The sequence below is a fragment of the Oncorhynchus masou genome, chromosome 3 (assembly GCF_036934945.1).
Source record: "Oncorhynchus masou masou isolate Uvic2021 chromosome 3, UVic_Omas_1.1, whole genome shotgun sequence".
Classification (NCBI taxonomy): Eukaryota; Metazoa; Chordata; class Actinopteri; order Salmoniformes; family Salmonidae; genus Oncorhynchus; species Oncorhynchus masou.
The window spans coordinates 36727152-36841661 of record NC_088214.1 but is presented as its reverse complement, the minus strand read 5'-3'; the positions used below and the strand labels follow the sequence as shown (position 1 = coordinate 36841661).

The window sequence follows — 114510 nt, the reverse complement described above, 5'->3', positions numbered from 1 at the left end:
CCAATGTGAGCACGTCAGCATGGAACAGTGTTCAGCGATAACTAATGCCATGGTGGCCTCAGTCTTTTTTGCAGAGTCAATATTTTTTAACCATAAATGGCAGCTTGTTTTGGGTGGAACTGTTATAAGGCTTTGCCTTTTGAGTATGTTTTAGAGTTGTCATGTGTTTTTACATCACTAAATTTGTGTAGAAATCAACCTTACAATACAGGCAGTATGCCTGTATATCATCTACAATAAACAGCTGCAACCAGCCTTTGAATTCAGGGTTTGATTCCCACTCCCTTCTGTTTTTTTGAGTGTACAGTTTAGACTGAGACATGATCAGCTAGCCAGCTAGATGTTTAGCTTATGTCACAGAGAGGCACACACACAGTGGACAAGGTGAGTCAAAGGCAATGATGAGGCTGTGTGAGTCAAAGGCAATGATTTATTTTAGACAAAGAACATTTTACATTTACATCCCGCCATGAATGTATGCCAGGGCAGGATCAACCAGCGGTGGCTTCCCGCATGCGTGATTCATTTGCAGTCTGGACACGGAGGGGTGAACATCTCCTGCTCTGACTGCAGCTTGGAGGGACTGCTGTGTGAGGACTGGGCCGTCTGTGAGTGCTTTGGGATGTGGTGGGGCTCATGGCAGCACCCACTGCTCGTTGAGAAGAGTAATAATGATACGTGCTTTCACGTCAGTCTCCAAAAGTCTTCAATAACACCAGAAAAAGTCGCTAGATTTGTTGCTAGTCAATTTAAAAAAAATGTTTCGCTAGAAGGGATCTGAATACTCTCTAAATATAGCGACAAAGTTGCTAAGTTGGCAACACTGTACCTCTTCGTTATCGTTCAGGGGACGCGCTGCTGTAACTAGTAAATTGGTTTGTTTCTTATTTCTTTAGTCGGGTGCTGCGCTGCATTCTGTTGTTATGTAAATGATTGGCTGAGCCTTGGATACAGCCAGTAGTGATTCAACTCTCCCACAAACTTTTCTCATCGGATCTACACAAATCACATAGGTCACCTATTTTTGATTCAAAACGCCGAATTTCGCCGAAAGGTGACTAGTTTGCATCCCTGATACTGGCAATACGTGCAGGGGCGGGGCCTTCGCCAGGGTTGCAATCTGAGCCCTGCACTCTTCAACGTTTACATCTATGAATTGGCCACTATTCTAGAAAAATCCTCAGCCCCTGGTGTTAGTCTCCACAATTCAGAGGTTAAATGCCTACTCTTTGCAGATGACCTATGCCTGCTGTAACCCACAGCACATGGCCTACAGCAGAGCCTGGACCTGATAGAGCAGTACTGCCAGCCCTCGGCCCTGGCAGTAAAAAATACAAAAATAATGATTTTCCAGAGAAGTTGCAGATCTCAGGGAATTAGACCAAAGTTCTCAAATGGTACAAAATATATAGAGTACTACACACACTACAATTACTTTGGTTTAAAAATAAGCTCAACTGGACACCTTAATGATGCAGTGAATGAATGAATTGAGAGAGAAAGCACGCAGGGCATTCTACGCCATTATAAAACAAATTCAAATTGAAATATCTATTCAAATTTGGCTAAAACTAATTGAATGTGTCATTGAACCAATTCAACTTTATGCCAGCGAGGTGTGGGGTCCACTTGCAAAACAAGATTTCACCAAATGGGACAAACATCCCATTGAAACCCTGCATGCAGAGTTCTGTAAGACTCTCCTACGTGTCCAGAGGAAAACTACAAACAATGCATGCAGGGCAGAATTAGGGCAATATCCACTAATAATAATTAAAAAAAGAGCAATTAATATACAGTGATCCCCTCTCATATCATTACCAAGCTGTGCAATGCCAAGAGCTGGGCAAAGAAAAGAGTCCCTTCATCCAGCTGGTCCTGGGGCTGAGTTCACAAACCTGTTCTAGTACACACTGAAGCCTCAGAACCAGAACATCCAATCAATCAGAATAAAACAAATTACAACACAGTCAAAACAAAACTACATTGCTTATTGGGAAACAAGCACAAGCAGAATGCAAAATGCAGTGCTATATGGCCCTAAATAGTCAGTACACCGTGGCTAACCATTTGACCATGGTTACTGATCAAAATCTGAGAAAAACCTTGACAAAGTGCAGGCTCAGTGAGCACAGCCTTGCCATTGAGAAGGGTAGACACAGGAAAACATGGCTCCCTGTAGAGGAAAGGCTGTGCAACCACTGCACCACAGCAGAACCTGAGATGTAGCTGCATTTCCTGATAAACTGTCAAAAATATAACATGTACATTTTGCCAATAAAGCAAATTGAATTGAATTGACAGAGAGAGAGAGAGAGAGAGAGAGAGAGAGAGAGAGAGAGAGAGAGAGAGAGAGAAAGAAAGCGAAAGACAGAGGCAGAAAGAGAGAGAGGGAGACAGAGAGAGAGGGAGGCAGATAGAGAGAGAGGGAGGCAGATAGAGAGAGAGGGAGACAGAGAGAGATAGAAAAAGAGAGAGAGAGAAAGAGAGAGACAGAGCTTTGCTTACAGAGTTGCCTGTGCTGGCCTCCATGTAAGCTTCAGTCTTGGGTTCGATGGCCAACTCCGCGTCCAATATCTTCTCGACCGGCATGTCCACGTTGAAACTACTGGTTGACTCCACCTCGTTATCACTCTTGTCCCGGCCCCGCTGACGCTCCTCCTGCACAGCTGCACAGAGAAACACATACACACACAGGGGGGGTCACACACACTTACATACACTAACACAGTACACACACACCTGCCTGCATAGAGAAACAAACACACACATACGCACAGGGGAGACAAACACGCGCACCTTCTCTCTTCATGCCCATGGCCAGACACTTCTGGTAGCGACAGTATTGGCAGCGGTTGCGTTGGCGCTTATCGATCAGGCACTCCTTGCTGTCTCGACACGTGTAAGTGAGGTCCTTCCTGATGGTTCTTTTGAAGAAGCCTTTACAGCCTTCACAGCTGTATACGGCATAGTGTTTCCCTGGAAGAACGGAACAGGAAATAAAATTATTATCTTGATCAGATCAGCTCCTACTGTACATGAGCTGCTGTTGGGTGATTCAGTGTTGGTGTGGATGGTATGCTTAGTTGAGGAGCTTTATAAACGGCCTGAATGCTGAATCGCTAAAAGCTGTGGAATATCAGACCGTATATGACAAAACATTTATTTTTACTGCTCTACTAACGTTGGTAACCAGTTTATAAGAGCAGTAAGGCACCTCTAGGGTTTTGTGGTATATTGCCAATATACCACAGCAAAAGGCTTTGCGTCGTGCTTAAGAACAGCCCTTAGCCATGGTATATTGGCCAAATACCACACCCCCTTGTGTCTTATTGCTTAAATATACTATCTGTCGTTAGTGAGTGGAAATAATCTATTGTAGCATTTCTCGTGGAAATGTTCATTTGGCTTAGTTATCCTGTAGATACAGTATGCTGATGAAGGGGGTATGGTATACTAGTAGTAGGGACAGAGTTTTTTTCCCTACCATCCAACCTGTCAAGGGAAAAACTCTGGTACCCAGCTCGTCGAGAGCTTGGGACTATAAGGCTCTATCTGCATTTTTGTCAAAATGAAATTATTAACACAGCCTTGTTCTGTTCAATGTTCTCTTCCAACATAGTACTCTAAATATCCCAATTTATCTTAGTAAATTGAAAAGAATAAAATATAAAAATTGCTGACATTCAAACCAATGAGCGGTTTGCAACTTTAAACCCAATTATCTTCGAATTCTCTTTTACAGATGGAACCTTCTAGTCCCAAGCTCTCGTGGTATTGTCTAGTCTTGGGCCTTATTCTTGGGCCTTAGTCTTGGGCCTTAGTCTTGGGCCCTTAGGCCTTAGTCTTGGGCCTTAGTCTTGGGCCTTAGTCTTGGGCCTTAGTCTTGGGCCTAGCTATAATATAGTCTGCTGTTTTACCTGAGGATCGGTCCCCACAGATGGCACAGATGTGCTTGGACATGGACCCTGGGCTCATGCAGCTGTAGCTGTTCATGTGACCCAGTCCAGCCAGGCCTGGAGGAGGCTTGATGTCCTCACTGCTGCTCACACTGTTCAGAGAGTTTACCTACAGAGAGCAGGGGACAGAGAGGGGGTTAATGGTGTGTATGTGTGTGTGTGTATGGGGGGGGGGTGTACATCTCACATACACACAGACGCACACACACACTGGCTCACTTTCGCCAACTGCCCACGGTGTCACAAAGGTCAAAAGTCACCGACTTCCATTTTAGTTGAAGACAGAACCAAGCACCTCGAGTGGTCTTTTGTATACTGCATGCATTAGCTATACAGTATACAGTCAGCGCCTTCCTCAGTGTGTGTGTGTGTGTGTGTGTGTGTGTGTGTGTGTGCTTGTGTTCATTTCTCTGTCTATGTGCATACCTCCCTATCTGAACGCTTCCTACCTCCCTAACAACCTTATCTGAAGTGTTTTCCTTTGTCATGTCATGTGACCTGTTTTTTTTTATCCAGGTATGGAAGTAGCTGTTAATTTGGATGATTTACTCTCTCTACACAGTCCTTAATATAATATCGTGCCAATAACAAACATTTACAGAAGGCCCTCAAGGAAGGGCACAAAATGGTAACTGTAAGGCTGATATAATTCATACCAAATAGAATTCTAACGATGCTGAATACACATTCAATTGAACGATGGTACATGCAGTTCCACAGGAGAGCAGTAGAGGGAGGTAGTTGGTCATTAAGAAAACCGTATAAGCTATTCCGGGCCAATGGAAAGCATCATTACCAGACCTGGGTTCATAAAGTATTGTGTTTGATTGAGCCTGTCAAGAGTGCCAGAGGGGTGGGTTTTAAACTAAGGACTATTGCATTGGTTCCATTGTGCCAGGTAAGCTCAATCAAGCACATCTAAAGTATAATAAATGGAACAAATACTATTTGAACCCAGGTCTGATCATTATTATTATTATTATTTTTTTCCACCTTTATTCAACCAGGTAGGCAAGTTGAGAACAAGTTCTCATTTACAATTGCGACCTGGCCAAGATAAAGCAAAGCAGTTCGACACATACAACAACACAGAGTTACACATGGAGTAAAACAAACATACAGTCAATAATACAGTAGAAAAATAAGTCTATATACGATGTGAGCAAATGAGGTGAGATAAGGGAGGTAAAGGCAAAAATAAAAAGGCCATGGTGGCAAAGTAAATACAATATAGCAAGTAAAATACTGGAATGGTAGATTTGCAGTGGAAGAATGTGCAAAGTAGAAATAAATATAATGGGGTGCAAAGGAGCAAAATAAATCAATACAGTAGGGGAAGAGGTAGTTGTTTGGGCTAAATTATAAATGGGCTATGTACAGGTGCAGTAATCTGTGAGCTGCTCTGAAAGCTGGTGCTTAAAGCTAGTGAGGGAGATAAGTGTTTCCAGTTTCAGAGATTTTTGTAAAATGAACCACAGCGGATTAAAAAGATACGAGGACATCCTCCTAATAATGCATTGTCCTGCTAGTGAGGGTAAGTCATGTATATAGTAAGTATGTGCTGTAATATATAGGCATCTTGTGTACACAAACAGGTTGAGGGACTATTGCCCTTGGAGTGAGACCAGCCTGGATAGCGATGCGGACTCCCTACCACTGAGTACTGTACTGTAGACTAGAAAGGACTGGGCCGGGTCAACACACACACACACACACACACACAGATGTGCAAGGACGCACAAACACATGCACATACGTGCAAGGACGCACAAACACACGCACATACACACACAGATGACCTACATTGTTAGTCTACACACCACGTCCCATGCCTCTCAGCCCACACATACCAGCCATGCATTACGTATATGAGGCCCTTGCTGAATACTTCATATGGCCTATACATTATTCATTCACTGTGCCCAAATGAAGACATTTGGATAGCTTATTCAAAAGTGAGAAATGTACTTGGTAAAACATGAATAATGGGTTGTATATACACTGAGTGCACAAAATATTAGTCACACCGTCCAAATATTGAGTTGCACCCCCTTTTGCCGTCGGAACAGCCTCAATTTGTCGGAGCATGGACTACAAGCATAGCCGCGGGAAGATATTTGGCTGTGGGGGTTTATGACTTTAGTGAGAAGGAGAAGAAAAAAAAAATTTTTTTTTTTTTTAAAGAGACAAGTTTCAGCAGGGATGGTTTTCCTAACTGGAAGAATATAGGGACCAATTTGAAAGCACATGAGCATTGTACTGAGCATGTAGAAAACATAGAGATTTGGCGCCACATTGCGGAAAGATTGAAAACAATCACAACCATTGATGCAATCAACCAGACTGAAGGCAAGGTGGATCGCATCCTGACAAAGCCCCTGGGAAGAAGTGCATATCATATATTTCATATATTATCTTTTGGAACATATTTGTCAAATGATGCTACACTATGACTTTGATATTTAGTATTTTATGCATCTCCTTATGTAACACATTAATTAGTGTGTGTGAATACATTCACTCTTACCTGTGGGCTGGAGAGCGTGCTGAAGCCTATGGTGGGCGTGTGGGGCATGGAGACACCTGGCGAGCCCAGAGAGGACGACGTGATGACGGAGTACGGCGAGCCGCCCAGCCCATTGTATGGCGAGCCCAGGGTGCTTATGGGGGATGGGTGGGGCCGCCCGGGGTTGACGGTGGTGCTGATGACGGAGGGGTGGTGATGGTGATGGGGGTGGTGGTGGTGAGGGTGAGGGGGGCCCACCATGATGCTAAGGGGCTGTGAGGGGGTGGAGCTCAGGTGGGAGACCTGAACAGAAGAATCTATAATCAGAGCAGAAAAAAGTAAATCAGAGAGGAGAAGGGAGTTAGGGGACACGCCAACCAATAAGGATAGGATACTTGTTTTCAGCCCACTTGACATTCTACTGTACATAGGTGTAGAATCAATAGGGTTTAGGATTTTGCAGCTAGAAATGTACATTGTAGAATAGACACTACAATAATTTCCACATGACAAGAAATTGTTCATGACTGTTCTATAAATCATACTTCTATAACCTCCTGGTTCAGAGACAGTGGAATGGGCAATCAGACCAGAACACGATGAATTAGGACATATGCATAACAACTAACTAGACCCACATCATCAACTGAGATTCCTGAGTGGTTGAGTGACAGCCAGGGGTCCAAAATGTGAATCTCTCCATTTAACCTTATCACTAATTCAGCTGTTAATGCACTGTGATGTAACCTGATGTAACCTGAAGTAGCTGGGTGCCTGGGGGTCAGTGCACGGTGAAAGCCTGCGTAAGGGACTTCCATACAGCCCCAGAACAGCCTTAAGAAGGTCAGTGCAGAGACAGGCTACACTGATCTGATCATTCAAAAATGATTTCTAAGGTCATAAGGCCCCTGCATGTTCCCATTATGCATCAACATGAGAAAATGTTAGGGGGATGTTACAGGGACCCTAGAGGGAAGTTAGGGCTGTGGCGGTCATGAAACTTTGTCAGCCGGTGATTGTCAAGCAAATAACAGCTGGTCTCATGGTAATTGACCGTTAACTTCTTGAGTGTAGGGGGCAGGATTTTCATTTTTGGTGAAAAAACGTACCCATTTGAAACTGCCTATTTCTCAGGCCCAGAAACTAGAATATGCAAGAAAGCCAGATTAGGATAGAAAACACTCTAAAGTTTCCAAAACGGTCAAAATATTGTCTGTGAGTATAACAGAACTGATATTGCTGGCGAAAACCTGAGGAAAATCAAACCAGGAAGTGCTGTTTTTCCTGAAAGCTCTCTGTTCTATTGGATATCTTGCCTCCATTTAAAGGGATATCAACCAGATTCATTTTCCTATGGCTTCCTCAAGGTGTCAACAGTCTTTAGACATAGTTTCAGGCTTTTATTTTGAAAAATGAGAGAGAAAGATAACATCGTGTCAGTGGATAGCTGGGTGTTCGCAGAGTTTTGCTTGCGCAACAGAGTGGGGCAGCCATTGTCTCTCCCTCTCCTATTAAAAAAGCGACAGTCTCGGTTGATATATTATCAATTATATATTTTAAAAACAACCTGAGGATTGATTATAAAAAAGGTTTGACATGTTTCTGTGGACATTCCGTCTGCGATGTTGTGACCGCTCGAGCCTGTGGATTTCTGAACATAACGCGCCAAACAAATGGAGGTATTTTGGATATAAAAATAATCTTTATGGAACAAAAGGAACATTTAGTGTGTAACTAGGAGTCTCGTGAGTGCAAACATCCGAAGAATATCAAAGGTAGCCAATTTAATCTATTGCTTTTCTGACTTTCGTGACCAATCTATTTGGCTGCTAGTGTTTGTAATATATATTTTTTTCTACTGAGAGAGATGTTCTTACATAAACGCTTGTTATGCTTTCGCCGAAAAGCTGTATTGAAATATGACACGCCAGGTGGATTAAAAACAAGCTAAGCTGTGTTTTGCTATATTGCATGTATTAAATATTTGTAGTAATTTAATTTGAATTTGGCGCGCTACAATTCAGCGGATGTTGATGAAAATGATCCCGCTAAAGGGATGGGTGCGTCAAGAAGTTAAAGAACATGAACACATTTAGCATCACTCGTCTTCCACGCATAGCCTACAAGCCACTGATGCAGACATTGGGAACGTCTACATTTTTTCAAAGTCTACACCATCACAATAAATCCATTATTTATTTTAGACAGTTCTAAAGCAACATGATATGAAGAAAATGTAGTCTATTTCAGAAGAACAGAATAACATACTCTGCATCGTCCTTATGTTAGGCCTTGATCTGGCTATACAGTACCATATTGCTGTGGGCTACACTAGTTCATTAAGCAGACAAGATTTGCTTAGAATTCCATAGCATTATTTTAGATTATTTTATAGTGTGAAGAATGCAATTGAACAAAGCTGAATAAAATAGAAAGGATATTTTCTCCAAACAATTTGAAGGAGTGCGCTATTCTGTGTTGAGAGGTTAACAAAGAAACAGGTACTCATATATGCTTAATTTAGAGTTATTTAAGTAACTTTAGTTGTGATACAAATGTTGGGCTATATGTTTAGATGTTTTATACATTCTAAGGCTGCATGATGAGACTTGAAAAAAGGTTTGAAAAAAGACGCATGAAAGGCATGAGCTCTGCTTTGTTTTTTGTGCAGGCTGTACACACTTCATCAGTCTCTCATTCACAATTTGAAAAGCACTTGATAATGCCTCAAATTTCCCGGCTGCATCCCCTTTGTGTGACCGTAATGCCCCCTAAAAACATCCATGCCTTTTGCAGCCGGTGGCCATTGTACCCTTGAGCTGAATATAATAATTAAAATTCCCTTCCCCCAGCTGCGTGCCGAAGCACCTCTCACTCACATGGCTCTTCGTCACATGATCAGGTCTTTCTCACAGGCTACAAGTGAAGACACACACATCGAGGATGCAACTGAGCGAGTCCTTATCCAATTCCGAGGTGCATATTGAAGATATTGGAAGAACTGACCACATTCACTTTTCGTCAGCCAACAAGATGAGTAGGCCTAACGAACAGCAACTAGCCTATGTCAATCTACTATCCCCATAGTACAAAAGTTGACCTGTTCTATTCTGTGAGAGAAATAAATATTCCAAACATAGTCCGGGACAGTTGTGAGATGAGATAGATCCCAAATTAATACAACCACTAGCATCAAAAAAATGGTTTTAAGCAATGAGCTTAAATGCAATGTTGATAAACTATTAGGCTATTTCTTCACATTAGAAGCGCAGCAATGCGCACACGGCAGTAGGCTATAAGCGCGACGGTTCCATTGGCAGGAATTGACCATTGTCACGCCCTGGTCGTAGTATATTGTGTTTGTCTTTATTTATTTGGTCAGGCCGGGGTGTGACATGGGTTTATTGTGGTGTGTTTTGTCTTGGGGTGTTGTTAGGTATTGGGTATGTGGCTTAGTGGGGGTATCTAGCATAGTCTATGGCTGTCTGGAGTAGTTCTCAATCAGAGGCAGGTGTTTATCGTTGTCTCTGATTGGGAACCATATTTAGGCAGCCATATTCTTTGAGTATTTCGTGGGTGATTGTTCCTGTCTCTGTGTTTGTTGTCACCAGATAGGCTGTATAGGTTTACACGTTCCGTTTGTTGTTTTTGTATTGTTCGTTTTCATCGTCATTAAACATGTCTCAAAAATACCACGCTGCATTTTGGTCCGACTCTCTTCCACCAGACGAAAGCCGTTACAACCATTCTCAAATGTGTCCACAAATGCAATTATGCATGTAATGTTTTTATTATAAAGGTGCATTTTTATGGTGAAAATGATCTTCCCCCAAACTTGAAACTCACGTGCTACGTATGTATGCCAGGCTCTACACCCACTGTATCAACAACACCAAGCCAACAGCAACATGATCCAAGAAAGAGGGCTCTATCAACTATCAAATCTATGTACATATGTTATACCAACAAGAATCTATCAAATCTATGTACATATGTTATAGCAACAAGAATCTATCAATTCTATGTACATGTTATAAGAACAAAAATCGATCAAATCTATTTGCATATGGTATAGCAACAAGAATCTATCAAATCTATTTGCATATGTTATAGCAACAAGAATCTATCAAATCTATTTGCATGCGTGTACGTTTTAGTGCAGCCATGGTCTTCTTTCTGTCTCTCCTCGTCTGGGAATATAGAATGACAGGTTGACATTTCAGGCCCCAACACTTCAAGGTTGGGCTGTTGGGCAGAGCTTTACGTCACAGGGCTAACAGGAGCTGGCATTTGCATGGGGCATGGTTGCAGGGTCACTGTAGTCAGTCCTGGGTAGAGCGACCTCTCTCGTGTTACACAGGACAGAGTCGGATAGGTCAGCTGGACCAGCAGGGCTAGTGGAAGCGCACGGACGCCAGCCTACAGTGGGGACTGATACTAGCATGTATTAGTGGGGATTGGACATTTTGTGTGGATTTTTTTATGCAGACAAATACTCTCTCTCTCCCTCTCACATACATACATATACACTGGGGTCTGAAATTATTGACACCCTTGGTAAAGACGAGCAATAATGACTGTACAAAAGAAATCATTCAAATACTGAATTATATTGCATATGCTCAAAAAATTGGGAAATATCTTTATACTCATACAATTGCTCATTGATAGATATTTTATTTAACAAGTAATACTTTTTTTCTCAAAAAGGTAGGGGTCAAAATTATTCACAACCCTAAAGATTCTTAGAAATAAAGTCACCAAAAGTTTAGCATTTGGTCCCATGTTCCTAGAACACAATCACTTTATCAAGTTTGTGACTCTACAAAGTAAATAATGTATTGTGTCGTTTTGAAGTCACTTGTATTGTCAATAAGAATATAATATGTTTCTAAATGCTTCTACATTAATGTGGATGCTACCATAATTATGGATAGTCCTGAATGAGTTGTTAATAATGATGAGTGAGAAAGTTATAGAGGGTCAAAGATCATACCCCCAAGACATGCTAACCTCTCCTGTTATTGGTAATGGAGCGAGGTTAGCATATTTTGGGGGTATGATCTTTGACAAGATAAAGGAGGAAAAAGGCACTTCCTCATATTGTGTAGAAACAGTTTTAGGTACAGCAGTTTCTCTGCCAAAGCAGATGCAGGAAACCACAATGTATATTTAGACAGAACCAAGAAAATAACTGTGTGACTGTGACTATGTGTATTTATGCATATATGTACTTCTGGTCTCTTTCTCTCTCGTAAACAAACACAAACACACGCACATGCACACACACAGTCTCACTTTCACCAACTGCCTACTGTGTCACAAAGGTCAAAAGTCACTAACTCACAGCTTTCCATTTTGTTGAAGACAGAACCCAGCACCTCGGGTTCAGCAAAGATCACAGTGTGATCTTGTCAGGCAGCCTTTCTACAGTGCGACAACAAACACATTCCCACATACTTACAGTGCCTAGATAAAGTCTACACACCTCTTGCACAGTCTTCATATTTTGCTGCCTTTAAAATAAATACAAAAATTGATAAAGTAATGGAAAAATAACCAATTTATGCCCCTTTTTAGATTATGAAGACTGTGCAAGGTGGGTGTAGACGTTCACTAGTGACTGTACATTTACCCATGCATTAGCTACTATCAGTGCTAAGTCAAAGTACACGAACCTGTACTTCATCGAGCGTACAAAACATTAGAAACACCTGCTCTTTCCATGACATAGACTGACCAGGTGTATCCAGGTGAAAGCTATGGTCCCTTATTGATGTCACTTGTTAAATCCACTTCAAATCAGTGTAGATGAAGGGGAGGAGACAGGTTAAAGAAGGATTTTGAAGCCTTGAGACAATTGAAACACGGATTGTGTATGTGTGCCATTCAGAGAATGAATGGGCAAGACAAAAGATTGAAGTGCCTTTGAACAGGGCATGGTAGTAGGTGCCAGTCGCACCGGTTTGAGTGTGTCAAAAACTGCAATGCTGCTGGGTTTTTCACACTCAATTGTTTTCCGTGTGTATCAAGAGTGGTCCACCACCCAAAGGACATCAAGGTGTAGGGATGCACGATATATCGGTGAACATATCAGAATCGGTAAAAAAAGTAGAAATGCCAACATCGGTATCGGCCCGATGTCTAGTTTAACACCAATGTTAAAAACCGATGTCAAAGCTGACGTGCATACATACCTATATAACGTAGGTACATGACGTAATGACACCCCGTAAAATGTTGCGCTACATGTGCAACACAGCATTCCTAACCTAGCCCACAATGTCTGCTGTGTGGATCGAGCAGTCAACAAGTCGAGCAGTCATTTGAAAGAGTAAGAACATTTAAGCGAGACAACTCAAAGGCGAAATCCATTAAAGCCAAGATAATGGAATTCATTGCCCTTGACAATCAACCGTTCTCTGTCGTGGCTCGGTCGAGCACACACATCCAACTGGGCTATTTTTCAGATGTTGCCCTACCAGAGTTACACAGTAATAGGGTGATTCTGCAACAACGGGCACTTCTATGACCTCGGGTCAATTTTGGGGATTTTATCAAAAATAAATAAATATTTGTATGTTAAGTTCACACTGGAATCACCCCAGACCTTTTTAAACACCTCTCTATCAAGTATTTTAGTTACTTTTCAGATGCATTTTATACCTCAATTTCACCATTTTGCCCTTGTCCCTGACCCAGACTTTTAAGCTTCTATGTTTTTCGATGAGAAAACATTAATAATTACACATTAAATTATGTTATCTACTACAGAAAGGGTCAATTAAATAAAATCTATATCAATATTTATTGTGAGTATGTCCTTTATATTGTTTTTTTAAACAAAATATACCTGTAATTTGGTTGTTGTGTAATTTCTACCACTGAGGACAAATTCCTCATTAATAAATTTTTTTCAAGAGAATGTTAATTTAGTTACCATGGAAACATATTGTGACACAGAAGCACATGACTGCAGTGGACGGTTGTTCCAGAAGTTGAAGAAAAATGAAAAGGTAAATATTGCTTGTGTAGAGAATATTTTAAGTGTCAGTCATTTCCAAACAGGCTATAATTTCTTCAATTTGTGGGAGAAATGTGATATTTTATGTATTTAGTGTAAACTATATGCTAGCTGTAATACTATTCAAAACATGCTAATAAGCAGGCTGTATATTTTCTCCAGAAACTGTAGAAGTGTAATTTCCATCACAATCATTTCCATCACAAACTTAAGTGTGGTGGAAATGACAAAGTGGTGGAAATGACAACAAGCCATTATCTTATTTTTTTTTTAAACTTTAGGCTTATTTTATCATGTTTAAAATTCCTTTAATCTAGAAATTGCTCCAAGGTGTGCACACGTTGAAAACTAACTAGTAGATGCCACATAAAACAGCACAGAGGTCACAGACATATAGAAAAAAAGAAAAGAAAAAAAAAACCTTGAAAGAGGTCGCTCAAAAGCATACCGAGATCTAGGTATTAAGTAAAGCTGAGAAATACAAAAAAAGGTATGATCGACTGATGGACAAAATGGAGAGACAAGATTCCCCAAAGACAAAACAGCAAATGAAGGGAACTCTGAAGAAAAATTCGAAGGATTTTATTGTTTCAAAATGCCATCATTGCAGAGTTAAAACAAAAGTATAAAAAGGGGCTTAAAAAATGCTCAGAGGCAACATCCTGAGAAAGTATGGCCTGGTCAAAGCCGCAAACAGAGAATTTGGATTTTCAGCAAAACAAATGAGGGTAAATGAAAACAGGCCCTCAAGTCTTCAATACTCCAGCCAGCAGTCCAAGATAGGGACACATGCCTCTGCAAAACCCACGCCAACCTCCAGTTCATGGTGGACAAACTACAGTATCACAAAGTGATCAGCTGCAGCAACATTGGGAAACTTATTGAGTCTTTGTGATGTGGGAACCTGAAGACAGAGTGAAGGTATATAGAGTGCTCCCTTTGCCAAGCCAAAGAGCTTAAAACATCTGACTTTGATGCTGGTGAGCAGACATGGTGGTTTGAGTGGAAAAACAAAGGCTGAAGAGAGAGAGAGAAAAAAAACAAAGAAGGAAACATGGAGAAGTTCACTGACCATTTAACAATAAAAGAAAAGGTATGTGGAACACTGCAGATTCTACTGGAAGACTTCTCCAAAGGATTGAAAGAGAAGTTGGGGAAACACGTGTACAATATTTGACACCAATACTCCAAACTGAGAGAATTAAAAGACACTCTGGGGGAAGAGGAGGTCATTGTTCACATTGCCTTTGCTGTTATGAACTTGAGTGAAGACCCAAACGCGGTTTTAACAGAAAACAGAGTTCTTTAATAAAAACAGGAATGGCATAAATCCTCTTCCAACGTAGTTAATGGAACAAAAGAACGTAGTATAATGCAGGTTGCACCTGCCATGCAGACACCGACAGGACAGGACAAGGTTGAAGCAAACGAGACGACAGCTTGCTTCTGGCATCAAAAAACACAAACAAGAATCAGACACTGAAAGTAGCAGGAACAGAGAAAGAAATAGAGACCTAATCAGAGGGGAAGAGAGAACAGGTGGGGAAAGAGAGAATGAGCTAGTTAGGAGAAATGTAGAACAGCTGAGGGATGAGAGACAGAGAAGGTAACCTAAAAAGACCAGCAGAGAGAGAGAATGAAGAGAAAGGACAGGAACAGACATAACAAGACATGACAGTACCCCCCACTCACCGAGCGCCTCCTGGCGCACTCGAGGAGGAAACCTGGCGGCAACGGAGGAAATCATCGATCAGCGAACGGTCCAGCACGTCCCGAGAGGGAACCCAACTCCTCTCCTCAGGACCGTACCCCTCCCAATCCACTAGGTACTGATGACCACGGCCCCGAGGGCGCATGTCCAAAATCTTACGAACCCTGTAGATGGGTGCGCCCTCGACAAGGATGGGGGGAGGGACGAGCGGGGGCGCGAAGAACGGGCTTAACACAGGAGACATGGAAGACCGGGTGAACGCGACGAAGATAGCGCGGGAGAAGAAGTCGCACTGCGACAGGATTAATGACCTGGGAAATACGGAACGGACCAATGAACCGCGGGGCCAACTTGCGAGAAGCTGTCTTAAGGGGAAGGTTCTGAGTGGAGAGCCATACTCTCTGACCGCAACAATATCTAGGACTCTTGGTCCTACGCTTATTAGCGGCCCTCACAGTCTGCGCCCTATTACGGCAAAGTGCCGACCTGACCCCCTTCCAGGTGCGCTCGCAACGCTGGACAAAAGCCTGAGCGGAGGGGACGCAGGACTCGGCGAGCTGAGATGAGAACAGCGGAGGCTGGTACCCGAGGCTACACTGAAAAGGGGATAGACCGGTAGCAGACGAGGGAAGCGAGTTGTGGGCGTACTCTGCCCAGGGGAGCTGTTCTGACCAAGACGCAGGGTTACGAAAAGAAAGACTGCGTAAAATGCGACCAACAGTCTGATTGGCCCGTTCGGCTTGACCGTTAGACTGGGGATGAAAGCCGGACGAGAGACTGACGGAAGCCCCAATCAAACGGCAAAACTCCCTCCAAAATTGAGACGTGAACTGCGGGCCTCTGTCGGAAACGACGTCAGACGGAAGGCCATGAATTCGGAAAACATTCTCGATAATGATCTGAGCCGTCTCCTTAGCAGAAGGGAGCTTATCGAGAGGAATGAAATGAGCCGCCTTAGAGAATCTATCGACAACCGTAAGAATAACTGTCTTCCCCGCTGATGAAGGCAGTCCGGTGATAAAATCTAAAGCGATGTGAGACCACGGTCGAGAGGGAATGGGAAGCGGTCTGAGACGGCCGGCAGGAGGAGAGTTCCCAGATTTAGTCTGCGCGCAGACCGAACAAGCGGCGACAAATCGACGCGCGTCACGTTCCCGAGTGGGCCACCAGAAACGCTGGCGAATGGAAGCGAGCGTACCCCGAACGCCGGGGTGGCCGGCTAACTTGGCAGAGTGGGCCCACTGAAGAACGGCCGGACGAGTAGGAACGGGAACGAACAGAAGGTTCCTAGGACAAGCTCGCGGCGACGGAGTGTGAGCGAGTGCTTGCTTTACCTGCCTCTCAATTCCCCAGACAGTCAACCCGACAACACGCCCCTCAGGGAGAATCCCATCGGGGTCGGTGGAGACCTCAGAAGAACTGAAGAGACGAGATAAAGCATCAGGTTTGGTGTTTTTGAGCCCGGACGATAAGAAATAACAAACTCGAAACGAGCGAAAAACAGAGCCCAACGAGCCTGACGCGCATTAAGTCGTTTGGCTGAACGGATGTACTCAAGGTTCCTATGGTCAGTCCAAACGACAAAAGGAACGGTCGCCCCTCCAACCACTGTCGCCATTCGCCTAGGGCTAAGCGGATGGCGAGCAGTTCGCGATTACCAACATCATAGTTACGTTCTGACGGCGATAAGCGATGAGAGAAAAACGCGCAAGGATGGACCTTGCCGTCAGAGAGAGAGCGCTGAGAAAGAATGGCTCCCACGCCCACCTCTGACGCGTCAACCTCAACAACAAACTGTCTAGAGATGTCAGGTGTAACAAGAATAGGTGCGGATGTAAAACGATTCTTAAGAAGATCAAAAGCTCCCTGGGCGGAAACGGACCACTTAAAGCACGTCTTAACAGAAGTAAGGGCTGTGAGAGGAGCTGCCACCTGACCGAAATTACGGATGAAACGACGGTAGAAATTAGCGAAGCCCAGAAAGCGCTGCAGCTCGACGCGTGACTTAGGAACGGGCCAATCAATGACAGCCTGGACCTTAGCGGGATCCATCTTAATGCCCTCAGCGGAAATAACGGAACCGAGAAAAGGGACAGAGGCGGCATGAAAAGTGCACTTCTCAGCCTTCACATAAAGACAGTTCTCCAAAAGGCGCTGGAGGACGCGTCGCACGTGCTGAACATGAATCGAGAGAGACGGTGAAAAAATCAGGATATCATCCATGTAAACGAAAACAAAAATGTTCAGCATGTCTCTCAGGACGTCGTTAACTAGTGCCTGAAAGACAGCTGGAGCGTTAACGAGGCCGAAAGGAAGAACCCGGTATTCAAAGTGCCCTAACGGAGTGTTAAACGCCGTCTTCCACTCGTCCCCCTCCCTGATGCGCACGAGATGGTAGGCGTTACGAAGGTCCAATTTGGTGAAAAACCTGGCTCCCTGCAGGATCTCGAAGGCTGAAGACATAAGAGGAAGCGGATAACGATTCTTAACTGTTATGTCATTCAGCCCTCGATAATCCACGCATGGGCGCAGGGACCCGTCCTTCTTCTGAACAAAAAAGAACCCCGCGCCGGCGGGGGAGGAGGAGGAGACTATGGTACCGGCGTCGAGCGAAACCGACAAATAATCCTCGAGAGCCTTACGTTCGGGAGCCGACAGAGAGTATAATCTACCCCGGGGGGAGTAGTTCCCGGAAGGAGATCAATACTACAGTCATACGACCGGTGTGGAGGGAGAGAAGTGGCCTTGGAACGACTGAACACCGTGCGCAGATCGTGATACTCCTCCGGCACCCCTGTCAAATCGCCAGGCTCCTCCTGTGAAGAAGAGACAGAGGAAACAGGAGGGATAGCAGACATTAAACAGGTTACATGACAAGAAACATTCCAGGATAGGATAGTATTACTAGACCAATTAATAGAAGGGTTATGGCGCACTAGCCAGGGATGACCCAAAACAACAGGTGTAAAAGGTGAACGAAAAATTAAAAAAGAAATGGTTTCGCTATGATTACCAGAGACAGTGAGGGTTAAAGGCAGCGTCTCACGCTGAATCTTGGGGAGAGAACTACCATCTAAAGCGAACAAGGCCCTGGGCTCCCCTAACTGTCTGAGAGGAATGTCATGTTCCCGAGCCCAGGTCTCGTCCATAAAACAGCCCTCCGCCCCAGAGTCTATCAAGGCACTGCAGGAAGCAGATGAACCGGGCCAGCGGAGATGGACCGGAAAGGTAGTGCGTGATCCAGAAGGAGAGGCCTGAGTAGTTGCGCTCACCAGTAGCCCTCCTCTTACTGATGAGCTCTGGCCTTTTACTGGACATGAGGTGACAAAATGACCAGCGGAGCCGCAGTAGAGACAGAGGCGATTGGTGATTCTCCGTTCCCTCTCCTTGGCCGAGATGCGAATACCCCCCAGCTGCATAGGCTCAGCATCCGAGCCGGCGGGGGAGGGTGGCAGTGATGCGGCAGGTGGCAGTGATGTGGAGAGGGGAGCAACGGAGAACGTGAGCTCCTTTCCACGAGCTCGGCGACGAAGATCAAACCGTCGCTCTATGCGAATAGCGAGAGCTATTAAGGAGTCCAGACTGGAAGGAACCTCCCGGGAGAGGATCTCATCCTTAACCTCGACGTGGAGACCCTCCAGAAAACGAGCGAGCAAAGCCGGCTCGTTCCAGTCACTAGAGGCAGCGAGAGTGCGAAACTCAATAGAATAATCCGTTATGGATCTATTCCCCTGACATAGGGAAGACAGGGCCCTGGAAGCCTCCTCGCCAAAAACAGAACGGTCAAAAACCCGTATCATCTCCTCCTTAAAGTCCTGATACTGGTTAATACACTCAGCCCTCGCCTCCCAGACTGCCGTGCCCCACTCACGCGCCCGTCCGGCAAGGAGAGAAATGACGTAGGCGATGCGGGCTGCGCTCCTGGAGTAAGTGTTGGGCTGGAGAGAGAACACCACATCACACTGAGTGAGGAATGAGCGGCACTCAGTGGGCTCCCCAGAGTAACACGGCGGGTTGTTGATCCTGGGCTCCGGAGACTCGGAAACCCTGGAAGTGGGCGGTGGATCGAGGTGGAGTTGGTGAACCCGTCTTGTGAGGTCGGAGACTTGGACGGCCAGGGTCTCAACGGCATGTTGAGCAGCAGACAATTCCTCCTCGTGTCTGCCTAGCATCGCTCCCTGGATCTTGACGGCGGAGTGAAAAGGGTCCGGAGCCGCTGGGTCCATTCTTGGTCTGATTCTTCTGTTATGAACTTGAGTGAAGACCCAAACGCGGTTTTAACAGAAAACAGAGTTCTTTAATAAAAACAGGAATGGCATAAATCCTCTTCCAACGTAGTTAATGGAACAAAAGAACGTAGTATAATGCAGGTTGCACCTGCCATGCAGACACCGACAGGACAGGACAAGGTTGAAGCAAACGAGACGACAGCTTGCTTCTGGCATCAAAAAACACAAACAAGAATCAGACACTGAAAGTAGCAGGAACAGAGAAAGAAATAGAGACCTAATCAGAGGGGGAAGAGAGAACAGGTGGGGAAAGAGAGAATGAGCTAGTTAGGAGAAATGTAGAACAGCTGAGGGATGAGAGACAGAGAAGGTAACCTAAAAAGACCAGCAGAGAGAGAGAATGAAGAGAAAGGACAGGAACAGACATAACAAGACATGACATTTGCAGAGAACTCCCTGTGTAAATACACCAGTGAAATCCAGGCAGTTCACTTTGGTGATTCTCACAAGCAGGTGACCCTCCACACCTGTGTTGGATATATCACAAATGATACAGTTTCACTTTGCTCACTGGGCTCTTTTTATGCGGCATGACCCCTCTGCTATCTGGGCCCATCTCTCAAAAACACTGGCACTAATTTATAAGACAGTTCTTATTTCAGTTCTTATTTGATGGTGGTCGGACCCATCTATGTGAAGCTAGCCACAATAAGGATTAGCCACAATAGTGGACTTTACGCTTAGCCTTCAAAATAAGAAATGGCATAATTCTACTATTTGTATTCTGTTGCATCACTGTCAATGACATACTTTTATTTGGATGGCAAACCGCAAATTCCACTATTGTGCCCGTGCCTAATCCTTATTGTGGCTAGCTTCACATAGATGGGTCCAAACACCATTAATCAAATAAGAACTGTCTTATAAATTAGGTTTATTTTAGATGATGACACCTAGTTTTATAGTTAGCTAGCAAACTATAGCTACTGAAACAGATTTACTGATAATGAGGACATATGTAAATGCCAACAAAATAAACTTCTTGGTCAGTGTGGTGTGTGTGTGTATTTAACTAGGCAAGTCAGTTAAGAACAATTTCTTATTTACAATGACGGCCTACCCCGACCAAACCCAGACGGCTCTGGGCCAATTGTGCGCCGCCCTATGGGACTCCCAATCACTGCCGGATTTGATACAGCCTGGATTCGAACCAGGGACTGTAGTGACTCCTCTTGTACAGATGCAGTGCCTTATAGACGTCCATGTGTGTGTGTTAACTATTTAACTGTACTAGAATGCTTAGAAGGCCGCTAAATGTTTCATATCAGTAGCGTTTTCTGGGGCAAGAAAAACATTGGATATCGGTATCGGTATATAAATGTGCTTAAAGGGTCACATAATAAGTTGCATGAACTCACTCTGTGTGCAATAATAGTGTTTATCATTATTTTTGAATGACTACCTCATCTCTGTACCCCACAAATATAATTATCTGTAACATCCCTCAGTCAAGCAGTGAATGTCAAACACAGACTCAACCACAAAGAACAGACAGATTTTCCAATGCCTCGCAAAGAAAGGCACCTATTGGTAGATAGGTAAATATTTAAAAAAGCAGACACTGAATATCCCTTTGAGCATGGTGAAGTTATTAATTACACTTTGGATGGTGTATCAATACACCCAGTCACTACAAAGATACATGCGTCCTTCCTAACGCAGTTGCCGGAGAGGAAGGAAACCGCTCAGGGATTTCACCATGAGGTCAAAGGTAACTTTAAAACAGTTACAGTGTTGAATGGCTGTGATAAAAGAAAACTGAGGATGGATCAACAACATTGTAATTACTTCAAAATACTAACCTGAATGACATAGTGAAAGGAAGGAAAACTGTACATAATAAAACATATTCCAAAACCTGCATCATGTTATGGGTATGCTTTTCATTGGCAAAAACTATGGATTATTTTGGGTTAAAAATAAACTGAATAGAGCTAAGCACAAGCAAAATCCTAGAGGAAAACATGATTCAGTCTGCTTTCCAACAGACACTGGGAGACAAATTCACTTTTCAGCAGGAAAACCTCAAATGCAAGGTCAAATATACACTGGAGTTGCTTACCAAGGCGACATTGAATGTTCCTGAGTAGACTGAGTGCCCAGAAACACAGCTGTAATCACTGCCAAAGGTGATTCTAACATGTATTGACTCAGGGGTGTGAACACTTTGATAACATTTCTAAAAAAAAAAATTAACTTTGTCATTATGGAGTATTGTGTGTAGATGGGTGAGAGAGAAAACATATATTCAGGCTGTAACACAACAAAATGTGGAATAAGTCAATGGGTATGAATGAGTATGAATACTTTCTGAATGCAGGAATCCAGGAATGAGCATCAGGGACTGGTAGTTTCCATACATTTCCAACTCTGATTGGCTAACGTCTATTAAGTCGCTTTCCATTTTCCCTCTGGAATCTTCAACACCTGTTATGATTCTCATGTCTGCAGCCGATCACCTCTGAATTCTGAAGGGGGATTTGACCCTTCCAATGCAGACAACGAGCTGGCAGCACATGATCATGTGTGTGTTACAAGCAGTTGTAGTGGTACACACACACACACACACAAATACACACTCACGCTCTCTCTTTACACATCCCCCCCCTGTGATATTAATGCTTGCTCAATGTCACATTCCAACAGGAAAGAGGCCCCTCACTCTCACACATAAGTACACACACATTTGTTTTACTATCCTTGTTGGGACCGAACAGTTGATTCCCATTCAAAATCCTATTTTCCCTAACCCTGAATCTAAACCTTAACCCCTAACCCGATGTTACGTTTGTCGTTGGAAGGAGTAGACCAAGGTGCAGCGTGGTAGGTGTACATCTTTCTTTTATTGATGACACCGAGAAAAACAAAAGAAGAAAAAAAACGAAATGCACATTTCTGTAGGGCTGGAAAGCAACAGTACAAAAACAAGATCCCACAAACTAAGGTGGAAAAAAGGCTGCCTAAGTTTGATCCCCAATCAGAGACAACGATAGACAGCTGCCTCTGATTGGAAACCATACCCGGCCAACAAAGAAATAGAAAACATAGATTGCCACCTTAGTCACACCCTGACCTAACCAAATAGAGAATTAAAAGGATATCTACGGTCAGGGTGTGACACCCTAATTTAACCCTAACATAACCCCTAAGCCTAAAATAGCCTTTTTCCTTGTGGGGACCGGCAAATTGTCCGAATTTTCTTTGTTTTACTATCCTTGTAAGGACTTCTGGTCCTCACAAGGATAGTAAAACCAAAAACACGCACACACATGAATGTACTTGAGTATGCCACCATACAAACATCATCTGGCTTAAGGTGTTTTTATTTATTTATTTATTAAGAGATACAGAACGTATCACTATAATAATTTATATTGGTGAGCTCTTCAAGTAAATCATATAAACAGTGTTTAAGCCTGTAGCCTCCAGGCCTGAGGGGTATCCTACGAAGCAAGCTAGATCTACTCATGGTTTTCTAAAGCTAACCAGCTTCCGTTACCTTCCCATTCCAGCTCAGGATTCATCCGTACTATGACAGTGGATATTGCTCGTCCGCCTGCCGCTAATTTTTTATTTAACCTTTATTTAACTAGGCAAGTCAGTTAACTCTAGTGACTCCCCATCCCGGGTCCGGGAGCATAATCATCGACTGACTCTAATTAGCATAACTCAACGGACTTAAATATTACTAGAATATATTCCTATCCATGAAAATCAAAAGTGAAATATACTGAGAAACAGCTTAACCTTTTGTTAATTGCCCTGTCATCTCAGATTTTCAAAATATGCTTTATAGCCAAAGCTAGACAAGCATTTGTGTAAGTTTATCGATAGCCTAGCATAGCATTTTGTCCAGCTAGCAGCAGGTAACTTGGTCACGGAAATCAGAAAAGCAATCAAATTAAATCATTTACCTTTGATGAGCTTCGGATGTTTTCACTCACGAGACTCCCAGTTTGATAGCCAATGTTAATTTTTTCCAAAAATATTATTTTTGCAGGCGAAATAGCTCCGTTTGTTCTTCACGTTTGGCTGAGAAATCGGCCGGATATTACAGTCACGAAAACGCTGAAAAATATTCCAAATTAGCTCAATAATATCAACAGAAACATGGCAAACATTGTTTATAATCAATCTTCAAGGTGTTTTTCAAATATCTATTCGATAATATATCCACCGGGACAATTGGTTTTTCAGTAGAACCGATTGGAGAAATGGCTACCTCTGTATTTTACGCGAGAATCACTCTGAAAGCCATCAGGTGACCACTTACACAATGTAGCCGCTTACGGGTATTCTTCAACAGAAATGCGTAAAACTACGTCACAATGCTGTAGACACCTTGGGGAATACGTAGAAAAAGTAATCTGGTTGATAGCCAATTCACTTCTCAATAGGGACGCATTGGAACGCAGTGCTTTCAAAACATGAGGCACTTCCGGATTGGAATTTTCTCAGGCTTTCGCCTGCAATATCAGTTCTGTTATACTCAGAGACAATATTTTTACAGTTTTGGAAACTTTAGAGTGTTGCTGTCAATTATATGCATATTCTAGCATCTTGTCCTGACAAAATATCCCGTTTACTATGGGAACGTTATTTTTCCAAAAATGAAAATACTAGCCCCTAGTCACAAAAGGTTATTAAGAACAAATTCTTATTCTACAATGACGGCCTTCCCCTGCCATACCTGGACGAGGCTGGGCCAAATGTGCACCACCCGATGGGACTCCCAATCAGGGCCAGATGTGATACCACCTGGATTCAAACCAGGGACTGTAGTGACATCTCTTGCACTGAGATGCAGTGCCTTAGACCGCTGTGTCACTAGCAGGCTAACTGCGCGTGCATGTCACAGGTGGCTCGTCGATCACCGAACTCTTCATTGAGACAATGCTTATACATCAATGCATTAGCAAATCATTTTCATTTGTGCCGAAATCTAAATTGAATTCAAGTTAACTTGCAAATTCAGCAGGTTACGGTGTGAAATAGACTTTTAGAAATGCAATCTTTATTTTATTACATTGGTTATCAATGCACAAGCACCTTTTTTCCCCACTCCTATCGATAAAATATTTGCATTGAATCATACAAATTAATAAAATATTGTCTTCCTCAAATGAAGTGGATGATGATGATGCAATCTTTGCGGGATGGACGGAATCTGATTGAAGTGGTCCTCAACTCGTGGCTCAGACACTTCAATCAGGATAAATGTAGTTAGCCCTGAGTTAGCCTGCTCCGGAGCAGGTTAGTTCTGAAAGACTCGTTGCCTGACTAAAAGTACCTGACTAAAAGGTGAGCCACTTTCATTGGTACCAATCATCCCAAGTTGAACTCAGAGTTGACCAACGTTACCTCGCTAACTCCTCAAACATTTGTAGTATAGGGCTCTGACAAACAAAATGGGTCCACAAACTGGCTCCACACTCAAAGAGATGACACATAAAGCTTACTTCCGTAAGGCTCTGGTCTGGCCTGAGGATATTCACAAAGCCTCTCAGTAGAAGTTAATTATTATCTGAGAGGCAAAACTGATCATAGACCAGCCCTGGTATTGTGTGTGGAGACAGAGCCCACTCATTCCTGTCAAAATGAAGATAATGTCGGATCAATCAGGGACCGTATAATCCTCTTACCCCCTGTAAGCATCTCCAACCTGGTTATTTACAGCACGCCCAGCTGTCAATGTGTGTGTAGGGAATGAATAGTTGATGATGTCTGTTAGGCCCCAGCTTCTATCAGAGGCAACATCGCATCTCTCTCAGAGTGGCTGGGCCATTATGTTACAGATGAGGCTTTATACACAGCGAAACAAACAGAGCAATTACAAGTCGACTGAAAAACACAGCTGGTAGGAGAGCAGCACTAATGACATTTCACTAAGTTGGTGTGTATTCAAACATCAAATAATTACAGAGCATACTGTGCAAGACATATGCCTTGGTAGGCATATCAAATACACTGTTTCAAATAATATAGGCTACCCCAAAATCAAATGTAGAATATAATGTAGAAGCAGAAATATGGTTATATTATTACATATAATGTGTATGAAAGACAGGAGAGGATTTTCAATGTCATGTTAAAATGATGTCAGTCCCAAGAGAGTGTGCAGCTTCCTGAAACACTGTAGAGACCTTCACGGGTCCTGTTCCAAAACGGGAATATCCCACTGGGGCGGCAGGTAGCAGCCCCCAATGGGTTAGAGCGTTGGGCCAGTAACAGAAAGGTTGCTGGATTGAATCCCCAAGCTGACAAGGTAGTTAACCCCCTGCTTCCCGGTAGGCCGTCATTGTGAATTAAGAATTTGTTCTTAACTGACATGCCTAGTTAAATAATGGTGAAATAAAAAAAATCCAGACCCAATATGCATCAATTATTTTTTACAATATAGAGACCCGTTCTGAACGCACATATGATAACTAGACCCGTTCCGTATACACCTAGTCAGATCCTTACCCAGTCCGATCCGAGTGAGGGAAGCAGGAGAAAAATACACGTAAACTACTTTATTAACCGGAGCTGGTAAAGCGTGAGGAGAGGAGGTAGAGGTGATGCTCTAGCAGGGGCCATACTGTGTGCGTCAGCTACTGTGAGTGAGTGACATGGGGAACGTGGAGGAGGGATAGAGAGAAACGAGAGACCGCAACTAACCAAGCCGACTCGCGTTATAGTAGACTAATAACTGCCGTAGCTAGGTTATTTATCATCCAATATGATGACGTAGTACCTGTATTGACTGCATCAAACCGGGAGAAGCTAGTTAAGCTAGCTAACTTTAGCTAACTAGGCTAACTGAGGCTGCGGTGCGTGCACGTTCTCATAGTTACAAATAACTCCATTCGGAATATAACGTAGCAGCCTACATGTTGGCTCTTGGTAGGTATAGCCTATCCTTCTCCTTTAACTTTGAATTCTATTGATTAAATACTGTAACGTTCTCGCCTAACTTTTTCCACACAGGGTTGGCTCTGACTGTAGCTTAGTGCCGCTTTGATGACTTATGATTGGACAACAACAACAACAACAAGCTACACACTCGTGAAAAGCAAAGAACAGCAGCATAAATTATACACACTTTCTCTCTCTACAGCAGTCGTTTTTTGTTGTTGTTTTTTTACACATAACGAGACCCGTGACAATCATATCAGATCCGACAAAGACCCGTGACATTATTTACAATTCTGGATCCGGACCTGCTCGGACATGCTGTGTACACACTCAGTATCTGTCCCTGTTATGTGCGTCTTAAGGGATTTAGCCTAGAAAAGGAGGGAATTCTATCCTGTCGGGTGGGCTCTCAAACACCCAGTGGGGCCTTGGATTGCAGCCAAGCAGACATCATTAACTTGTATGGTCAGAGTATGTGAGGAGACAGAAAGGACGTAGCGAGTCCTTTCAGTCCAAGTCAAAGCATCACATTCATTGGTAAAACACCTCACTATTACACGGGAAGACACAGTAACGTTGCTAATGGTTACTAATGGGAATATAGAGTCAACTACTGATATACTGTGGATATAGTGGCCCGAGACTACTTGAACTCTATGCGGAGTTGGCACTTTGTCAGCACTCCATTTTCTATCTCATATAATGTCGTATCTCGTAGAATATGGCATAATGTACTGTAACCAAGGCAGAGTACCTCTCTAGTATCATACTAAACTGCACCATTTGACTGTTATCATATTACCTACACTTCATTGCAGTTTGACTCTTTAATTGTTCAATTATCACGTGAGAAATGTCAACTCCCTTACATTTAGACATGTCAACTCCGTTACATCTGTAATCATACCAATCTAAATGTGTGTTTTTTTTATAACTATTTTGACTATTCAGCAGCACCGTCATTATAACAGGCATGACACATGTAACTTACAGCTGTTTATGTATTTACATAAACAGCCTTGGACATGTGACAGTGACATAAGGCGATTACAAATGCATGTGGTAATAGGCGTTCGAATCACCATTTCATACATGTTCACCGTCATTCCATGGATCTTTATTGAGTCTGTTTTCTAAGTATGGTGTAACATCAGTCGCAATGCATAAAGTCATTAGCTACATTTCGAATGGGCTCCTGCTGTACAGAAACCCTGGTCTGCTGAGCTCTCCCTCTCTCTCTCTGCATAGGAGGCTTACATTTCCATCCTGGTGTCTATTTCATGTACTGATTAACAGAGGGGTGGGGGATGATGGGGAGTAGTGGTGGGGAGGGGGGGGGGGGCTGTCATATGCCATGTGGCCAGGGGGTAGCAGAGGACGGGCCCGCCGTCTGTGGATTTCGGAGAGGGAGTGTGTACGTGTGTGTGTTATTATGTACCTGTGTGTGTGTGTGCTTGCGTAAGTGTGTGTGAGTGTGCGTTATGTAGATGCCTTTGTGTGTTGCGTAGAGGGGGCGGGGGGGTCTGATGGTGGACTGTGCCAGTTGTTGCAGGATTAAAGAGGATTATCTTGGGATGGGTCCTGGAGGACACAGTGTATTGATGCTGATCTATAGAGCTACTGAACAGAACTGTATGTGTCTCCAAGGCTTCACGCGTCTGTTGGGGCTACTGTGCCGTCAATGATATTTTTCTCTAAGAAACTGTCTGCTAAGTCTGACCCCAATTGAACTCGCACAACAAAAACAATCTGATAAACATCTCTACATTGAGACGTTATGTTGTAATACAAGAAGTTACTGTATGACATAGTAATATAGTGACTATCTACATCTATATGATATACTGGCTAGTCTATTGAATTCCCCAATCATCCTACAAGAGGCTACAACATTATGAAGTTTACATAAAGAGTGAAGCCAACCTCGAGCCCCTCTCGATCTGTGGAGCTGCACTATACTGAAGCACTAGGATTGGCCCAGACTGGGGCAGAAAAAAATGACAATTAGATAAGGGAACTGATTCAGAATCACAAGCCTGCCAGTGTATAGAACAGTCGCCACAGAGCATAGTGCCTGGCCCTGACTCTATTTCTGTCCAGACTATTTCTGAGTTCCCCATTCAGAAAGAAAGAAAGAAAGAAAGAAAGGAAGGAAGAAAAAGAGAGAGAGCAAAGGAGAGAGAGGGGCAACAAATGACAATAACATGAAAAAATGAAGAACAGAATGGTGTATGTAGGATTGAGGCGGATGGTTATAGCATCCAAACACAATGAGTCAGGTGGAGGAGTGTAGCCCACAGCAGCAAGCGCATTGGAAACCACAGAGCATGGTAGGAACCAGGTAATGATGACAAGACAGACAGAGACCTGAGGCTGTTCCTATAGGATGGATTTGGGTCAGACAGAAAGCAGAGGGTCCTGGGTAATTAAACTAGATACTAACACACATAAGACATAGTTGGGCGGACAGAGGGAATGAAACACAGACACACACAACTACAGCGTTCTCACACGCACACGCACTAACATGCACAAACACACACAGATTCGACAAGTACCAAGCTACATACTGATAGCTGATAAGAAACAGGTGTGTTGTTGAATGCCAAGCAAGAGAGGGAGAGGGATAAAGAGAGTGAGAGTGAAGGACTGAAGGTGCCACCTGATCTCCCCACTCTCTTTCCTCTCTTTATCTCCTAACCCCTTTCCAAACACAGCAGCACATAGAGGGCCTCTCAGTGCCCAGGACCCAAAACACCATGGGCCTTGTACTACCCATTAAGGGACATCATCAAATAATTGTCAATGAAACATTAGCCCCATGTTGGGCCGTTGGATCCCTCTGTGTCTGTGGAGAGATGGAGGGAGGAAGAGGGAGAAACAAAGAAAGAGAGAGAGAGAGGTATTGAGAAGGGAGAGCTACGGCTCCTCTCCCGGCAGGTCTTAGTTCCCTGGAGGAGAGGCAGAAGTGGATACTACATTTTTTGAGCACCGCTCAAATAGCACTGAAGGAATCAAAATCAGTTCATGTGGCTTCACCCCTGACAGACAGCCTAACTTGGTCTACTGAAGATGTTTTTAAGTCTCTCTTCTATATCCGTCTGTCCATCTGTCCATCTATATGTTTGCTCATCTGCTGTCTGTCTGGCTCTCTGTCTGTCACCCGTCCGTCCGTCTTGTCTGTCTGTGAAGCCCCATATGAACTGAGGCTGATTTATTCAGTGATATTAGGAAGTCTCAACACTGAAATCACGCTGCCATCCCAGTTCTATACAGTTTTGGGGCAATTAAGTGGGCGTAAGTAGGAAGGATGTGTGCTAGTGTTATATATGTATAAATAGTGAACAAAGTATAACTGTGGGACTTTTTTTTAGATTTCCGAGGAATCTGAACGACTTATTCATATCCTCTTCTTACTATGCTGCTGCTGAGTATAATTCATTGTTATCTGTTTCAAAACCTGGGTCTAAATGTTTTACTACAACATAATTTCCCTGTGATTTTCAAAATTACATATATGTAACAACCTTTTTATCAGGGATGGGAAACTTGTAGGCCTGCGGACAAAAACAAAATGATATATACAGTACCAGTCAAAAGTTTGGACACACCTACTCATTACATTGTAGAATAATAGTAAGGATATCAAAACTATGAAATAACACATACTGTATGGAATCATGTAGTAACGAAAAATATATTTTACATTTTAGATTCTTCAATGTAGCCAACCTTTGCCTTGATGACAGCTTTGCACCCTCTTGGCATTCTCTCAGCCAGTTTCATGAGGAATGCTTTTCCAACAGTCTTGAAGGAGTTCCCACATATGCTGAGCATTTGTTGGATGCCTTTCTTTCACTCTGCGGTCCAACTCATCCCAAACCATATCAATTGGGTTGAGGTCAGTTAATTGTGGAGTCCAGGTCATCTGATGCAGAACTCCATCAATCTCCTTCTTGGTCAAATAGCCCTTACACAGCCTGGAGGTGTGTTCTGGGTCATTGTCCTGTTGATAGTCCCACAAAGCGCAAACCAGATGGGATGGTGTATCACTGCAGAATGCTGTGGTAGCCATGCTGGTTAAGTGTGCCTTAAATTCTAAATAAATCACTGACAGTGTCCCCAGCAAAGCACCATCACACCTCCATGCTTAACGGTGGGAACCACACATGTGGAGATCATCCGTTCACCTACTCTGCGTTTCACAAAGACACAGTGGTTGGAACCAAACATCTCTAATTTGGACTCATCAGACCAAAGAACAGATTTCCACCAGTCTAATATCCATTGCTCGTGTTCCTTGGCCCAAGCAAGTCTCTTCTTATTATTGGTGTCCTTTAATAGTGTTTTTTGTTGTTGCAGCAATTCGAACATAGAGGTCTGATTCACACAGTCTCTGAACAGTTGATGTTGAGATGTGTCTATGACTTGAACTCTGTGAAGCATTTATTTGGGCTGCAATCTAAGGTGCAGTTAACTCTAATGAACTTATCCTCTGCAGCATAGGTAACTCTGTGTCTTCTTTGCCTGTGGCGGTCCTCATGAGAGCCAGTTTCATCATAGCACTTGATGGTTTTTGCAACTGCAAGTTCTTGAAATTGTCCAGATTGACTGACCTTCATGTCTTACAGTCATGATGGACTATCATTTCTCTTTTCTTATTTGAGCTGTTCTTGCCATAATATGGACATTGTCTTTTGCCAAATATGGCTATTTTCTGTATACCACCCCTACCTTGTCACTAATTGGCTAAAATGCATTAAGAAGGAAAGAAATTCAACAAATTAACTTTTAACAAGGCACACCTGTTAATTGAAATGCATTCCAGGTGACTACATCATGAAGCTGGTTGAGAGAATGCCCAGAGAGTGCAAAGCTGTCATCAAGGCAAAGGGTGGCTACTTTGAAGACTCAAATATAAAATATATGTGTAACACTTTTTTTGTTAACTACATGATTCCATGTGTTATTTCATAGTTTTTATGTCTTCACTATTATTCTACAATGTAGAAAATAGTCCCCAAAAAATAAAGAAAACCGTGGTCTCAACTTACCGTTGAGAGTTAGAATAATATAATATACAAGGTGCAATTTTGAAATGTGGTTGTGTATCAGCAGTCACTCAATTAGCCCATGTCGCCATTTCTTTTTTTAGATTGGTAAATTAGTCTAGCAGCCAGCTATCTAAACTTGTAGTGAGCAAGTTTGAATTACCGATCTAGGTGGGGCCCATTGATCATCAGTTATCGTATAAAAAAACGGCAAACATTTTCCTCCACCTTATGGCAAATTGTGTAGAATTGTAGGAAATTAGCTGTAAACCTGCACATTTTTCTATTCGTCCAATGGCAAAATTAGTAGAATTGCATGAAATAAGTTATAAAATTGCAAAATTCTCTTCACTGTCACGAGGGGGGCCGCTAAAATGTTTTGCTCGCAAGGTGGAGGGCGTATATGGATGTGGGTACACAGACCCAGGAGCAACTGTGGCCCCTCATGATGAGTTCCACTTTTGTTGTGGTCCACACCCCCATCAAAGTTGCCTATCCGTGCTTTTTTTTTAAACAAACCTGGTCAGCACTGAGAAGGATGTCAATGGTGGAATAACTCATGAAGGGAGATTTTAATTACTGGCCACTTTAATAAATGGAACACTAGTCATTTTAATAATGTGTATATATTTTGCATTAGTCATCTCATATGTATATACTGTATTCTATTCTAGTGTATCTTAGTCTATGCCACTCATATAGTTCATATACGTTCATATAGTTATATATTCTTAATTCCGTTCCTTTACTTAGATGTGTGTGCATTGTGTGTATTGTTGTGCAATTGTTAGATATTACTTGTTAGATATTACTGCACTGTTGGAGCTAGAAACACAAGCATTTCGCTACACCCGCAATAACATCTACTACACACATGTATGTGACCAATACATTTTGATTTGATTTGAGAGGATATGTCTATTACAAATTCTACTACTCAGGTTCAGAGTTGCGGATTTACCTGATAGTTCTAGTTCTGCTGTTACAACCCCAACAGTATTGTCATATTTTGGCCGAAAGAAAATAAGAGTTGCTGTTAATAGTGAAGTTATCCTCAGATAGCCTGGCATAAGAAAACACGATAGTTGACATGCAGCTTAAATACACCTTCAAGTTGTTTGAAATGCATGAATGGTGCTATTAAATGCATATTTTCAGTAATCAAATAGCCTCAAACCATTCTCTTGCATTCTCTGAGAGGCTCAGTCAGTGGACGAGAGTATTAGTAGCCTTGTGTTGTTAAAAGGGCTGATCCCAAGTCAGCCTTCCTAATCACCATTGGCAGTAAAAACCCTAATGACTTGGCCACATGAATTCTCCTTCTCTTTGACTGCTTGCTGCAAGAAGAGATCAGCACACTCACAGGCGTGACCATAGAGCCAACATGGGTGCTTCCTACTCAACTAAGATGTGTTCTTCCATTGTATTGGGGGGTAGCAGGTAGGTGCAGCGAGTGGTGCAGCGGTCTAAGGCACTGCATCTCAGTGCTAGAAGTGTCACTACAGACCCTGGTTCAATCCTGGGCTGTATCACAACCGGCTGTGATTGGGAGTCCCATAGCGCAATTGGCCCAGCATCAGCTGGGTTAGGGTATGTCGTGGTAGGCCATCATTGTAAAATAATAGTTTGTTCTTAACTGCCTTGTTTAGTTAAATAAAAAGGTAGCCTTTTGGCCCAGCAACCGAAAGGCGAGAAAAATTCTGTCGATGTGCCCTTGAGCAAGGCACTAATTGCTCCAGGTTCGCCGTTGATAATGCCTAAGCCTGGCCGTGACCCCTCTCTCTGAGGGTGTCTCAGGGAGAGTTGAGGATAAGCAAAAAAACACATTTCCAATTCACACGTGTTAAATACACACTTGTACATGTGTGAAAGAGGACAAAGATAAGCACCCACAAAATAATGATTATATGTGCTCCTAGTTGTCTAATTAATTAAATCAATCAATATACGTTTTTATTTTTATTAGTAAAGTCGTTTTCTAACTTAACTTTCAATGTCCCACAGGAGCTGCTGATTGTCTTTCACGTTTTCATTTTGGTTGGACTAACCAGGTAGACCCAGTGGACCTTTTCCCCTTCACTGATACACACATCCCACTGAGCACAGACATCCTTTCAACATTTTGATTGTCATTTTATTGAGTTGTCAACTAGCGGAAATTCAACGTGAAATCAACAAGACTTTGAACCATGTCATTGGATTTACTGTAGGTTCAAAGTTGGGTGGGGAAAAAAATGACAAAACCCAGAAGTTACTTGACATTGATGACTTTTTGCAAATCCAATCAGCTTCCCACATTTATCCAACATCATCGCATTGATTTATTTTGTTGAAAGGACGTGGAAACAACATTGATTCAACCAGTTTGTGCCCAGTGGGATAAGAGCAGGAGTCTGACCAATGCAAAGTTCAAATAAAGCAAAGTCCACTGTTGCAGAGGAGACAAAACTGGGATGAACCCATAAAGACAAACTTGCCTAACACTGATTTGTTCACATGAGAGCGAGAGAGACTCTGCATGCAGAATTCTGCAAAAATATTGTCCGTGTACAACGTAAAACACCAAATAATGCATGCAGAGCAGAACTAGGCTGATACCCTCTAATTATCAAAATCCAGAAGAGCCGTTAAATTCTACAACCACCTAAAAGGAAGTGATTCCCAAACCTTTAATAACAAAACCGTCACCTACAGAGAGATGAACCTGGAGAAGAGTCCCCTAAGCAAGCTGGTCCTCGGGCTATACTCACAAATAAACAGGCCCCACAGAGCCCCAACACAGCAACACAATTAGACCCAACCAAATCTTGAGAAAACAAAAAAGACACATTGGAAAGAATTAACAAAACAATCTGAGCAAACGAGAATGCTATTTGGCCCTAAACAGAGAGTACACAGTGGCAGAATACCTGACCACTGTGACTGACCCAAAATTAAGGAAAGCTTTGACTATATACAGACTCCGTGAAAATAGCCTTGCTATTGAGAAAGGTTGCCGTAGGCAGACCTGGCTCTCAAGAGAAGACAGGCTATGTGCACACTACCCACAAAATTAGGTGGAAACTGAGCTACACTTCCTAACCTCCTGCCAAATGTATGACCAGATTAGAGACACATATTTCCCTCAGATTACACAGACCCACAAATAATTAGAAAACAAATCCAATTTTGATAAACTCCCATTACTGTAGGGTGAAATACCACAGTGTGCAATCACGGCAGCAAGATTTGTGACCTGTTGCCACAAGAAAAGGGCAACCAGTGAAGAACATACACTACACCATTGTAAATTCCCATTTCCCTTTTGTACTTTTACTATTTTCAAATTGTTACAACACAGTATTTAGACATAATATGACATTTGAAATGTCTCTGTTATTTTGGAACTTGTGAGTGTAATATTTACTGTTTATTGTTTATTTCACTTTTGTTTATCCATTTCACTTGCTTTGGCAATGTAAACATATGTTTTCCATGTCAATAAAGCCCCTTGAATTGAGAGAGAGAGAGAGAGAGAGAGAGAGAGAGAGAGAGAGAGAACCAGTGAAGTAAAAGGAGGCCTTCTGTAGCAATATGAGCATGTGATTGCACATACATAAAAAGCATGAGGAAATAATGTATTGGGAGACTTTCAGAATAATTCATACTATAATAGAAGGCTGTCATTTAATGTATGCATGTATTCATGTTTGTTCTGATAATTATCCCCAAATGTAAATGGCTCCACTCTTCATGGTTTTATTTGAATGTGTGGTTGTCCTTGAATGAATTATTGATTGCCAATAGGTGGTGTTATAGTAGTGTAACCATGACCTGTACTTTCAGAACTCTAAAATCGAAATATGCATAAGGCAACGACATAAAGTCGGCTGTATATCATGCGAGGACATGCAATAGGATAGAATATTGAATAGAAAATAATACGTATTTCCAATAGAAAGACAGACAGACGAGGTCTTTAGGACCACGTGGCTGCTTATTTCATTGCTTGTGGTGTGGGCACTTCGTGGTTATTTGATAGAAGGTATTATGATGATTCAATCAGAACAATCAGAACAATTAAGTGTGGTCAACTAAAGAGAAGTGTGCAGTGAAAAAAGTCTGACTCTCTCACGGTGGTCTTGTTTTAACTTTCCGCTAGAACAGCGGCGAGGTGGGTGAATGTATCATTCTGTCGCATGGATAAGCACTTCTTTGCCAAGCCAGACCCATAAATAAGACCCAGCAAACAGTTTAACAAGAAGCGCGTTAAAATAGCCATAAATTACATAAACGCAATTAAAGTGCCAAACCCTGACCAAGACTAAGATAAGTTATCACCTGACTTGTTGTGCATTGGCACTGCCTTCTTGTCAATAGACCTATACATTAGGCGCGGGACGAGTGTTAACTACATAGATAAATAACATTGCCACGCATTATTTATTGCCAGCGGTTGTAAAGTCCACTGTGCAAAAATAATTCAGTTTATCAAACGACACGCGATTGCCCAAACAACGCAGTTAACTAACTGCAAGAGCAGCCTATACGGGATATAGCCTACCGCTCGTGTCCGAAGACTTTAAAGAGTGAGGAAAAGCGTACTTACTTAGATGTAGACACGATTCATTATTATCCATAACTGTATGGGAGTTATTATTGTCGTCCGTTTTTTCTCTCAACGATGGATGTTCTTGTTTAGCCGTCAGAGCAGCATCTCTGTGAACGCCGTTCCCGGCTTGAATGATTCTCTTCTCAGTTGCCTGGTTGGACTACCACACATGGAGGGGCCAAGTGGAGTGGGTGGCTGAAAAAATGGGATTCTCCAAAATGATAACGTTATTTGCTTAATCTGCCGACACAGATACACCATGCAAAGCCATCGCCCACTAAATACAGCGACAGATGTTGATAGTTCGCGCAGCCTGTCAATGCATTTTATTATGAGAGAGGATAAAAGCTCAAATTGAAGATTTATAAATCCAACTGTTTAAACGAGTGCAAATACTGTATGACATTTTAATTGCAGATATGAGTTAAAACATCTTTAAAAAATGTACTGTTTGTTTTATCACCAATATTAAGAAAATTACATGGGAATAGTTTGTGCTTTAAAATAATGGCGTTGAGTTAGAATTGAATGAGAATCCCATTGATTCAATGTGAGATCCATGTTTTATCAAATTTGGTTTCTCTTTAAACCTATTTGGTTACTTGTAGTCTAGGCCTACATTTAAAAATAGGCTTTCCACTTAAAATCTGCTGTTAGGCTACATTTTGGGCATTCCAAATGAGGACGATATGTATTCAAATGTTTCTTCTTGCACAGCTAAATATTTAAATCAGAGAATGTCAATATGTAGGTTATTATGCTAATATGTCATTGAGGAATTAAAGTGAACATTCTTCAAATTCCAAAGGGATGTGGCTATAGTAATACTACGTTTGACCACTGATGGAAGGTCTGAAGACCCCCTTGGACCCCCCCACCCAAGATCTTTCGAAAGAGTGAGGAGGGGTAATTTAAGGGTGTGGTGCTCCCACTGCCCTGGGAGGTTATTAAGAAGTCACCAACATTCACAATCTTGAACTCTCGTGGGGGGGACAGGGACGCTCCGCAAGCACCGTGGCTGGCCACTCCGTCAGTCGCCGCTCTGCTCCCTGGCTGGGAAAGCCTCCCCCAGCTCCCCCTTCTTGGAAACCGACCCATAAAAGAACACAGGAGGATGCTAACAAAGATGAATAGATTTTCTTCCAACTCATTCCACACTAATCGGGCCTCTTTTCATTTGTCCCCCGTTAGATCATGTAAATTCATGAAAGTTGAAGAAGGGGACTAAAAATACTATTTATCAACCTTGCTTTTATCTCACTAATGGAGCCACATGGTCTAGGACATTGTCCCCTGTTACTCAGTGTCATTGCACAGCACGGTTTTAAGTGGCAGAAGACTATTCTATTTTGAATCACGTTTACCATCAGATAAACTATAGGATTATTTATGGTTCAAAATCGAAACAGGAGGGAACATCTGTGAATAACAATCAATAAACAAAGTTGGCTGTTGTGGGTGTGCATGTGTGTGTCTATGTGCGTGTGGGCACGTGTTTGTGTGTACTGTATGTGTCTGTGTGCATGTGGGCACGTGTGTGTGTGTCTGTGTCTGTGTTTCCCAAATCATGAAAAATAACATATAGGCCTGACTGTGTGCATTTCAATCTTCAGAAATAAAAAACCTCAACATAATCAAATAATGTGACTTAAATCATTGCAGAAGTGGTTTAAACAGGAGCAAGCATTGATGCTTGTCCACAACAATAGGCTGTGTGAAAGCCATTGAAAAGCACGGAGGCAACAGACCCCACCCTCAACACCATATAGCATCACCTAAGATGAAGCATTAACCCAACAGAGAGCTGAGAAGGACAAGTGACCACCGCAGCCCTCCCTTTCCCTCATATAGCCCAGTGAAGCAAGCTCATTCGATAGTGTCCTCATTGGGTAAAGTGCACATTGAATAGTGGTAGCGGGAGAGGATGATCGTACATGATGATTCAAAAAAATGGATTCCATTACTGCATTTTGCATCTGCCCACGATATGTGCAGAATAGCTTTATTTCCTCTATTGTCAGTGTTACAAAGGTATAACCACCATAGTTAAATCCCCCTCCCTCCACTAGTTAAATAAATATGAGGTTATGCGATAGGGATGTGCGTTTGTGTGTGTGGGTTTGTGCATATGGATTTGAGTGTGTGATTTTGAGTGTAGATATGACTATGTGCATGTGTGTGTTTGACTGTCTGTGTGTGAATGTGTCTTAAAGCGTGACCTGTGCATCTGCGTGTGTGTGTTTGTGTGTGTGAACGGTCGGTTTGGTTGGCTGGGTCTTCTCCATCTGCCGTGAACTCATTATCGGAGTCTCATCATGCCTCTATGAGCTCCCTCCCCCTCTTCCATCATCAACCCCCCACACTGCTGCTGAGTGGATCCCTGCCGCACAGCACACAGGGACTGGGAACAGACAGCACAGGCGTGTAGAACATCATCAATCTCCTACATCATCAATCTCTGGGCACAAAAGATGAAACGTGCAACCCAACTTTCCATTGTGAGCTCTTTCTTTGGCATCAGTTAAGTTTCCATGCGTCCAGTCGAGTTAAATAAACACAAACAAAAAACAACCCATGTCAGTGACATTTTCAGGCAAGGAGGGTTTATCATGAGATCTATAGCTAGACAGTACAGTGTTTTGAATATGGAGCTTGATGAGGCTAACGGACAGTTGGGGATTCCATTTCAGGTTTGGTTTCTCATCAGCGTTTGAAAAGATGGCCGTCATTTATCAAGGAACTCTTTGTCCTTCTTTGACGGGACCTTTGCTCTCCTCTGAAGTCTTGTAAAAGGGGCCACTTCTTCATTAATTTGCTGTATCTGCCCCTCTGTGTTTGGCCAAATCAATAAAAACTTCAAGAAGTACAGAAATACTACCCTTCAGGGATTGGTGAGTCAACATATTGAATCAACATGGCCAGATGAAGACACTTTGGTATTTCAAGGTGAAAGTGGACATTCAAGTCTGTGGAAATTCGAAGTCGCAACCAGCTTGTGTCATTCTAAGATCTTGACTTTATTAAGATGAGCAAGAATTGTACTTACTTATCTCTAATATTGTATTTTTGTTAAGCACCACTCTTTTTTAACAAACAGACAAAAAAGGAGACCTTGCTGTTACTTTGAGACACCGTCTTAACGTTAGTTTTACTGGAGAAAGCCCTGGGCTGACCAACAGGAAAGACAGCTAGAGTAGCATTACCTCATGACTGGTGTCTCGTTTCAGCGCTCCAATGACGCACAGGAAGTCCGTCATAAATCTTATTCAACAGATCTGTCAGCCGGGCTCATGGGACCTGACCCATGACACGCTGATCAACATATAAGCGTCCACCATGGGCCCAACGCTCAACCCTGAGGAACCCCAACAACGCTGGAATTGTTTTCCAGTCCCCAGGTCATCCAACAACGTATCCAAATGGATTGTAAAACTAGAGCCGGGCATCAAAATGTTAGTCCAATTCATCAAATTAGAAAACCAGAGGACTTTCCGAGGTAAACATTTCAGGGAGAGTGGACATCATTAGCAATCAGCTAATCCAAATGGGACTTATGAAGGTTGTGGGGCCTATTGGTTTATAGGCTCCTTGCATCCAAATGAGCATTGCTTCAACAACAAAAACCTTGAGCAATAACTCAGAGGCAGCGAGACAAAAGGGGAATATTGTGAAAGCCAGCTGAGCAGTTAACCAGATGGATAGCATGCTCTGGTCATTTAATCAGCAGAACAACCGTTGGAGAGATCCCATGCAGTCAAGTAGGGGAACGACCGAGAGGACAAAATGTGTCCGCCCGGTCCATGTTCAGGCTTCCATAGTCTCTTTCAACAGCTGCTGTGACTTACGAAGTGAGCCTATGAGTCTGGTACATGAGGCCAACAACAGCTTGTCCCAATTCGCTTCCTTTTTCTTACCCATTGGCCTACCAACCCCTCAATGTTCCCTGGTCCAAAGGGTCTGGATAGAAGGGTCTGATATAGGCAGTGTATTGGCGACACTTCCACCATATAGCTTCCACCTTACATATCTGCAAACATCCAAGGGTTAGGACCAAGAGGAAGGAGTAGGGTGGCTCACGAAAACTCCTACAGTTCCAGCAAACAGACCAAACAAAGAGTACCTCTGGGAACAATCGGGAGACAAACAACAGGAAATCACCTGGCCCTTCCCTTGAGAACTCCACCTGAAGCACAGCACAGTGGCCAAACAGTGGGCTAAAATAGTCATCTTCAAGAGGACATTTGACAGGAAACAACAGAGCAAAATCAATAGGGCCTGAAGTATGCCAGAAAAGGGAACCGGGGGGCACACCATCAACTAACAGAGGAAGAGAGTACCCACCCGCTGCCAAATTGGAGGAACACTCAAGCCTCTTCCTTTATAAACAAGATAGTGGCCAGAATAATTATTTTCAAAAGTACAATGACAGTGAAAATCTGCGACAACAATAGGTCAGAATGTAGCAGTGGATAATAAAAGGAGAGCAAGGGATATCCTGGCATTTTGGAGGAAAAAGCATATGTGCCATGTGCCGACTGTACCTTAAATACTGCATATCACAATTAATTAGGGTCAGGGTTATTCCTGACCATGCTCAATCTACAAATAATGGTACAGCAGTTACAGAAGAAGATTGAAACATTTACCACAATAGTATTTTGTAGTCTCCTTTTCGTTTCAATGGAATTTCATATTCACATATTCCCATCTCAAATATTTTGGCATCAACAATAGCAATACTCTAGGAACCTACAGTATGTCTGTGCCATATATTTTCTGTGATGATATTTAATAAGGTGACCATGAGTAACGAGGTACTTTTCATGTATGTAGGACTTTGCTATTCAAGAGTGGTGGTCAGCCCACATGCAGCGTTCTTTACAATGTTTTATGTCTTAGTCTTTTCCTATAACATTGAACCATGAAAACCTTCTTTATTTCCACCCCCTCCAAGGACCAACCCACTGGACACAGATGTCAATTCAACGTCTATTCCACGTTGGTTCAACGTAATGTCATTGAAATGACGTGGAAACAATGTCAATTCAACCAGTGGGTGGGTGCCCAGTGAGAAGGCCATTCATCTCCAGAAGGCCTCTGAAACATGAGTGGCTCCTATGGTGACTCCTCCAAGTCCTAATCCATTTTCTACAGGTGTTAGCTCAAAGGGAACACGGTCTGTCTCCACATTGTATTAACCTGTTAATCCCCAGGTTCTAGAGGGTTAACATAGGTAATTACAGTAAATCAGACCAGACCACGCAAGGATGCGTTGATGTGGTCCAGTCCTAACTGACCTAAGATTAACCACAATCACTATTTGAAATGATGGTTAATGTCTCCCAAACAAAAGATATACACCAATTAGACACCAATGAACTGAAAATGTCACAATAATCCCATCCCATTGCATCGTATATGCGTGCAAAGAATATCGGATCAGCGGTCTGGCTTAGCGCCACGGTTGTAAAAGAGGCGGCTGGATCAGGGATTCGCCGAGACCAACTCAGGTTAAGATGGAGCTGTCCTGAAGGGACCAATCAGATTAGGGCCCGGAGACACCTGCTTCGTCGTGTCAAGGTATAGAGGGAGACAGAAGGGGATGAACAGAAGTGGAAAGCCGCCCAGCAGGGATTAGAAGAACCCACGGTGCAGGGGGGCCCACGATTGGTCTGGAATCGGCTGTGTCGACTTTTACACCCAAAGCCCAGCACAGCTGTGACCTGTTTATATGCAATGTAAGAGTCAACAGAGTTGGTCACACAAAAAAAGCACACCATGTTTTACTGGAAGTCTAGCTCCCTGCCAGTACCGCCTGATTGATGACAGGTCAAAGATTTTTAGCTAGGACAGATCTTATTTGCGTATCAGTGTACAATTCATCTACTTTAACCGAAAAGAAAACGTATGTCAAAAATATCATCTCCTTTAGAGGATGCTCTTGACCAAATGGCCATACATGGCAAAGATTTTTCATAAGTTATTGTTGGCCTACTCTGTATACAAATCCATATAACTATCCATTTACATGTATGTATATCACTCTGATTGCGTTCACATTATGTTGCAAGACATTCATCCAGCTTATCAGTTTACTGACTACACCATCAAGTTTCACTGTTACTGCAGCTTGGTGTATGGATGAATGTTTTGGTTCAAATGCATGTCAGATTTGTCAAACGTGTGATATCTATGATTGTTTGATCAGAGCCACTCTGCAAGCCCGAGTCCACATCAAGGCTGCAGAGGCCCTTGGAGAGTGAGTCACTCTTGCTCAAATGCCATCGTGTCAGCTTTCACATCACATTTAAGAAGGTCCAACCTCAAGCAAAAGGGCAGTATCACTTCTAGCAAATAACACTCAATTTTTTAGATACTTGTGGGAAAAAGGAAGTGGGAAAGAAATATGAAAGTGCATCGTCATATTTTACTGTCAGAATCACAGCGTTTCCTGTGACCAAAACAAGATGAAATGTCCAAACTGGACACTGAAGGCCTACTTTTCAGCAAGGGCAATAAATTGAGGGTAGCCAAACCCTGTTGTCATGCCCACTAGGAACAGCTTTCTGTACTATTTATAATGTATGTCAAGAGGCTTATTGGAGACGCTCGCTGAAATTGGAGAGCAGACATTGACTATCATCAAAAGATCAGATTTGATCAATAACAAACTGGGTGTTGTTGAGTTCAGAGTAAAGTATATAGAGTAAAGTATACAATAACACATGCAGTCTACTTTGTAAACAAGTGACTATTTTATATTGACAGTTTGATGAATATCCTGCTGAATCATAATTTTCACAACAAACAAAAAACACTTCAAATTGTTGTTGCATGTGTTGTGAATCCATACCCTCTATGTTGAGTGGACCAAATGGTTATAAATGAATATTCTCTTTGACAGTTATCAAGATATTCTGTAGAGCACCGCATCCATTTAATATGTATATTTGCTGCCACCTATTGAAACAATTTAAAAAAAACATCTTACATGGGGGGGGGGGTCAAATTTTAAGACTATGTATAATCATAATATTTGCATTGAATTTTGAATTAAACATATTTTTTTAGGCAAGTTCACATAAATTGCAAATCTCATATTTGCAGCATCTCCCAAGACCAAAATGTATTGTATTGTCATACCACCAAAACAGTAGCCGACATACATCCCTGAGTTACACGGAAAATAAAAAGGAACCTCCTGCAGCCCAAGTTCCCCGTGTAACATAAAAATCTTTGCAGCGTGAAATAGTTTCCAATCATTCTGATTGTGACGTTATGTTGTAAAATTCCTCACCGCGTGAAAATGTTCCCAGTTCAATAATTGCACGCGCGTCTCTTTATATGAATGACTGAGCTCCTCCCGCTCTCCCTTTCCCTTAACATAGCTAGCATAATTAGGCAGGGTTGAGGTCCATTTGAATTGACCACACCCTACAGGAAGCAGCAAGGAAGTGGAATTTAATTCAAAGCCATTCAAACTAATTCAACTGAGACATGAAACATGAAAGTCTCATTAATTTGATAACTGTTTTATCAAAAGGATCTGCCACTTATTAATGCAAAGAGAATACACATACCATTTCTCAAATATTATTTTGATTCACTCTGAGATGTTGAACAGTATTTTTCATTGTGACAAGATGCTAGTTTGTTCCCTTTCATATGGCAGTGTTTGATCTAATGCATTATGGAAAATGCATTTTTTGCTGATATTTAAAAAAAGATGAATTAATAGACAACAATATTTCCAGACCACTATAATTATTTAGAATGTAAATTGTATAGTGTAGAATAAATAAGCCATTGGAATTTCATTGAATTCTACTTCCTTTAATTCTACTTCCTGCTTCCTATGGGTTGTGGGTGTGGCAAATTAAATTCAAATTCAAGAATTGAACTAGAGTTAAAGAGCAATTCACAACCAATGATGTACACTACCGTTGAAAGTTTGGGGTCACTTAGAAATGTTTTTGAAAGAAAAGCACATTTTTTGACCATTAAAATAACATTAAATTGATCATAATTACAGTGTAGACATTGTTAATGTTGTAAATGACTATTGTTGCTGAAAATGGCTGATTTTTAATGGAATATCTACATAGGTGTGCAGAGGCTCATTATCACCAACCATCACTCATGCGTTCCAATGGCACATTGTGTTAGCTAATCCAAGTTTATAATTTTAAAAGGCTAATTAATAATTAGAAAAATCTTTTGCAATTATGTTAGCATAGCTGAAAACTGTACTTCTGATTAAAGAAGCAATAAAACTGGCATTCATTAGACTAGGTGAGTATCTGGAGCATCAGCATTTGTGGGTCCGATTACAGGCTCAAAATGGCCAGAAACAAAGAAATGTATTCTGAAACTTGTCAGTCTATTCTTGTTCTGAGAAATGAAGGCTATTCAATGCGAGAAATTGCCAAGAAACGGAAGAGCTCGTACAGAGCTGTGCAATACTTCCTTCACAGAACAGCAGAAACTGTCTCTAACCAGAAGAGAAAGACGAGTGAGTGGCCCCGGTGCACAACTGAGCAAGAGAACTGGTGTTTTGCGGGTAGTATTTAATCAAGCTGCAATCTGAGGACTTGTGAGGCATCTGTTTCTCAAACTAGACACTCTAATGTACTTCTCCTCTTGCTCAGTTGTGCACTGGGTCAATCCACTCCTGAGAAACTTGGATTAGCTAACACAATGTGCCATTGGAACACAGGAGTAATGGTTGCTGATAATGGGTCTCTGCACGCCTATGTAGATATTCCATAAAAAAATGGCAGTTTCCAGCTACAATAGTCATTTACAACATTAACTATGTCTACACCGTATTTCTGATCAATGAGATGTTATTTTAATGGAAAATTGGCTTTTCTTTCAAAAACAAGGACATTTCTAAGTGACCACAAACTTTTGAACGGTAGTGTATGTACAGTTGAAGTCGGAAGTTTACATACACTTAGGTTGGAGTCATTAAAACTCATTTTTCAACCACTCCACAAATTTCTTTTTAACAAACTATAGTTTTGGCAAGTCAGTTAGGACATCTACTTTGTGCATGACACAAGTAATTTTTCCAACAATTGTTTACAGATTCACTGTATCACAATTCCAGTGGGTCAGAAGTTTATATGGACTAAGTTGACTGTGCCTTTAAACAGCTTGGGAAATTCCAGAATATTATGCCATGACTTTAGAACCTTCTGATAGGCTAATTGACATCATTTGAGTCAATTGGAGGTGTACCCGAAGATGTATTTCAAGGCCTACCTTCAAACTCAGTGCATTTTTGCTTGACATCATGGGAAAATCAAAAGAAATCAGCCAAGACCTCAGAAAAAAATTATAGACCTCCACAAGTCTGGTTCATCCTTGGCAGCAATTTCCAAACGCCTGAAGGTACCACGTTAATTTGTGCAAACAATACGCAAGTGTAAACACCATGGGACCACGCAGCCGTCATACCACTCAGGAAGGAGATGCGTTCTGTCTCCTAGAGATGAATGTACTTTGGTGCAAAAAGTGCAAACAAATCCAAGAACAACAGCAAGGGACCTTGTGAAGATGCTGGAGGAAACAGGTACAAAAGTATCTGTATCCACAGTTAAACTAGTCCTATACCGCTCAACAATGAAGTAGCCACTGCTCCAAAACCGCCATAACAAAAGCCAGACTACGGTTTGCAACTGCACATGGGGACAAAGATCGTACTTTTTGGAGAAATGTCCTCGGATCTGATGAAACACAAATAGAACTGTTTGGCCATAATGACCGTTGTTATGTTTGGAGGAAAAAATAGGGAGGCTTGCAAACTGAAGAACATCATCCCAACCGTCAAGCACAGGGGTGGCAGCATCATGTTGTGGGGGTGTTTTGCTGCAGGAGGGACTGGTGCAATTCACAAAATAGATGGCATCATAAGGTAGGAAAATGATGTGGATGTAATGAAGCAACATCTCAAGAAATCAGTCAGGAATTTAAAGCTTGGTCGCAAATGGGTCTTCCAAATGGGCAATGGCCCCAAGCATACTTCTAAAGTTGTGGCAAAATGGCTTAAGGACAACAAAGTCAAGATATTGGAGTGGCCATCACAAAGCCATGACCTCAATCCTATAGAAAATGTTGGCAGAACTGTGTTGGCAGAACTGAAAAAGCGTGTGCGAGCAAGGAGGCCTACAAACCTGACTCAGTTACACCAGCTCTGTCAGGAGGAATGGGCCAAAATTCACCCAACTTATTGTGGGAAGCTTGTGGGAGGCTACCCGAAACATTTGACCCAAGTGAAACAATTTAAAGGCAATGCTACCAAATACTAATTGAGTGCATGTAAACTTCTGACCCCCTGGGAATGTTATGAAAGAAATAAAAGCTGAAATAAATAGTTCGCTCGACTATAATTCTGACATTTCAGATTCTTAAAATAAAGTGGTGATCCTAACTGACCTAAGACAGATAATTTTTACTAGGATTAAATGTCAGGAATTGTGAAAAACTGAGTTTAAATGTATTTGGCTAAGGTGTATGTTAACTTACGACTTCAACTGTACATTTCACATGTGAACGAACACGTGACGTTAATGTGACAATATGTGAAGCAACGTGATAACATGAAACTACGTGACATGATCTCTTGTGAAATAAATGTGACAACATGGGGAGGCACTTGAGATTTGAACTCAAAACCTCTTGGTTGCAAGCTACCTGAAGTTCCTGCACCACCTGGTCTGTTGACATAATGAAGATCAGCTAGCTATATCATGACACTAGGCGAGACCCAAATGCAGACACGGGAGGCAGATGGTTGGAGTTTCAGATGTTTAATAAATCTAAAGGGAATAGGCAAGAGAATGGTCGTGGACAGGCAAAAGGTCATAACCAGATCAGAGTCCAGGAGGTACAGAGTGGCAGGCAGGCTCGAGGTCAGGGCAGGCAGAATAGTCAGGCAGGCTCGAGGTCAGGGCAGGCAGAATAGTCAGGCAGGCGGGTACAAAATCCAGAACAGGCAAGGGTCAAAACCGGGTGGACTAGAAAAAGGAGAAAAGGCAAAGCAGGAAAACACACTGATAGGCTTGGACATTCAAGACGAACTGGCACAGAGAGAAACACATGGATATATACACTGGGAAAGACAAGTGACACCTAGAGGGGGTGGAGACAATAACGAGGACAGGTGAATCGGATCAGGGCGTGACAGTACCCATGATGACCTAATAAGGGTGGAGAATGCATTCCAGAACTGAGACAAGAACGCCGATCGGAGACCATGTCTACCGGGAGTCTATGGATCTGGAAGACATGCTGCACCATAAGCTGGGCCGTCTCCTTGGCAGAAGGTAGTTTGGGGAGAGGGATGAAATTAGATGGGCGGCCTTGGAGAACCTGTTGATTACCGTCAGAATGACAGTGTTACCATCAGACGGAGGGAGCCCAGTGACAAAGTCCAGAGATGAGACCAGGGATGACGAGGAACCAGTAGTGGCTGCAGGATTTAATAGTTTTGATGTCTTCACTATTATTCTACAATGTAGAAAATTGTAAAAATAAAGAAAACCTTTGAATGAGTAAGTGTGTCCAAACTTTTGACTGGTACTGTAAACGTTATAGTTTGATTATCAGGAACATAGCTATCTAGTACGGAATTTTTGTAAAAAATGACCAGTTAGCTAGCTAACGACTTCCATATTCTCTATATCAGTCATGCATCTCACAGTCTTTTCAGTGCCACTGGTCTTCTACCCCAGAGAAATCCTTGATGACAAGCCAATGTTCGGCTAGAGGATGGAGTCTACATCGGCGCGGCATCCGACCTAAACGATGCCCAGGATCTGACTAATGCTGGCATTACCTACATACGTACAGTGGACTCAGAGCAGCCCACTTCACCCGATGGGTCATTTAGGATGAAGCGTGTCCATGCCCTGGATGAGTCCTCCACAGACCTACTCAGCCACCTGGATGATTGCATCCTCTTCATATGCGATGCTTGCAAGGCATCAAAAGCTGTCCTTGTGCATTGGTGCGCGAGCCCTATCAAATCTGGAGTCGCCTAATGCACATCATGATGATAGCCTCACATGCATTTGACATTTAATTTAGTTTTTTTTTTAGCCATGTAGGGCAAAGTCAGAGTGCGGCGGTGGTGACTGCTTACTTGGTGAAATGTCACAAAATGAACTTTGGGGATGCATACACCAAACTCCAGCAACTTAAACCTGATGTAAAGTTTAAAAAAGCTGTGTGTTTTTTATACCATTCAACAGTAGGGTCTGTTATGTCCGTGAAGATTTGGGACTGTTTATTATTATCAGTTTATGTCCATTTTTGTCACATTGTTCAGTGTGAAATAAGAATGCATTTAATTTTTGTGCACTTATTATGCTTGAACATTTGGTATTATCATTTTGTATTCATGTATCTTAACACAATATAAAGCAGTCTTACTGACTAACTACATTTAGCAGATGAGTTAATTAAACAGAATTCAAACTGAATGATAGGTTTGTGGGGATGAAAACCTACAAATGGGACTCCTTGATGACTACCATTGAAAACCACTAACTCAGCGTTTACTTGTTATATGAAGTGTCTTCAAAGTCTCCCTTGTTTTCTTTCAGCTCTTGTGCCCAAAGTGCACCTCAAAGTTGGGCTCATTGTACTGGTGTGGGGAGCAATGTTCCTGTAGTCGATGGGTGACTCCTGCCTTCCTGATGCATAAAAACAGAGTGGATGAAATTAAACACATTAGTATAGCCACCAGATCCGGCACCAGGATAAAGTGACTAAGGGGCCAGTTGAAATCAGTGAGGGGAACAATTTTAGGGGATTTGAATTATATTGACTTCTGCTTATATGAAGCTTTTACCACAATAAACATGAAGTTCAAATGCCGAGAGTCCGAGACCATTGATTGAATGATTTTGAAGTGAGAGGTCGGTGCGAAATCTGTAGCCAGTCTTTGCCTCGCTATATCAGCACAATGGACAGCACCCTACAAACTAAAGTAAGGCTGTTTTGGGACTGAATATAGGCTTCAGACCTGTTGACACAGAACTTTTGACATGGGAAACAAAATACTACATCTGCAGTAACCGAGTAATCCAGACACTCTCTCCCTATGAACCAGTTGCTATTAAATGGAGAAAAAAAATGGACAGAAAACTTGCGGGTAGGGTATGAGTCCTCCTCTGTTCCAAGATCGTCAGGAACAGTCGGAATTGGAGGAGGCTGTGGAGTCATTATCCTGGCCGTGCTTGTTGAAGGGTGCTAACTACCCTTCAATAAGCATCGCCAGGATAATAGCCCCTCACGCGGAGCTAACTGGAGCTCGACAGCATCATCAATTTCTGATAGCCATTGTGGCAGATTAGCTGGTTTGAGCTAGCTAAATAGGCTAAGGCTAATAACACTAATCCTTGGCTAAGAAGGTAACTGCACTCTGTAGTGGTGGGGCATGGGGCAGAGTTGAGTGAAGCAGCTTCAACGGTAAACTTGACCCCGCATTTATAAATCAAAATCAAATATTAAAGGCAGAGGTGTATCACATTATTTACTTATCCTACCACAAATGAGAAGCGTTTTCCCCCTGCTTTTTATGGAAAACCAAAGCAGTCATACCTAACCACCCCATGGGCTTTCCATAGCCCCCTTAAGCACACCGGGGCACGCTCTGTCCATTGTGCTGACACAGTGCGGTGTAGATACTGATTTTGCGTTAACCTGTCACTCAATCATTTACATTTTTTTTGCTATTTTTATATAGTGACATAAAACTAAGGGCATAAGTTTCAACTGATGGGGTTATGCACCTTTTGCCCCCTCGTGGAGCCGGATCCGATAGCCACACTCAAATCAAGGACATTTAAAATGACAAAGATGATTTATATCAATAATAATAAAGTACTACATAGCTGTCAGAATAGCTGTCCCCATTTTCCCCTGTGTACCAGTAAATGTTTCATAGGTGTCTGTCTACGTTGCAGGACACCTACAGTTGTTTTCTACTACAGACATATCCATTGAGTAAGGTCTAAAATGTTTGATCAGAGCAGATTACAATAATTGTAAATATGCCTGTTGAGCTCCATGGTGTATCTGGAATAGATGTCTTATTTCAGAATTTCTGTCTTAACATACATCTACCAGAAGGATACCCTTCTACTTCCAAATACTTATATCCATGTATTTTATTTTTATAATCCACATGATGAAGTTACAGTCTATGTTAAAATTGTGGATGTCAGGTGTGCTGCTAGTTCAAATAGTTGTTGTGTTTTGTCAAGAACAGCCTCTGAGAACACTTGGTTGGTACAGCCTCTGAGAACACTTGGTTTGTAGCCAAATGTCCCTCTTCGTGGTCCGTACTAATAGCAGGACGTGTTGGTTTACACAGAGGATTACACAGCGGTTACAGTGGAGAACATTGAGATAGATAGAGGACTCATCATGGCTATAACTATTTTAAAATGGAGATTGCCATTGAGGGCTTTCACCATTTTAAAGTAGCGAACTGGGTGGGGATTTCTATGGGTTGGGAGCAAATACCCAATAAAGAAGAAAATGAACTACTTTAAAATTGAGATAGCCCATGTTGTCACATATGCTAAACTAGCAGTGATACAAAGATGAGTGCTCTATCTATCTCTATGGTGGAAAGTCGACGCCAAACAAGGAAATGTGACCACGTATTCTTTGTTGTGACGATTTTGAGAATTCGTAACATTAGCGAAATGGCAGAGTTACGGTTGGATTTAGAAAGTAATTCACAGTATGGCCCTTTTGCCAGCGATTTAGCGGATATTTGCATTGACCAGGATGGTGAATGGGGTAGGTGCGATGCTTATTTAATCTTTGTTATTACATAAATAGCTGTGTTGTAAACGCTAGCTACATGCGACCAATGATGTGTATAAACCCTATATACATCATCGCGTGCAACTTCATTGACTGTCAGGAAATGAGATGCCACCTAACAGTATAATTAAACCGTGTACGTATTCCACTGCTTGACCTGGAATAAAATAAGTGCCGGTATTGTTTACATTTATGTGCAGGAGCTCCACAATACTTTTGAGGTGATATTCTATAAGAGGAACGGGCTCAAACAGAACATTTGAAGGGCTGGTATTCGGCTTCGGTGAGCTCAAGCCAAATTCAGTCACTGCTGTGTTCAATATATAACATGCGTTTTGGTGCTCATACTCAGCAGTACAAACCCAACGTTTTGACTGAGATGGCCATAAGCAACTTCCCCCCCATCTTGCTGCATCTTTGAATGTATTGAAGCTACTTTGGAACGTTTGAATAATCTTTTGCAACCTTGGAACATATATAATTAGCGACGTTGTAATATTTCACGGATCTCTTCCTCCTGCAACGTTGTTACAGACATCAACTTGTTTGAAGAACTTGAGAACCTAAGTGATGCAGAGGAACTCCTTCAAGAATTCGAGTTCACACCACGTGATGAAACAGCACTGAAAGAGGTAGTGCAACACATTTCAACCTCTATGTAATGCTGTGTGTTATTATCCTACTGTGTGACAGTTAACAAGACTGCACCTTTCTCAGGTGAATGACATTAATCTGAGATCCTTCACCAGTGGAGATACTGACGCTTGCTGCACAGGTAAAAAAAAAATCACCAGCATTGCGTCACTTTCAGTTAACCTATAACAGCCATGACTCAAGATTGGGTTGTTGGCCCCATACCAAGGCAAAGTAAGTGAAGACGACTGTCAGAAACCCTCCCAGAACCCTGTGACTTCCTGGTAATAGATTAGAAATCACACACAGTACACACACACACACAGTCCCTCTATGTCTCCTGGTCACCCCCATGTCAGTAGACATTAGGTGGATGTCTTTGGCGTGGGAAAGTTGCACCTGTGAGGGCCCCCCCCCCCCGTACTGTGTTGGGTAGAATGACTATACATTCACACGGGACGTTAAAGAGGAAGAGACACTGTAATGTGATGCCTCTGCTGACAGATAGTTGGATTGAGTTCCTATCGTTACGTTGGCAGGTGTTGGAGTTCCTGGGTCCTCCCTATCACCTGGATCAGCACTCAGTGATACCTCCTCACTGTCACCGCTGTCTCTGAAAGTAAGTCTACGCTTCACATAACACTCTGGGTTAAGTAGAAGGCTAACCACTCACGAGTCTCACTCACTTCTCTCTTGTGCATGCAAATCCCTACCATCAGGAGGATGCCGTGTCTGTGCAGCCTTTGCCGACAATGCTCACTCCTGGAAAGAAAATGCACAAGTGGGTCAGCCAATCTCCCAGAGGTAGGACGTCTCTTCAGGTCAGCTAAAACACTCATGATAAATCATTGATATGTAACAATATGGTGGATATATGGTGTCGTGTATGTCAAAATGTTGGATGCTTTTTTTTTTTTTTTTTTATCTTCAGAAAAGCATTGGACCTGTCTGGTTATATACATATTATAGTTTATCCCACTGGCTACTGTAAATCGCTCATAATAAGAGCGTCTGCAAAATGACGTAAATGTGAATGTATTTATCACACTCTTTTTTAAAATTGATTTCTTATTCTATCGTTCTCTTCCTGCCAGCCAAGCCTACCAAGCGACCTGCCCACCCACCCCAGAGGGTGTCAATCCAGCCCAAACCGCCCCCTTCTGTCCCTCTAACACAGCCTGTGGCCCCTTTTCTCAAAACCAGGACCATTGTCATCCAGCCCGTTAGCCTACAGACTGTGGTCTCAGTGGTCAAGGCACCACCGCCTGTGACCGTCCATGCTACTGCCCCCTCTACTGGTGAGAGAAAGTTAATTCTGTTGTAGGCTTGTGTTGTCTTCACACAATCAAATGTCTTTACTGGGGATTTGAATAATGTGCACAGTTTGTTGTCATTAATGTCCATCTATATTGGTGTGTCTTATTCACTGAAGTAATTCAGGTTATTTGGCTTGCTCAAAGTCCAATAGTCCTTTGACTTGCTCCCGTGTAGCTCATTTGGTAGAGCATGGCGTTTGCAATGCCAGGGTTGTGGGTTCAATTCCCATTGGGGACCAGTGGAAGATGTATGCACTCACTACAGTAAGTCGCTCTGTATATTTAGCTTCTGCTAAATGACTCAAATAAAAAAGTGACCCATTTCCCTATCTGAAGTGGTCTAAGTGCTGTCTATATACCCAATTGTGGCATTTGAAAGAAAAGTAAAAGCCGACTCATCATCCAAAATGAAAGTGGAACAGTTCTATGCATTTGTATCCTCTATGACTGCACATGTGGCTCTTAACCACAAGGTGTCCTCAGTCTGTTGTCTCTTGTTCAAAGAAGACTACTGCCTCCTCCTCAATTACAGCAACACTGTGGCTTATGACCGGCCGGTGTATACCCTGCAGGAACCTCAAGGACAGAGTTTGAAAACCACTGTGTGGAAATATTCATGTTTAAAAAGATATATTTCATGAACGTCAGCACAAAGCACACTCATATCAACAGTAACTGCCGTAACCCTAATTTATATGCCAATGATCAAACGGATACATCCATTGTATAGGCCTTGATGTCATCAGTACAACTACTCACCTCCTCCGATGGTCTCTATTCACAGTAGTCATCCATGTTCTCTCTGAGACAGTAATGTCATGGCCCATTAGTAGCCTGACTAAAATACTTTAACCTCAATAGGAATTTAGGGCTACATGTGTTATTACAGATTAACTAGCATGGGAGCAGTTCCCTACTACACTCCAATAGACTTCACGAGAGCCAGGGCATTGAAGGCGACTGTGGCAGGGCTTCATTGTTTGATAATGGGTCTTCGGGGGACTGAAGGGGTCTGAGGGAGGGACAGGCTTTCAGCACTAAACAAGAGTCTGACTCTGGACCTTTAGTGGGATGAATTCGGGGTGTTGATGAATTTTTTTTTTTGGGGGGGGTCCATAACCCATACAGGTGACCAGACATCCTTAGTGATCGTGGGTGAGGGTGAGAAAAAAACTACAGTCTGGTTAGGAAGAAGATAAAATAGAATACTATCTGAATCCAGGTCTGATCGTATGAAATGAGCTTTGTAGAGAGCCGATTGTACATGTTCCCCAGCTGAAAAATGCTGTTTACTATGACAGTAATCCATCAATTATTACAGTGATGTACTCTTAAGTGGAAAAGGCCCCAGTGGGACATGGGATGGTTTCAGATCTGCATGCGCTTTAACTCGTCTTACTCTGTCATGCCATAGCCTAAAGCGAATCCAGGTCTGGGACAGGGCTAAAACAGACAGACAGAAGGGTTAAACTATTTCTTAAATCTGCATCTGGTCTTTGTCATCAGCAGTTCACACAATGCATCTCAAGCCGAAACAGGTGATTGGACCCCAGATCACTTCCCCAGCCCCTGCCTTCCTCGCTGTCACCAACCAGGTGGTCACCATGCCAACTGTCCCCCATGTTACCATGGGGACCACTGCCCTCACTGGCCATGCCCATCCTATGACGGTGACCTATCACAGCACAGCAGTGAACACTGAGGTACGTTTGACATTGAAATGGATCTGACCTCCGTGTGTCTGCTTTCTATCAAATTTAATTACTTCAGTCTAATTAATTGCAATGAAATTAAGTATCCAAATTGGAAGCCAAGGGCTGGATAGACATCCTGTTGCAATTTGCCAATGGAAACTGTTTGATTCCAGACTTTCTTTGAGTCTCACTATGTGTTAGAACTGTTAGCCATCTCCAAAGCTTACGTGGCTATGTGATGGCCGGAATGTAGTGCCAGGAATTTTCTTTGAAATCAAGCATTTTGCTGTGTCATGGCTTGTCTCCTTGCTAGAAGACAAGGATGGATTTTGTGTGTGTGGAGGGGGGTTTGCTTACATTGACGGACCAACCGTCAGGTCAGGGAGAACACAACATAGTCTTCCTCCTCCTCCCATTCTGGGGGCTCATGTAAGGCTGGTAATCAATTGTGTTTGACCTTTAACCCCCTGGGAACCTGAGCAGGGCACAATGTCTGAATGGGTCTTTTGAAAAGACTGTCTGTGGCTGTGCCCAGAGCGTGAGGACAAGGAGGCCTACATGAAGATGGGTGATTTATCTCCCTGTTTCAAACCAAAGAGGAGATAAAGCAATCGTTGCCATCACCGGTAAAACATGACCGTTGTTTCTGGCTTCGCCTTGTACCTAATATCATCCCTTAGCCCTGATATATTCAAAATGTAGCTCAACCTATCACAGCCTCTCATTCTCTGAAGTTGTCTAAGAGTTTAGCTAGGGTCATGATGTGGTCTGAAAATAGCACCATCATAGTGAGGAAGTAGGACATTATTATTATTTAAATAAAAAAAGTCTCTTTTACTATATAAATATTTAATTATCATAATTTCCAGTCATGGTCGACAAATTGTAAATAATCTGACTGAGCCAACAACTCGATAGCAATTACTAGGGCTACTAATGGGTGAAATATTTTTGCTAAGCTTTACCACTGTAAAACCCACATTTTGTAGCTTAACACAGACATAATAATTAGACATTTTATTGGAGAAACTCCTGCCTCCTAAATAATAAGATATTTAAAAAATGATTTTATATTTAGCTTATCCACTTGCTTCACTTTTAGAAAAGTAAAATAAAATAATTTTCACTACCACAGTGCTACACATGGTCCTAAACTGTGGTTAACTGTTATACGTTATTATTTCTTCAAGACAAGGCTAAATAAACCAGTCACCCCAGCTGTCCTTATGTCACCTTGTTGGAATGGGTGAGTAGCCTAATGTGAGGGGCTTTCCTATGTCACATGAACGACCAGGCACCAGCACTCCATCCCCAGTACCACTAACATTTACTCAGCGATGATGCAACACTGTGCCAACACGCCAAACCTAAATATATCTTCACTTGAGGGAACTTTTTAAGAACAAGCTGAAATATCCCAGTTGTTATGAGACAGGTATACGTTTCAGATATATGTTCTACGTTACAAGAAAACATTGTTTGAGATGTTTCCAATCTCTCCTCACCACATCATGTTATTGACCTATTTTAGGCTGCAAAATGTTGATGGTATAAATATTTAACTTACCAACCACATAAGGACAGACCCCATCACTCTACTCATGTTACATCCGTGAGACAACATGTTACATCCGTGAGACAACATGTTACATCCGTGAGACAACATGTTACATCAGTGAGACAACATGTTACATCCGTGAGACAACATGTTACATCCGTGAGACAACATGTTCTATCCGTGAGACATGTTCTATCCGTGAGACAGCATGTTGCATCCGTGAGACAACATGTTCTTATCCGTGAGACAACATGTTCTATCCGTGAGACAGCATGTTCTCTCCGTGAGACAGCATGTTCTATCCGTGAGACAGCATGTTCTATCCGTGAGACAACATGTTCTATCCGTGAGACAACATGTTCTATCCGTGAGACAACATGTTCTATCCGTGAGACAGCATGTTCTATCCGTGAGACAACATGTTCTATCCGTGAGACAGCATGTTCTATCCGTGAGACAGCATTTTCTATCCGTGAGACAACATGTTCTATCCGTGAGACAACATGTTCTATCCGTGAGACAGCATGTTCTATCCGTGAGACAACATGTTCTATCCGTGAGACAGCATGTTCTATCCGTGAGACAGCATGTTCTATCCATGAGACAACATGTTCTATCCGTGAGATAACATGTTCTATCCGTGAGACAGCATGTTGCATCCGTGAGACAAACTCCTCCAGGTAAGTGTTACCACAGTAAAAATCCAGGTGCTCCATTTCTGTCTGACCACTCTCAGGCCCTGTGGGTTTTAAAGTGGCCTTGCCCTCCTAACTACCAGCCTCATCCCTCCTCCACCTGTCTGGGACCACCAAGCCCCCCAGGCAGTAGACACCCATATCTCTTGATGACTCCCACCTCCCTCCTGATGTCTGGATGGACACTGGGCAGACCCAGGCTTGTTGAGTGAGCACAGATGTTGACTGGAGTAAGATATGACTTAGGCTAGACGTGTCACCACTGTGTGCATTTAATTTGAGTGAATAAATCATGGAATAAACCAGAACACAATGCTGGAAGCTACTCTCCAAAAAGGTACGCACAAGAAAGAGGATTTAGACACCCACCAACTCGGATTGTTCTGAAATCATTTCTGTAGTTATTTTGTTGAAATATAATTTGATCTCAGAAATTAGGCAAATTGATTTCACCCAAATTGGCATTTAAAATGTATAGGTTTCAGATAATAGTCAATGAATGTAGTACCCAAATACAACTTGGACCAAACTTCTTCCTGCTAATAAGTAAGACATGAGAAATCAAAAGCCACCCATGGACTCTCACACCACATGCCAATCTCAACCCCAACAACCAGTATTCAGTAATAGTTATCTAAGTTTGACATGTAGTATGAAGCTGTGGTTTAGAATATTGCTTCTCCATACTATGTAATGTATTCCCTGTGAATCTGGTAATGTTTTTTGGATCTGTGGCATCCAGTGGGTAAAACCTGGAACTTGTACACTACTTTATGGTAAATAATGCGAGCAACTTCAATTACAAATTTCTCTGAATAGGGGGGGTGGGGGGGACAGATTCACAGGGAATACATTACATAGTATGAAGAAGCATTACTCCAAGCTTCAGCTTCATATTATCAAACATAGAGAACTGATACTGTATACTGGTTGTTGGGGTTGGATTGGCATGGGGTTGTGGGAGTTCCGTGGGTAGCTTTTGAATGTTTGTTTTTTTTATGGGGGGGGGGGTGTTTCCTCAAGCCTTAATCATTGTTCGGAAGACGTTTGGTCCAAATCAGATGTTGGGTACTATATTTATTGAATATCTGAACCCTATATATTAAAATGGCCCATTTTATGGGTGCAATAAATTAATAAAATGACATTTTAACAAAATAACGTTTCAGGAATGCTAATCCTATCTTTTTCTAACAAGAGAAACGATTTCGGAACAATCAGAGATGGTGGGTGTCATGGCTTGCTGAAATTACATGGAGCGACTCATTACAGTAATCTATGTAGGACCCTGTAGTTTTGCCACTGCCAATTTAGCCTCTCACTGACATAATCCATGTTCCTTGTTGTTTTAATGCACTGTAGTAGCATCACTGGCTTGGCTGCACTGTTTTTGACAAATTACATTTCATATCAATTTATGGCTGTGCTTCTACAAAGCAGGGGGAGGCTATGCAGAGACGCTGCTAGATAATCATAGTGTAATTTAGGAGGCCAACTTCCTGCCAAAATGTCTTCTTGATGCTCCTGGGAACTGGAATCGACGGCCAAGGAATAGGATGAATGGTTTTCAAAAAGCAGTTAAAAAAGAAAAAATCTTGATTCAGAAAAATGAACAGACTAGTACAGTAGGGATGATAGATAGATAGATCATTTATATGGCTCATGGTGGAGAAGGCTCGAAAAGCCTTTGCTGGAACGTAATTCACTATCTTTGAAGACATCCTGTTCATGTACTGTACTGTAAGTCTGTGTACAGTACAGTAGCGTATGGCTTAATCCAATCAAACCCACATTGTAGTATTTGCTGTACGCATTAGCTCTTTTCCCATGATAAAATAAAATCACTGGATGGCTTTGGGTACTGTTAAAACCAATTTCTTTACTAGTACAAAGTAGACATCCCTCACAGGTAGATGCCAATTCTAAGATTAACTTGTGCTTGTGCATGCATCCGCACTCATGTCTGGGAGTAGTCTGTTAACAAAGGCACTGCATAAAAATGGCTAGGGCAATTTAAAGCAATACCGTAAAACAATAACTTCATGGTCCTCCGAGCTTGATGTTATCTCACCACACAAAAACTGCTGATTTCCCCATTCCCCCCCACTGTCCAGAGTTTTACATCAACAATAACAAACATCCCATCCTCCAATCAACAACCACGCTCTAATCTACATCTCTTGAGAGAACAAACTCATTGTTTCACATAATTCTAATGTTCAGCCTCGTATTCAGATTATGTTCCCAACTCCCAGTTTACCCCACAGTCACTGAAGTGCTAGATTGCTGACAGTCTACCATTGTGGAGGAGGGGGAGTTTGTACTGTTGGCAATGTAGTACTTACTAAAGGCAGGGTATCATTTTCCCCTTGCAGGACATGTACCCCACCCTCCAACCCCACTATTGGGTAACCAGACATGCACTTTTCGATTTTCCCAAGAGGTCACCGATGGCAGGGTTCCCCCCTCAACGGAGACCAAATAAAATGTGTGGTCTGAATTTGCATAGCCCTGAAATCTGTGCTGTTGGAAATGCTATGACGCATGGCCTCAGAAATGGGCTGCAGCAGACAAAGCCGTTTGAATGCTATAGCAGGGTTCTCCTGTGGTCTGTGGCTCAGTGGTAGAAAGACTCTGAGAGGGCATTGGAGGACAACAGAATGTATGCCAGTTACTAGACTCTTGAGTGTCTGGCTCTGAGTTTACGTAAACAATGGCTGTCTGCCTTCTAAAAATAAAATGGAACTGGTAGGACTAACCTGTGCACTTTATCCTGTATCAATTGATTCATATAATTTTTTTCCCTAAAACATTGCAGGAGCATTCCTCTATGGGTCATTATTTAACACTGAGAATGTCCTGTCCCCTTCTCTCTCTCCCTGGATGGCCGTTCTTAAATAATCCCACCATTAATTATGTCGGCGTCCTAACAATGTCCGTACATCTCCCAGCCCACTCAGACATGGAAAAAGGCTGTGTGTGTGTGTGTGTCTGTACATGTGCGAGCGTGCGTGAAGTTAGGACGTATGAGGTCCGTTCTGGGGAAACATGCTGGAGTCATTATCAGCTTGTAATTGATGATTCCGGGTCACTTTTTCCACCTTTCGCAGCAGCTGCACCTGTTGGGTTTTATTGAGTGAGTATGTGACTGAGTGTGATGTGCTGTGTTAGACAAACAAATAGCCTGCTCTGTCTGAACAGTCAAGATGGCGTCCAAAAGGGTTTACTGCCGGAAATGGCTTATGTCTGGTGTAACTGGTGTCACCAGATTTGGTTTTGTAGACACACAGCCAATGCCATCTGCATGCCAAGGCCAATGTACTCGTGTCATATCATCTTTGAATTCTGCTGTGTTGCGGACATCCTTTTTGAATTCTTCATGTTTGTTCGGAATAGGTGGAGTTAAGCATGGTGTTGGTGTGGGTTTGATTCTCACGTGGACCACATACTGTATGTACAGTGAAAGTCGGAAGTTTACACACACTTAGGTTGGAATCTCATTTTTTCAACCACTCCACAAATTTCTTGTTAACAAACTATAATTTTGGCAAGTCATTTAGGACATCTACTTTGTGCATGACACAAGTAATTTTTCCAACATTGGTTACATACAGATTATTTCACTTATAATTCACTGTATCACAATTTCAATGGTTCTGAAGTTTACATACACTAAGTTGACTGTGCATTTAAACAGCTTGGAAAATTCCAGAAAATGATGTCATGGCTTTAGAAGCTTCTGATTTACTAATTGACATTATTTGAGTCAATTGGAGGTGTACCTTTGGATGTATTTCAAGGCCTACCTTCAAACTTAGTGCCTCTTTGCTTGACATCATGTGGAAATCAAAAGAAATCAGCCAATGCCTCAGAAAAATAATTGTAGTCCTTCACAAGTCTGGCTCATCCTTGGGAGCAATTTCCAAATGCCTGATGGCACCACGTTCATCTGTACAAACAATGGTACGCAAGCATAAACACCATGGGACTACACAGCCATCATACCGCTCAGGGAAGAGACGCGTTCTGTCTCCTGGAGATGAACGTACTTTGGTGTGAAAAGTGCAAATCAATCACAGAACAACAGCAAAGGACCGTGTGAAGATGCTGCAGGAAACAGGTACAAAAAATATCTATATCCACAGTAAAATGAGTTCTATATCGACATAAAGACCGCACAGCAAGGAAGAAGCCACTGCTCCAAAACTGCCATAAAAAAGCCAGACTACGGTTTGCAACTGCACATGGGGACAAAGATCGTACTTTTTGGAGAAATGTCCTCTGGTCTGATGAAACAAAAATAGAACTGTTTGGCCATATTGACTATCGTTATGTTTGGAGGAAGAAGGGAGAGGCTTGCAAGCCGAAAAAAACACCATCCCAACCGTGAAGCACGGGGCTGGCAGCATCATGTTGTGGGGGTGCTTTGCTGCAGGAGGGACTGGTGCAATTCACAAAATAGATGGCATCATGAGGTAGGAAAATTGTGAATATATTGAAGCAACATCTCAAGACATCAGTCAGGAATTTAAAGCTTGGTCACAAATGGGTCTTCCAAATGGACAATGGCCCCAAGCATACTTCCAAAGTTGTGGCAAAATGGCTTAAGGACAACAAAGTCAACGTATTGGAGTGGCCATCACAAAGCCCTGACCTCAATCCCATAGAAAATTGGTGGGCAGAACTGAAAAAGTGTGTGCGAACAAGGAGGCCTACAAACCTGACTCAGTTACACCAGCTCTGTCAGGAGGAATGGGCCAAAATTCACCCAACTTATTGTGGGAAGCTTATGGGAGGCTACCTGAAACATTTGACCCAATTGAAACAATTTAAAGGCAATGCTACCAAATACTAATTGAGTGTATGTAAACCTCTGACCCACTGGGAATGTGATGAAAGAAATAAAAGCTGAAATAAATAGTTCTCTCTAACTATTATTCAGAAATGTCCATTCTTAAAATAAAGTGGTGATCGTAACTGACATAAGACAGGGACTTTTTACTTGGATTAAATGTCAGGAATTGTGAAAAACTGAGTTTAAACATATTTGGCTAAGGTGTATGTAAACTTCCGACTTCAACTGTATGCTGAATATGTGCGGTAACTTTGAACTGTAACCATGTCACATTCATTATATCAGTCCCTCCTTCTCCACCTGTCCAGGCATGTGTGGTGCGGCGGCAGCAGAGGATGGTGAAGAACCGTGACTCGGCCACGCTGTCCAGGTTGAGGAGGAAAGAGGCCCAGCAGGCTCTGGAGGCCCGTCTCAGGGGGGCACTGTGTGAGAACCAGAGGCTGCTCCGGGAGAACGGATCCCTTAGGACCCAGCTGGACGGACTTCTCACGGAGGTGAGGGACGGCCCGGGTTTGAAAACCTTCAAATTGCACCGTTCCTTCTTAGCTTGAGAAAGATTGAAAACGTAAGATATGTGGAAACAGTGGGGTGGAAACCATGACTTGTCCTTTTCACTCACTTACATAGCAGTGATTGTCTTAAAGAAGGGTTGCGTTTTTGAATCTATTTGAACGGTGCCACAGGCTCAGACAGCACGAAGAGCAGGGATGTGTTTAATTCCAGGAAGTTGCTTCGTCCCTTGTGCTCTTGATCAATCCCTTGATCCCTTTTTGGATCTGATATGACAAGATCAGATTTCAGAGGAATTCATAGGTGAAGCATTAAGCAATATGGCAGTAACCCCACCTTGGCCTATGGTAAGCGAGATGGGATTTTCGCCACATTGTTAACACCTATCCAATCCTCTTGGACCTCTGCAAGTGCACAGGGGCAAGGCCCTAAGGGTTGATTAGTTTTATTGAAGTAATCACTGATCTAACGATTCGATAGGTGAACACTTGTGCCAATGCATAGCTTGCGTAGATCCAGCTAGGTGAAATCAGTCGATTGGTCTCTTACTCCACAGAACACTGTTCTGAAGGTGACGGCTCCAAAGAGACGGGCTGTGTGCCTCATGGTCGTCCTGGTCTTCTTTGTGCTCAACACGGGTCCCATAAGGTGAGCGTGTGTGTGTGTGTGTGTGTGTGTGTGTGTGTCACTAGTGTGTCATGACAACCCTCCACAAGCCCTCATACAGTGTGTCACGACAACCCTCCACAAGCCCTCATGCAGTGTGTCACTGTAGTATATGTCACTACCAATGTTTTTGAGTCTCTCTCCACTAGTTTCCAGACTTAACATCAACCACATTTACATATGTTCATCTATGCAAATGAATGATCTATCAATGGGTGGATTTTATGTCAGACAGTCGGTCAGTCAGCTCTTTGCTATGTCCAGAGTTGGATAATTCACCAACATGCCTTATAAATTAGGCGTTTCCCCCCAATGTCTCGGAAAAAAGGCCACATCCCCCCCCCCTCAAAAAATTCCCTCACGAAGAAGGAAGGCTTCGGAAAGTTGGATGTGAGTCGGGAGAGGAGAGGGGCTCTGAGTTTTCCATACGCTCAAGCTTCCCAGAACTAGGAATGTGGGAGCGTTGCTTCCCTTCCACGCTGGCCGGCCGGTTCGGAGAAACAGCCTGGAGATGCTATTTCATTTTTAGACTCTAAATGTATTCTACCACTCTGTTCTGAATGGACATGTCCCTTTTAAATCTTCTCACAAGTATTTGTTCAGTAAACCCCAGTCAGGAGCTGAGCGAACTTTCGCTAATGTTTCCTGCTCATGGTGAGACTAGTTTTAATAAAAACAACACCAGTGTTTCCAGTCATAGCTCAAGTCAATATGAAATGTTTTTTTTCAATGAATAAGTTCCTGCTGCTGAGTTGAGTCTTTTTTTCACTCCCACGTTTGGTTTTCATTTGCAGGAATTTGAGGGGTGTACTTTTATTTTTTGTGTAACTGATTTCATTTGACACTGCTGCACAACTTGTCTATATAAGGAGCCCGACGACATGTGTCTTTGTGTTGAACACCGCTCTCAGATCTGTAGTGTCTGGTATTGTTTTGGCTCGAGTAGGAGACCACACGGTTTATCCTCTTTTCTCTCACTCTCTCGCTGTGGGTGCGTGCGCGCATGGCCGTGTGTCTTTTTTGTGTGTGTGTGTGTGTGTGTGTTTGTTTGTGTGGTTTAGCCAAGAGTGCCTTCCCTTTCCTACACCAAGTTAAGCTTTGTGCGGTTTTCGGTCTGTAGTCTGGCCACTATAACCAATGCTTTGCTTCCTGATCTGTTATTCAGATCACTCTTCCTCTTGTCTTCATCGCCCATCTTGGTTATTTCATGCTTGTGTAGGCATTTTGACCATTTTGATAAAAACGAGCCTTTATGGATTCATAAAAAATTAAACACTAAGTTAACATCAAAATGTCAAATGGGAAACAATTTTTGATCTGTGTATGTGTGTGTCTGTGTCTGTGTGTGACTGATTCACTGCAGAACATTTCTGTCCTCAAAGGGAAATGCTCTAATACTCTACTAATGTTCAGATCAACGTGTGTGTGTGTTAGTCTATGTTGTTCTTGCTGTGTTTGGCCTGGCTTGTGTAACTGAAGGCCCTGCCCTGTCCCTCTGGTTTCAGTGTGTGGGAGTCAGAGACCAGCAACTCCAGCCTGTCCACTGGGAAGCCACAAAGCAGCCGACATCTGCTCAGCTTCTCCCCCGACCAACAACAGAGGCGAGGGGAGGAGACACCAGACCCCCAGTCCCCACTGGAGCCCCTGGATGCCCAGTACCCACAATCCCACCAATCCCAGGACAGGTAATTAACACAACATGAACATGAGGGTTTCCTGACTCAATATACTTATAATACTGTTTATACATACAGTGGTGCAAAAAATTATTTTGTCAGCCACCAATTGTGCAAGTTCTCCCACTTTAAAAGATGAGAGGCCTGTAATTTTCATCATAGGTACACTTTAACTATTACAAACAAAATTAGAAAAAAAATCCAGAAAATCATATTAGGATTTTCAATGAATTTATTTGCAAATTATGGTGGAAAATAAGTATTTGGTCAATAACAAAAGTTTATCTCAATACTTTGTTATATACCCTTTGTTGGCAATGACAGAGGTCAAATGTTTTCTGTAAGTCTTCACAAGGTTATCACACACTGTTGCTGGCATTTTGGCCCATTCCTCCATGCAGATCTCCTCTAGAGCAGTGATGTTTTGGGGCTGTTGCTGGGCAACACGGACTTTCAACTCCCTCCAAAGATTTTCTATGGGGTTGAGATCTGGAGACTGGCTAGGCCACTCCAGGACCTTGAAATGCTTCTTACGAAGCCACCCCTTCGTTGCCCGGGCGGTGTGTTTGGGATCATTGTCATGCTGAAAGACCCAGCCACGTTTCATCTTCAATGCCCTTAACTGATGGAAGGAGGTTTTCACTCAAAATCTCACAATACATGGCCCCATTCATTCTTTCCTTTACACGGATCAGTCGTCCTGGTCCCTTTGCAGAAAAACAACCCCAAAGCATGATGTTTCCACCCCCATGCTTCACAGTAGGTATGGTGTTCTTTGGATGCAACTCGGCATTCTTTGTCCACCAAACAAGACGAGTTGAGTTTTTACCAAAAAGTTATATTATGGTTTCATCTGACCATATTTTGGTTTCATCTGACCATATGATATGACATTCTCCCAATCTTCTTCTGGATCATCCAAATGCTTTCTAGCAAACTTCAGACGGGCCTGGACATGTACTGGCTTAAGCAGTGGGACACGTCTGGCACTGCAGGATTTGAGTCCCTGGCGGCATAGTGTGTTACTGATGGTAGGCTTTGTTACTTTGGTCCCAGCTCTCTGGAGGTCATTCACTAGGCCCCCCCGTGTGGTTCTGGGATTTTTGCTCACCGTTCTTGTGATCATTTTGACCCCACGGGGTGAGATCTTGCGTGGAGCCCCAGATCGAGGGAGATTATCAGTGGTTTTGTATGTCTTCCATTTCCTAATAATTGCTCCCACAGTTGATTTCTTCAAACCAAGCTGCTTACCTACTGCATATTCAGTCTTCCCAGCCTGGTGCAGGTCTACAATTTTGTTTCTGGTGTCCTTTGACAGCTCTTTGGTCTTGGCCATAGTGGAGTTTGGAGTGTGACAGTTTGAGGTTGTGGACAGGTGTCTTTTATACTGATAACAAGTTCAAACAGGTGCCATTAATACAGGTAATGAGTGGAGGACAGAGGAGCCTCTTAAAGAAGAAGTTACAGGTCTGTGATAGCCAGAAATCTTGCTTGTTTGTAGGTGACCAAATACTTATTTTCCACCATAATTTGCAAATAATTTCATAAAAAATCCTACAATGTGATTTTCTGGATTCTTTTCCTCATTTTGTCTGTCATAGTTGAAGTGTGCCTATGATGAAAATTACAGGCCTCTCTCATCTTTTTAAGTGGGAGAACTTGCACAATTGGTGGCTGACTAAATACTTTATTGCCCCACTGTATGTTCTCTCTTACATGCACACACACACACACACAAATATACAGTGTGTGCACATACACACACACTACCCTTGTAACAGTCAGCCACCAATTGTGCAAGTTCTCCCACTTAAAAAGATGAGAGAGGCCTGTAATTTTCATCATAGGTACACCTATTTTTTGTTCCCAGGAGTTTCTTTTAATTTTACCTCAGTCTTTTTAGTTGTTTCCTTTGAATTGCTTCTAAATGCAGTCTGCTGCCATGGCAAACTGATTCATTATCGGTTTGTATTGGACTTATGTCACTGTCATTTCCTGCCCGCAATGATTTAGAAACCTCATCGTTAACCATTTGTTCCACACAGTCTTACACCAGGTGGTTCCTTCTCATATAAGGATAAGTAGCACCAAAGAAGCCTTAGCTCAGCACTCTAGCCCTGTAGGAAACGTGATGCCCTGTTATGTATCAACGAGAACCAATGGTTCCTGCTAAGTCTCTCACTGACTTGTGATTGTACCTCAGTGTTCTGGCAGCGCCTGTCTCGAGACACTCGTTTACCAGAAGCTGAAGAATGACTTAAGTAAGTAGATGGGATGCTCTTACTGTACGGGAATGTAAATTACTGTAATCATATGTCTGGGGTACACCCTAGGCTCGTTAATTCATTGGACACGGACCCAGTCTTCTCTTGCCTCAGTATGTTCCACATCAGAAGTACTTTTCTGTTTTTATGGACTAATGGAAAATCAACTAGAGGTGTGAGGTTACATAAGTGTTTTCGGTGTTCAGGTACTCTTTACAATTGTCAATTATCTCACTATTCACATAATCTTGGTTCCCAGAATAACCAAATCTTGCATGCACGCAGACAGGAACTCTACTATTTTACACACCATCGGCCAGATCACGCACAGGCTTAGATTGATTGGCTTTAAAGCTGGAATTGTTAATTGGTGAAACTTCCACGTCCATTTGGGATATTACAACAACATAGTAGTAAAGGCAAACAACAAACTCTGTAAAAAAAAAATCAAAGACTTGTTCCTCGGACGTCATTGCACGTGCGATAGAGCAGCAGAGTACGCTGCTTGACACGTCACTCTGTTTTATCAACAGAACCAAAACAACAAAGGCACGCCCATTTGTGGCGCTGTTTATCCTAATGCAGATTTCATCTTTAAAGCAAGAGCGAAATTGTGGTGTAGATCTTGGGGGAGATGAACAGTAGACGTGTGGTCTGGGGTCCCCCCCGAAATTGTAAAAACATTTTTAAATGCATTTTCAGCAATTCTACACAGTTTGACATGACTTATTATGCCTCTCTTGAGGGGTTTTTTGAAAGTGGTAATGTGGAAGGATAATTGGAACGACAAGTCCTCACCATCATTAATGACGGTATTTCAAGGCAAATATTAAGAAGACACAAACGATAAATACTGACTACTATTGTAAGGATGCACGTTAATATGTACATAGGATATAATCTACTAAGTTGATCATACATTAACGATCACGTTTTGTAGTTTTCATAGTTTACAGGTGGAAGGCAAACACTTGGGGGGGCTGAGCTAAAATATACCTTCCAGTATATTTAAAATCGTGATATTCAGTCTAACAAACAGCTGTCATTTAAGATATATCTCATTGAATATGAAATAAATCTGGTCACTGACACTGGGACACCTCAGGGTTCAGTGTGGTCTAAGTTGAACTGAGGACTGCCTGATTGCCTGTTGAAAAGACTGGGAGAAAGAGAGAGTCAGGGGAGAGTCTCCATTGAAACTGTAAATTAGTCCAGGAGTAATATTTCCCTTACTGTTACTGAAGCTTGAGGGTTGACGTAATTGGTTCCAGGCTGGGCTCTAAAGTTGGCTTACATACATACACACCTGACTGCAAGGCCAGTGCTGGCTTGGATGAGGTTGAGTGACACACTGAAATCAGGCAATTCTAGGATATATTTTTTTCTAGTTAGCAAAACCAGAGAGGTAAGTAAAGGCAGATTGAGGGGCATTGTGTAGTGAAAAGGGTCTGCGTACAAAACAATTGGCAAGTCCTGTTTTTGTGAATATTCCAGCCATGAATAGTCTTTGTACCATGTGGCATTAAGAGCCCTCTTCCTGTTACCTTGTCCCTGCTATGTTCTGGGGAACACCTACCTCCAGGGGGCCCCACAACCCAAAAATAAACAAACAAAACATTTTTGGTTTGTTGGAAAACTGCTAACTTCCTGCTTTTAAAACATTTTGCACTGTTCTATATCTATATCTGTTGTCGTCACCCCCATCCCCGAGTAGAATCGGAGGCATCCAAGAGCACTTAATTCTGTCCCAAAAAACAGAACTGTAGAGGAATTGATAGGTTGTTTCTGTTTGACTAAGCAGCTATTTCCAGCCCTGCTTTTTTTTTTTTTTTTTTTTGTGGGGGGGGGGGGTTGAGAGTGCTCATTTTATCTTGGTGGTAATATTTACATCCTGTTCTACAGGACTCATGAATGTTTACCTTATTTAGACACGTCATTCTCTGGTGACAAATCTGTGGGTTGAATTGGAGTGTTACAAGCAGAGCACAATAAAATAGTATTACTAGGGGTGTCTTTTTAGTGGCCAGTTTAATTTTACAGTCACCACTGGTCTGTCCCCATGTGTCCAGCTGCCTGCTACAAAGTACTACATCACCTACATCACTACATTCTCGACCCTATTGTGTCCTTCTGATCTGGAGCCCAGGGCTCATTCATCTGGTCAACGGGTTTGGAAGTGGAAGTTCCACACAGATGTCGGGAACAGACCATTTATCAAACCGTTTCCCAGGAGACCTCCAGTCCAACGTGTGTGTGTGTGCTTGCGTGAAGTCGAGGCCACTGGCTCTGCAGGTTATTGTTGCAGGTCACTGCGTAGAACTCAACGTAACCCCCTTCTTTAACTTATGACCTAATTCATCAACTAAGGGGAAATGTTTGGCTTTCAAGTCACCTGAGGTGTTGTTTGTTCCAGATGTGAATCAGCTGCTCGTTTAAAATTGATGAACACTTGGGACGTCCGGAGTAAGTGCCTGATTATTCCGGGTTCATATTCCAATCCTTAGGCCACAAGGAAAACCCACAGCATACACCAGCATATCAGCAGCTGGATCACAATGAGATCCCAGAGGGAAGGTGAATGTGTTGTTGATGAGGTGTTGATTCATCTCTCTCTCTCTCTCTCTCTCCCCTTACCTATCTACCTCTCTCGCCTTAACCTACCTACCTACCTCCCTCTCTCTCCCCCTCACCTCCCTCTCTTCTCTCCCCTTCCCCTCTATCCCCTCTCTGTGCTATAGGTGGGAGGATTATACCCCAGAGGAGATGGCTCTAGCTGTGGTCAAGAAGGAGTCTCTCCTGTTTGGGTCACCCTCCTCGCCCCCCTGCCAACCCCACTCTCCTGTCTCCAGGTCCAAGTCTCTCCGGTCAGTACTAACCAAGTCCATCTGATTAGTAGCCTACTACCAGCCAAGAATTTGGTTCTACTTAGCCTCAGTCTACCAGCCTTCTTGTCTCGACCACCAGTATGGAAGCAAGATTAGAACATCTGGCTAGGTACCTCGATTTCAGAATACAATTCCATATTGAACTCACTGTATTACCTACCTGAATTGAGTATAAATGAGTCCACTCGGTACTCTCTATAGCGCTAGCCTTTGTCTTTCCCACTGCTAACTAGACTGTAATGTGTGAGCCATGTTGGCAGCTCATGAAACCAAACTGTTCACCAGTCATTTTGACGCCGTCACAGTGGAATGAAAAGGTGGCTGGAACTGGGAAACTCACTCAGTCTTCAAGCCGTCATCATTTGAGAGGGATGAGGCACATATGAAAGCCAGCAGCGGCCTTCAACAGTTCTTACATGGAAGCCATACTTTATTAACTTCAATCTGAATATTCCTTCTTCCCCTATAATCCAGTCTGACTCAGAACTTGCGAGGCTGGGTTCATCGACACGAAGAGGAGAGAACCAAGTCCACGCGCTCTACCACTGATCAGTCCAGACATACAACAACAGATCAGCACACAACCAAAACTGTCCTGGTAGGTTAGACGACTCTTCTATGACCTGCTTGTCTACAAATCCGCGAAAAAGCTGTAGTAACTAGGTCGTTGGTTTTCCCTGGTCAGGTCCCATGGCCCAAATAATGAGACGTTTTAAAGTGTGATCAAACGTCCGTAATGGTCATTGCATATTTTTCGGACAGGTTATTAAGCAGTACCTCAGAGGATATTTAAACTGTCAGTACATAGGCCGACGTCTACTCCAATAGAGGTTTCGGGTTTCAGGCCCGTGTCAAGACGGCTCTCCATGATGACCCATTTAATAGAGCTGCCAAAGGAACATAAACAGTTTAGTGACAATATGTGTATTGTTCTTGTAATGAGGTCACAGCTGCCTGACATCTGACTCAATTTGGCTAATAGCTAAATATTTATGTTTTTGTTGTTATAGGTAATAACAAAATTGAACTTACTGGACTGGACGGCGCAAAAATGCAAATGCTTTCCATTTGAGTTATATTAGGTTTTATTTTAATCGTTTATTGTTTTTTCTTATGTTGGATGCTGATATTAGTTGATGGCATTTGACTTGGTTTTGGTATAAGACTTGTTGCTATAACCCCCCCCCCCCCCTTCCCATTTCCCACTTGTCAATCTTGAATGACAATTCTTCATGTTTTAACAGTTAAATGTCCAAAACGCATCTGCATACCAACCATAAGATCCATATCAGTTTCATGGGGATATGCATTTCGATATTCTACAGTTATGCAGTGTTGTTTCAAGTAGCCTACTGTGTTTTGAACGATGTAGTGAGCGAACTGTAGAGCAGATGGTGTTAACAAACTGTAGCATAGCATAGCCTACCCCGTGCTTCGTTTCAATCAAAGCACGTATTTTGTTTGGTTGAGTTTTTGCCACATGAGAGACAAATGCGACTATTCACACAATCATCCTAAAATCTCATAAGAAACGAGGTGGCACTTTGTCTTACAGTAACGTTACACTACGCTATTGTATTCGGGTTCTGTTCTGTAGAATACTGTCGCAATGTGATCTTGCAGACATTAACTCGGCTTTGATCTAACTTTATTCAAAACGACCACCGTTCGCTAGAGTAGCCAGTTCTCTCTGAGCAGAGACCACTGCCAGGAAGTAGACAATCCAGCACATGTGCAGAAGTTAATTTGGTTCCGCAGACCTCTGCGTGTTTTGTTATGTGTCATAAATGACAGCCTAAATAGAGAGGTTTGAAGACTGCTATAGACCGTATTTTGTTTTGTTTTAGACTGACTTCCATTTGAACCCAGTGAGTCAAGTACGCTGCTTCAGAATGTGAGGAGGAGCTAAATCATTACATTCGTTTTACAGGCTCCTTTTTGCTGCTTTACAGCATTATACAGACTGAGCTGCCAGAGAGGGCCGCGATCTATAAAGGAGCTAGATAGCTCCACAAACGTAGTCCTAAAAGTTGGTCCACTTAGAAGCTAAATAAGGTGAATTTGAGTGCTTAGCCCTTTGAACCCTTTACACGAGTGGAAATCAGCCTATATGGATAGGGTTAGATTGAAATGTTTCTTACAGAATAAATACGAAAAGCATGTGCATAACCATGGTAGCAATTGAAAGGAGGCAGTTTAGAGATTTTATTAGACCAAAACATGACAGTTCACCTGACACAAGTTTGAATACAAACATTAAACTCTTGATTTTTAATCTGCACTTTACATTTACTGTACTTTTCATGCGCATTTGTTTGATAACGACATCTGAAAATACATTCCGTAACATGAGAATATTCCTGGAAGAATGTGTTGTAAGGTGCAGCATAAGCTTGTTCTATTGCCAACACGACTGGCTGAATGATAAAATATGATATTATGGTGTTAGGCTTTCACACAATTCAGGGAAACGGATCATTGTTATGGTGCCCATAGAAAGGAGTCACGAGTGCATTCAGGTGCGTGTGCTGCTGCAAATGTTCTTCAAAGTAGACAGAAATAGGTTAGTTCGGGTTCAAATCACCAAGGGTATGACACCAAGTCAACTTGGAACTGTACATCAAACATAGTGATCATCAACGTTGACACTGTAAATGTCAGGAGTTTTATGATATGGAAAAGCGCACATTTTGACTAACGGGTGCTTGGCTTGCATGCATGACATCCAAGCACTATTTATTATAATCCTCAACGTCTCGTCTTTCCAAAAGACATAGAGTTCTCTTAATTTACAGCATTTCCCTCATTTCCAACAACAACAAATGCGCGGGAGGGATGGGAGCAACTTCTTGTCGCGCGATGTGCTCAAGTTCAAAACGCCTGTCAGTCAAAACCCATCGCTGAGCCTGAGCTCTGACATCATGTGTAGCGTGTTACTGTACAGCCGCAGATTTCCCATTGGACCGTTTACGGGTACAAGTGTAAAGTGTTAACATTGGTTGAGAGAGTTCACATAAAGCTTTTAACCCTGTCTTCATGACGTGTGAGCTACACAACACTGTCCTTTGTTACTGTATGTACCACTTACTTTAAGAGAAAAATATACTAGTTTAGACACCCAAAGAAATGGTGCCACTAAAATTAGTGGATATGGGACGCAAATGATATCCAGGTCAAACCCAAACTCAGACGGCTGATTCAGATGTAGCTGAACTCTTACAGTAGTCTATCCACTCAGAAATCGACAGCTTGGAATTTTGATTTTGAGAAGATTACACATTTATCTAGCTTCCTGTTTAAGATATATTTAAGGGGGTTGCTGTTTATGGCACCCTCTGGGTCTTCCAGGAAGTTTAGTGAATTCTCTGTGATGATCGTCGTGGTAGGTAGGTAGGAGTGAGAGGATGTAAAGCTATGAATGTTTTATAACGTTAAGAGTTGTACAGCGTTTCGTGCTCAAGGCTAAGACCTCTCACAAACAGATGGAAACTGGGAGCAGACCGTTCCAAACTATTTACAGGCACTTCTACCACCATCTCTCCCACGCACGTAACCCCCAGGGCTAGACCCTGGACATTTCTTCTTACTGGCTGTGAAGAAATGAAGTGCACTACTTTTGACTCGAGCCCTGTTGCATTGGTTATATATAGTTTATAGGCTATAGGACATACACGGTGTGAGTGATCAACTCTGCTCAAGGTACTCTTTTATACGACTCAGAGAAACAGATTTCATACGGCACTTCTTTGGATGTGTTTTAAACTCTTCCAGACTTTCCTGTCCTTTGGGAAACCCCCATATGCATGTTCCTCTGCCTGCAGCAGAACGAGCTGAAGAGAGGCTAACAATAGAGAACTGTGATTTCTCCGACCTGGAGATTTTATTTATATTGGTTTTGCAGAATATTGGCACCTCTTTAGCGCTTTGACGTTCTTGATGCCCTTTTTTTTCCTAGGTTCCCACTTTGAACCTACAGTATAACTTGATGAGAAGCAGTCTGTTCGATAGAAGTCCTTTAACCACTAGGCAGGGTAGCCTAGTGGTTAGAGCGTTGGACTAGTAACCGGAAGGTTGCAAGTTCAAACCCCCGAGCTGACAAGGTACAAATCTGTCGTTCTGCCCCTGAACAGGCAGTTAACCCACTGTTCCTAGGCCGTCATTGTAAATAAGAATTTGTTCTTAACTGACTTGCCTGGTTAAATAAAGGTAAAATAAAAAAATAAAATAAAAAATTTGAAGAAGCTAGAAGGGCTGACTATTTCATTCCAGTAAAGTGCAGGGCAGAGGTTGAACCCCCAGACTGTAAGTTTATTTCAGCTGCACTGTAATAAACTTACTTAAACTCCAATCTCATCTCTGCTCCACACCAGGATACAGCTCTGTTTCTGCCATGTCCTAAAAAGCCTGTGGTAAACTTGTACTACATTCAGTAGGATTTATCGCAGACTAGAGTTAGACTCAATTAGTCTCAATGGAATCCTAATCCCCCTCATCTGTACAGCGGTATGGTGTAATCAAATTAAATCAAGCTTTATTTATACAGCACGTTTTATACATTAAATATTTATTTACCACACATCATAAGAGGATAAAAAAACAGAAGAATAACACTAAAAACTGAACGATTAAAAAGCACCCTAAGGAAAAGCAAAGCGAAAATGGAGTGTTTTAAGATTTCTTTTAATTATGTCCACAGTTTCGGCCCCCCTAAGGTGTACATTCTATACGCTCAGCCTCATTCCTCACCCCTCCTTAAGTCCGTTGTCTACCCTCCTTGAAGCGTGAGGCTGAGGCATGACGATTGACTTACAGCAAGGAGAGTTGTTGATTGACTCAATGAGGAGTGAGGTTTGAGACTGAGGGGCACCTAAAATGTACATCGCTCTGGGCACAAATCTCTAACCACAGTGAAACATTAAACGCCTTTTCAGAGCCTCGGCATTTCACAAAATGCTAGGAAGACTAATTTCTCAAAATGAGCCTGATGCTGTTTGCACAGCTGCTGGCCACTCATCCTGTTGAACCTGCGTGCCTGGACTCACTGTCATTGCCTTTGATTGATAGGCTTTAGTCAGTTGTTTTTAAAGTGTTCATTTCATCCCAGCCTTGTTGGTTTTTATGGTAATATTGCATGTGTCATCCAACGATATGGGTCATATCAAATTATTCCTGAAGTGCTCAAACGTGACTTAAAAGAAGATAACTGAAATGCTTTTAGATTTGGATCGGAACATTTTAAAAGGGGTAAGTGTATTGGATTTTAAAGGAAAACATTTCAGCTTACATGTATTTTGCATGGTGACAGGTTTTATTCCTGCACTTTAGTTTCACATGTAGTTCACAGGCCATATGTATAGCAGAGATAGGATGAGGATCAGGCTCTTATGGCCAGTACAAGAGAGCACTGCTCTTAGAGAGCATGCTGAAGTCTATTAATGTGGCATACTGGCTAAGGAAATGGTCAACTACCAAACAAATCTCTTTTTAAGTTCTACTTGTTTTTTAGTTTGTCATCAGTCAGCTAAGACAAAAAACACAATGGTATTCCAATATTCAGTATATGATTCAAGTTTCAGAATTTAACTGAAATGACTCACTGACCAGCATTTTATCACATTTTCACAGAAGTCACCTGAGGAGAGACCCCAGACGAACCAGTCCAGTAACTCGGTTGTAACAGTCCGCTACTCTGAGTAAGTATTTATCAAAAAATTGCATTGTAAATGGACCCTACAGTATTTTCGATGTCTCACATTCCCAAACTCTTCAGATGTTCACCATATTTCTCTTCAAATTATTTTATGACCATGGTTTTCTTTCTGTCTCCACTACTGTTTCTTCAGTAGAATGAGAGGCCAAACCAGTGGTGTTGCTATTTAGCTGCCCAACCACAATGGTAGCCTTGTCTACCAAGTCACCAAATGGGAGACCTATGCTACATGAATTGTATTGGACTTACCCTTTTTTTCAGTTTTCGCCTGAAATTACATACCCAAATCTAACTGCATTTATCTCAGGCCTTGAAGCAAGTATATGCATATACTTGATACTATTTGAAAGGAAACACTTTGAGGTTTGTGTAAATGTGAAAGGAATGTAGGAGACTATAACACATTACATCTAGTAATAGATAATACATTGAAAAAAACAACTGTTTTTTTTGTACCATCATCTTTGAAATGCAAGAGAAAGGCCATAATGTATTATTCCAGCCCAGGTGCAATTTAGATTGTGGACACTAGATGGCAGCAGTGTATGTGCAAAGTTTTAGACTGATCCAATGAACCATTGCATTTCTGTTCAAAATGTTCTATCAAGACTGTGCCTAATTTGTTTATTAATAACTTTTCAAGTTCAAAACTGTGCACTCTCCTTAAACAATAGCATGGTATTCTTTCACTGTAATAGCTACTGTAAATTGGACAGTGCAGTTAGATTAACAAGAATGTAAGCTTTCTACCAATATAAGATATATCTATGTCCTGGGAAATGTTCTTGTTTCTTACAACCTCATGCTAATCGCATTAGCCTCTAAGTTAGCTCAACCATCCCGTGTATGGGACACCGATTCCGAAGAAGTAAAAAAAAAAGGTGAATTAAAAAAATATGTGTGTGGTACACATACAACTTGTTACACTGTGAGCTGAGAACTTACTAGTTTACCTATTATCTTAAAACATAGTAATAGGCATAATAATACTATTGTAATAATGGTAAATGTAGCGGAGATGGTGATTTTTGTTACAGTAAATGTAGTTACTGTAAATTTCATCAGCATGTTCTAGGTCTCAGACTGTTGTTGTTAGACCGTCTTAGGTGTCAGTTAATATAAATCTGATATGTAATTAAAGTTATGTTTGATTCAGTTTTGATATGGCATAATTTGATGTCATATAATGTATTTCACTGTCACCTCTGTCTCTCTCTCAGTAGGCCAGGGAGTGAGGTTCAGGTGTACTACTCACGCCATCAAAGCTACAGGGACTTCTTTGATGAGTTAAATCGACGAGGCGACACTTTCTACGTGGTGTCCTTTCGCAGGGTGAGTCACCCCATGCATATTTTTTTTTTTTAACCTTTATTTAACTAAGCAAGTCAGTTAAGAACAAATTCTTATTTACAATGGCACCCTACACCGGCCAAACCCGGACGACGCTGGGCCAATTGTGCGCCGCCCTATGGGACTCCCAATCACGGCCGGTTGTGATACAGCCTGGATTCGAATCAGGGTCTATAATGACGCCTCTAGCACTGAGAAACAGACCGCTGCGCCACTCGGGAGCCCCATATTCCATAGCATTTTCCATAGAAGTAGGCGACACTGCGTCCTTCGGATTGTGACTGATCTCATGGCCAAATGGAGATCCTGTTTCATGACGCAGTATTGTCATCAGCATGTCTTCAACAGATGAAACTGCTGAGTGGGAAAGAAACAGAATCATAAAGCGGTCATGAAACAATTTTGGAGGGCATATTGAGCATAACCAAGGGTACCAAGTTTCTGTCTTAATTGAAGGCGGAAAGCCCCAACTGAAATAGCAGATGGTCTGTTGAAGCTTAGGAAAATATTTTCTTTCCTTTTTTTTTTTTCTCCCAAATGTTTAAATAACGTTTAAATAACATTTACATATTGCTTTACTCATCTCTTATGTATATACTGTATTCTATTCTATTGTATTTCAGTCAATGCCACTCCGACATTGCTCAATCTAATGTTTATATATTTCGTAATTCCATTCATTTACTTTAAAATTTGTTTATTGTTGTGAATTGTTAGATACTACTGCACGGTTGGAGCTTGGAACACAAGCATTTCGCTACACCCGCAATAACATCTGCTAAATATGTGTATGTGACAAATAAAATGTGATTTGATTTGAAATGCATGAATGAATGAGGCTTGAAAAATGGCTGTGGCTGATTTTAAATATGTACATTGGCGTTTCAATCGTCACAAATGAGCATATGTAATGCATTTGTATGTGATTTGTAGCTTTAACAGTGTCCAGTTAATGCCTGACCAATTGACGAGTTTCATTTATGTGATTGATGTATAGAATTCTGAGGGAGCACATTTGGTAGGAATTATCTAGAACAATAAAGAAGATCCTTGAGGCTGTTCTTATTCATTTTATTCTGTGTGGTGTTTTGGCTAAAATGACCATTTCGGGTTACCGACGGAGTCCATTTCTCCTAAGCTATAAGATTGGAATTTCACATTTTGATTTGGTGTAGCCTAACCACAGATAATCTTTTGAATTATTGATTAAGCACATCTTCCTTCCGTCCTACATATTTTGACATCTTTTGTCTGGTCAATTCGAATGATGTATCCATTGTACTGACACATCTTTAATACATTAAAGTAGAAATCAAAAGAACCTGTTTATCGGCAACCTCTGCCAGGAAAGTGTATTCGATTACCAAAATGAACATACCTCCATTTTCATAAAAGTACCACAAGCTATGAACTCTGAGACCCCCTAGATCTGTTAGTGCTTCTCCTCTGATATGTTTCCAGACATTCCTTTAGACATCATAGAGGGAAACCTGTAAAGTCTTCTGAGGCTTCGTAAAAATATTCTCATGATGCCAATCGGCTGAATCCCTTCTTAGTTCTGCCTCTGTTACACTGAGAAGGCTTTCATTGTCATTCTCAACCAGAAGGACTGACTGTCTTATTTCACCCCCCCACCACCACATTAAATTAGCCATCTATTCAGAAAGTCTTAGGTCTGATTGGCAACGTTATTCCAACCTGATGACTGCTCAGGAGAGTTAGCAGGGACCATTCTCTCTGATGGCCTGCCAACGTCTGTTTTGTGAGAACCTGAGAGCGAGAGAAACAGGCAGAGGAGAGAGAGAGAGGAGGAAAGTGAACTCTGATCACAATCTCTCCATTTGGACCAACAACTCCCAGGGGCCCCTCCTTAGCTCTTTTGTGTGCCCGTCAGCTCTGCTCTATGAGGGCCCTTTATCCAAGGACCAGATATGTTTACCGAGCCCAATGGAGACATCAACCCACCCACCGCCTGTCTTCAGACCTGCCTACATCATTCAGACCGGATAAGAGACTCTTATACAATATTTTGGAATCATGGCGTCAATGGAAACCGTTTGCTGGCAAACCAAGTATGCTCCTTTCCGGTAGTTACTGTACATAAGCTGTACCTTGAGTTGTTGTCAATTAGTCAAACCCTCCACACTTTGACGGTCTTAAAGGAACATATCTACATTTGAATCTGTTTTACTACAAAGTATAGAAACACTCCATTTTCACATATGTTGGGGTGGCGCTGGAGTTGAATACGAAGTTCAACATTTGTGAAATGTTTCTTTTTTTTAAGGGAGTGTCACGTATTTACAGAAACTGGATGAATGGCACTCTGCAAACAAGAGTTGTGACATTATTGGATGTGGCTGCCGGCTTCTGTACGATCTGTACTTCTAGCCTTCAAATGGGTAATTCAGCCAGCCATGGAGTCCTACCAGTAGACAAGAATGTACAGTAGAGGAGGGAGGGAGTGACTGCACAGCTGCAGTCGGCTCTCCTCAGCCCTCTCTCTGGCCTGATGGAATGAACAGAGCAGCTTCTGATTTCATTGGCTTGTCCCAAAGCGCACGCCACAACGCAAGTGATGGAAAGAGCAGAACATTAACTTGATGCACATGGGTAGACCCGGGCTGCTGTGGGAAGGAAAAGCAGAACCCAAAGGTTTTTGTAGGGGAATGTGATTATCAGGAATATATACATACCTACACTGCCTGAATCACTTTTGTTGAGGATAATTGGCTCACTGGGGTACTATACTAAAGTGAAAAGATGTTTTTGAACAAAATGGCAGAATTCTTTTCCTTCTTTTTTTCTTCTTCTTCTTCAAAACTCATGGAAACGTGTGGTCTTTTAGAGTTCAGACCTACCCGCTATTACAACCTCTGCCAAAGAGCCGAATGGGGGGGAGGCCTACTGTATCCCCATGAAGACAGCTTGCATTTGTCCTTTTGAAGACTGCTAGCATGAGACCTTGAAGCACCAATGCAGCCATAATCAATCCTCTTTCATTCTCCCGAAGGTGGCTGTTGATAGGCTCTTTTTGTACTTATTAAGAATCTCCATGAGCCTACTCTTCCTGGGGTCCAGCAACATTAAGGCAGTTACAGTTGAAGTCTGAAGTTTTCATACACCTTAGCCAAATACATTTAAACTCCAGTTTTTCACAATTCCTGACATTTAATCCTAGTAAAAATTCCCTGTCTTAGGTTAGGATCACCACTTTATTTTAAGAATGTGAAATGTCAGAATAATAGTAAAGAGAATGATTTATTTCATCTTTTATTTCTTTCGTGACATTCCCAGTGGGTCAGAAGTTTACATACACTCAATTCGTATTTGGTAGCATTGCCTTTAAATTGTTTCACTTGTGTCAAACGTTTCGGGTAGCCATCCACACTCTTCCCACAATAAGTTGGGTGAATTTTGACCCATTCCTCCTGACAGAGCTGGTGTAACTGAGTCAGGTTTGTAGGCCTCCTTGCTCACACACACTTTTTCAGTTCTGCCCACCACTTTTCTATAGAATTGAGGTCAGGGCTTTGTGATGGCCACTCCAATACCTTGACTTTGTTGTCCTTAAGCCATTTTGCCACAACTTTGGAAGTATGCTTGGTGTCATTGTCCATCTGGAAGACCCATTTGCGACCGAGCTTTAAACTGATGTCTTGAGATGTTTCTTCAATATATCCACATAATTGTCCTTCCTCATGATGCCATCTATTTTGTGAATTGCACCAGTGCCTCCTGCAGCAAATCACCCCAACAACATGATGCTACCTCCCCCCTGTGCTTCACAGTTGGGATGGTGTTCTTCGGCTTGCAAGCCTTCCCCTTTTTTCTCCAAACATAACAATGGTCATTATGGCCAAACAGTTCTATTTTTGTTTCATCAGACCAGAGGACATTTCTCTGAAAAGTAAGATTTTTTTTTAAACAGCTTTTTTAAGGCGGTTTTGGAGCAGTGGCTTCTTCCTCGCTGAGCGGCCTTTCAGGTTATGTTGATATAGGACTTGTTTTACTGTGGATATTGATACTTTGTATCTGTTTCCTCCAGCATCTTCACAAGATCCTTGGCTGTTGTTCTGGGATTGATTTGCACTTTTCGCACCAAAGTACGTTCATCTCTAGGAAACCAAACGCGTCTCCTTCCTGAGCGGTATAACGGTGTGGTACCGTAGTGTTTATACTTGTGTACTATTGTTTGTACAGGTGAACGATGTACCTTCAAGTGTCTGGAAATTGCTCCCAAGGATGAGCCAGACTTGTGGAGGTCTACAATTTTTTTTTTGAGGTCTTGGCTGATTTCTTTTTATTTTCCGATGATGTCAAGCAAAGAGGCACTGAGTTTGAAGGTAGGCCTTGAAACACATCCACAGGTACACCTCCAAATGACTCAAATGATGTCATTTAGCCTATCAGAAGCTTCTAAAGCCATGATATCATTTAGGGAAGTTTCCAATCTGATAAAGGCACAGTCAACTTTGTGTATGTAAACTTCTGACCCACTGGAATTGTGATACAGTGAATTATAAGTGAAATAATCTGTCTGTAAACAATTGTTGGAAGAATTACTTGTGTCATGCACAAAGTAGATATTCTAACTGATTTGCCAAAACTATAGTTTGATTCAAGACATTTGTGGATGGTGGGAAAACAAGTTTTAATGACTGCAATGACTGTATGTAAACTTCCGACTTCAACTCTATATACAATCAAAATGACATTACATTTCCTGACACTTTTCACAACACATTAAGTGTGTTCCCCCAAGCCACTACTCTACTACCACATATCTACAATACAAAATCCATGTGTACGTGTGTGTGTTATCACGTGTGTCTGTGCCTGTGTGTGCTGTGAATACCCAAAGGGGAACAGTGCCTGGTGTGTGTTTTTCACTAAGCTCCTTACTTCTGTCAGCTTCTTAGAACTGGTGTTGTTTCAAGGGCTGGATCAGAACCAGAGTCTCAGTCTATTTCAAGTGCAGTTGACCCTGGCTTCCATGTCTTCTCAATGTTAATCTCCACCTACTTACACTGTTATTTAGACACTGTATTGTGCTGATCCAAGCCATTCCGTACTGGCACCGATATTTTACTCAGAAGCAGACCAATTGTGTAGCTAGCTCCTTTTAGCAGATGCTAACATTTATGTTAGCCATCTATGTCCATCTGAGGTAAAGTCATATGTTCTCCCCAGAGTTTTTTTGTAGGTTTTTGAGTCTTTTGATATGTTAACTAGTCCTTGGGAGCCCTCACTTCAATGATTCTAATTGACGCCGTAGCTCTTCAGTCTATAGACCTACTTTACTGTATATCTGTTCTACATCAGTGAGTTTCGGGCTGAAGTTCCTAGTTTTTCCATGACTTTGTCTCGCAGGAACAGCTCCGTTTGAACTCTTTAAAATCTTTTCAAATACTTTAGCTGGGCTTGATTGAGTTTGCCTGCCGCAATAGAACCAATGGAATAGAACCGACCCACCTGGCACTGCAGGAAGGCTAAATCAAACACAGAAGGACAGTGGTCTCTCAACCATGCATGGGTCTCCTCTCCCAGACCACAGATGTTTAACAGGACTTTGAATTACTGTGTGTATGCCTCTAATAAAGGCTAGAATTCCATGGAGGGAACCTAGATGACTAGCTGATCAGACAGCATGTAGATGCATTTGATCTCTGCCAACTTAATACAACTGGAGGAAAAGTAGCCTTGGTTTGTGTCAAGAAATGACTGTCTCTGATATGGTCTGGGTTTTAATGGCCATGTGCTTGATTTGTGACTATTTATTTGAACAATGGATGGCTTGTCTAGCTAATGTGCCCATCATTGATTATTTTCATAGAGCCCCAGCTGTCTACTTTTAAAATACATTTTACAACCACATCATTCTCCTGTTCTTTTTATGTGTATGTCACAACCTGCTGTCCAGGTGTCAACGCTGTTGTTAACTACTGTTTTTGGCCTGTCTCCTCAAACAATGACTGTCTTTACACCCCAAACTGTGAAAACATTGTACAGTCAAAGGTATGGTCAGAGGTCAATGTATGTTGAGATTTTTTGGCCTTACGTTCTCTTTCGGACGTTTTTTTGTGTGTGAATTCCGTACCTCTTGTGCCTTGTGGGGTTCATGGTGCATGCACTTCAGAGTTATGGCCGCAGTGGCCACGGAAGGGTCTGGATGTCACTGGTCTGTCATCACATGTATTTTTTTCTTGTTGTCAGCCTATAGGTGGACAGACAGTGGCTTGAGGCATTGTTTGGGTTGTAGTCACTCCCCTTGACCATGGCACCCATGACTGTAAATTATGTACATTTATTGATATCAGGTCGCCCTTGGGAAGTTATTCTGACGTCAGTGGGACTACATACAGTACCTGTCATTCAAGGGTTTTTCTTTAATTTTACTATTTTCTACATGGTATAATAATAGTAAAGACATCAAAACTATGAAATAACACAAATGGAATCATGTAGTAGCCAAAAAAGTGTTAAACACATCAAAATATATTTGAGATTCTTCAAAGTAGCCACCCTTTGCCTTGATAGCTTTCCACACTCTTGGCATTCTCTCAACCAGCTTCATGAGGTAGTCACCTGGAATGCATTTCAAGTAACAGGTGTGCCTTGTTAAAAGTTAATTTTCCTTCTTAATGTGTTTGAGCCAATCAGTTGTGTTGTGACAAGGTAGGGGTGGTATACAGAAGCTAGCCATATTTGGTTAAAGACCAAGTCCATATTATGGCAAGAACAGCTCAAATTTGCATAGAGAAACGACAGTCCATCATTACTTTAAGAAATTAAGGTCAGTCAATCCAGAACGGTTGAAGTGCAGTCGCAAAAACCATCAAGCGCTATGATGAAACTGGTTCTCATGAGGACCGCCACAGGAAGGAAGACCCAGAGTTACCTCTGCTGCAGAGGATTAGTTTATTAGAGCTACCAACCTCAGAAATTGCAGCCCAAATAAATGCTTCATAGAGTTTAAGTAACAGACACATCTCAACATCAAGTGTTCAGAGGAGACTGTGTGAGTCAGGCCTTCATGGTTGAATTGCTGCAAAGAAACCATTACTAAAGAACGCCAATAAGAAGAAGAGACTTGCTTGGGCCAACAATCACGAGCAATGGTCATTAGACCAGTGTAAGTCTGTCTTTTTGGTCTGATGAGTCCAAATGTGAGATTTTTGGTTCCAACCGCCATGTTTTTGTGAGACGCGGAGTAGGTGAACAGATGATCTCTGCATATGTGGTTCCCACCGTAAAGCATGGAGGAGGTGGTGTGATGGTGTGGGGGTGCTTTGCTCGTGACACTGTCTGTGATTTATTTAGAATTCAAGGCACACTTAACCAGCATGGCTACCACAGCATTTTGCAGCGATACGCCACATCCCATCTGGTTTGCCCTTAGTGGGACTGTCATTTGTTTTTCAACAGGACAATGACCCAATACACCTTCAGGCTGCATAAGGGCTATTTGTCAAAGAAAGAGATTGATGGAGTGCTGCATCAGATGACCTGGCCTCCACAATCACCCGACCTCAACCCAATTGCGATGGTTTGGGATCAATTGGACCTCAGAGTGAAGGAAAAGCAGCCAAAAAGTGCTCAGCATATGTGGGATCTCCTTCAAGACTGCATTCCTCATGAAGCTGGTTGAGCGAATGCCAAGAGTGTGCAGAGCTGTCATCAAGGCAAAGGGTGGCTACTTTGAAGAATCTTAAATCTACATTATATTTTGATTTGTTTAACACTTTTTTGGTTACTACCAGTGGTGGAAAAAGTACCCAATTTTCATACTTGAGTATTAGTATAGATACCTTTTTAATAGAAATTTACTCAATTAAAAGTGAAAGTCACCCAGTAAATACTACTTGAGTAAAACTCAAAATGCATTTGGTTTTAAATATACTCAAGTATCAAAAGTAAATTGAATAGCTAAAATATACTTAAGAATCAAAAGAAAAAGTGTAAATCATTTCAAATTCCTTATATTAACCAAAGCAGACAGCACTATTTTCTTGTTTTTATGTATGTATTGCCAGGGGCACACTCCAGCACTCAGACATTATTTACAAAAGATGCAATTGTGTTTAGTGAGTCCGCAAGGTCAGTGGTAGTAGGGACGACCACGTCTTCTGTTGATAAGTGTGTGAATTTGACACTTCCTGTCCTGCTAAGCATTCAAAATATTACAAGTACTTGTGGTTGTCAGGGAAATGTATGGAGTAAAAAGTACAATATTTTATTTAGGAATGTAGTGAAGTAAAAGTTGTCATAAATAGTAAAGTAGAGTACAGATACCCCCCAAAAATATTTAAGTAGTACTTTTAAAGTATTTTTACTTTACTTTACGCCACTGGTTACTACTATGATTCCATGTGTTATTTCATAGTTTTGATTTCTTCTATTATTCTACAATGTAGAAAAGAGTGAAATAAAGAAAAACCCTTGAATGAGTAGGTGTGTCCAAACTTTTAATTGGTACTGTAGTTAAATAAAGGTTAAATCAAATTGAGTACACATGCATAGACCTACTGGGATTTGTGAGAGAAAATCCGCCCTGAACAGCACAACATCTCTACTGTCAAATGTATCTCCTTATTGTCTAAAGACTAGGTCAACTCTTGAGTAATGACTCACTGCATTCACTCTCTTAATCCCCCATTCTCTCTCTGTTTCTCTAGGATCACCTTCTGCTCCCTGCAACCAACCACAGCAAGGGGAGCAGGCCAAAGATGTCCTTGGTGTTACCAGCTATTAATGTGAATGGTAAGGGCCAGTAGACAATGTGAACTGAGCAACAGCATGCCAAATATAAACTTTGGACTCTGAACTCTAAGGAAGTTTATTGTACGTTTTAGAGCAGAGCTTTTACGTAATCAGAAGCCACGGCCAATTTACACCTCCACCTACCCACAGTGTATAAACAGAAAACCTACACTCACTATAACTATAGTCATTAGTTTAGTGAAAGCTTGAACCAGCTTCAACAACTGATTGTTAGTGTGGTGGATGAATACTCACTCACTTTTTCTTGTAGTCTTGAAAGCTTTCCTCTGTATTTTCTTCCTATTGATTTAGTAACAGAAATAGCTTTCATGTGTAAGCTAAGCTCTTTGTATTTCTGGCATGTGCAATGAATTAGGCTATTTGGCTGAGGGGAATTGTATTGGTCTGTTGGTGTCCCTTCTACCCTGAAGAAAAGGAAAGGAAGTGGGATACAGATGATAGGGGGACGCTGTTGTATTTTCCATGCCCTTTTAAGGAAAGAATATATACTTCCTGGAGTTCAGAGACAGTACTGTACAGGCCATTTTTCTTTTCTAATCTTAGGTGATTTACTGTCTCTCCAGTGACCGTTTCAGAGAAGTGCTTGAAAATATGAGTCAGATTTGACTAGGTCATGGGGCTCCCTGTTGAACTTACTCACCCTCCTTTGTTTGGGTTCTGTCCCCTCAGGCTTCAGAATGTGTTTTTTTTTTTGTGTGTGCAGTTATGATTCATTATTGATACATTTTATAGGTCTGTATTTTAAGCTACTAAGTATTGCCATAATATGTACTATGATTAGCATTCAAACGTTTTGTTAAGATGTATAAAGTGTGAAAAGTCCAAATTGGAAAACAACCACTGCACTTGATTCTCATAGCGTCTGAGGTTTCCCCATGTAGAAACTCATAGAAACGTGCTCATAGAAGCTCTATGCTCAGCAGTAAGTCCTGTGAGACCACTGTGCTTTGGATCTATTATCATGGTGCATCCATTCCGCAACCACACTGTCTCTCAGAGCTCAGCCCTTACAGACAGGGGCCTCCTTGGAGTCCTCCGGGGAACGGCTGCCCTCAATCCAGGAGCCCTAACGTCATGGCTATCAGCCAGGCCCTTGTGAACATACGTTAGTGCCTCTCGGGAGGCCCCTCAGGTACCGAGCACTGCAGAGGCCTCTCTTACCCTCTTTACACTCTTAATGGTCTGAAACTTTCCATTACCTGTTTTCTGAGTCGTATGGATCAACTTTGTTATGCAGCTGTGCATCGTCTTACAAAACAGAACAGTGCGCGGACGGCTTGTTGCTTGCTTATATTTGTCCTATTTCACACATGTACAAGTGTGTATTAATACACATGTGTATGTTGGAAATGTGTTTTTTTCTTTTTTGCATATCCCAACTGAGACAACCTCGGAGAGGTCACAGCCAGGGTCAGCCATTATCAACGGCCACCCTGGAGCAATTAGGGTTAAGTGCCTTGCTCAAGGGCACATCAACAGATTTTTCACCTTGTCGGCTCGGTGATTCAAACAAGCAACCTTTCGGTTACTGGCCCAACGCTCTAACCGCTAAGATGCCTGCCACCCTGTTGTGTACCTTCAGCACCCTCTATCCATACTCTCTCATATATATACACTGCTCAAAAAAATAAAGGGAACACTTAAACAACACAATGTAACTCCAAGTCAATCACACTTCTGTGAAATCAAACTGTCCACTTAAGAAGCAACACAGATTGACAAAAAATGTCACATGCTGTTGTGCAAATGGAATAGACAACAGGTGGAAATTATAGGCAATTAGCAAGACACCCCCAATAAAGGAGTGGTTCTGCAGGTGGTGACCACAGACCACTTCTCAGTTCCTATGCTTCCTGGCTGATGTTTTGGTCACTTTTGAATGCTGGTGGTGCTTTCACTCTAGTGGTATTATAAGATGGAGTCTACAACCCACACAAGTGGCTCAGGTAGTGCAGCTCATCCAGGATGGCACATCAATGCGAGCTGTGGCAAGAAGGTTTGCTGTGTCTGTCAGCGTAGTGTCCAGAGCATGGAGGTGCTACCAGGAGACAGGCCAGTACATCAGGAGACGTGGAGGAGGCCGTAGGAGGGCAACAACCCAGCAGCAGGACCGCTAGCTCCGCCTTTGTGCAAGGAGGAGCAGGAGGAGCACTGCCAGAGCCCTGCAAAATGACCTCCAGCAGGCCACAAATGTGCATGTGTCTGCTCAAACGGTCAGAAACAGACTCCATGAGGGTGGTATGAGGGCCCAACGTCCACAGGTGGGGGTTGTGCTTACAGCCCAACACCGTGCAGGACGTTTGGCATTTGCCAGAGAACACCAAGATTGGAAAATTCGCCACTGGTGCCCTGTGCTCTTCACAGATGAAAGCATGTTCACACTGAGCAAATGTGACAGACGTGACAGAGTCTGGAGACGCCGTGGAGAACGTTCTGCTGCCTGCAACATCCTCCAGCATCACCGGTTTGGCGGTGGGTCAGTCATGGTGTGGGGTGGCGTTTCTTTGGGGGGGCCGCACAGCCCTCCATGTGCTCGCCAGAGGTAGCCTGACTGCCATTAGGTACCGAGATGAGATCCTTAGACCCCTTGTGAGACCATATGCTGGTGCGGTTGGCCTTGGATTCCTCCTAATGCAAGACAATGCTAGACCTCATGTGGCTGGAGTGTGTCAGCAGTTCCTGCAAGAGGAAGGCATTGATGCTATGGACTGGCCTGCCCGTTCCCCAGACCTGAATCCAATTGAGCACATCTGGGACATCATGTCTCGCTCCATCCACCAACGCCATGTTGCATCACAGACTGTCCAGGAGTTGGCGGATGCTTTAGTCCAGGTCTGGGAGGAGATCCCTCAGGAGACCATCCGCCACCTCTTCAGGAGCATGCCCAGGCGTTGTAGGGAGGTCATACAGGCACGTGGAGGCCACACACACACTACTGAGCCTCATTTTGACTTGTTTTAAGGACATTACTTCAAAGTTGGATCAGCCTGTAGTGTGGTTTTCCACTTTAATTTTGAGTGACTCCAAATCCAGACCTCCATGGGTTGATAAATTTGATTTCCATTGATAATTTTTGTGTGATTTTGTTGTCAGCACATTCAACTATGTAAAGAAAAAAGTATTTCATAAGAATATTTAATTCATTCAGATCTAGGATGTGTTATTTTAGTGTTCCCTTTTTTTGAGCATATGTATATATATATATATATATATATATATATATATATACAGTGCCTTGCGAAAGTATTCAGCCCCCTTGAACTTTGCGACCTTTTACCACATTTCAGGCTTCAAACATAAAGATATAAAACTGTATTTTTTGTGAAGAATCAACAACAAGTGGGACACAATCATGAAGTGGAACGACATTTATTGGATATTTCAAACTTTTTTAACAAATCAAAAACTGAAAAATTGGGCGTGCAAAATTATTCAGCCCCCTTAAGTTAATACTTTGTAGCTCCACCTTTTGCTGCGATTACAGCTGTAAGTCGCTTAGGGTATGTCTCTATCAGTTTTGCACATCGAGAGACTGACATTTTTTCCCATTCCTCCTTGCAAAACAGCTCGAGCTCAGTGAGGTTGGATGGAGAGCATTTGTGAACAGCAGTTTTCAGTTCTTTCCACAGATTCTCGATTGGATTCAGGTCTGGACTTTGACTTGGCCATTCTAACACCTGGATATGTTTATTTTTGAACCATTCCATTGTAGATTTTGCTTTATGTTTTGGATCATTGTCTTGTTGGAAGACAAATCTCTGTCACAGTCTCAGGTCTTTTGCAGACTCCATCAGGTTTTCTTCCAGAATGGTCCTGTATTTGGCTCCATCCATTTCCCATCGATTTTATCCATCTTCCCTGTCCCTGCTGAAGAAAAGCAGGCCCAAACCATGATGCTGCCACCACCATGTTTGACAGTGGGTATGGTGTGTTCAGGGTGATGAGCTGTGTTGCTTTTACGCCAAACATAACGTTTTGCATTGTTGCCAAAAAGTTCAATTTTGGTTTCATCTGACCAGAGCACCTTCTTCCACATGTTTGGTGTGTCTCCCAGGTGGCTTGTGGCAAACTTTAAACAACACTTTTTATGGATATCTTTAAGAAATGGCTTTCTTCTTGCCACTCTTCCATAAAGGCCAGATTTGTGCAATATACGACTGATTGTTGTCCTATGGACAGAGTCTCCCACCTCAGCTGTAGATCTCTGCAGTTCATCCAGAGTGATCATGGGCCTCTTGGCTGCATCTCTGATCAGTCTTCTCCTTGTATGAGCTGAAAGTTTAGAGGGACAGCCAGGTCTTGGTAGATTTGCAGTGGTCTGATACTCCTTCCATTTCAATATTATCGCTTGCACTGTGCTCCTTGGGATGTTTAAAGCTTGGGAAATATTTTTGTATCCAAATCCGGCTTTAAACTTCTTCACAACAGTATCTCGGACCTGCCTGGTGTGTTCCTTGTTCTTCATGATGCTCTCTGCGCTTTTAACGGACCTCTGAGACTATCACAGTGCAGGTGCATTTATACGGAGACTTGATTACACACAGGTGGATTGTATTTATCATCATTAGTCATTTAGGTCAACATTGGATCATTCAGAGATCCTCACTGAACTTCTGGAGAGAGTTTGCTGCACTGAAAGTAAAGGGGCTGAATAATTTTGCACGCCCAATTGTTCAGTTTTTGATTTGTTAAAAAAGTTTGAAATATCCAATAAATGTCATTCCACTTCATGATTGTGTCCCACTTGTTGTTGATTCTTCACAAAAGAATACAGTTTTATATCTTTATGTTTGAAGCCTGAAATGTGGCAAAAGGTCGCAAAGTTCAAGGGGGCCGAATACTTTCGCAAGGCACTGTATATATCCGTACAAATATTTTATCTTGTTCTCACACTCTTTCTCCTGCTTTCAGTTTATTTGGGACGTGCAGAAGTGGATGCCAGAGAGGAATTAGTTTGATGTGCTTATGGCTTTGTTGAAAGGATATCTTATGCTTATTGCATATCATTAGATAATATCCTTGGAGAGGCACAGAGGTGTCTGCATATACAGTGCATTCGGAAAGTATTCAGATCTTGTTACGTACGCCTCTTGGAGGAGGGAACGCAACTCCCCGTGGAGTGAAAAAAGTATGTGACCGTAGGTGCGTAGGAAGGACGACAGAGGCAGTTTATACGGTAATGTGGGGGAAAAGGTCTGGATGGAACCAAAGGCAAGAAAGTACAAATTAAAGAGTCCCTTACCTTACCTGCCTTCCCACTTCTTACCTAAACTTTAGCACCAACTGGCGCACTAACCAAAATAAAGTTGGTGGTCCGCACAGGTCTTACCTCGTGTGCATAGACAGATTCAATACTACAGGTAATGTATGCCCGCAGGCCTCATGCCTAAACTCTCCCAAGGTGCGTTCCCCTTCCCTTCCTGGGAACAAATGAAACAGAATAATTTACCAATACTTTAAGTGTACAATTTCAATAACCAAAAACACTAAGTCCTATTGGCATACACATACCTCTGAAGCAGCGGCTACAAAATAATACCAACAAAACTTTCACTGATTAACAACCAACACAGGGCATAAAATAAGCTCCTCCCCCCTGACGAAGGAACACTGGCTTTTATCAAGATGGTAGAGGAGTTGGTAACTGATGAGACTGCTGTTTCTTCTGATGAGAGGGAGGGTCAGAGCTCCAATCAACGATGGGGCCGACCAATCAGCTGCTTTAGGATTCCAGGAAGCCATTTCCTGAAATACACACACATAGAAACCCACAACAAAAACTGGAGAATGTAACATACCCCTTGACTTTTTCTACATTTTGTTACGTTACAGCCTTATTCTGAAATGGATTAAATTGTTTTCCCCCTCAAACTACACACAATACCCTATAATGACAAAGCAGAAACACTTTTTTTGAAAACCCCGGAAATATTACATTTACATAAGTATTCAGAACCTTTACTCAGTTATTTTTTTGAAGCACCTTTGGCAGCGATTACAGCCTCGAGTCTTCTTGGGTATGATGCTACAAGCTTTGCACACCTGTATTTGGGGAGTTTCTCCTATTCTTCTCTGCAGATCCTCTCAAGCTCTGTCAGGATGGATGGGGAGCGTCGCTGCACAGCTATTTTCAGGTCTCTCCATAGATGTTAAATCGGGTTCAATTCGGGGCTCTGGCTGGGAAACTCAAGGACATTCAGAGACTTGTCCCAAAGCCACTCCTGCGTTGTCTTGTCTGTGTGCTTAGGGTCATTGTCCTGTCTGTGTGCTTAGGGTCATTGTCCTGTTGGAAGGTGAACCTTCGACCCCAGTCTGAGGTCCTGAGCGCTCTGGAGCATATTTTCATCAAGGATCTTTCTGTACATTGCTCTGTTCATCTTTCCCTCGATCCTGACTAGTCTCCCAGTCCCTGCCGCTGAAAAACATCCCCACAGCATGAAGCTGCTACCGCCATGCTTCGCCATAGGGATGGTGCCAGGTTTCCTCCAGATGTGATGCTTGGTATTCAGGCCAAAGAGTTCAGTCTTCGTTTCATCAGACCAGAGAATCTTGTTTTTCATGGTCCTTTTAGGTGCCTTTTTGCAAACTCCAAGCGGGCCTTCATGTGCCTTTTACCGAGGAGTGGCTTTCCATCTGGCCACTCTACCATAAAGGCCTGATTGGTGGAGTGCTGGATAGATGGTTGTCCTTCTGGAAGGTTTTCCCATCTCCATAGAGGAACTCTGGAGCTTTGTCAAAGTGACCATTGGGTTCTTGGTCACCTCCCTGACCCATGCTCTTCTCCCCCGATTGCTCAGTTTGGCCAAACTTCATCCGTTTAAGAATGACGGAGGCCATTGTGTTCTTGGGGACCTTCAATGCTGCAGACATTTTTTAGTACCCTTCCCCAGATCTGTGCCTTGACACAATCCTGTCTCAGAGCATTACGGACAATTCCTTCAAGCTCATGGCTTGGTTTTTGTTTTAACATTCACTGTCAACTGTGGGACCTTATATAGACAGGTGTGTGCCTTTCCAAATCATGTCAAATCAATTGGATTTGCCACATGTGGACTCCAATCAAGTTGTAGAAACATCTTAAGGATGATCAATGGAAACAGGATGGACTTGAGCTCAATTTCGAGTCTCATAGCAAAGGGTCGGTAAATAAGGTATTTCTGTTATTTTTAATACATTTGCAAAATGTTTTGCTTTGTCATTATGGGGTATTTTGTGTAGATTGATTTAATTAAATATTTTCCTCATGAATTTTAGAATAAGGCTGTAATATAACAAAATGTGAAAAAAGTCAAGGGGTCTGAATACTTTCCGAATGCACTGTGATTGCCAGATGATTGTAACGGTAGGTTGTAATTTGCCCCAGCCATAGAGTGTGGTTGTTTAGAAAGACCCCCTTTTGCCACAAATAGCTTCCATCTGTAGAAATGTCTTTGATATTCCTTACTACTCTAATAAAACAGTGGATTTGTCCTCCGAATCCCTCTTCGGGTCTGCAACATACTGTGCAAAAATGCCAGTTGGCCTTTTGGGTAACCTTATCATAACCAATATTGGCCTCAGTTGAAGGGACTGCATGGTATGTGAAGGATAATGAAGGGCAATTGAGTATTTTCCCTCATGATTTGAAATAAGCCACTTCACTTTGCCGTGTTAACATGGTTATGTTTCTGGTTGGTCTCACACAAAGACCCATCTCACCGAGTTACCCCAAAGAGAAACTGGATGGGGAGCTGACAGAAAGGGATTTGGGGGGGAGTGAGATGAGGGGCTGTGGGCTGACTCAAATTAGTAGACCTGCCTGGTGTGTATCAGCAAGGGTGATATTTGGAATCAGTTATGCTCAGGTAAAGTCTAGCAATATACAGGTGTGCCATTTGGAATTAGGTATGGTCTGTATGAATACACACATGGCATTTGGAATTAGGTATGGGCTTGTCCAGTCTATCAATATACAGAGGTGCCATTTGGAAATTCGCTGTACTCTGGTATGGTCTGTATCGGGTTGGAACCTAAATTATTTTCCAGTCGCTTACTGTTTGCATTCGATTCCACTATTTGGCCCTGCAAAATAAAGTTCTGAACCGGTTCAAACCCCCGAAAAACATGCCGGATTATATCGTTCCTTTCTGTTCCTTTTTTAAGCACGACAGTAGATTACTTCACCAATCAGTGCAGATAGAGCAGTTTGGAGCGGGCATGCTATAGGTGTTTTAATGCGTAAGGGACAGACAAGTGTAAGGCGCAACATTTTTCAGGTTAAAAACACGTCAGAACGTTTTGTAAGGAAATACATCCAATGTGAAACGTGATAACTATAGTATCCTTAACTAGCATTGAAAAAATTTATCCAAGTAAACATCTCTCCTTAATTTCTGAATCATGCTTGTAAGGTATTGTAGGCTACAGTAGCCTATGCTTCAGAGGGGCAGGTAGCCGACACGCACACACACTGGCTAAGATTTTCAGCTGGCAGGCAGACACTGGAATATGTTTCTGAGTGACAGTGAGAGCTTTGCATAGGCTCTTTGTTTGTTTCACATTTTTGTGGTACTGAAAAAAATGCCCGGAAGTAAAATAAAGTTAATAAATGATTACCATGCTTTTAACATAAAAGTTCTGTTTCGGAACAGTATCAATCACTTTCGTTCCCGATTCAGATTTTGTCCCTCGAAAAATGTGTATTTTCCGTTTTTTTGGTTCTGTTCCTTAACCCGGTTCCAACCTCAGGTTTGTATCAATATACAGGTGTGCCATTTGTAATTAGCTGGGCTCATGGTCTGTATCAATATACAGGCGTGCCATTTGTAATTAGCTGAGCTCATGATCTGTATTAATATACAGGCGTGCCATTTGGAAAATGTATCTGTCTCCCAAACAACTGAACACCGTAAAACTGTCATCTAGAGACAATGCAGGCGTTCAAAAACTCTGATTCAGTGCACAAAAATACTGTCTATCAGATTCAGCACTCTTGAAAAAGAACAGTAACAAAATAATGTGTTAAATTCAATGTCATTTAATGTACAAGGCATATTTATCTCACTTTATTGGGTAATATTTTTTTATATAGTGGATTATCTCATGCATGCAGGCATGCAGAGTCTTTTATAACTTGTATACAGCTCCGTTTTACATACAGTCTTCACAGTTGACTGTCATGGTTTTCTCCGCCGACGCTCACTCGGCAGAGAAAACCATGACCGTCGGCAGAGAAAACCATGACCATCTCTTTTCTCTCTCAATCAGATATTCAGACCACAAACAGAAGGACCATCCAAATCAGCTGCATTCTTATCATCAAACTTATATCGTAAACTGGGCAGTTTGAGCCCTGAATTCTGATTGGCTGAAGGCTGTGGTATATCAGACCGTATACCACAGGTATGAGAAAACATTGAGTTTTACTGCCTCTAATTACATTAGTAACCAGTTTATAATAGCAATAAGGCACCTCTAGGATTTTTGATATATGGCCAATATACCACGGCTAAGGGCTGTGTCCAGGCACTCCACGTTGCGTCGGACGTAAGAACATCCCTTAGCCGTGGTATATTGGTCATATACCACACCTCCTCTGGTCTTATTGCTTCAGTAGAAAACACCCACATACTTCCCTCGCACTACTGCACCACGTGTCCGCAAAATGCACCGGCTGAGTAACCTTTCCGATGTCATTTCCGTATGCATTAATCACCTTTTAGATCCAAAACCCGATCCCTCCATGTGCTAGTAAATTCCTCCAGCTAGCTAAGCCACATGGACCTGGCCGTTCCGGTGGTTGTGTGGCTGATGGCTTCAGCAGGTGTTCTTTTAGGAGCCGGGGCTCACCCTGCAGCAGCAATGCAGGCTCCTCAGCCACCTGACGCCAGACAGCGTCTCCGAGAGAAGGCGGTGAACCAGATAATGACTATTGCATTTGGGATTTAGAGTACAAAGGGGACAGACTTTTTGGGATGGGATCCTTATGGAGAGACAGTATAATGGGATCTTGTCAGGAGATCCTCTCAAATGGCCTATACAGTGAAACTCAACAACATTAGATGTCTGCTAAAAAGTGCTGATGGTGCTGAGGCTTGTACTACATATAACTTTCAGATGTGGCTTCTGACTGTTGAGGCATCTAGACTCCAGACAACTGAATATAAACCAATGAATGGTTTTGATTTTCATTATAATCATATTTTGGACTTATCGTATTCCATTACAGACTCTGTCATCAAGGACGACACATTTGAGGTGATGATGCAGATTGACTGTGAGGTCATGGACACCAAGATCCTCCACATCAAAACCTCCAGCATCCCAGAGATCCTACGCGCCAACACCACTGACTTCCAATCCACCCATGCCAACGGAAAGGCATCAGCATCGGTTGGTGTTCTATCAGACTCTGCCTGAAATTGGCCTTACCTAAAAGGCCTGGCAATCTAAAAGCCTATCATTTTACCAACCCTATTTAATAAACTGTGACAAAAAAGTAGAAGTTGTCCAGCAACTGTTTACTTCCATATTGCTTGGTTTAGAGCGTCTGGGTCATGTTAAATGGACAGAATGCCAGTGCAGGCATCTACTGTAGGTCTTTAGGTAGAATAAATAGTGGACTTAAAGTTGAACCCTTTGGTAACCTTCACTGTCTTTACCCTACTGCTATAGCATTCTTTTAGATGAGCAAAAATTGAACTAAATTGAAAATAGCTTAATTACAAAACATTAATTGATTCAGGACCCTATTGATGGAATTGAGCCATGTTAACAAGATATATTGCACATATTTAAAAGTGAATAGACCTATCCTGTGATATTATGCTTGTTGCTTTTTAAAGCCATGTTGGTGACTGAGCAAAATGAGACATTCAAACAATTATACGCAAGACTCATTTGTATATATCATACAAACATCATGTAAGATGTGGCCATTATTTGCATTATTTGAAATGTGTCAAATGAGGGTGTGATAATGGCCTACTTTTGTTTGAGTCGCTTAAAGGTTTGTCATGGTATTTGCAGTACCTTCAAAAGGGTTTTCAGAAATAAAACCATGGACAGTAACAGATCCTAGTATTGATGACTTGTTTGTGTGTCAGCATTCATGTTTGAATGCATATTTTATTAACAGTTTTATTTTTTAATTGAAGTATATACAACATACACTTTAAACTTCTAACAAGCAGTAAGAAAATACCTTGTCTTGCTTCGCTGAATGATCTTGCTTGCTGCCCTTTGGGCAGTTAAAGACCATGAACATTATATAAAATACAACAACATGCGCTGGGACAACACGGGAGCCTGGAACAACATAAATGTGGATTATACAGTACAACACATAAAGGCCATGTAGACTGCTCTACAATCCACTAAGACCATTTTTTAATATATATTTTTTTTAAACTTTTATACAAAAAAAGTGCTGGTCCCTTTTTATTTTAGCACTACTCCACAGCTTTTAATATGCAAATATAACATCGTATGTCACCTGGTGACCGTTGTCCCATGCATACAGCTTTTTGTCCTTGGGGTTGTAGTCGATTTGTGTCGTGTACGTGTAGTTGTTCGTGAACGGTAATCTGGGGATCATTTGGGTGTGTGTGTGCGTGTCAAAGGCGTAGGATATATTGGCGTGGATACGCTCATAGTTGTCCACCGCGTACAGGACGCCACAGATGACAAAGGAGTTTCCGTAGAAGTGTCTCCTCAGGCCTGTTCTGAACGTACTCTGGAGGCTGAGGTCAGCCGGGTTCACACGGTTTAGCATGATTACTTCCTGGTGGAAGCCCTCCTCGTCCAGCGCAGGGTACACCAACCACAGGCCGCTCTCGTCCACCCCAAAGTCGATGTCCGAGTGTCCTCGCCACCTCCAGGAGGAGTCCTCCTCCTCCTCAAACACTGCGTCGTGCAGCGTTGTCCAGGCCGCAACGTAGCGTAGACGCAAGTCAAACTTGATGATGTCACGGGAGAAGGCCCGGTTGTAGTAGAAGGCTCCGTTGTATACGACGTGGCCCGTGCCGATCCAGTTGTACGGCAGCTTGTAGGAATTGGTGAAGCGTCCTGACAGGAAATAAGACAATGCAGAAGTAAGAGAGTATTCTATATATTGAGCAATGCGCATCACACGAATCAAATTCCACCATTACATGTAATGTAATCTTGGCACCCAGAACCTAAACAGCAACTCGGTTTTGGGACTAGTCAATTGTGAGAATACCTTTTTTGAAGGTGTCCATGTCGCGGAATTCCAGTAGGTTGTTGCCATAGTAGTAGTTGGTGACATAGATTAAATTTCCGTTGCCCTTCGGGTCCTTCATCCAGGCACCTTCCTTCCGGCCGTAGGTATTATGGGTCACTGGGTCAGAGATGGTGGCCAAAGTGTCTTTGCACAGGCCTGTTAGTAAACATACAGAGATAAAGACAACATATGTACTTTCCTCAAATATTTAAAGTTCAAACAAATAACACTATTTTCCACGAGAAAAAAAGTATCAGATTAAAATGTGACTTTGGAAAATCTAATACCCCCTCAACCAAAGGTATTTTTTTTACCAGGGACTTTAGGGGTCGCCGAGGGAACCTCTGAGTGGCCCTCTGTCCAGCTGATGTGATGCTTGGGTCTGGGCACACTAGTCACCTTGCTGGTCGGAGCTGTGGTGCTGTTGACATTTTGCAGTGCAGTGGTTGGAGACGTGGTCAAAACAGACAAGGTTTCAAGTTTTCTAGTGGTCGCTGGTTGAGTGGTGGTTGTGGTAGTCGCTGGTTGAATGGTGGTTGTGGTGGTCGCAACCGGTGTGTTAGTGTTTGTTTGAATGGTGGTGGTGGTCGGGATGGAAACAGTGGTTGATGGTGTCCCGGTAGCTCCAGGGGCAGATGTAATGGGATTCCTTTGGGGACTAGTGGCTGTTTTGGGGGTGTCAGTGGCCTGGTCTTCTGGGTTCCCCTTCCTGTCTTGGGATGCAGATGTCGGGGGGCCTGCCACAGGCCTGGGCTGGGTGGGTCTCAGTAGCTGGTCATCGATGAGCAGGTCCATGGAACCATCACCGCTCAGGGCTTCCTCTGCTGCTGGTGGTGAATGAGCAGCACAAAGGGTTAAGAAGCATTTACACAAATATACTCAAGAAGCCTCTCCAATGTCCTATTAAAAACCCAGAACAAAACATGTCTATTTACATCTACATTTACATTTAAGTCATTTAGCAGACGCTCTTATCCAGAGCGACTTACAAATTGGTGAATTCACCTTCTGACATCCAGTGGAACAGCCACTTTACAATAGTGCATCTAAATCATTAAGGGGGGGGGGGGTGGTGAGAAGGATTACTTATCCTATCCTAGGTATTCCTTGAAGAGGTGGGGTTTCAGCCGTCAATGTAGAGACCCCCCCCCTAAAAAAGAAGCCTTCAATACTAAAATCAATGGGAAGATTTGCTGTATGTTCTGAACTGGATGGACTACTGCTATGTTAGTTATTCTAGTATTATGTCCAGTATATAAATTGACTTACTGAGCTCTTCAGCGGCTCCATCGTCCACTGTGTTGGCCTTGTAGAAGGTCACCCCTCTGATGACCATGCCGTTGGGCCCCACCTTGCCTTTCAGGGGCCACTGGGGCTCCTCCCTGTCCTCTGGCTGGCTCCTCTTCAGCATGGGCCTGGTGGCCCCCTGGCCCTTGGCCCCCACGTAGCGCTCCTCATACTTCTTCTTTAGGAGGATCCAATCACAAAGGAGTAAATCACATGTGTTTTCGTAAAGCTTTTAGTGAGACAACTGTACTATACATGTTGAACTCTGACTACACAATAAGTTCTTAGCAACCATTTGTTTGTTACATGGCAGTAAAGGTTTCTGTTTCTGATTCTTAATTGTAATACTAGGCCACAGAACCAAATGCTATGGTTTTGATCGCATTGGTTCTGTGAAAATGAATGAGGTCGAGGTTCAAAGTAAGACGGTCATTTTAAGTCATTGTTTTCTGGGCTGTCTGGAAACTTTTGTAGTCAAGAACCCAGACTAGTTTGGATCTCGCCACTGTATTAAAGACGCTGCCAGGCTACTGGCTACCTTAATCCCTCGCCATTGTTTCCACTCTACATCTGGAGTGACTGACAGCCTTGGTTACCTCTGTGTTAGTATAGTGTGTGTGCGGTGTTACCTCTGTGTTAGTATAGGCTGCAGCCGTATCCTTCTGCAGGGACGGCTCCAGCTCAGTTAGACGTTTTCTCTTTTCCATCCTCTGCTGTGCTCTTCTCTCCTTTTCTCTCTCATTCTCCTCACTAGAGCGGCTCCTTACACTCACTTTCTCCTTCTCCGTGTGGTTACGAGAAAAGGTCTGGACACCGACAGGGGCAAAGTAAAAGGGTGAGAAGCCAGTACCATCACCACGGACTTTAAGGTACTTTAAGATAAGCTATGACTGTGAATTGCGTACAAGTGTCAGTATACGAACCGTTTCTATATTGTCAACCCTCCTGAGAAGTTTAGTTGTAACTGAGTGTAACTTTAACAGATCCATCCCGTAAAACGCTCCCTCCAGCAACTCCATTATTGTTGAGAGCTGTAAAAGCAAGATCACAGTAGTCAGAATCCATCCCAGTACATCTTTCCATGTTATTTTAGTTGTAAAGTCTTACTGTCATGTATGCTGTATTCAATACCCGCTTATGACGTGGACATTTCCATCAGATCAAGTACAGTTTGAGGAAATATTCCACTGGAAAGGACATGGGGTGACTCCTTGTTTGATAAAGATAATACACAGACGGGGGTTGTTCTAAGAAGGAACCGGTGTGGTGTTGTTTCCCCTCCAGAGAGATGCAGGCGCTTGTGTATTACCTTGATGTCATCTTTCCCCGCCTCCTGCAGCTTCTTGAACCTGTAATCTCCCTCGCAGGGATTCAGAGCAGAGGGCGGGGCTATACACGCACACTTTTTACAGTTAGGCCCCGATGTCACAGTCTCCACGGTGTAAAAGTCCTCGGCCTTTGCTGCACCCTCCTCTATCCGCCTGCAGGCACTTCTGCTCAGGGGTCTGACAATACATTTACAGCGACAGTCAGAGCCTTCGGACAGCGTTTTCACTTTGTCATAATCCCCCAGCAGCTACGATAGAGAAGAGATGGGTAGAGCATGGGTAGTCCACCATTTGAAGGAGCACAGCATTACACAATTCATACAGACCCATGCATTGGTGCAATTACTTATAGGATATAAGTAACTATTTAAATGGATTACTTATATGGAACAACACAGCATATTCATGAGAATGCATACATTTAGTCCTACATAGGAAAAACGACCATCTCATCTCTCAGATACCAAATACTCTATGCACATTGAAAATGGTTTAATGACTAACAATCGACTAATGTACAAAAAATACTTTTTTATTTTTTAACCACTTGCAAAGTAACTACCAAGCAGACCGGGATCATTCACAGGACATTAGCTAACATTCCTATAAAGTTCCAGTTAGGATTTTATCTAACACCAGGATGAAAACATCTCAAAAACCATTCAAATGATTTTTTTTTTATAACAAAATGTTTTTTTCCTTTCCAGAATTAAAAAAAAAAATACGAAATTTCTTTGGAATGTTGTGCACAACGTCTGTAACAACCACCCGCAGAACATTCCCCTAAGGTTCTTATTAGGTTTCCAGGTAATGAAATAACAAAATGGGTTCTGGGAATGTTCTTGCAACATCAGGCAAATTATTTATACAAACACTGTATAATCATCAGCACAACTGGACCGTTTTTGTGTAAAAACTTTTGGGACAACCTAATGAATGTTCTGGGAACGTTCAAAGAACCAATTTTGGTTTGCTGGGTAAAACAACCACCGTCAATTTATCGCATTGCAGATGCTTTATGGTTCATAGCAAAACGCCAATACTGAATAAAATGGCAATGCTCTGTGTGCATGTGTAATTACGCATGATAAGTGCGCAACATAATAGTTCAACTTTTCCCAGGCCAATATTCATAGACAATAAAGTATAAACTATTATTATTCTATACTCAATAGTTATGAATTATAATGCTTGAGAAAATGCAATTTTCTTCCTCACCCCTGTGATTAACTGTCGCACCTGGCTTTGTATAGGTAGGCTATGCGTAAAACTAGCCTGTCAATCCGAACAAATTCAGAGCGAGGTCGTAAATACCTGAGTTAAAACGTTCTCCTGGTTGTCCATCTCATCATCCAGAAGTGGTCCCTCGGTCTGTTCTAGTTGCTCTTTAATTCCATCATGGACATCTGTCAAAGAGTTCTCCATCACATCGCTGGATGCGACTGGTGCCCAAGTGAGGTCGATGGCGCACCACAACAGGAGCAATAGCTGCAACCTAGACATCATCATCTAAATTACCTGGTGCCCAGTTGAAACGTTGCCAATCAAAAAAGTATACCTTTGAAACGATCTGCAGCGATTCTAAAAGAAATCAACTAGTTTGAAATATCCACATTTTATAAGAAAATGTCCATGGTTAAAGTAAGCGTCTGTGATCTTTCAATATAAATGAATCCGAAATTAATTTTGAATCCTCTCAGGTGAAAAGCATTGTGTTGCCTTCGCTGTAAGTGATAGGTATGATCCCTGTTGATAGTTGGAGGTGAATGAACATGGTTGGTTATGGATAGTTGGGAAGGACTTGACCATATTGGATACAGGGTGGAGTCTGTTCCACAGATTGGATGTGAAACAATAACGTTAGAAGGGATGTTCTTTCTTTTTAATTGTATACCCCCATCTAAACTGTAGCCTAAATGCCTCTTGGGAAATGTTTGAGTGAATACATTTAAATTCCTGGCTAGTAGGCTATTGTAATAGGTAATTTTATTTTATGGATCACAAACTAACTCATCACGTACGTTGCTTCCTAGTCACTTTAGCCCTACCTTTTTTGTCATTTAGCAGACTCTTATCCAGCGCGACTTACAGGAAAAGTTAGGGTTAAGTGCCTTGCTCAAAGGCACATCATCAGATTTTTTACCTAGTCGGCTTGCAGATTCAAACCTGCGACCTTTATTACTGGCCCAACGCTCTTAACCAATAGGCTACCTGCCGCACCAGCTATATGAACATATCTCCCTAAATGTCCTAATGCCCCTGCACATTGACTCGGTATAGCCAAGTTATCATTACTCATTGTGTATCTATTCCTCCTATTATTATTTGTACTGTATATATATATTTTTTTTTTTCTCTGCATCTCTCTGTAAGTAAGCATTTCACTGTTAGTCTTCACATGTTGTTTATGAAGCATGTGACGTATAACGTGTTATTCGATTTTGATTTAAAGTCATTATAGCTCATAAATCTGACCTACTTTGAGAATAGGCTATTTGTGGTAGAAATAAAGGGAAAATGTGTGAGGGTAAGGCTTACCCCGATGGCGAACCTTTACGCGATAGCGCCATCCAGGGGATTACTTCTGTCAGCATCGTTTTATGTGATGGAAATGATTCTACTAACATTCCAGCAATGTGGGAATTAAGATAAGTGAGTATTATTCTTCATATATTCTTTAGTGAACAGCCACAATACAGGGTGTATTTCATAATAATGCCAATGTTGTATGTTTTTTACTTGCAACAGACTTTTGATTCTCTTCTTTTGGGTTAATGAACTCTTGTTTCTCAAATTATATAATGTCAGGGGGCCAGAAACAGTCATGTATTTTCATGTAATTTCATCTCACCTTTGCTAAGGCACTTTATTCTGTGTTATAGATCTAAAGGTGTGTCTTAAAAATAGAATAAAACAGCCTGGTCTCGTAGACTAGCCATAACATATACAGTTGAAGTCGGAAGTTTACATACACCTTAGCCAAATACATTTAAACTCAGTTCTTCACAATTCCTGACAATTAATCCCACTAAAAATTCCCTGTCTTAGGTCAGTTAGGATCACCACTTTATTTTAAGAATGTGAAATGTCAGAATAATAGCAGAGAGAATGATTTATTTCAGCTTTCATTTCTTTCATCACATTCACTGTGGGTCAGAAGTTTACATACACTGAATTAGTATTTGGTAGCATTGCCTTTAAATTGTTTCACTTGGGTCAAATGTTTTGGGTAGCCTTCCAAATCAAATCGAATCAAATGTATTTATATAGCCCTTTGTACATCAGCTGATATCTCAAAGTGCTGTACAGAAACCCAGCCTAAAACCCCAAACAGCAAGCAATGCAGGTGTAGAAGCACAGTGGCTAGGAAAAACTCCCTAGAAAGGCCAAAACCTAGGAAGAAACCTAGAGAGCCAATCAGTTGGCTTTTCATAGCCTATCATTAAGAGTATCTCTACCACTCCTGCTGTCTCTAGAGAGTTGAAAACAGCGGGTCTGGGACAGGTATCACGTCCGGTGAACAGGTCAGGATTCCATAGCCGCAGGCAGACCAGTTGAAACTGGAGCAGCAGCACGGCCAGGTGGACTGGGGACAGCAATGAGTCATCATGCCAGGTAGTCCTGAGGCATGGTCCTAGGGTTCAGGTCCTCAGAGAGAATTAGTGAGAGCATACTTAAATTCACACAAGACACCAGATAAGACAGGAGAAGTACTCCAGATATAACAAACTGACCCTAGCCCCCGACACAAACTACTGCAGCATAAATACTGGAGGCTGAGACAGGAGGGGTCAGGAGACAATGTGGCCCCATCCGATGATACCCCCGGACAGGGCCAAACAGGAAGGATATAACCCCACCCACTTTGCCAAAGCACAGCCCCCTCACCACTAGAGGGATATCTTCAACCACCAACTTACCATCCTGAGACAAGGCCAAGTATAGCCCACAAAGATCTCCGCCACGGCACAACCCAAGGGGGCGCCAACCCAGACAGGAAGATCACATCAGTGACTCAACCCAATCAAGTGACGCACCCCTCCTAGGGATGGCATGAAAGAGCACCAGTAAGCCAGTGACTCAGCCCCTGTAATAGGGTTAGAGGCAGATAATCCCAGTGGAGAGAGGGGAACCGGCCAGGCAAGCCCCACAAGCTTCCTAAAATAAGTTGGGTGAATTTTGGCCCATTCATCCTGACAGAGCTGGTGTAACTGAGTCAGTTTTCTAGGTCTCCTTGCTCGCACACGCTTTTTCAGTTCTGCCCACCAATTTTCTATAGGATTGATGTCAGGGCTTTGTGATGGCCACTCCAATACCTTGACTTTGTTGTCCTTAAGCCATTTTGCCACAACTTTGGAAGTATGCTTGGGGTCATTGCCCATTTGGAAGACCCATTTGCATCTTCACAAGGTCCTTTGCTGTTGTTCTGCGATTGATTGCACTTTTCACACAAATGTACGTTCATCCCTAGGAGACAGAACGCGCCTCATTCCTGAGCGGTATAACAGCTGCATAGTCCCATGGTGTTTATACTTGCGTACTATTGTTTGTACAGATGAACATGGTACTTTCAGGCGTTTGGAAATTGCTCCCAAGGATGAATCAGACTTGTAGAGGTCTACAAATTTTTCGGAGTCTTGGCTGATTTATTTTTATTTTCCCATGATGTCAAGGAAAGAGAGACTGAGTTTGAAAGCAGGCCTTGAAATACATCCACAGGTACTCCTCCAATTGACTCAAATTATGTAAATTAGCCTACCTAAAGCAATGACATAATTTTCTTGAATTTTCCAAGCTGTTTAAAGGCACAGTCAACTTAGTTTATGTAAACTGCTGACCCACTGGAATTGTGATACAGTGAATTATAAGTGAAATAATCTGCCTATAAACAATTGTTGGAAAAATGACTTGTGTCATGCACAAAGTAGATGTCCTAACCGAGTTGCCAAAACTATAGTTTGTTAACAAGAAATGTGTGGAGTGGTGTAAAAACTAGTTTTAATGACTCCAACCTAAGTGTATGTAAACTTCCGACTTCAACTGTAGTAGTAAACAAAAATCTGGGACACTCGAGTTAGTATGTTACGTTTGGTATGGTTACATAAGTCATAGGGTTACTTAATGCAAAAGCCAACATATAATGCAAACGTCTAGAAACCCAAAGGTTGGGTGTTTGAATCTCATCATGGACAATTTTAGCTAATTAGCAACTTAGCAACTACTTAGTACTTGTATAGCTACTTTGCAACTACTTAGCATGTTAGCTAACCCTTCCCCTAACCCTAGACCTAACCTTAACCCTTTAACCTAACATCACTGAGCCTCTCACATTAAACAACTGTCTTTCCTGTAGTTTTTTCTCTTGCCAACATAGTGGTGTGCACACTAAACAATGTGGCACAGACAGGGGTCACACACTACAAGATTTTTCATTTGATTGTGGGGATTCTCGATACCATGCAGTCTCGTGAAAACAATGATGTGATGACGTGATTAGATTGGTAATGTAGCTAGAACGAGCTATGGCTCAAAGCAGCCTCAAACGTTTTCAGTAAGACATTCACGCTTGCCATACAGAGTTGAAATATCTAGCCAATATATTTTTTATTGAATAACATTGCTTGTGAACTTCAGAGCTGTATTGATTTGATACTTTGGCTTTGTTTAAAAAGTACACATGCATATTAGTAGTAGTCATCGCTCTTGCTCGATAGTCTACACATTCTGGGTGATGCAATACAACATCATCATCTTTTTCTTCTTCTTTGGCGAGTTCTCATTGGCTACTGCTGATCACCGTTCTCAACTTGTCGATGCACATCTCACACTACAAGAGCATTGCACTTTTTGTGCAGATAAAATCAAACATTTGAAAATATTGCAACGTCTGGGATGGCTCAAAGACGGGATCGGTAGACTTCAGATTGTGTCTCTATGGCCACCAGCCTGAGTAGGCAATTACATTGGGGATTTTGTCTCCAATCGCAAAAACTTGTCTGGGACAGCTACATCAGTGCCAAAGTCGTGGAGTGTACGCCCGGCTTAACCCTAACCTTAAACCCTAACCCAACTGCTAGCCAAGCTAACATAAGCCACAACAAATTGCAATTTGTAACATACTGTATCATACGTATTGCAAATTCGTAAGGTATTATACGAATTGTAATTCGTAACATATCATACAAATTTCATTTTGCAACAAATTAATACATGCCATACCAAACGTAACATATCATACTAATATGAGTGTCCTGTATCTTCATTTACTATGCTACGGCTACCCAGGTTGAATAGAAAGATTCAATAGTATGTGCACTTAAAAACATCTAAAAATACTCTCTCAATCTTCTCAAACCAGTTACAATAACCTCACAATCCTCTGAAAATGGCGCCAACAGACACGGTCACCCTGTTTCTAGATCCTAACCAACTTTGCAGTATATCGTTTTTTGGGGGGTGTTCTTTCTTACATTATTTGTTCAGAACGTTTCTTATATTATTACCTACAGCCGGGAAATAACTTTTGGATATTAGATTGCCGGTCACTCACCAGAAATTCAAGCAGAAATTCGACTTACCTAATCTGGAACCTTTGTTTGAACTTCCTGAGGCAGCTCTAGTCATCCCAGGGGCTGCACCAAAAAACAGTCACCAGAGAAGAGGTCGAAGGAGTGAGGCGCTAGTCAGACTCAGGCATACCATCCACCACTTCCGAGTTTATTACTCGCTAATGTTCAGTCCTTGGACAATAAAGGAGACAAGCTCAGGGCAAGGATCTCCTTCCAGAGAGACATCAGGGACTGTAACTTATATTTTAAGGATCTCTCCGGATATATTGTTCTCTGTCCATCGCGTGGACAGGAAGAAAGAACTGTCCGGGAAAAAAAGGTGGATTGTGTGGTGATTGTGGTAATGTACAGGAACTCGAGTCCATTTGATCTCCCAATCTGGAATACCTCACCATCAAATGTCGACCGCATTCCCTCCATAGATAATTTTTGGGGTCATCATTACTGCCCTGTATATTCCCCTCCAAGCAGACACCGCAACGGCTCTCAAGGAACTACACTGGACTGTGCGCAAACTGGAAACCGCATATCCAGAGGGCGCAGCTATTGAAGCTGTGGACTTTAATAAAGGAGATCGGAGGAAAACGCTATCGAAATTCTAACAACACTTCTCTTGTGTGCCCTCCCTTCGACAAATCAGATCACGCCTCCATTCTGCTCCTTTCCACCTATAGGCAGAAACTTAAACAATAAGCTCCCGTGGTATATACTGTTTAATGTTGGTCAGACTAATTGGAATCAATGCTTCAAGATTGTTTTGATCACACAGACTGGGAAATGTTCTGGGTCACCTCTGAGTATAGCATTGGCGTATACACGGACTCGGTGACGGGGTTCATCAGGAAGTGCATAGAGGATGTTGTTCCCATTGTGATGATTAGAACTTATCCAAACCTAGGTAGCATTCACGCGCAAAACTGGGAACATGGATGTGTACAAACTAAAGTTCTTCACGGATCCACCTGTACCCAAATACCCGAGAACCGATCTGGGACCTGAGCGGGTCCGGATCCAGAATTCTAAATAATGTCACAGGTCGGGTCGGATCTGTTATGATTATCACGGGTCTCGGGTATGTGTAATTGTAACTGACTTGTCCGGAAGGACCCACATTTTTTCACATTTTGTTACATTACAGACATATTCTAAAATGGATGACATAAAAACTATTCCTCATCAATCTACTCACAATACCCATAATGACAAATCGAAAACAATTATTTATTTAATTTTTAAATTTCTATTTAAAAAATGGAAATATCACATTTATAGAACTATTCAGTCTCTTTACTCAGTACTTTGTTGAAGCACCTTTCCTGACTAGTCTCCCAGTCCCTGCCGCTGATAAACATCCCCGCAACATGATGCTACCACCACCATGCTTCACCATAGGGATGGTGCCAGGTTTCCTCCAGACGCGACGCTTGGCCTTCAGGCATTGTACATTGTACATTTTGTTGTATATGTCTGTTACCCAAAATAAATTCAATTCAATATATCTTGAACTTTATTGTTGAGAACATTTCGGGACTCTATCAACACTGGCCTAATGAAACAAATACCAAAAGGGTGTTTTAAGTAGAGTTTTCCATTACTAATGTTTGCGTACTTTAAATGTACAGTATATACTGTATTCTAGCCATCACTTTAATAATCTTGACATATTGTCTCACCCACGTTATATGTATGTATTAACTGTATTATACTGATGTCTCATCCTATATACAGTGGGGCAAACAAGTATTTAGTCAGCCACCAATTGTGCAAGTTCTCACACTTAAAAAGATGAGAGAGGCCTGTAATTTTTTAGGGAAAGAATTTCAGAAAATCACATTGTAGGATGTTTAATGAATTTATTTGCAAATTATGGTGGGAAATGAGTATTTGGTCACCTACAAACAAGCAAGATTTCAGGCTCTCACAGACCTGTAACTTCTTCTTTAAGAGGCTCCTCTTTCCTCCACTCGTTACCTGTATTAATGGCACCTGTTTGAACTTGTTATCAGTATAAAAGACACCTGTCCACAACCTCAAACAGTCACACTCCAAACTCCACTATGGCCAAGACCAAAGAGCTGTCAAAGGACACCAGAAACAAAATTGTAGACCTGCACCAGGCTGGGAAGACTGAATCTGCAATAGGTAAGCAGCTTGGTTTGAAGAAATCAACTGTGGGAGTAATTATTAGGAAATGGATGATATACAAGACCACTGATAATCTCCCTCGATCTGGGGATCCACGCAAGATCTCACCGCGTGGGGTCAAAATGATCACAAGAACGGTGAGCAAAAATCCCAGAACCACACGGGGGGACCTAGTGAATGCCCTGCAGAGAGCTGGGACCAAAGTAACAAAGCCTACCATCAGTAACACACTACGCCGCCAGGGACTCAAATCCTGCAGTGCCAGACGTGTCCCCCTGCTTAAGCCAGTACATGTCCAGGCCTGTCTGAAGTTTGCTAGAGAGCATTTGGATGATCCAGAAGAATATTGGGAGAATGTCATATGGTCAGATGAAACCAAAATATAACTTTTTGTTAAACTCGTCGTGTTTGGAGGACAAAGAATGCTGAGTTGCATCCAAAGAACACCATACCTACTGTGAAGCAGGTGCTTCACATCATGCTTTGGGGCTGTTTTTCTGCAAAGGGTCCAGGACGACTGATCCGTGTAAAGGAAAGAATGAATGGGGCCATGTATCGTGAGATTTTGAGTGAAAACCTCCTTCCATCAGCAAGGGCATTGAAGATGAAACGTGGCTGGGTCTTTCAGCATGACAATGATCCCAAACACACCACCCGGGCAAAGAAAGAGAGGCTTTGTAAGAAGCATTTCAAGGTCCTGGAGTGGCCTAGCCAGTCTCCAGATCTCAACCCCATAGAAAATCTTTGGAGGGAGTTGAAAGTCCGCGTTGCCCAGCAACAGCCCCAAAACATCACTATTCTAGAGGAGATCTGCATGGAGGAATGGGCCAAAATACCAGCAACAGTGTGTGAAAACCTTGTGAAGACTTACAGAAAACATTTGACCTCTGTCATAGCCAACAAAGGGTATATAACAAAGTATTGAGATAAACTTTTGTTATTGACCAAATACTTATTTTCCACCATAATTTGCAAATACATTCATTCAAAATCCTACAATGTGATTTTCTGGATTTCTTTTTCTAATTTTCTCTGTCATAGTTGAAGTGTACCTATGATGAAAATTACAGGCCTCTCTCATCTTTTTAAGTGGGAGAACTTGCACAATTGGTGGCTGACTAAATACTTTTTTGCCCCACTGTAACTACTGTACACATCTTTTTTAATTTATTTGAGGCATTTTTACTACCTTTTTCACCCCAATTTCATGATTTCGATCTTGTCTCATCGCTGTGACTATACCAAAAAAAAAAAAAAAACCTTTTGGTATTTGTTTCATTAGCCCAGTGTTGATATAGTCCCAACAGGCTAGAGAGAGAGAGAGAAATATTGAGTCATGCGTCCTCAGAAACATGACCCGCCAGCCGCACATTTTAAAACCCACTCGCTTAACCCGGAAGCCAGTTGCACCAATGTGTCGGAGAAAACACCGTTCAACTGACAGGCACCCAGCCTGCCACAAGGAGTCGCTCGAGCTCGATGATCCAAACCCTCTCCTAACCCAGACGACACTGGGCCAATTGTGCACCTCCCTATGGGACTCCCAGTAACGGCCGGTTGTGTCACAGCCTGGGATCGAACCGCAGGCTGTACTGACAGCCTCAAAACTGCAATACAGTGCCTTATACCGCTGCACCACTCGGGATGCCTTGTACACACCTTTTCTATTCATATACTGACCATGCTTTCTTTACACACCATTATATGTATATATACAGTATATTTATATTCCGGTCTCTGACATTGTTCATTCTGATATTTCTTAGTTGCTTAATTTTTATGCATTCTTTGTGTATGGTTTTTAAAATGTATATAGCATTTTTATTGCTAGATATTATTATTGCACTGTTGGAGCGAGAAACACAAGCATTTCGCTGCACCTGTGTTAACATCTGCAAATCTGTGTACGAGACCAATAAACTTTGATTTGAAGGATAGTTCTCGTGGTTGAGTAATACTTGATTGATAATTCCCTGTGCTATGGAATGTGCATATGTCAGTGTTTATTTAAGTGTGAGAGGTGCAGATCCTTGTTGCTTGGCACCCCTCGTTCAAAGCTATTAGAACAACAGTCTATTGTGTAGGTACAGAGCCCTCCAGCAGTTTGGGGCAGCTCGGGAGGTTGACGTTGTTGCTTTGACACACACCGACAACTACGCCACAGCCACTAGAGGTCCTCTTTAATGGGTACCTGTGTGTGAGTGAAATCACAGATCCTTTTTGTTTCGAAGGTACCTGTAATATTATGGAGACATGCCAGGGAGTGCAGATACTGATCTGAGGGATAGTGTTTTCTTTTATCATTGGGGTTGGGGAACTTTGAAGAAAAGTAGGAAATTAACTTGTGTATAAGTCAGCATAGGAGGTTGGAGATGTTTGTTGGGTATAACGTCTTATTGATTTACCGCTTTCCCTTTAGAAGTAATAAGAAAGTAATACATCATGGGAAGATATTTTTTTGAGATTTTGAATCTGATAACAGACACAGAATGGAGAGTTTGTGGTATCTAATAATGGTCAGCCCGAACACATGTCCAAAGATTTGTTTTAGGACTGTTTTAAATTTGATACAGTTCCCTTTCCTCCCCCAACAACTTTGAACGTTATAGATGACTTTTAAGTCAAATGTTTTGCATGGTATTCCATATGATGTGTTCAGTGAACCACGTGTATATTGAATTCCTAAAAGAGGGATTCTGACAGGAACAGGTTTTTTTTGGGGGGGGGGGTGAAACGTCTGAACATGCCTCTCCAGTCAAACCTCTATATTTACGGTAACACAAGAACAAGCTTGCATTATCCTAGGTGGTATACTATTGTCTGGTTGGAGTTCAGATGGGATGGTGCAACCATGGGAAAGATATTTCAGCAGATTAGCTAAAGGGGAAATCTCCTGCAATCTGTTCCTCAAAGAGACATCAAAGCCCTCCATAAATATTACATTGGCATCTATGTAAGACCTTCTGTGGGGGAGAATTAAATAATTCACATACAATGATAACCGTAACTAATACAAAACATACAAATAAGTCCCCCTTGTGTTTTCAACTCCCTCTTCTTACATCGCTCCATATGGAACAGCTTATACACATTAATGGAAACATGGAGAGATTTGGCCAGAAAACCAAGTGAAACATAGCTGCAGGCTTTATTTCCAGTTGTTGGGGCTGGGTTTGATTTCCATAAGACTATTTAGTAGAATATACCATTTTCATAGATTTTCGGCTTTAAGTGGAACAGTTGTTGGGGTTCTATTCAATCAAAGTCCGTTACCATGTTTCCTGAGGAAGACAAAAGCAACATTCTTCTAGAACTGAGAGAATGAATGCGAGTTTAAGTTTGTGTAATCAATAAAATAATGTAAACAGTATAATATATACTCGAGACAAAATAAACTTTGTGGCATATTCATTCAAACATGCTTTCTCACAGCATGGAAAATATAATATTTTGCCTTTGCTGTGGAACTCTAACCATTTTTGACTGGCATTAGAAAAGTTGGTCTTGCACAGTATATCCTATGCATTGTTCACTCATTACCAGAAACATTGTGTCTGTGTTTATAGGATTTGTAAGACATTATTTTCTTGAAAAGACTAGGACAAAGAGGCTATGCTCTCCAGGAAACGTAATGTTGCTTGCATAATGCTGCTATTGGACCAGGTCTCTCTTGGAAAAGGGATGTTATCTCAATGAGAAAAAAAACCTGTATAAATAAAGATAAAATGAAGAAAAAATAACCCCAGCTCTCTGATATTACTCTTGCGAGTAGAGGAACGTGGTGAGATATCTCACTCATATCAGAGAGCCAAGGTTACGCAAGTAACCTTACGTTCTCTTTCAATTATTTGTTTCTATATCTCACTATGGGTTATGGCTAACTCCCATATTGCACATGCTCTCTGAAGCCAGGTGGTCTCACATATCAACCCTCAGAGGCCCCAATGAAGGTGCAGTGGCATCTAACCGGTAGAACACAATATAAGTGGGGATGTCGAACAAGCCGCATCGCAAATCCCCTGTAAGGAGATGCCCTTGAACAGTGCCCAAGATGTAGCCATACCTCTGGTGGAGTGAGCCCTCAGGCCCTCCGGAGGCTGGAACCCCTTGCTATTATAGGCCAATATAAGAGCTTCCACAATACAATGTGACAACCGTTGACGAGAGAAGGGCCTCCCCGGATGAAACTGGGCCAATTGTGCGCCTCCCTACGGGACTCCCAATCACAGCCGGTTGTGATACAGCCTGGAATCGAACCATGGTCTGCATTGACGCCTCTAGCACTGACCACACGCCATAGACCAAAGCGGCATTGGGGAGCCAAATTGATAGACATAGCAAACAATGCACACATTGAAGTTATAAACAATGAATACCCGCAAAATGGTGGGACAGAGCACATTCTGGAGAGAGACGTGCCTTGTGCATCTGAGCCACAATCCCCATATTCTTGGACCGTGGCATACCCGCATCCTCAATTGATTAGTCCACTGAGACAGGTGCACAAAGAATGAAAAAAAACATTAAATCTAATTTTATTTGTCACATGCACTGATTACAACAGGTGTAGGTAGACCTTACCATGAAATGCTTACTTACAAGCCTTTAATCAACACTGCAGTTTTAAGAAAATAGAGTTAAGAAAATGTTTACTAAATAACCTAAAGTAAAAAAAAATATTAAAAAGTAACACAATAAAATAACAATAATGAGGCTATATACAAGGGCTACTGGTACAGGTTAGTCGATGTAATATGTACATGTAGGTAGGTGTAAATTGACTATGCATAGATAATAAACAGCGATTAGCAGCAGTGTAAAAACAAAGGGGATAGTACAAATAGTTTGGGTGGCAATTTGATTAATTGTTCAGCAGTCTTATGGCTTGGGGGTAGAAGCTGTTAAGGAGCCTTTCGGACCTAGACCTGGTGCTCTGAGACCGTTTGCCATGCGGTAGCAGAGAGAACAGTCTATGACTTGGGTCTGTAGTCTTTGACAATTCTTTGGGGCCTTCCTCTGACACCGCCTGGTATATACAGTGGGGCAAAAAAGTATTTAGTCAGCCACCAATTGTGCAAATTCTCCCACTTAAAAAGATGAGGGAGGCCTGTAATTTTCATCATAGGTAGAAAATCACATTGTAGGATTTTTAATGAATTTATTTGCAAATTATGGTGGAAAATAAGTATTTGGTCAATAACAAAAGTTTATCTCAATACTTTGTTATATACCCTTTGTTGACAATGACAGAGGTCAAATGTTTTCTGTAAGTCTTCAAAAGGTTTTCACACACTGTTGCTGGTATTTTGGCCCATTCCTCCATGCAGATCTCCTCTAGAGCAGTGATGTTTTGGGGCTGTTGCTGGGCAACACGGACTTTCAACTCCCTCCAAAGATTTTCAATGGGGAAGGAGATCTGGAGACTGGCTAGGCTACGCCTTCGTTGCCCGGGCGGTGTGTTTGGGATCATTGTCATGCTGAAAGACC

The 114510-nt window shown here is 42.2% G+C and overlaps 4 protein-coding genes and 1 long non-coding RNA gene across 12 annotated transcripts in view; 2 read left to right on the top strand and 3 right to left on the bottom strand.

Annotated features, from left to right (window-relative positions):
- rxrga (retinoid x receptor, gamma a) overlaps window positions 1-36250 on the bottom strand; it is a 46239-nt gene extending 9989 nt beyond the window's left edge. Inside the window, exons 1-5 of one of the 2 annotated variants that reach the window (XM_064939348.1) lie at window positions 36026-36250; window positions 6487-6782; window positions 3921-4068; window positions 2800-2979; window positions 2509-2669 (exon numbers count right to left, since the gene is read on the bottom strand). In XM_064939348.1, coding sequence (XP_064795420.1) covers window positions 2509-2669; window positions 2800-2979; window positions 3921-4068; window positions 6487-6782; window positions 36026-36056 — 816 coding nt within the window. In that variant the 5' untranslated portion in view covers window positions 36057-36250. The remainder of the gene's footprint in view (window positions 1-2508; window positions 2670-2799; window positions 2980-3920; window positions 4069-6486; window positions 6783-36025) is intronic. The other variant, XM_064939359.1, reaches the window with a different exon arrangement.
- Window positions 36251-47925: 11675 nt separating this feature from the next.
- Window positions 47926-48804, top strand: LOC135507214 (dual specificity protein phosphatase 12-like). Its single transcript, XM_064926808.1, has 3 exons — window positions 47926-48041; window positions 48134-48242; window positions 48640-48804. The coding sequence occupies exons 1-3, from the start codon at window positions 47926-47928 to the stop codon at window positions 48802-48804; spliced, it is 390 nt and encodes a 129-aa protein (XP_064782880.1).
- Window positions 48805-50668: 1864 nt separating this feature from the next.
- Window positions 50669-96525, top strand: LOC135515646 (cyclic AMP-dependent transcription factor ATF-6 alpha-like). Of its 5 annotated transcripts, none has more exons than XM_064939306.1 (16): window positions 50669-50848; window positions 51410-51507; window positions 51593-51650; window positions 52048-52127; window positions 52228-52312; window positions 52603-52806; window positions 54334-54527; window positions 61935-62120; window positions 62693-62784; window positions 64308-64487; window positions 69481-69606; window positions 70102-70225; window positions 75253-75320; window positions 76558-76669; window positions 85366-85450; window positions 95679-96525. In XM_064939306.1, the coding sequence occupies exons 1-16, from the start codon at window positions 50752-50754 to the stop codon at window positions 95867-95869; spliced, it is 1980 nt and encodes a 659-aa protein (XP_064795378.1). In that variant the 5' UTR covers window positions 50669-50751; the 3' UTR covers window positions 95870-96525. The 5 variants fall into 5 exon arrangements, with proteins under 5 accessions (XP_064795378.1, XP_064795388.1, XP_064795405.1 ...); XM_064939316.1 differs by having other exon boundaries at window positions 54331-54527; window positions 76561-76669; XM_064939333.1 differs by having other exon boundaries at window positions 50669-50852; window positions 54331-54527.
- LOC135515670 (uncharacterized) lies at window positions 78362-85866 on the bottom strand. Its single transcript, XR_010451838.1, has 3 exons — window positions 85710-85866; window positions 82788-82904; window positions 78362-78457 (listed from the first exon to the last, which is right to left on the bottom strand). It is a non-coding gene; the product is annotated as an uncharacterized LOC135515670 (long non-coding RNA).
- Window positions 96526-96540: 15 nt separating the features above from the next.
- Window positions 96541-102101, bottom strand: olfml2bb (olfactomedin-like 2Bb). 3 transcript variants are annotated; one of them, XM_064939267.1, is made up of 8 exons: window positions 101624-102101; window positions 100291-100557; window positions 99905-100012; window positions 99611-99787; window positions 98964-99159; window positions 98009-98521; window positions 97674-97850; window positions 96541-97516 (listed from the first exon to the last, which is right to left on the bottom strand). In XM_064939267.1, the coding sequence occupies exons 1-8, from the start codon at window positions 101816-101818 to the stop codon at window positions 96915-96917; spliced, it is 2235 nt and encodes a 744-aa protein (XP_064795339.1). In that variant the 5' UTR covers window positions 101819-102101; the 3' UTR covers window positions 96541-96914. The 3 variants fall into 3 exon arrangements, with proteins under 3 accessions (XP_064795339.1, XP_064795349.1, XP_064795358.1); XM_064939277.1 differs by having other exon boundaries at window positions 98009-98518; XM_064939286.1 differs by having other exon boundaries at window positions 98964-99156.
- Between the last annotated feature and the right edge of the window lie 12409 nt (window positions 102102-114510).

Bases quoted from the DNA above. Each gene is read 5' to 3' on its own strand.
- LOC135507214 (XM_064926808.1), top strand. From the start codon at position 47,926: ATGAAGCGTGTCCATGCCCTGGATGAGTCCTCCACAGACCTACTCAGC. The intron at 48,042-48,133 runs GTGCGCGAGCCC...TTTTTTTTTTAG, and splicing joins AAAGCTGTCCTTGTGCATTG to CCATGTAGGGCAAAGTCAGA. The intron at 48,243-48,639 runs GTAAAGTTTAAA...GTTTTCTTTCAG, and splicing joins TCCAGCAACTTAAACCTGAT to CTCTTGTGCCCAAAGTGCAC.
- LOC135515646 (XM_064939298.1), top strand. From the start codon at position 50,752: ATGGCAGAGTTACGGTTGGATTTAGAAAGTAATTCACAGTATGGCCCT. The intron at 52,128-52,227 runs GTAAGTCTACGC...CCCTACCATCAG, and splicing joins TGTCACCGCTGTCTCTGAAA to GAGGATGCCGTGTCTGTGCA. The intron at 76,670-85,365 runs GTGAGTCACCCC...CTGTTTCTCTAG, and splicing joins ACGTGGTGTCCTTTCGCAGG to GATCACCTTCTGCTCCCTGC.
- olfml2bb (XM_064939267.1), bottom strand. From the start codon at position 101,818: ATGATGATGTCTAGGTTGCAGCTATTGCTCCTGTTGTGGTGCGCCATC. The intron at 100,558-101,623 runs GTATTTACGACC...TCTCTATCGTAG, and splicing joins AGGAGAACGTTTTAACTCAG to CTGCTGGGGGATTATGACAA. The intron at 99,788-99,904 runs GTTCGTATACTG...GTCGGTGTCCAG, and splicing joins GGGTTGACAATATAGAAACG to ACCTTTTCTCGTAACCACAC.